Below are 118467 nucleotides of genomic sequence, written 5' to 3'. Positions count from 1 at the left end.
TCCCTCTTCAAACAAATGTAAAAAATATGTAAATTATCTCGGTATTATCTGTTTAAAGTGTGTGTCTATCCCACTGGCGTCTAATTAATGAAACAGGCATTTATCAAAACAACCCCGGTGAATTATTAATGAACTTGACGTTTTGTTTGTGTTACGTCTTAACGGCTAGAAATTTGTAGGCAGGTGAAATGCCTTTTCTCATTTATAAATGGACTGAGAGATATTCAGTGGGCATTAACATTTTATTAACTCTACAGTTGATTTAACATTACCAAGAATGGTTTGGATTAAGCATATCATTAGTGCGGCAGTCAGATTTATAGGACCAGCCAGACATCAAAATGGGTTTATGTCCATTGGGATGAAAAAATGCACTCATATTATTACTGTTTGATGGGACACCAGGTGGCAGATGGTTTTTTGAGCCATTACGGAATATATTTAACACTTTTTGATATATTTAGATATTCACCTTTTCCAAGCAAAAAGGCAAATCTTTCAACAAATTCCTTTTTTTCCCTGTTGCTCAACTAGTAACTTGCATTGCATATACCATATTATGCCAAGGTCATGGGTTTGATTCCTGGGGAACACACATAGCCTAGTAGGCCTATAAGTGTTTAAATTTACATACTTTCTATATTTTATACTAAATGTATAGCCTACATGGATAAAAGCGATTAAAAGTGAGACTGAAGCTTTACTATGTTATGAGCTATGTTATTTAAACATATATACAGCGAAATTTTCATGTCAGTTTATGGGAAGGTTGCATATGGAATTTTTTGAAGCATGTAGTTACTCCAGTGTAAAGTTTACTTTGGGATATTCCCGGGATGTGAACCCTCTTCCACCTGGTATGGCACTAGCCACATGATTATATGATGGGACGGGGCCAGGCTTTTGTGTTGAGGTTGTGGTGCTGGATTAAACCAAAGGAACCAAGTGTAGGAAACAGGATTGGAAAATAAGAGCCAGTCCTTCAACAGGACGGTCATTACTGCTGTGAGTAATGGTTTAGTCATCTACTTGCATCCTGGAACATGTATCCTTTAATGTGCAACACTCAAGAATTCAGTCTCATAGGGTTATAATAATGGAAACAGTGTTGCATTTTAGTGTACAAATGGAATTGAAGATACAGTCTTTTTGGCTTCAGTGTAATATTGGTTTAGAGTAAGAGGAGATTGCTAGCTGTAACATGCACGTCGGTGACTAAAGGAAAGCTTTAGCGTCTAGGCAGGGAGGCTTAGGCCATTATCTGAACAGTCAATCTGTAGGAGGAAATTAGACAATTGCTTGAGAACTGGGTGTTTGTGAGATTTAAAATAATGGGATTTCAACTCTTTTTGCTTTCAGTGGTTAAGGGGCTGTTCATTAGAATAGCAGAAGACATAAAACTTTATTTTATATAACTAAATTTATATATATATGTAATTTTAAATTAATAATGTATTTTTTATTATATAATGAAGTATCTTACGTATGTTATGATGTATTATACATCTATATACGTGTATATTATATAGTATTATATTATGTTATACTGTATATTATATTTCATTTCTATAATATATAATTTAATCTATATGTTTTAGATTTTAATTATATGATACAATATTATAAATATTATGAATTTGAACACTATGTAGTAAATTAATGTATAAAGATTCTTATGAGAATTGCATTAATTTATATATCATATTTCATTTTATTATATGATACAGTACTTTAATATAAATTTGTTTATATTAATTTAATTAATATGTATGCAATTTATACATACACACACACACATATATTAGTGCTGTCAAATCGATTATATATATATGTGTGTGTGTGTGTGTACTGTACATACTGTATATATATATATATATACACACAAACATTTATGTTAAATGCGATTAATCAGTTTGACAGCACTTATTTATTATTGCATATATATACAGTATATATACAGTATATATATATATATATATACTGTAGTATATATATATACTCCAGCAGGGGCGTAGCAACCGGGGGGGACGGGGGGGACACGTCCCCCTCACTTTTAGAAACCGGTGATTCTGTCCCCCGCATTTTTTTTTTTTCGGACAAATGCCCTGATTAAAACAATTTTTAATATAAAAATAAAAAATAACCAGGCAATCACCGAAAACGTGTGTGGATGGATGGATGGATGCGTGTGGAGGAATGGATGATTCTGTTTTATTTCATTTGATGTAAGTGGCGATTGATAGCCTATAGTTGATAATAATACAGGCCTAATGTGCGCTGTCGAGGCTCGTGAAGTTATAACATTTTAGAAACAATATAGCCTAGTTAAGAAACAATATATAGCTAGGCTACACACGACCAGCTGTTTTCCTGAATGCCATCAAGATTGAAACCGTGACTGGTTTCATAACAGTTCAATAAACAAACAGTTAAAATTAACTTACAATAATTTTACTTGATGTACTCAAAAATGTACTCACTTACATTTTAGTCGCAATGACTGTTTTTGCTCTGTTTCATCAGCGAAAATAGTCCCAAAACTGAATGATTCAGCGTTTTGAACAAATCGGTTGAGTCAAAGATTCAATTACCCATTCATAAACTGCCTCATTCTGAATAAATCAGCCGTTTGAACGAATCGTTTGAATGAATGACTCAATGACTCGCTCATTAAGACGGTCGCCTGCCGCCTCCTACTGGCGGTTTAGTTTCATAAAGTATCATTCTTTTCAACATTCCTTATTTGTATATTCAAAAATATTTAAAATAATCTCATTTAATACAGTTATATTTTTTCAATGTAAATTATTTAATTTGATTGGTAACAGCCTAGTGTCTTATTATTTTAATTAAATATATTGATCAAATTTAAGAATTTAAAATGAAAGATGGAGCATAAAATTAGGGGGGAAATGCCTTTATAAAAGGTACAAAAAAAATTGTGTTTTCAAACAGTGATGTAATGAAACATTGACAATTTAAGTTTGAAGGGAGTAAAGCCTCTGTTTAGGCTATAAGGAAATGTAATTTTGCCAAAAGAAGAACTTTTATTTTAAATAAATGTTCATTTTAAATCAGCCTACTTCAGTGTGATATGTTACCATAATTTGAATAATTTGATACCAGAATTTGAATAATTGTAATGTGATGATCAGATGCAGATATCTAAATCAGAGAATATCATCGGGCGGTTTGCGGGTGGATTATTTATTTTTAACAGTGGATTCGGGTGACTCAAAGTGCACCAGATTAATGAATTTATCTTTAAAATGTACAAAATTTTCTTCCGGGGGGGCATGCCCCCGGACCCCCCTAGAGGTACCAAGCTCCACCAACAAAAATAATGTGGGAAACACATTAGGGTATATGATGATCTACAAAAAAATACACATTTAATTATCTTATTATTAAACATTATTAGGATTTTACCACCTCCGCCTCGTTTTGAGCCAGGAAAATGAACATCACCTTTGGGTCACGTCCTATGGTCACATACAGCTTTTGTCCCCCCCACTTTTATAATGGCTGCTACGCCCCTGTACTCCAGTTACGTTCCCTCAACTTCCTTCCAGCAGCTCGGCCCTGATAACTGAGTCAGACGGCTGCTGATAAACTGGAAGTTGTGTTTATACTCCTACAGAAGTGAGGTGGAATATCGATTGGAGCAGTGAAAGAGGTAGATCTGTGTAAGTAATGAATCTTTGGAAAGGGAAAAAGTGTGAAGAGATGGTGACAATAGCATGGGACCTCTTGAGAATAACTAAAGTTTATGTATTAGGTGTGCTTATTATGGTAGGTTTTGACATTGAGGATGAAATATCTTAAAGGTAAAAATAGTGTTTTAATTAGAGGCGTTTGATAACCATGTGATCACTATTATTGCTAATACTTCAGGTAAAAGGTTTCACTTAAAGGTAGGGTAGGCAGTTTTTTAAATAAAGATTTTTTTGTTATGCTGGTTTAAACTCCTGATGGAAATCAATAATAGAAATGATCTAAATATAAAAAAGTGTATGTATATCTTCTGTGGAAAATGAATTATTTCAGCTTATTTTTTTAAATAATCGCGTTCAACAGCGCAATTCGTGGTTAAAAACTGCATTACCCATAATGCTGTGCAGAAAATTACGACAAAAGAGCTCTTTTGCGCTGCCCACACCCATGAAGCACTGCAAATGACGTAATCAAGTCTCCCTATATGCTCTCAAAATACTTAAATATTTGTATATATATGCATATTTTGCAATGAACTTAAAATATATTGTTTTTGGTATTTTTATATTTCTCCATCGTTTTTTATGGTTTCCAATGCTTCATGGGATTGTAGTTATTTTCCCTCACTAAAGCCAGTCTTGTACCTTTGTATTTTTGTCAGACTTTTGACAACTTTTTTTTGCTTCAAATCAAAGTTTATAATGTAATGATTCACCTCGTAGCTGGTTGGTTTGGTTTATGACTTATAACGCTTTAATAAAGATGTTTTCCCTATGGGAAAAATTAATGGAAAACATACTTCCGGAACAGGCGCTGCTAAAAGAGAGAGTGGGCACTAATGCACTCTATTGCAGATATACACTGAACAAAATTATAAACGCAACACTTTTGTTTTTGCCCCCATTTTTCATGAGCTGAACTCAAAGATCTAAGACTTTTTTTTTTGTACACAAAAGGCCTATTTCTCCCAAATATTGTTCACAAATCTGTCTAAATCTGTGTTAGTGAGCACTTCTCCTTTGCTGAGATAATCCAGCACTTCACAGGTGTGGCATAACAAGATGCTGATTAAACAGCATGATTATCGCACAGGTGTGCCTTAGGCTAGCCACAATAAAAGGCCACTCTGAAATGTGCAGTTTTACTGTATTGGGGGGGTCCGAAAACCAGTCAGTAGGAGAAATAGGCCTTTTGTGTACATAGAAAAATCTTTGAGTTCAACTCATGACAAATGGGGACAAAAACAAAAATGTTGTGTTTATAATTTTGTTCAGTGTAGATATCAACATATTCATACATCCATACAATATACTTTAAAAGTGAAAATCATAGCAGAGTTTTGTCGAGCACAAACTGAGACACATTACTGGTGTTGAGAGGAGATGGCGAATGGAAAGGGGAAGAAAAGAGAGGGAACTGAGTGTGGACTCCGCATAGTTTTCCCTGCTCCGTGGCAACCGGTGTATAGCAGAGCGCTGAGATCTCTGAGATCTCCAGGCTTCAGTGCTACAGTTCTTCACCTCTCCAGCCCAAATCAGAGAAACAACAGAACTGCTCTGATATCTGCAGCGGGACACAGACAGACTCGTGGGAAATGGCTTTTTTCAAATGTACTAACATAATGGTGGCAAAGCCCACTTTTGTCATCTTCATTCACAATACATTTGCTCGTTTTGTTTGCTGCTTATTATCATCAACCGTTTTGGCAGCTGGCTTAGTGAATGAAGTGAGTCAGCTGTTTCAACAGCTATTGTGAGATTAACTAGCTGATTGTCATCTAACTATTTAGCCCTATAGTAGTTTTAGCTTAGCATCCACCGCTTATGTTGCCCTTGATAAAAAATCACAAATCGTTCCACAAGGTTAATATTTTATTTTGTTTAGCTATATTTTGTTTTATTTTTTAAATCTTTCTTTTTATTTATTTATCTTATTTTATTATCTTTTTTATTGTTGTATCTTTATTTATTTATTGTGTTGTATCATTCATTAATTTATTTTATTATTTTAGCTTTTTTATTTTATTTTATCTTATTTTATTATCTATTCTATTGTATTGCTTTCTTTATTGATTTATTTATGGTTTTATTGTTTTATTTGAGTTTTTTTATTTTATGTTATCATCTGTTTTATTTTATAGAGTTTTATTTGTTTTTATTTGATTATTTTATCTTTCTTTATTTTATCTTGTTTATTTCATTTTTATTTATTTTTTGAAATTTTTTATTATCTAATTTATTTTATTTGGTTTATTTATTTATTTAATTACTGTGGGTTATCTTATGTATTTATTGTCGTTTATATTTATTTATTTATTTTTTATACTTTTTTGTTTTATTTTTTCCATATTTTTATCTAGATGAATGAGGATTCCAGCACACTTTCATTTTTTTGGCCCAAGTAGCCGAAGCTGCTCACACTGAAAAAATGAAATCAGACCAAAAAAAGGTCTATCAAAAGTGTATCTTTAATTTTACGTTTTGCATGTGAAAATACATGGTTTCAATGCACTTTGCACATTTTTTTCATTTTTTTCCCAACATGCATTGTTGTCATCTGAGAACTGACATGGTCTTTTTTTTTTTTGAGTGCATATACAATTCTTTTTGATGAAGGAGATTGCCCTTCACAATGACAAATCAGTTGCATTCATAACTAGGTGCTGACATGGTGACCTTGGTTGTCCTCTGGTAGATTTCGTTTTATTTCGTTCTTTTTTTTTTACGCTTGTTTCTGAACTGAGATCAGTTTAGAAATTTGAGAGGACGGAGAAATCTGCTCTATGGTCAGCATATAATGCTGTTTTTATTTTACCCTGCGTCTAATGACTAGGGTCCAATATCATCTTACATAACATTGGCCAAATCATGCGTACGTGTATGTGTGTTCATGTGTCCTGCGTTTAACCACAAAGTTTCTTTTGTTCCAGAAAGCCTCAGTAATAAACAGTTCTGCAGAAAGGCTTACACTGAGCTGAATCACGCAGCGGTTGGATTTACCCTGGACAACAAAGACCATGCGGGTGGCTTTCAAGACTCTGGTCTCCACAGTTGTTTCACTTTTCCTCCGGCCCACATTGCGACGAGTGCGTTTGTGCCGATAATGAAGTGACACCAACATGATTTAACATGCTTTTCATCACTCTGATGTTGGTGGCATGGTCAAAAGTTATGACTTATGTGATATCCTGATTCAAAATGCATATTTAAATATTCTACACATTGGTTTTAAATGGATATAATTTCATAGGAACGTCATATTCCTTGTGCAAACTTCTTGACGTTGCAGCTAATACATGTCTATAGGTGTTTAGCTGTTGTCTTGACAAGTGAAGCTCCACAAAAGCAGTCGAGAAACGTCATTATTTGGGAGAAATTCCTTATTCGGCCCAGCTGGGCATGTGGAACTAATTACTGTTGAGGAATTTACACAGCAAGTGAAACCGAGAACGTGTGCTGCATGTCACGCAGGTTGTACGGTATGCTAGCAGGAACGACGTTGTTATGAGCGTCTTCCCGCCTCAGGATTAATGGTCAAGAGACGAGGTCACTGGCATATCAGTTAAAGTTGATTAATTACTAATGACTAAACCGGAGCAAATACACAAAGACTCTACCAAGCATGTGCGCAGTTATTGTCTACATCACGTGATGTGCTAGCTTTGCCTGTGAGAAACAAAACGACGTAATTTATTTTGGGGGGTTTTGGTTGTGAGTAAGAGGATAGAGTTTGACTCTCAGGATTGTCATCGGCTCTCAGCGGTTCCGCTCTCATCATTCGACCTGCTGCTGAACTGGTCTTTTTTGGACATTTGCGAAGCTGTTTAATTTTCCTATCTAGGATTTCAAACAAAAAATTCTGGAATAACAGAAAGAGGAGCTATTTGTGCCGTGTTTCAGTGCGGTCAGCGTGACCTTGGGAACTGAATATAGCTGTCTCACTCGCTTTTCCTTCTTTCTAGGAACAATATGTTTTCTTTATCAGTCACTTTTCCCATATTTGTCAGTTAAATAAGCCTGTGTAAACCCCTGGACGGCCTTGTTTAAATAGCAGTATCGTGTGTGTGTTGGCTGGCTGGCAAATGAACAACTCATTTGTTGTTCATTTGTTGTTTCCTGAGATCATATTCCCCAGGAATGCTTTATGAGGTCAGTTTGATGTAGTGACTAGTTGCAGCCATTTTTATTACCCATGCCTGAAGGGGCACCAGATCTTTACACTTTTTCAAAGACTTTAGACTGTTCTGTAAGTGGCCAACATCTGGATTCAGAGAAAATGTTCTGGGTTTAATATTCAAGTAAAACTCTATCGATAACATCTGTACCAAAAATATGTAGGCTAGTTTTGAATTGTTTAAATCAATGAATGATTGAACGAATCAATCAATGAATCAATCAGTTAGTCAAGTCACTTTCATTTATAGCGCTTTTAACAATATAGATTGTTTCAAAGCAGATTTGATAATAGGAAATTAAAGTGACAGAGATTGTTTTGGCTTTACAGCAGCTCTAGGATAAGACAGTCAGTCAATCAATGAATCTATCAATCAGTCAGTCAGTTAATCAATCAATAATCAGTCAGTCAATAAATCAATGAGTCAGTCAGTCAGTCAGTCACAGTCAGTAAGTCAATCAATTTATTATGAATAATATTTTAAATATTTTAAAAAGTATGTATCAGTTTTATTTTTAAATGTATATTATAATTATTGTTATTATTATTATTATTATTATTATTAATTTTATTAATTCATTCATTCCAATTTAAACATTTAAATAATAAATGTATTAATTATTTAAATGTTTTTATTATTATTAAAATAAATATGTATAATCAATTATCATATGAAACATTAAAAATATCTATTAATAATAATAATAATAATAATAATACAAATATAAAAAACTATTAAATAAATTATTATATAAAACATTAAATAATCAATGTATTAATTTAATGGTTGTTATTATTGTTAATAAAAATTATAATTATTATTAATGATAATAATTATGATTATTATTATTATTTAATTAATTATAAATTGATAAATGTATATTTTTAATTTATTGATGATTTAAATTGTTATTGAGTAAATTCTACTCCTAAAAGTAATACAAGTCTAAAAATTTAAATGAAAGGTTAAAAAAAAGTTTTTGCAAAAATGCATTTTTGTTTGTTTCTGTAAACTGAAGGATGAATGGAGTGGAGATGACTTGTTTTTAACCCAGAACTTTTATGTTTTTATTTTTAATGTTTTGCCTCAAAGAGTCATGTGAGCCATGTGATGGAAACAGGATTTGTAATATTTTCTGCGTGGGTCAAACATCCTTTGGATCCACCAATCATCAATTTGGCACTAATTGTAAAGCTTTTTGATCCCGAAATGTGAACTGCAGCTGTAGGGGAAATTATTGCATACTAAGTGCCGAAGAATGTACAGATTTAGTGTTGAAAGACTTATGTGCGAATCGTGCACGATGCTTCGGACTCTTTCCACGGAATCTTTACAAAATGGTCCGTTGTAATGCCCGAAAATCATCCGCGTTTTGCTGGCATGGGAAGGAATGGGGCGAGGAGTTGACAGGAAACACATGGCATGTTAGGTGAAAGGCTGGGAAGAGGAAAGAAACAAATGTCAGAACCTGTAAAATGTTGTGTAACCACAGTACATACATCATGTGTCATGCTGGTGCGCCGTTGCTCAGAATTGGGTTTGAAGAACTTTCTAAGAAGACACACCAAATACTTTCACCCCCAATGGGACTATTGCCTTTCTCTTTTCTCTGAAGCTGTGAAACAGTACCATAGGTGAAGACAGAGAAACACAATTAAAAATACTGCTCCCTGTTCAACTTTGCTCTCTTCCCACCCCCCAATCACAGCTGCAGGTTTTCTCACAGCAGCCCCGGGAGTGTGAACTTCGACCCTTTGCAACCTTGACCTCTCGATCTGATCTTTGAAGAGGCTGCCTTAACATGAACAATCGCTCTTGAGGACGTGTCTTTAAGATTCTGTGACTGAACACCCTATTGCAACCACTCAAAAAACCTTAGCAACCACCCAGAACACTCTAGCAACACCCTAGCAACCACTCAGAACACCCTGGCAACCACCAACAATGAGTCTGTTTTTCCCACATGACGGTGATCATAACGTTTTATTTTTTAACCTCTGTTTGGCCTGCAACACATCTGAGAGATTTATGGGTGGATGAACAATGACTTAAGTGTAGCCTATAGCTTAACACTTTTTTGGGGCCACTATATATTCAAAACATTCATAAAAATATCACAAGATGCAGATCACCACTGACTGAGAATAAATCTATTAATCCAACTATGAAGATGTTCCTTGGAGGTGTAAATCCCTGACATATCAAAGAGCCACAGGCCTCTGGACCTGCAATAGAGCTTTAGGGGCCATTGAGAGCAGTAGACCTGAACAGACTGGGTAGCACAAGTGATTAATGCTGAGTTGAAATTAGGGCAAATGGGGGGTAGATGAGCAGTCATGCTTGGCCTGCCCACCCTGTTCAGGTCGTGGTGTTTGGGGTGAGTCTGTACGCAGCTGGGACATTCCCATAGGAAGAAACAAAAGAACAAGGGATATGGGGTTAATCTGAATTTAGCATAATGTGATTTGACATAATACAAATCAGATCTACTTCTGTAATGAACTATAACTGTATTATATGAAATATCATGCCATTCTTTATTATCGCAGTGTTTGAAGTTCATTGTTTTGGAATGTCTTGGAGAGCTTTGGATGCTGTGGAATAATAAGAGGGTAATGATTCTGAGGGAAGGGGGAGGGCTATGAAACTGGTGGGCTGAACTGCAGAGGGGAGAATTGGCTGTCCAGTCTCTCTCCAGTCAGAGAAAAATTACCCCTACAATCCTCCACACGAGACTCAAGCGATGCGATAAATACCAAACCTTTGATATCTGGCCATATTGCATCAATATTGCATGATTACACGGTCAAGACGTTTGGTCTGGAGTTTAAAGGTAAGAGAAACTCTTCTTGTCCGATCTTTAATTTTCCGAATGTCATGCGACAGCGATCTTAACCGTCAGTAAGTCTCACGTTTTACTATAAAAGTTAGCAAAGGACGGTTATAAATGTTAGTTTAAGTTGTAGTTGAAGTTTTTCGTGAATATTACTTTTTTTTCATCGCGATTTTGACATCTCTTGTCATGTACAAATTCGAGACTGTTAAAATTAGTATTCACAAAATGATATCGAAAATTCAAAGAGCGAATATTTAAAAGGTAACGCATTATTTTGCGCGATTATTCAGTTTTTCTGGGTTTAACAAAACATTTTTTTAACAAAAAGTGAATTATTAATTTGCTTTGCTTTTAATTTTCTGACATTAGCAATACGTTTTTATATTTCCAGTAGGCTAGGCTGTTTGAAATGTTGCTTTACGAGTGTTGCTATGATAGAAAAACAGTATAATCGTCTTTAGGTTATATATCTGTTGCGGCATTTCTTGGCATGTCGTCTAAATTTGACAATGCTGAGATTCGTATGAAAAAGAGAACATCGAACATTCCACTAGCGAATAGGCTACTGGACATTCGAATAGCGTTCTAATTTAGCGGGATTATTTTAAATCATTAATCGCATTTTCCCTGTGTTCTTCATGTAGTGAAACTTTTTTAACCGACGTTTTCATGTAGAAATTATTCTCTTTAACGAGTAAATTATTCGTTTAGATATTATATATTTTTAATAGTTTTTGTCACGTGCTTTTTAATAAATAAATAAATAAATTAATTAATTAATAATTAAACTAGTTTTCAGTGAAGCTGTGTTCATAACATCAAGAAATATAACTATTCTATTATACTAGGCTAATATGCCGTTCCAGTGTTCTAATTTATGGCAATTTATTTCTTCTAGCGTTTTCATGATGCAGTTTTTGGATTTGTGGACCGCATTCATCCTCTGTAAGGATTTTTACCTGACTTGAGAAAACCTTGCTTACATGACATCATACTGAGAGGAGAACTGGATACCCGGCTTCCCAAGTCCACCAGCACCCCTCTGTGGCCTGTGGTGGGTTGCACATTGGATATAAAAGTACCAAGCCAGTGTGAACCATGGATGACCTAATCGCCAGACACTACAACTTCACTGGGAAATTTCGTAATGTCGACAAGGACCCGGGACTCAAAGCGGACTCTGTCGTGTTCATCATCGTGTGCTGCTTCATCATCCTGGAAAATGTTCTGGTTCTCCTCACCATTTGGAGGACCAAGAAATTCCACAAGCCCATGTACTACTTCATCGGGAACTTGGCCTTGTCAGACTTACTGGCCGGGGTTGTTTACACGGCAAACATCTTGCTCTCGGGAGCCAACACGTATAAGTTGACCCCCATGCAGTGGTTCTTCAGGGAAGGGAGTATGTTTGTGGCTCTGGCCGCTTCAGTGTTTAGTCTCTTGGCCATTGCTATCGAGCGACACCTGACCATGCTGAAGATGAAGCTCCACAACAATGGCAAAACGTGCCGGGTCTTCATGCTGATCAGCACCGTGTGGTTCATTGCCGCCATCTTGGGTGGCTTACCCATCATGGGATGGAACTGCATCGAGAGCATGAACAACTGCTCCACAGTTTTGCCTCTCTACCACAAGACCTACATCCTCTTCTGCACCACCGTATTCAGCGTCATCCTCATGGCCATCGTCATCCTGTACGCCCGCATCTACGCCCTGGTCCGCACTCGGAGCCGCAAGCTGGTCTTCCGCAAGGTCTCCAACGGCCGCGGCAGCAACAAGAGTTCGGAGAAGTCCATGGCCCTGCTGAAGACCGTCATCATCGTGTTGAGCTGCTTCATAGCGTGTTGGGCGCCGCTCTTCATCCTGCTCTTGCTCGACGTGGCCTGCCAGATCCGCTCTTGCCCGATCCTCTACAAGGCCGAGTGGTTCCTGGCTCTGGCCGTGCTCAACTCCGCCATGAACCCTCTGATCTACACCCTGACCAGCAACGAGATGCGCCGGGCCTTCATCAAGATGCTCAACTGCGCCGTCTGCTGCCAACCAGCGGGCAAGTTCTCCAGACCCATCATGGGCGCCGAGTTCAGCAGGAGCAAGTCGGACAACTCCTCCCACCCCAATAAGGACGAGCCCGAATACTCGCCCAGGGAAACCATAGTGTCTTCTGGGAATATCACCTCTTCTTCTTAAAGGGACTATCTTCTTCATTTCCGTCTCAATCCATAGCAAGTGTTTGTCTGAATGAGTGTGTTTGTTCGGTCTTCGGCGTCCTCGTCGAACGGTAGCGGAGTGTTGGGAGAAACCAGGATTTTTTGGAAGCCCCAGCTTGCGCTTACATTTGAGTCTTCTGCTATTTCTGACAGACCACCTGTTGAAACTTTTCCGCAACTTAGGGAAGCACTTAACAAACTGTTATTCATTGTATTTTTTTTTTTTTTTTTTTATCCCAGTCAAATGGATTCCTGTAGACAAGCACTTTTCGGGGAATTGCTCCTTGAGAACCAACATAGGCATTACTGACTCGGTCTAAAATGGATTGATGTGAAACATACTAGCTTTTTATGGTTGTTTGTACTACATTTTTGAAATTAAATTGAAGAAATGCGGTCGAGAGGTACTTGTGTTTCTTTGAGTTAACACTATGGTATTAGGATGTTATTTCGCCCCTGATCCAGAATGTATTTTGTAAATGTATTTGTTTTTTCTTCACCTTTCAACAAATAAACTGTTGTTGTAGAAGAGTGTGCATGTACATTAGCTGTCAATATTAATTTATCTTGAAACAGTTCCAATAAATTTCAAACTTGGAGGGATGGAACTAAGTGTTGTGTTTATTAATTGTAAATATATTTTATTATTTTACTTTGATAGTATGCCATGTATTATAGCTTGTGCACATTGATCTGCTCTGCCACCCAGTTTTGTCTTTGCTGGGTTGCATGGCTCAACTCTAATGAAATTAATCTGATGGAATGGAAAGATCCAGAGAATTTAAGATTACATTTTCTGATGGCATGTCACAATAAAACCGAATTCCAGCTGGTTTATCAATGTACAGGCTTCTATTTATCCATATGTTCCTCATGCATACAATCAAATCATGAGCCAGTTTTATCCTCTGTTCACTGTTGCACATTGTAACATCTAGCCTGTGTTTTTGTTCTGTTAGTTGTTAATAAATATTGTCGATGAAAAAGAAATCAAAGGTGTGATTTATATTTGACGTATTTAATATTTTGTTTAGTATTTAGAATTCTAAAAGTTTGAGACGATGCAGAATCAAATTTATGGAAGTAAAGTTTAAAAAAAAAACTATTGAAGCTTAAAATGCTCTTTGCATCATTCTCAAATAATTCTGGAGAACATTATCATCAGGTTTGACACAAAACCATCAGCTGCTACTGTCCATACTACTATTAAAGAAGATATTTTGAAGAATGCTAGTAACCAAACAGTTGATGGGCCCCACTGACTTCCATAATATGGCAAAAGAAAATACTATGGAAGTCAATGGGGACCAAAAACAGTTTGGTAACCGAGATTCTTCAAAATATCTTCTTTTGTGTTCAACAGAAGAAAGAAACTCATACAGGTTTGAAACAACTCGAGGATGAGAAAATAAGGACATTTTGGGTAGAATCTATCTATCTATCTATCTATCTTTCTCTCTCTCTCTCTCTCTCTCTCTCTCTCTCTCTCTCTCTCTCTCTCTCTCTGTATATATATATATTGCAATTAGAAAAAATAAGCATTTTTACAAGCGTAATAGACTTTTGGACCCCATTAAATTTGAATTAAACAATAATGATTAAATAGATACACTTAAATTATATGACTATTTAATAACTCCTAAAGATCACAAAATTAAAAAGAATTAAAAAGAATGTAAATGTAACTGATTCATTCACAGTGGCAAACATTTTCACATTTATGAGCAAAGAGCGCCACCTACTGTATACCTGCTGAAATTGCAACGTCCTAACTTTTATCACTGTAATACACGATTTTCATAAATAATAATAATAATAATATTTCATTCGAAAAGCTTAAATGCTTATCATGTACACATTTACACATTTTCATTTAAATGGATGATATCATAGTACGACTTTTATGACATTAATATTCTAGATAATTACCATGCAAGTATGAGCATGCAGATAATTTGTTGTTTGACTTTAGATGTACATTGTTTATCCTTTATACATCCATAAAGCCTATATTTTAATCTAAAATCTTGATGTTGATAAAAAAAGACGCATGTTATGAATAAACCCTTTTATCTATTTTTTTTTATTTTTTTTATAGCTACAACGCATTTTCTCCTCAGTTATCGTTATACTTATTGGGATAATATTATTCTAAAAATAACGCAAATTTAAATGGAATTTCATCACTGATGAAGAAAATGTAAAAGAAACTCTTCAAATTTATAAAATAGAATGTAGAAATGATAGATATTATTGTGACAAGTTAAATGGATAGAAACAAAGATGTTGATAATACAATGATGCAAATTTTTTCTTTTTTTTTACAGTGAACCAAAGCATTACCATAACAATAAACACAATAATTCAATATTGCAATAATTTGAATATGATTGTGAACACAATGCAAATAATGGCAAGGTATGAATAATGGATGAATTACCTAAAGAGTTTATTTTAGTTAGGACATGACTAATTTTTTTTTTTTCATGGGTTCAGTTTGATTGATGTCATGGAGTAGGCCTGCATTGCCCTACAAGAGTTTATTTTACATGTGCGTAATTTATCCATCAAATGCAAAATATGAATGTTTATTACAGCATACAGTATTTCAGCAAGTAAATGTCTCTTTGTTTATATCTTTATACTCCCACTCACACATACAATAGAGGAGGAAACTGTCACCAAAAAATGCAACCAAACTCTTTACCCACTTTCACGGCGATGATAAAGCAAAGCATCATGGGAGCATAGTCCTTTTCGCCGAGTTTCCCCATTGCTAGTTGCTATGGCTGTGAAGCGACAGAACTACATTTCCCAGAATGCCGTTTTCTGTACATTGGCTCATGTTATACATGGGGGAATAAGAGAGCGGCGGAGGAACCGAAAGCGACAGCAGAATCCCTGGCGATAAGTATAGCGATTAAAAGCGATCGTGAAATGGGGGGAATTCAATGCCAAATCACTCAAAACAGGGTGTCGTAAAAGAAAACTCGCATTTTGGCATTGTATTTTTTAAATATAAATTTGGCGTGGACCGGGGTAAGGCACCTCCCTGTCTTCTCTGCACCGGGGTGTGTGCGTGTTTTTCGGGTAGGCTTCATCGCATCACCGCGCTGCAGTGTGTTACTGGAACCGAACTGAGGTGCCACGCCGCCGGTTACAGCTGCCCTGAGTCGTCGCCCGATACTATGTCAAAAACAGAGAGAGACAAAGTAACACTGCGAATCAAACATACTGACCTATGCAATGAAAAAATGGCAACTTTGCTCTCTAACAGCTGTGGTTTGTAGACATAAAGAAGTGCAACTCTGCCGAAAAATAGAGTGGAGCGATTTTTGTGCCTGGTAATAAAAAGGTGAGGTAAAGAAATTGCATCTCACTACAATTGTAACTTTCTTTAAAAAACAGAAAGGGGGGCCACTTTACATTACAATGTTACAGTCAATGCTACGGTTTAATTGCATAGCTACAGAATGTTATTAATGAAATATGTATGTATGGTATTTGTGAAACTGCTTGTAATTGCACAAGCTTATAATTGAACAGGTTGTTGTCATTGCTGCTGTTAACCCATAAATTTAGTTATCCATCATTCAGCATTGTAATACAAGTTTTTCAGCATGTTACATTGTAATGTAAAGAGTTACAAAAATATCTTGTCAATTGCTGAAGGTGAAATGTAAAATGTCTGTCCATATTCATGTCCATTGACCGAGAACTCCCTGCAAAGTGGACTGCACAGGGTCACTTATAGTGGAATTTTGTATTTGCACTGCATATGGCTTAGGTAACAAATGTACAGTTATATGACTTTACAGGAAGTAGGAAGGGGAAATGTACCCACAACTCATGTTGTACCACATCGAGAATGTGTCTTGGGTATGAGTGCTTTGCTACAGTTCTGAATGAAAATGCCTGTTACATTTGTTTTAGCCAAACATATTCTGTGTCCAAATCCCATACTATCAGAGTGTGTACTATTTTGATGAATTATTGACTAGGCTGACCAACATTCTTGGTACCTGTAGCTTTTACATGTGGAAAGAGCCACCCGTCTAACTATTTTTATTTGTCAGCTTTTTGACAGCTCCTCAGTTTCATAAGACTTAGGCCTATGGGACAGGAAGGTGGCCCCTGGCTGCACACCTCAGTACTAGCTAACTGCAGTTGTATTCTGTCTAGACCCAAAATGTTCACCTACTGTTTCACGAATACTGCATATTCGGACACAATGCTCATTTGACATACTGCCTTTTGCATATTTTTTAATTAAAAAGCTGTTCTGTTTGTATGGTAATGCATATTTACTTCTATAAGTTGACCCTACAAGGGACCCTGTGAATCGGTATACAGCTATACTTACTGTTTTTCAAACAGGTTTCCAGAACACTCTCCCATCGACCATTGGTCGGCTGAACAGATAGTCTCGCCCTAACTCGTGCCACAGAGAGACAGTGTTCATACTTTTTGTGGGAATCAACCTTCGAATGGTTAACTTAATAGTTTTCTCTGTATATAAATTTGGGATATGAGAAAGTACTTTCATACACATCACCTGTAACATTGTTTGCTAATAATGCAGATTAAGTTTGGGATGTTGTAATGGATTTTATTGCTGACATGCTCAAAAAGTCCAACTGTGTCTTGTCCAGCATCCTAAACGTTTCTTGTTTTTTTGTCAACAGCTTTGAAAAGCAACGCAATAGGCAGCCCGCATGGAACGAGCAGGAAGCATTCAACTTGATATTCCAGACTTCAGCAACTCCGTCCTGTCGCACCTGAACCAGTTGCGAATACAGGGCCGTCTATGTGACATTGTGGTCAATGTTCAGGGCCACAGTTTTCGTGCCCACAAGGTGGTCCTCGCTGCCAGCTCCCCTTACTTTAGGGACCACATGTCACTGAGCGAGATGAGCACCGTGTCGATATCAGTGATCCGCAACCCAACCGTGTTTGAACAGCTCCTTTCCTTTTGCTACACGGGACGCTTGTGCTTGCAGCTTGCCGATATCATCAGCTACCTGACGGCTGCCAGCTTCCTCCAAATGCAGCACATTATTGACCGCTGCACCCAGATTTTAGAGGGAATTCACTTTAAAATCAGTCTATCGGATGTGGAGGAGGAGCTCGGAAATGGGGCCCACAGGACCACCAATCAAACCATTGAGTCAGGAAGAGTTGGGACGGCACTAGGTGGGTCCCGCTCCCTAAGTCCAAGACATACCAACTCCCGATTGATCAACACTGGGGTGATCAGCATCCGTGATGTGAGGGAAGTCCGAGAGATCAGTCCCCCTGGGGAGTCCATGAGTCCCCAGATAGTGGAGCACAGTGGCATTAGCTCGGAGGAGGTGGGATCTGGGAAAGAGCCCATTCTCCGTATTAACCGAGCCGGGCAATGGTATGTCGAGACAGGGACCGAGATGGAGAGAGGTGGAGAGGAGAATGTGCGGATGGTGGAGGGGTTTCGAATTAAGACGGAAAGGATGGAGGAGTGGATGGGGGCAGAGACTCAGGCATCGGCAGAAGAGGGCAGTGGGGCCGAGGAGGGTCCGACAGTGATGATTGACACCTCAGGACGCAGCACACTGGTGCAGGAAGGAGGAAGAGGCGGGAAAGGTTCTCAGCCGTCCAGTAGCTTCAGTGAAACAGAGAGGTGTGTAAAATCTTTTGGAAGTTCACTTTCACTGTCAAAAGGAAACATTCCTTGTCTTATTGCACAGAATTCATCAGTTCATGTTATTCCAAAGAAATTCTTTCTTTATTTTCCTTTATTACATTATCAAAATGTAATACCTCTTCTATCTCTTTTGACTTCTCACCAAGCGATTACTTCTCAGCCCCTCGCCTTCAAACATTTTTCATGATCCAGACAATTCTAGGTGGATAAAATCTAATAAGTCACAGTCTACATTTTGTTTTTGTATTGTATAAGTATCCCATTCCACTCTCAAATATGGCATATTGGATGGAGTTACAAAAAATGTTCATGTTGCTTTTAAGGTTTGGAAAATTCAGGTGTGATGCTTTAAAATGTGCTACATTTTATTCTGTCAACATGTGTACTGTAAAAGATTTAACCCGTTATGTGGTTTTCTTTCAGGTTTAGTCCAACAGGAAGTGTGGTGGTAATGGCTGATCGCCAGAGAGCCAAGAGTGAGTCCCCAGGAAGAGTCGACGATCAGAGACTCCCCACCTCACAGGTTGGGCATCCTAAATGTAGAAGACTTGATCAAGAATCGACTTTTACACTTACTTAGTTTCAAATTAATATCAGTGAAGCACACCTTATTAAGCAAATAAGAAACTATAGATTGGTTACATTAAATTGGGTGGGGATCATAAAAACAAACAATGACCTTTCACCTTTCCCTTACAGGGAGAGGAACAAGCTGTGTTTGACATGGGGGGATACGAGGAGTACCTACGAGAACAGGTAGGTGACCGGTGGTTCCGCTACAACCCCCGTCTCACCTGCATTTACTGCTGCAAGTCCTTCAACCAGAAGGGCAGTCTAGATCGTCACATGCGCCTACACATGGGCATTACCCCCTTCGTCTGTCGAATCTGCGGGAAGAAGTACACCCGCAAGGACCAACTCGAGTACCACATCCGTAAGCACACAGGAAACAAGCCCTTTCATTGCCATGTCTGCGGCAAGAGCTTCCCGTTCCAGGCTATTCTCAACCAGCACTTCCGCAAGAACCATCCAGGCTGCGCTCCACAGGAGGTGTCCCACAGTGCCTCGCCCGAGACCACCACGGTCACCCCCCGTGGAGGCCAGAACGAAGATGAGTCGCCCTCCCAGGAAGAAGCCGAGGGCAATGGTGGAGGGGGAGGCGCCGGCTCGTCCTTCGGAGAAGGGGTCCAACCTTCAGTATCCACCACTGGGCCCGACTGAAACCCTTCAAAGGAAAACATTGCAAGTTTAGGGAGACACAGGACAGTGGTGTGCAACAGGACCTTTTTCTCGAGAGATCCCTCTGTCCCTTGTCTCCCGCCATCCACACTGAAATTGCAAGTTGGAAGGAGTTGAGCGAGCAGGAGGTTCTCTCAGCTGCTGTCAACAAGGAACGGATAAAAAGGGAGAGTCTTCTGCGTCCTACTGGGACAAAGATCCTCTATTTTTTTCATGATAACAAAGATGCAAGGAACAGTTTGCTAGGAATAGTATACTCTAGGGATTTATAAATGGTATTTCCGCTTTAAACCGCATCTACCTTCACCATACAAACTGAACAGAACGTCAATATATGAAGACAAGCCACACTCCAACAACCTCACACACCACTGGATGCAGTGATTTTTGTTTTCTTTCTCTTTGTTTTTAGTCTTTCCTGTCTTTTATATGTTACTTTTTTATATTTTTGTACTACTACAAATCTTTCAGGATAAACAAAAAAGAGAAGCTCTAGCCACGATTTGGTCAAATTGCGTTGAAATTGCCAAACTTCTCTGTGCCAGAAGGTGAGTTTTAAAATGAGAGGACATCGTAGTCCTTCGCTACTTTGCCTTGAGACAATCTTGAAAAAATTAATCTGGGGCTAGACGTTACGCTCCCCAGCCATGGCAAGCTTAGGAAAACGGGTTCAGTTTTTTATTAGGGACCCTCAGGTCTGATCTAACATCAGATTCTTGATTAATTTTTTTCGTTTTTGTGTTAAGTGCCGATCCGGCCTGCCATAAAACCGAAACACATTTCTCACACTCATCGTAAGGAAATTGTTGCAAGTAGTTGTAGAACTTTGGGTTTATAACAAGAAACACTCAGATCATATTATTTTACTGTTTAATGTTGGTGGTAATACTGTGATATAGGCACGCTGTTGAAAAGATGATGGTAGAGGATAGCAGTTACATACTTTATTTATTCACATTTAATTCCTGTTAAGGCCTTCATACATCTCCGAGCTCAACAACTCAGCTGCTGAATGTTGACGATACAGTGATTTAAAACACAGGAAATTCTTCAACCTCAGATAAGCTACAATAGACCGCTCAGTTACCTCTCTCTCACATCACTACGCAATACCGATCTGTCGCACGCAGATGCGTGGATGCACTCGGCCGAATTTTACGTTCATTGTTTTTTTTCTTTTCATACTTTTTAACTGCTTATAAGTCGCTCATTGAGATTCGCAAGTCTCACCACCTTGTTTTACTGGTCTGACGATATTTTGTTTGAGCAGGGGGAAGGGGTCTCTCAGAGGGCGTAACCTTCTTCCTTTTTTATGTCAAGAATTGCAGGCTGTGTTGTCGATGCCGTTTAGGAAAACGGAAACCGTATGTCTGTGATGACTGGGAAACGTTGAAATGCCACGGAATGACTTTGAGTGTAAGATTTCCCTTCATCTGATGGAAGGCACTTTAACCTTGGGGTCAAGTGCATTTACACTTGGCTTATGAACAGATGTTTCCAGCTGGTGCTATGACGTGAATTTACTGAAGCTTTCAGTAACCAAAGGAACTGAAGTTTATTATGGAAGTTCTAAACCATTAAGATTTGGAGGGCTAAGAGGGGGAAAAAAGAGATTACATCAGGCACTTAAAGAAGGGGTGGGGTTTTTTTTTGTTTTGTTTTTAGAATATTTGTATATCTATATACATGTCACTTATGCATATTTAGACAAATTTATACTTGTAATAACTATACGGAGGCAGTTTCTAGAACGATCAACAAAAGCAAAGGTGTTTTAAGCGAAAGTAAAGCTGTTATCATTTTTATAAGGCTGTGAATCACACTTGGTTGTGACTGATTTTTTAGGAAAGGTTTGATGCATATTATAAAAATCAGCTACTGATGTTTCCAATAGGGATTTTGTGCACCTCACTTCATATCAACACTTACTTTTACCCTTACTCACATCTGTGAACACAGGTCAGCAGGTAAACACTTACAAAAATCAGGAACTCACTGTTTACTTTTTGTGTTTACCTTTTTGGGTTATACCAAGCCGATTTTCTTACTTGGAATTCTAGCTCTGGGTAACTTGGGTCAGCAAATTTCACAAGTGCAGCAAAAAAAAAACAAAAAAACAAAAAACATGCGTATGATCATTTTCTCTCATTGTAAATACCCATGTTTCAGAAGCAGTGGCAGTGAATTACAATCCTGAAACTGTATAATTTGACGTTTGTTGTACAGTACAGAACCCAGGTAAAGAGCATGTTGATATTGCTTTTATTTGTCACAATGCAACCTCATGATAATAGAAAAGGGCAAATGATTTTGTCTGTAAACAACATAATCATAACCTAATATGTTACAATATATCAAGAAAATAGGTTATTTTTATGGCCTTTTAAGTTTAAATTTAGATTTGGGGCATGGGTCTGTTTTGTGTATGCCAATCATATAAGGGTGATAGTGTTTTAAATTATCTCTATGTGAATGAATTAATTGCAATTTAATAAGGGATCTATATCTGTAATCAGTCATTCCAATTATTGTACTGCACATTTTAGCAGTCTAAATTTAATCGTATTGATTTGAGTTTTAGGGCTAATGATAACTTTCAGCATGTTTTCCCTTTGTTGACCTTCAAAACATTGATGGTTGACCAACCTGCCCATTTGTCTTTAATTTTAAACAATATTATTCATTCAAATATTATGTGTTTGGCTTCTGTATTTGTTTTTCAAGCTTTAAATAACATGACAGAGGATAGATGTGTTGCTACAGTGTATATATTAGGCTGTAATATTTTATGTTTCTGTATGACAATACATTTACTGCAGTTTATTGGCATTGACTGAACAAGTCATGCATAACCAAATTATGTCTAATCCTAACACAGTGTTACTGAATGTGTGGAACTACATTCGAAGCAATATTTCACCCCGTTTCCAAAATTGCCAAGTTGCTTTCAGATAAAGTGGGGAATTAAAACACACCATAACAATCACAACATCTTATAAAACGTTGTGCAAATGTTGACCAATTGATTTTGACTCGAAAAAAATCATGTGTCCTGAATTTGTAAAGCAATTATGCAGATTGGCAAATGTGATCAAATTTGTTTCAGCGATTACATTTACCTCATGGTTTTTTGTTTGGTCTGGCTTGTGAAAAGTGATACAGTGCATGTCTCTACTTAGTTTTTTGGGTAGACCGAATGACAACACTGAGCCATATTTACAGAGTTTGTTCAGTCTTGTCGCAAGTCCCTCTGGAGCGAATATTTTGTACATGCAGCACATTTCAGAAGTGGACACTTCAATGCAAATAGCCTACTTATATATTTCAACACTTAGTCTGTCTGAATAAGCAAGCAAATGTGATGCATTGTCAAAAAAAGTTGTCAGTTGTTTTCTTACCTCAAAAGAGTCTTTGTACAAGGAAACAAGACATTGTTTTTCAGTAGAATTTGTTTATTTGCATGTTGTCTGTCTTTTGTAATGGCCAAACATATAGACATTTCCAGGCATCTAAATTTGCACCAAGAGAAGCCAAAATATTGACATTTACGATTTGTCTTGCTATATTGTTTTATCTTGCAAAAAGCAATATAGTCTTTCCATGTGTCTTATATGTTAATCACTTTAATTTAAATCATACTTCAGAAAATATTTTATTTTACATAACCATGAAATAAAACAAAATATAATAGGTATTTTATTCTTGGAAATTAAAAGTCAAATTCCAAAACATGAGCATTATTATCTTAGAAGTCAATTTCTCTGATTTTATTTGCAAACCAATATATTTATTGAAATAGTAAATATGTTTAAAAATCTAGAAATTATATTCATATGCGATTAAGGTATAATTGCTTGTTTGAAATTAATCAGAGTTTAATGATTAGTTAATTTTAGACTTTTCACATTTAAAAGGGTACAGGAATCAAAAAAGATTAATCATTATTAATGTGAATGCCATTTTCACAATAACCACTATGTTTTGTTTTTTTTTCCTCACTGGCAGTGTGTCAAGTCCATTCTTCTAAATAGAAATAAAGCACTTTAAGTGTAACTGTGAAGGATTTTCGATTATGTTCTTTAAATGTATAATTATGTAAGCCCAGATTGTGTGATACTGCTAAACCCAAATTTCTAATATGAAAAAATAAACCTGTTTTATCCTTGTTCTGTGCCTGTACATAGTGTTTTTATTTATTTATTTTTCAAATCCTATTTGCATCTTCTTGCTCCTCAATATGTTTGTTTCCAGTTCTTGCTTGGTGGACGGACAAAAACAACATAGTTACAAATTTAATCCTCATTATTAAGCAATAAGGCAAGAAACAATTCAGCCTTGTCAAGTTAAAAATTAGCCACAAGGATGATCAATAACTGTCCCTCAGCCTGTCCTGTCAAATCCATATCCAATCCATATTAGCTGCTCCCACAAGGATTTGCGACTCGGCCGGTGAAGATCAAGGCGTTGATACTGGACTCACGGATCAGCAGAAGGAAGGGCTGGTCCGCAACAAAAAAATCCCGGAAGATGTTTAAGGAACGTCCGGTAGCCACTACTGCTGTGGCGGCAGCCGCCTCACTACCTTCCTCATTTACCTGAAGAATGGGAAAATCAGGCCGTTGACTAAGAAACTGGGTAAACTTTCTTGCAATGCGGTATTGTAAATAATAAACAGATGGTACTTGATTTTACAAAAATTACTGAATGCGTCTTACCTCAAGGAAGGCCTTATGGTAGGCGTCAGAGATGTACAAGTTGGGCCCATCATCGCCGGCAACCATCCCTAGTGCAACATGTCATGGGGAAATATTATTGTGCAGTCATCAACTCAATAGTTCACCCTGACAATGACAATCCTGCATTTTTCCAAACTCATATGATGTTTTTGTCTCTATGGAATACACTTCCATACAGCAAAAGTTCATAGTAATCACACCAAGATCCCTAAAGAACCATAATGTGCTCTAGTCTTATGAAGCTTTTAGGTTCTACAGAAGGAAGAAAGTCATACAAGTTTGGAATGACATGGGGTGAACTATCCCTAAACAATAGCAACAAGTTTTCTTATCAACCTAATGTCATACCTGGGAGACTGGCATTTTCTGGACTAAAAAGATCTTTAAGTCCCATTTTTGTCAGCTGCTCTTTGAGGCTGAAGCTGTCCTCGATACGGAAACGAGGAACCTGCACTGAAACTGTGGTCTCTTTCATGGCATGTATCCAACCAACAAGTTTCTTGAGGGTCATATTTGCCACCACCTTAATTGGATGAAGTTTTGTTATGTAGGACTACAGAACAAAATCTTTAAGGAAAACATTTATTGTTTATAATCGACTTACTTCCGACAGGGTTATACCATCAGTAGGTAATATGAGCACCATTGTGATGTCATCACCATTGTAGGGCAATTCAAGGATCTTCACTTTGTCATCATTGATTTTTGCGTACTGGAATTTCCTCTCTTGGTACATCATGGAAACAGGACACTTGTGTGTCTTGCTAACATGAAAGTCTGACTTTATGACATTTAGCTTATCAAACTTGTGTTTCCATTGACCCTGGAACGCAAAAAAAAAAACAGATTGTACAGAGTTCACAAGTCAGAGGGTCCAATCCTGCTCCTGGAGGGCCACTTTCCTGCAGAGTTCAGCTCAACAAACCTGCCTGAAGACCTTGATTAGCTGGTTCAGGTGTGTTTAATTAGGGTTGGAGCTAAAGGTGCGTTTGCGCTATGTCGCACTTACCGTAACGATTCTGAACTGTAAAAAGCCTTCTCGTGCTTGTAGAACTTGTAATTACAACGGGTAAACTCTGCATTTTCTGAGAGCTACGACTTGTACCATGTGGCCGCTCTACCACCTGACCACTGCAGATTTAAAGTGTGTTTGACTTGAGGCAGTGCTGTTCAGACCGATCTGTGTACGACAAAAGGAGTACCAAGCATATGGAGCTTTATTTACGGTAATTACGGCATGGCGTGAACTCTGCTGGAAGATGGCCCTACAGGTGCAGGATTTGACACCACTGTCATAGGTGGATAAATTGCATCTTAATAGGTATCTCTCTACATCCTCACTTACTTTGAAGTATATTGCGTTGACCAAGACTAATATGGTGTTGTAGTCTATTGAACCTTCAGGCAGGGTGTCTTTTATTCGGTTCTCCGTCTTGTTGGCAATCCAATCATTTATCGCCAGCCTCGAAACATCTGGTTGCTCCTGGAGGGCGAAACCTGAATCGTTAGTATAAGGTCAAGGATCAGATACCCTATATTAGGCACTTATGGAAACGTAACCTTGAAATTGAGAGGCATCAACTTGGCTCCGTAGACCATCTCGCTGATGTGCTGGAAGGACTCATTAAAAAGCGTAGATTTGTCTCCAAACAAACGGTTTGCAGAGATCAGTTCTGTCGTCTCATGCTTTTTGCGGTATAGTCGACAGTTCAACTTGGCGAAGAAGTAGTGAACCTGGTCTGACGTCTTTTCCTTTATCGAATCGAACCGAAACACCTATATGTTAAGGATAGAGAAGTTGTTGACCTTCTTGAGTGATCAATCTTTATTTGAAGTAACAATATCTTGACCTTACTTTCATGAGCTGCTCCAGTGTGGTGTTACAAGCCCCTAACTTCGTCATGGCGAATGCTGTTGATATACTAATCGGCGACAGAAAGATGTTTTCATCGTTGGACTTTCCCTCGGCAAGCTGCTTGAAAAACGAGATGGCGAAGAGGCTGTTGGCTTTGGACAGTTCCCACACTCGAGGGTTGGTGCCAGGCGGGATCTTCTCGGGTTCTTTGGTTGGTTGTACCTCAAGATCTGGTTTGCGGTAGATGCACATCGGCTCCAATAGGTCTTTGGGCTTTGCGGTGCAGATATCTTTGGTTGCCTGGACCGAACAGAAGGCAAGTACCCACAAAGCCCACGTACATGCCAACAACTTCATCCTGCCTGAGGTGGAATGGGAACCCAGCCCAGGAAAAGTAGTTCAGTGCAAGTTCTGGTGGTCAGTCAAGTCAGGATTGTTGCGAATTCGGAAGAGATTTTTTAAATGTATCCTTTGAACCTACATAGTATACATTTAAAAAATCTCTTCTGCTCTTTACTAACTTGTTAAAATCAAATCTGCACTGACATAGTTAATAGCTTGAGCATTAAAATCCACAATGGTTACAAAGAAATAAACATTTGAAGTTTTAGCATAGCGGAGATAATTTCGTCAATTTTGAACTTTATTAATCATACATGGCTGGTTTCCCAATCACAAATTAAGGTTCAATCGGACTTAAATTTTACTACCAATGGATGAATTACTAATAAAGATCCACTTTTTACTTGGATCATGTCTGAGGCAAGAAAAGTAAACGAATCGCCAAAAAACTTTTACAACTGTTCCAACAAAACTGCTCTTTTTTTATCATGATATTCATTGCATTTATGAATGTTTCCACTTACCTGATGTTGTAGTGTTTTTTTTTCCTTTTTAAAGACCAGTTTTGGGGTAATGAGGTACTAAAGTAAGCAACCAAGTGAAGAAAAACACTGCTCTCTGGACAGGTCAGTGCCCTTAAGAGTAGTTACTGGAGTGACTAAAGAGATGAATTTACTCAGGACAACCTTTGAGCTATTGATTGGTTTTGTTAGGTTAGACCCAAGCAAAGCAACTATGATTCATAATGTGGAACCCCTTCAAAACAACTATTGTTAAAAATAACTATATCAGTCCAAATCTGTACATCAAATGCCTTTTGAGGTCTAAGGTGAAACTATTTTGTTGGCGACAGTGGTAAAGGGTCTTTTGTTTAATGTTCAGCACCTAGTGGTTGTTGTGTAAAAGTACATGGATTTGTAAGAAACACCAGGGAGGAAAATGGTTTACAATATCATTTAATCATAATCCATGCCAGAATCACTGCTGCACATAAAATACATTTCTTATTAAATAATTTTTTTTCACGTTTTTTGATATCTAATTCAAAAATCCAGTTAGTAATACCCCCTGCCCTCTCAAAGAAAAGCAATTGTATTATACAAAAATGCAATGCAAAATTTCACACAGTGAATTCTTGTACAAAGAGAGAGAGAAAAAAAAAGGTTTTACAACTACATCCACATTGGAGAAATATTCTAAACATTCCTTAATGGAGTATAATATACACACATTTATTTTCTTATTCAGGTTGAAGTTAAAGTGTACCTTAATTTAAGCAGTCTATCATGAGATAACATGGGAGAAATCATCAAAAACAATTATATATCCCAATGTTAGGAATCATGGTATAAAGACCACAATGCAACACCCCATCTCACGAAAAATAGTCAATACATGAGTGCAAGCAATGAGTTTCAGTGGGAACAAACATACAGAAATGAGGTGGACAGCACTCTCTTTGGACACACCTTAACACAAACACGCAACCATTCATTTCAAAACTACTTTCTACAGCTATAAGCTAAAACACTAAAGCCTGTATTTGTGCACAACCCTTTTGTTTTCAAGTAACATTATGACTTTTCATAAATCTACTACGTGTGTACGTGCACGACGCATACTTTCCCCTCGAGACCAGGGAACAATATGTACCATTAATAATTTTTCTGTGTGGGAAAACATACTACAATCTCTGGTGTTTCAGGCACTAAGTGTCAAAATTCAGATTTCAGCCATTCCTACCTTCTCATTTTTACGACGTTCGACACTTTTTAGTACTACATTCGTATTGAACCCTGAACACAGTCAACAATCACAATAAGAAAATGAGTTCCAGTGAAGAAACACTGAGGCTTTTTATTAGACACTGATCATAAATACAAATTTTTTTTTTTTTAGAAGTCAGTATTGGGTGGATAAATCTCACGAATTAGTCATATTTCACCCCCCAAAAAATGAAGCACATCTTTAGGACCATTTATTTTTAGACAACTAAGCCAATTTACCAAAAAAATGTAATTACCGCAATGCAAAAAAAAAAAAAAAAAAAATCTCATTACCGTAATACAGTAACAAACGAATCATTTTTTAAAAATAAAATCAGTACAAGTTAAACTATAATACTATAATGATGTATCAAAACTTTTACATTTCTACAATACAAAGAATTACTTGTGCTTAATGTCATGAAAATAATATCCACAAAGCAAAAAATAAAAGGTCGCAAAAATAGGATTCGTTTAATGTAATGAATATACACATACTTTAACTTTGGGATGAAATATGACAGTTTTTTCCAAGTTTCATGAGATTCATCAAGTTAAACATTTTGGTTCCCTTTTCAAATCTATAGTGATTCCCATTGGCTCATCGGGTGGTCATGTAAATGTTGCTTTGCAACAATAGTTTAAAATGGCTGACTTCAAATACATAATTTCAAAACCACAAGAAATGGAGCCCTTCTGCAAGAGTGTTTATACAATCTGCGTTTGGTTCAAGGAAACATTGAAAATCAGTCTCAGTTTGGTACAAAGGAACTGTTGAGGATAGTATCAATGGCTTATATGAGAACAGTAAACCTTGAATTGTTTACCTGTATTATCAAACCTCCAATGAGCCTTGATACTCCCTCTCTGAATATCCATATCAAACTATGACAATATTCACAGACTGTCCTTGTTTTCCTGTTCCAATCCAGACTCTTCAAAGAACCCTAACATCAAAAGACCACCATCACACCATGAAGCATGCTTAAATACTCAAGTTCACTTGCACGAAAGATACACAAAATGGCTACAACAACAAATGACCTGGCAATAAATTCCTTTATCTCAGAAAGGATAGGCAGTACTCAGTTTGGCGGTCTAAAAGCCTGCAGATTCGAAGAGATCATTTAATATAAATGCTGACTTAGACTGAGAAGAGTTGAATATTATAAATAAAGATGGTTCAGCTACATCTACACACCCTATATGCGAATAACTGCAGATCTGCATAAAGGCACAGTCCTGAAGTCTTCAAGTCTCGAAACAGACAATTGCAGTCCTGAAAACAAAAAGAGTGCGCAATGCGACAAAGACGTTTACACCCAGATACACTAAAAACCGACCCTGAGATAAAGACAGGTGTTCCTTTAAAACAAAACAATAAAGGTGACGTTACCCAAGTGAACCTAGGACGCATTCTAGATCCTAAAAATTTAATTTGCCTTCACCTTTAACTAAACACCAATAAAGTTCGTAATCCATTTGGCTTAAAAACCAACAATAAGAAAAAGCTTCTGCTTTTCTGTTTCTTCGAACTAATTTTGGGTAAATTCGTGCTATCCTTAAAGTCTACACTGTGCATCACAGTTCTGTTACCTAAACGCAGAAATATCCAATCTTGACGATTGCTTAAAATGTCAAAAGCTCAGATCAAAGCCACAGTAATACCGTAATAACGTAAATAAAAACAATAGAAATCAACTCCAACTTAAGAGAAGTTCCACCAAAATAGGTGCTTTTAAGGTTGCGGTAGGATGTCTCAAGAGACTATTATATGCTAGCAGGAAAAAATAAAATAAAAAATGTTTCGTAAGTGATGAGATCTCACCACCAAGGAAGCGATATACATGGAAGAATGCAAGTTTGAGATTTACAGTGCAAGTGTTTTGATGACCCGACCGCAGATTAGCTAACTGAAATATGACGACGTGTTGTGTCCTTTAACAATAGCAAATTTAACAGTCACGGTTTTTTAGGCTCGTCAGCAATTGCATGAAGAATCATCATCATCTTGTGTCTTTGCTCATTGTTTTCAGTTAGTTTGATAATGCGTTTCGCCAAAATCTGCACAGAAAATGTAAAAAACATCTGCAGATTCTACAAACTTTGACTTTTATACCCAACAACAATCTATAAGCCATAGGTGGTCACTCTTGATGTTTTTTTTTACGCCAAACGCCTTTCATTTTCGTCGTGAGAGAAAAACACAGAACTGACTGGTGGTGGGAGTGACGTGATTACAAAATAAATTTTTGGTTGGGTTGCAAAAAAACTATTCCAAATAATGTGAAATAATTAGCAGATTGGCTATCTTAAAAGATAAGGAGTCCAACTCTTTCTAGTTCAAACAGTCACATGGCGTAAAAGATCCGTTAATCCCCCATCAGTGTTTGAATGACGTTGAGGAGGATTGTAATGTACACGGTTTGAGCACAGCCTGTAGGGGAATTCGATCGAACCGGCCCATCAAAACAATGTTTTCTCAAACTTCAAAGACGAAACAGAGAAGGAAGGAGAGTCTTGAGGCGGCTACAACTGGATCAAAGTCTTTCTTTTTGCTCTGAATATACGCCACATCTTTCGAAGTGAAAATCACTGCATAGACGAAAAATGTGGCTTGTTCTGAAGATCGTAATTTCACTGACAAAGTGAAGAGAAGTACATACGGATTCTTACAACAGAATGCATCTGTATGCATTATCGTAGCGGCTTTCTTTCCATCCTCAGGATGGAAAATGTATCTTTACCCACTATGAAAAAAACTAGACTGACCTGGATTGTTATTTCTATCCATAAAAAAAGAGGCTGAATAATGCATCCCTGAGGACATTACAGCGGAAGATGATGATGATGATTACAGGCGGTTCAATCGAAATCCCACAGGCAGTGTAGTGTAATACACTGAAAACAATATAAAAGGGCCATTTTAAGACTTTTGGGGCTTTTGGGTTTGTTGGCATGAGTGCAATCGAGGTCAATTCAGTTAACATTTGGGTTACGAGCATTTCTATAACACACAATAATGTGCATCATAACAATCACACTGTAAAAGCCTAAAAATGAAGCCTAATGTATAAAACATGATACATAGTTTTGACCCTCAAAGATAAACCAAAATGTTTTCTGTTGGGTGAATATGCAGCAAGCCTGCGGTTATAGCAAATGATGAGTTTGAACACTGTAAACTCAGAAGAAGACAGAAGTGTAAACACCACACCAAGCACAAACAAGAGCGTAACTACCGAAAACGTAGCACATTATGATAAAAACGCAATTTTGAAACCCAAGATAGTGGATTAATGATCATTAAGCAACATAAGCGATATCATGTTATATGTTGCCTGACAAATACTTAAGACTGAGGATATTTTGGATTCACCCTGATTTACGAGGCAATGGAAAAAGGCTTGTCTCAGGAAAAAGGATACAAAAGAAGAAAATACTCGACAGCAGATACTGCTGTAAAAAAAGGAACTAAATCAGGGCATGATTGTGCAAGTCTGTTGAGGCACATGCACAGTGAATCCCACCCAAACTCCACCCATATTTGCCTGACGGGTGTTGGAGGGTCAGCGGAGGAAGCTAACAATCAGGATTAAGTGAATGCGTGTCGTGTGTTAGACAGCGATGCTGGAGAATCCTGCTCCAGAGGGTTCAACTTGGGAATGGAGCGCCGACTGGTTACTGAGCGCTCCGGTGGTTTGCAGAAGGAGAATCTGAGGTAGAAAGAGCCGGCTAGGAGTGGGCAACTCCGTTCTTGGGCAGATCAGGGCTGCTGGCCACCTGTTCAGAGGACAAACTGAGAGATGACGTCTTGCTGGTCAGTGAGGACATGCTGCTGCTGACGAGACCGCAGTCCTGGACCAAACCGATGGAGCCGTTTAAACCCTCACTACAACAAAAGAGAGAGAGGCGATGAGAACTATACTGTGGTGGACAAAATAAACCACATATATGTATTTAAATTTCATTCAGTGAAGTGGATGTAAAACATGTATTTCTGAAAGCAAATTATTGAGTCTCACAAAACCTGTCAGGACAAATATCCCCCCAAAATAAAAAATAAAGAACAAACAAATACAATTGACACACTTGAAATGTTACTGGTAAAAAAAAAAAAAAAAAAAAAATTAGTAAGATTCACTGTTATATTTCACCTAAGAGTTAGTGGATGTTCCTCTCGCTGCAAAGCATGTTCGTCTTGTCCGTTTTCGACCGAGACCCGCTTGTACTTGCCATCATGGTTCTCCTGAAGGCAAAATAATTTAAGCTCAAACACAGTGATGTAAATCACATGAACTTCCTGAACTTTGAGCCTTTATAATAATAATAATAAAAAAAAAAAAACACCCTACTTCTTCAAATGACCTTGCTTAAAAATGGATTTTCTGCTCAAGACACGGCAGTGGCCTCATGAATTATTCAGAGGTAATAGAATATATTAATTATGAATAATTAATAGAAGCTCTATAAATTGCATGTCTCACTAACCATGGCCATCTCCTGTGTCCTCATGTCGATCTCTCTCTCCACCTGGTGCAGCTCGTGACTCAGCTGTTCACTGGACAAACTCCCAGAGGACCAGTCCGCTCGAGGCGGCTGGGACATCACTGTGCTTGGCTTCTGCCAAAGGAGAGGATGACTCGCTGAATCATGATATTTTTATACACACACACACAGTCCTGGTAAACCCTACGTTATGGGGACAAAACGTCCTCATAAAGATAATTTGGTACCATTTAAAGCCTTTAAAATGACATCCAGGTAGATTGACAATCTCACCTCCAGGCCACGGCTCTGTGTCTGTTGGCTGATTTGCTGGTTGACCTGCTGTAGCTCCATCCTCAGCTGCTCACGCGCATGCACTGCAGGGGATCTATACAGAAAACATTTTGGATATTTACAGATTAAGACTAAACTGAAACCAAGCGATTGCTTGTAAAGAGCGGGGCAGGGCAACATACCGCTCGCTGAAGTGCCCCTGAGACGTTTGGTGCGGCTGGTAGGAGTCGCCGCTCCACCCGCTGTGGTTCGCATAGGTGTAGTCGGCTTCAAAAGAAAAGACAAAGACCGTTAAAAAAACCTAAATAATCGTGTTGTCCCATTAGCAATGCTGATACAAAGCAGGAGGAGTTTACCGGTGTGTTTGGCAGAGTTAGGCAAGGGTGGCATCGCACTGTTTGGCGGGAAGCCAGATTTAGAGGTGCGTGAAATGGCGCCAAAGCGAGACACGGTCGGCAGGGAGCCAAAGGGAATGATGGGGTCGTCGTCTTTCACGTCTGCCGCTCTGCGTTGAAGCTCCAAGCTTTGCGCTCTCAGACTTTTGCCTTTGTCTATATTTTGCTGGGAGAAATGGTTACAATTCAGCTGAAGAACTTAACTAAATTAGAATATGCTTAAACTCGTTTTCAGCATACTATTATTTAAATATTTATTTATTCCTCAATTTAATATTTAGGAATATTATCAAACTGTTTACATGGAATAAGACTGAACCATGAACAAAAATCACTGGTCCTCGGTTAATACATATATGGCCTTTGGTTTGTCAACAGTATGGTTAGTACAAACTAGACAGAATAAACACTGATAACCTTTTGTAATGGAACAGCCACTGAAAACAGCTCAAAATTGAATGTGAGGGAGAAAACTGGACAAAATCTACTTGGAATGCGAAGCCTTTCAGCTTTAATGAACTCAAATTACATTTTCTAATGCAATTCTTGCCCATAGAAAATTCTAAATTATGATGCTACGGTGTTGGTTGGTTGCCAGAGGGGTTGACGACTTGAGATTTTTTTAAAGTCGACATTTATGTGATTAGTCACTGATGACGTCATTGATGAACAAATCAGCTTGAACCTCGAGCCGAGACTCGACCGCGGGTTACTTTGTGCACAGCTACGACATATGACACAGCGCTGCCCAGAAGGCTATTGCTCCTACATAACAGCTTATTTTTATCAGCTCTTTTGTCTTTTGGGTTGTTATATTTCTCACAGATTTCTGCTGGTTCTAATAAAGCAGCACAGTAAAGAAGATTACATTTATATGAATGTATTAGTGAGAGAGCATTGCATGTGAATTAATTCTACCTGGCAGGGTCAAAGTGAAGCTGTGGGTTTTGGTTACTAAGAAATATATGCTAGAACTTTTCAGTTTCTAAGCTATTTTATTGATGATCCACAGAACACATTTCTGCGCTCCTGAATAATTCTGTGTGCGCGTGCATTCTGCACGTGCTGTGTGAGCTCCTATCTGTATGTGTGTTACAACGCAGCAGCGCATTCGTTTAGAATGGCGATAAACTTACATAAGCTGCTTAAAATGTGCATTCTCCCGATCAGTTTTGAGCATCAAACATATCTTGAGGAGCGATCTCAGAGTATGCATTTATTTGTCATTTTAACTGTTGGAAACAGCGTAAAAATGGATTTATTTTCCTGTTGCGCCCTCTATAAGCCATTAACAGGTTACGTGAAGCTTAAAGCGTCATTGGAAATTATTAAACTAGTCTGTGCAAACCCTAGTTGCCAGAGCATTGCTATGCGGTTGCTAAGGAGTTTTGTGTGGTTTCTTACAGCCTCAAGTCAAAAGAGCCCATTGCTAAGTTTTTATAATATTCTGTTCCCTAGAAATGGCTCTAGAAAGTCTAAAGCATTTTTTCGGCCGTTTTATAATCAGGAATGTGAAAAACAGAGAAATTCACCTGCTTCAGAATCCCTATAGAAAGGCAAAACTTACTGTTTCCATGGAGTTCATGCCCTCTTTGGACTTCATATCCTTGCTGCCGATGTAGGAACCGAAGGTGTCACATGACCAAGGGGAATATGAGGCGGTGTAGTCCTGTTCCCGGAAGTGTCCAAAACCGTGGGGATTCTCCTCCATGTACTGTGAACAATACGGACATGGCAACTCATTACCAAACGCTACCTACTAGGGCTGCATGATTTCAAATTTCAAAAAAAAAAAAAAAATTCTAATAAAAATTGCAATAAAAAAAAAAGCTCTATATTTGATTTGTAGGGCTGCACAATTTCACTCAATTTTGTGATTTATATATATATATACATACAACTATAACATAATAGCAGCAACAACAATATTTATTACCATTATTACAAATTATTATTAAATAAAACCATATCTACTATATTTCACTATAAAAATGTATTATCCATTTTTTTTAATTATTATTATTACAAATTATTATTAAATAAAACCATACATACTATTATATTTCACTAAAATATAATAATTTAAAAAATATTACAAATTATTATTATAATCTTTCACTGTAAAATGATTACTGTAAAATAAGTCAATTATTATTATTATTATTATATCTTATTTTCCATTACAACTGTAAAATTACAATACTAGTATTTATGTCTGTCTTCGATTCTGAACGTTGAACCAGTGTTTTATTTAGATTAAAACCGCAGCCCTTCTACCGTCTTCTTTATTATCATTATTATTTATGTGAAATATTCTCCTGGCTTACATGGCTCTGTCCCCTCATGTCCTGAGGGTAGCTGGGGTCGTATGAGTGTGAGGAGCCGAAGTGCGGCGGGGAAACCACCTTTCTCTCCTCCAGCTGGGCCATGATCTCCTGTCTGCGACGGTGCAGGTAGTCTAGGGAGGGCTGTGCTCGTGTGTAGGCATTCTGGGGACACATTATCGGGTTACATTTTCTTCAGATTTGAAACGGGACCGGTGCAGTTAAAATATTGTAAGCAAGGAATCTTACCCTGTGGTAATTCCTGATCTGACTGGAGTGGTTATAGCTCTCAATGGCGTATCTTTCCTGAGCTGATTCCGGTGGGTACGAGCCGCCAGTGCTTTGGGGCTGTAGCGGCGGGGGAACGTCCGGACTCCTTCGGACCAGTTCCTCCCGTGGGGCGAATGTTTGGGGATGGGCGTAGGCTGAGTGGCGACGGCCATCGTGGTGTGAAGGGTATCCGTAATGGGAGCTGGGGTTGGCATACTGATGCTTTGAGTAGGAGGAGCTGGAACAAGTGTCCAGATATGGTGGCATGCCTGGATCTGGAGCGGGATGACGGGCGTAGCGTGGTTGGTGGTGGTGGTGGTGGGGATAAGGATTACCTGCTGAAATGAGAAAATTGAAACTTTTTCCATCTACACGTGTAACAATGTGTTTGTTTACATTTTTTTTTGTGTGTTTTTGTACCTGCAGAGTACTGGGTGGATTCATACTGGGCGGATGGTGGTGGCGGCGCTCTAGTTTCAGGGTAACACAGTTCAGACTGGTGTGGTGAATACGGGTAAGAACCTCTAGGCACAGCAGACATGTGCTTCTGCCCGACTGAGCCTTCGCTTGCCAGCCTATGGTGGGAATTCATGAGCATTCCAGATTTTGGGATGGATTCCAATCTGAAAATCAAGAGAGAAAGTGCAGTTAGTCCGCAGTCTCGCTTTTTTAAGATAATAAATATTTTCAACTCAAATCATGTCCATTTATGAATTTGTATGGCAAGTAGCTGTGTAAATGACACTATTTTGATCATTTATTTATTTATTATTTTACACTTTTAACAGTTTTAAAAAGTTAATATTTTATAGATATTTAAAATATTGTTATTTTTCACATAGCTCTTACATGCAAATTCCTTTATATTTTAGTAAAATAGTCCTTTGCAAGGGGATCATCACATTTGGAGATCTGTGGAGTCAAAAAGTTTGAAACCCCCTGTACGGAGTAGATGAACGTGATTTTACCAAGTAAAACATGTTCCTGTCAACCAATCAGATTTGAGGGAGTTTTACAGTTAATGTCAAGTTTAGGATTACAATCAGGTTTAGGTGTTTCAACATCAGTGTTATTCACCTATCATTCCCCTCTGATTTTAGGGGTAAGTTATGGGTTGGGTTTAGGAGTAGATATAGGCTTAGGACTGTGTTTTTAGACATCGATGTTGATCCAGGAACATGTCTTACTTGGCAAAATCACAGAGACACCAATCAATAAATCAAATAAATCAAACTCACGAGTCTGGAGGTGAGCCAGGGGCACTGTGGCTCCCAGAGTCCATCTTCCCCGGTTTGTGTGGTGGATCATAAGACGGGTCCGAGCCTCTGGAAACCAGGTGGGCCAGAGCAGATCCAGGTCCAGCTGCCAGGATGCCATTGGTGATGGAAGAGGATTTGCATGGAAGGCCCTCCATCAGCGGCCCCTCGTCAGTTAACAGACCAGCGCCGAAGTCTATCTCGTTCAGCTGGGTCAGGGACTGACTGAGCTGTCGGCGCAATCCCAGACGTTTATTCATCTTACGGTACCTGTCGTCAGAGAGGAGAAGGTTAAGCTGGTGCTAATGCTTATTCCGTAGTATTTAACATCATTAACGTGCCGCTCACTTTTCAAGCTCTTCCTGAGTGTGTGCGAAGGTGCAACTTGCTCCACGAGGACAGCCGCCTTTTTGTTTCATGTCCCGACACATGTAGGTCTTGTATTTGCTGTGCTGAGGTGGCTGTGGGCAGGAAGTGAGATATGTTTACTCGTATTTTTGTGCAAGGTATTTGAATGTTTGCAATCGGTGATTTTGTTTCCGACCTTTCTGAATAAATTAAAGCTAAATAGAAATCTTTAGAAAAACACAGTTTCTAAATCTTAAACAGAAAATGCTAATAAGAAATACTATAATAGTATATAAATACTAAAATAACACTAATATATAGACAATTAGTCAATAATTGACTTTGGGATATTGCATAAAAAAAAACACTGAATGGAAACACCAAGATGTGAATACATAAAAAAAAAAAAAAGTGCACTCAATTGAGGCGGATATTTTTATCGGTGCTACAACTACAGTGGAAACACATTTACCGAATAAATCCCTTAACGCGCAACAAAAAAACTCACGTGATTTTGCCTCAGAGGATGTGATTGGATAACTGGATTAACCAGCGGACCAATCGCATCGCACAGCATCTCAAATGTTGGTTTGATCATTCTAAAATGCCTCAAAGTCAAAGTCTGTCATCAAAATGATTTGGTATAATGCCCTCAGTCTTACAAGATTGCGTTCCCAAACATCAGGGAACACATGATAACATGACAGCGTTTATTGCGTTTCGTCTGCGTGCTCTGAGGCACAAGTCATTTATGATGTGCGAAAAAGAGCCACAGTTTCTTCCCTTACATTATTACAGATATTTTTTTATTTCCCAGGAAGTCATGATTTTGTTCTCTTGAACACACGGGATGGAAACGGTGCTTTATTCGCAAATGTTTTGTGCGATATTCCAATTTTGTTCCAAAAGTTAGGCATCTTCCAAAACTTCCAAAAGTTAAAGGGATAGTTCACTTTGAAATTAAATTTTGGTATGTTTTAGCTTACCTCAAGGGCATCCAAGATGTAGGTGTCTTTTTTTCCGCAGTAGTTTAAATTGATATTTTTAGGTCAAACCGTTCTTGTCTGTCAGTCATATAATGCAGGTCTATGGTCACTGTCTCAAAGAGCATGCACAGAGTCCAAATTAAAACAATTCCCCATCGTCCAAATTAAACAATTCCCCATCGTAAGTACACATTGATGGCCTAAGACACGAAACGAGCGGTTTGTGTGAGAAAACTAACAGTATTTATATCGTTTTTACCTCTTGTAACACAGCCACGTCCAAGTGATCTGAGGGCGTGGCGCTTCCTGCTGTGTGACGTATACGCAGACTGGTGCATAGATATATACACTAGAGGTCGCCTTGGGTACGGCAGTTCATTGGAACGAATGTCTTTAATGTGACATCTAGTGTATATATCTATGCACCAGTCTGCGCACACGTCACACAGCAGGAAGTGCCCGCGTCCTCAGATCACTTGGACGTGGCTGTGTTACAAGAGGTATAAACGATATAAATACTGTTCGTTTTCTCACACAAACCGCTCGTTTCGTGTCTTAGGCCATCAATGTGTACTTACGATGGGGAATTGTTTTAATTTGGACTCTGTGCATGCTCTTTGAGACAGTGACCATAGACCTGCATTATACGACTGACAGACAAGAACGGTTTGACCTAAAAATATCAAAATTGAAACTACTGCGGAAAAAAAGACACCTACATCTTGGATGCCCTTGAGGTAAGCTAAAACATACCAAAATTTAATTTCAAAGTGAACTATCCCTTTAAATTCGCAACTTTGGATAAAAACAACTATTGGTGCAAAATGTAGAAAAAAAAACAGTGCTTCTGCTGCTACTACTACTAAAATAATAATAAATACAAGCCATTTCATTTTCTAAACACTGGTTGTAAATCATGAATCATTATTTTGATCAATGATTTAAAGCTTTTAATAGGTATTAAATATTAAAATGTTGAAAAGTTAATATTTTATGTTTGTGATCTGGTTACCGACCTGCTGCTGATCACCTCCCTTCTTGCTATGGTTCTGGATGAAATCCACCAGGCCGTGAACGACGGTCCGCACCGCTTCCAACCCTTTGGCTAGCTGCTCCCATGTGGGCGCAGGGGCATCTATCAGCGCAAAACAACAGGCATAAAAAATCCACACGATTATGTTTTCATGAATGTATAATGGTTGTACTGGCAAATGTGTGAATAGAGCAGGCCGACAGGGTCCAACCTGGGCTGGGGTCGATGTCGGCCAGCAGCTCCAGATGGGGTCTGAGGCGGTTGAGATTGGCTGGATCTCCGGTTCTCTGAAGGGCAATGGTGAGTTCCTGAACACTCTGAGCAAAGGATGCTGGTGTCTGCAGCTGAAACACACAAAGCCATATAAACACATACTCCACATACCAACAGACAAAATCAACATGTTTTTATGCACGATGTGACGTTTGCTACACCCAAAATGCGCTCTCTACACAGGGAGGGGTGTTACTGGAGAATTTAAACATGTAGTACCTACAGCACCACCTAGTGAAATCTTAAAATAATACTTTTGCGAGTTCATACCTTGTCTATAATAGACTGCATGTGGGACTTGTGGGACTGGTCGCCGTACAGTAGAGATGACCACTGGTCAGGGGCGATACGCAGTCCGCCCTCCATTGCAATCTGAACGATCTGAGAGTCGTGCTCTCTCCGAAGAGCCTCGTATGTGCGAAACTCCTCCTTCAGCTGCATCAAGGAGGAATCCTCATCACGTTTAGTGACCTGAGGTTAAAACAAACAAAATGTTATAAGCTACACATTTTCCATTTTAAAATTCCATACTTTTCCTGACTCAAATTTCCAAACCTCTACATACAGCATTATCTTTGGTATATAGTACAGCAATCTGTAAATATTTTGTTTTCTCGAAGTGAAAACATGCACTCACATGATGGGAAGAAACCTGAAACGCTTTATAACCGACACATATTTACCTCTGACACATCAGTTTGATACTGTAAATGTGGTTTGATGTTTAACGATCACCAGATAGCAAAGTACAGTCTGATTTAGACGATCATTAGCACCTTTAACTTTTGCTGGTTTGAGTGGTACACACACACACACATTCAAATACCACACTTTTCCAAACTGCGAAGGAACCCTGAATATGGTAAAGGAAAAGTAGAGGCACCTTAAAGCAGGAGGCCCTGTAGAGGAGCTGGACCACGTGTCCTATGCTGGTTTTTGAGGCCTGAGGAAAACGTGGTTCGAGTCTCTGAACCACGAACAGAACCAGAACCTTCCGTGAGAGGGCCGAACCATCTTCCAGAGCGAGAAGAACCAGCTTCAATGCTTCTTCCTGCATGGCTTTTGGACGACAACCGATTTTCAGTTAGTACCCACATATGATTTCACCGGCCTGCTATCACGTTATGATGGACAAATCTTACCAGGGCCGAGAAACTGGCAGCCTCTGGCTCTGACGGCGGCCCACAGGTTTGAGGAGAGCTGCTGGGGGTTCTGGTGCTGGAGGATGAGCTCAGTGACGGTACGTTCACCCAGAGAACGGGCCGCCCGCATGGCCCGGATGCGGCCCTCCTCCTCCACCAGCTGGCAGTGCACCAGAGTCACCAGTTTCCGCTGCATGGGTCTGCTGAGCACGCTCTGAGCGGCGCCATTCAGCCCTGCACCTGCACCTGCATGGACCGAGACCAACAAAAACAAGCGTTAACGGAGCCTTTTCACTCATTAATGAATGACAAAGAAGGATGATACACATTGGGAATTGTTAGGTATCCAAACACTTGTAAATAAATAAAAACTTTAAATAAAAAGATTAATTACAATAATTAATACATTAATTTGGCATATAAATAAATTAAATTTAAAATATTGCATTTTAAACATATTAAACCATTCATTATTCCTTTTTGCGCTGCAATCGCAATCTAACTATGATATCTCTATACATTTTACTACGTATGAATGTTTATGTTGTTAAGTATACAAACAATTTTTAAAAATAATAAATAAATGAGTGAATAAATGTATTTATACAAATGTATTTGTTTATAAATAAAAAAATATTGAAATAAAACATTAAAACGTTTTTTTTGTTTTGTGGCACAATCGCAATACAATTATGATATCTTGATGCATTTAATGATGCATGGATGTTTATGATGAATTACTTAAAAACGATAAACAAGGTGAATTGTTAGGTATCCAAACAATTTGTAAAAATAAATAAAAGCATCAATAAATAACAATAAAATTAAATATTACAAAATAAAATAAATGTAATATATTACAAAAAATACAAAAACTGTTCCTTTTTGTGCCGCAATCACAATCTAATTGTCTTGATGCATTTGATGACGAATAAATGTTTATGATGAATCATTTAAAAACCATAAACACTTTAAAAAAAAATAATAATAATACCAATTTTCTTTTTAGATCTTTTTGTTTCTTTTTGCGGTGCAATCACAATCTAATTACATTTTGATGATGTACGAGCTTGATGATAAATCTCTTAAAAAGCATATGCTAACTTCTACTGAATAAATGAACAAACGGCAGGGACCTCTGGTGTTGCTCAGGGGTTTGAGATAGAGCGCCAGGTCTTCCACACATGTGCGGGACTCCTCATAGTGCTGGACGTCCTCTGCCGCTGTCAGTAAAGTGACGGGGGAAGGTTTGGGTACCTGCAGGAGAAAAAAACAACAACATTTGTCTGTTACCATGCTAAAGATAGTTCTCGTCTATAACGTCTTGCAAGAATTCTTCACATAACTGACCAGCATTTGATGGGGCTGTGAGCATTCCTCTTTCACAGAACACGTTCACACCCACAGCCTGCATCACGCTGAGAAACCATTCTCATTACAACGCGATTAATCATCAAAACCAGAGAGAGGAACGACTGTTTTGACCATAAGGTTGGGCTGTCATGGTTATGAGGTTTGGCTGATTAAAGGTCATATTAATAACTGCATTTCTGAGTGCAGACTCAGCTTTAGGACTGAAACTTTAAAACGGTACATTGATTTTTAATTATACCAATTACATTTTTTTTTTAAAGAAATTAATACTTTTAGTCAACAAGGACACATTAAATTGATCAGAGGTGACAGTAAAGACATTTATAAATAACAATAGATTTCATTTCAGTAGTGTATTATTGTCTTAGTAGATTGTCAAACTTCAATCAAGCTCCATGTTTATAATAAAAATGTTTATTAGTACTTATAGATCACATATTAATGCCTTATTTTGCATGACCATATTCTTCATACTTAATCCTACTCAATACCTAAACATAACTACCTTAGTTACTAAGTAATAAGCAGTAATTAGGAGTTTGAGGAAAAGGCCATAGTGTGAATTGTATATTAAACTAAAATGTCTGACTATCATAAATATGTTTGTTTTGACATTTGAAAATGGCAATATGTATAAGAATACATTCTATATGGATCTAATGATATGAATAATATGATTTTAAATATTAAAATACTTCCATCCACTTTGTGATTGCCAAGTCTGATTTCCATATTCACTGTAATTTTTTTTTGGACCCATCCCATCTGAACAATATATTAATATATTAGTAGTATTAGTAATAGTGGTACAAATAAATATTTTACTATTATTTCTGGTCATTTGCATGAATAAAGACCTTTGAGTTTCTGTGTATTTGACAGATTTTTAAACAAATATTCCACTGGGTAGAATTACATGAATAATATAATTCTAAATACTGAAATATGAAGATATTTAAAATATTTCTCTTTTTGGTGAGTCGCACTAATTTTTAGTACTCATCCCAACTGAATAATATATTAGTAGTAGTAGGCCTAATCATTATTATTTTCCAATAGTAATGTTTTCAGAGCTAATTTCCTAACTTTTTTCTTTACTAATGTTAAGGCAGTCATTGTCTGTGCGTAGTTGACCATTTTTAACACCTCATCAGCTTTGTGTGAAAACCTGAAACGAACCAAAATATCTGCAGTTACGCAAATGTGAAAGCATGGCATTTTTGTGTTTGCTTAAATTCCCTTATTTTAATGCAGTGAAGCGCTCAATGCCTGAGGTCATCCGAAATAATCGCGACAAGACAATTATGTAATAGTTGCGACAGTCATACCTGTCATAGAGTGTGCAGAATAGAGAAGTGTTTTCACTGGCAGATGTTGATTCAAATTCCTGGTTCTTTATTGGTGTTTGTGAAGAACCAGTTTGTTTTTATTGCCTCCGATCAAGCATTCTCACGCTTCAGTATGTCACATCAGGACTGAAATGCAACCAGACTGGAACGACCGCGAGCTGATCTTTAGAAACCTGACGCCCTGAGCTCCACCTCTCCATGCTGTACCTGACACGTTCTGCTCGTCCTCTTGATTCAGAACTGAGTGGATGCAGTAAACACTGTGATAAACAGTCACTCCACGAAAACACAACTGCTGAACTGTTTGCGCGATCGTTATCAAGGTAATTTGAAAAGGGAAAAAAAGCACAATGTTTAAGTGACAAGGAACCACTGTAGTTTTACTTCCTCATCCTCGCTGTTCCAAAGTTTTGATTGAGATGGGGGGGGGGGGGTGCTCAACTTCATCCATATAAGGCAAACAAAGTCAATAAAGTAAAGGTGTTGTGCACTGAGGCGGCACGTAGCAGAGCATTAAGGCAGTGTTTACCAACCCTGTTCCTGGAGGCCCACTAACAACGCATATCTTTGGTCTTCGAGTCTCCACTAAAGATCTGATAAGTTGAATCAAGTGTTTGATTAGGAAGAGTTGGAAAATGTGTAGTATTGGTGTGCCTTCAGGAACAGGGTTGGGAAACACTGCACTGAGGTACAATTGCGAATTTTAGCTGGTGAAATCCAGTCATTTCAATAGGAATCTCTGCAATTGGGAGTTTTGTGTGAAAGAAAACGGTTTCCCTGCCATGTTTTGCTCATGGTCAATTTGGTCATGCAAATTCAGGAGTTTGCATGCGCATTGTAGCTGTGCATTAATGTGCTGTCATACTTATTGTTGCTCTGCAAATTTTTGAGGGTGAAATCCAGTGATTTTTTATGGGAATCCAAAAAGAGCAAAAAGTTTTCCTCAGCTCATATTCAAATTGGTTACGAATTCGCGAGTTGTAGGGCTTGCATGGGAATTGTAGCTGTGTATTAAAGGTGCCGTAAGCGATTTCTTGTAAACACTGTTGATATTTGAAATCACCAAAACAAATATGCCTCTACCCAAAACGATCACACCCCTATCTTGATGCCTCCGCCCCTACATGTTCACGTTGGTCACGCAAATCCGCGAACTGAGGGCGTTGCATGGGTATTGTAGCATTATGGTGCGGTCTCATTTTTCATTGTTCTGCAAATTTTTACAGGTGAGATCTATTAATTTCAACAGCAATGAAGATGATGCAAAGTTTCTCATTCAGAGAACAGAAAAACGGATTGGTTTGTAAGTGACTTCTATGTGAGCTGTACTTCATACATCGCTACACAATGGATTTTTTTGTCATGAAATTTTGCCGATGTGACTGCACATTTAGGGTGCGTTTACATGACAACGATATGCTTAAAACAGAGAAGTATTTCCTTCTCTGGCACCATTGTCAAAACGATCCCCATTCTATGGAAGCTTGTTTCCGCCACAAAAAAAAAAAAAAAAAAGATAATTGCGACTTTTTATCTCACAATTGCGAGTTTACATCTCGCAATTCTGACTTTATTTCTCAGAATTGCGAGATATAAAGTCAGAATTGCGTGTTTTAAAGTCGCAATTGCGTGTTATAAAGTCAGAATTCTGAGATATAAAGTCAGAATTGCGCGTTATAAAGTCAGAATTCTGACTTTTTTTCTCGCAATTGCGACTTTATATCACGCAATTCTGACTTTATATCTCAGAATTCTGACTTTATATCACGCAATTGGGAGATATAAAGTCAGAATTGCATGATATAAAGTCGCAATTGCGTGTTATAAAGTCAGAATTGTGAGATATAAACTATTCTGAGGTAAAAAAAAAAAAAAAAAGTCCGTCTTTTTTTCCCCCTTAGAATTGGACTTTATATCTCACAATTCTGAGAAAAGATGTCAGAATTGCGAGATATAAAGTCAGAATTGCGTGAAATAAAGTCAGAATTCTGAGATATAAAGTCAGAATTCTGAGATATAAAGTCAGAATTGCGTGATATAAAGTCGCAATTGCGAGAAAAAAAAGTCAGAATTCTGACTTTATAAGACACAATTGCGACTTTATATCTCGCAATTCTGACTTTATATCTCAGAATTCTGACTTTATATCACGCAATTCTGACTTTATATCTCAGAATTCTGACTTTATTTCACGCAATTCTGACTTTATATCTCGCAATTCTGAGAAATAAAGTCAGAATTGCGAGATGTAAACTCGCAATTGTGAGATAAAAAGTCGCAATTATCTTTTTTTTTTTTTATTTTGTGGCGGAAACAAGCTTCCATACCATTCACACGGATCCACAAAATGACTAAAAACACTCTATTCTGCTGCCAGGCCATTAGATGGCGATGAAACACAATAGATTGAACATGTAATACACATGTGCTTGACGTCATGACGAACCCGTTTTCAAAAGTTTGTGTTTTCAGGAACCCAAAACGCTATTGTCGTGTAAATGAACAACCAAAACACGTAAAAAGTTTCACGTTTTAGTTGAAAACGGTGTCATGTAAAACCCCTTAGACTCACCTGGCCGCTGACGAGCTGCAACAGCGCAGTGTTGACGGGCAGCTGCTCGATGTCCGTGCTGATGGCGGTCTGGTCGAACGGGCAGGCCTTGCGGTGCAGTTTGTTCAGGCACATTTTGCACACGGTGTGTCCGCAGCCCAGGCTGATGGGCTTGCGGTGGCTCTCCTCGAAGGTTTGCGTGCAGATGGGACACAACAGAAACTCGGTCCATTGTGGGGCTTGCACGGGCATTGTAGCAAAGCGCGGTCTGTGATGCACCGGTCCCCGAAATCTTCTCTTATTGCTGCATTTGTATCAATGTGAGTTTTGCGTAAAGCGATACGGCGGTAAGTCCTAGAGGTTCCACTGGAACCGATAAAGCTCTTCCAAAGATCACAGTTCTTAAATAGTTCCTGGCATTGTGGGGGCGTTCAGCACATAGTGTGAAAAACATAACCTGCAAGACAAAAAAACAAAACAATGATTTTACTATGTAAAAAATGTCTAGCTCATTTCAACATGCCAAATTAAACTAAGTTATTTGAACATCATTATTTTTTTTAAATTTATGTCCCTTTGTAATTTCTTATCAAAAATACTTCCCCTCCTTCTTCACTGATGACGCGTTTATTGGCGTGAGGGCGGGACAACCTGTCACTCACATGAGATCGACCAATAGCAAACCACAACAATCCAATCAATTCCCGATGGACAAAATCAAGTCCCGTCCTACATTTTTTCTTGTTCAAGACGCCATTTCATTCGTATATACACCACAATAGAGAAGAAAAGAGAAAAGACTATCGCAACTTCCGTTTCATGTCAACTTTAAAATAACTTTTGTTATTGAAAATAAATACTCTACTCTCTCACGACTTCAAAACTAACCAAAATAAAATAAAATGGTCACAAATTAATTTGAGTTTTTTGATACAGAATATAACCAAAAAGATTTAAAATGTGATAATCAGCCTTTAATTAAACATTAAAATCCCAGTATATAACACTATGGCGAGACGGCCCTGAGAAATGTAAGCTAATGCTGCCATTTAAACTGTCATTAACAACACAAAAAAGTAACATAAAAAAAAAAAAAAATGAATGAAAAGTCTAAAAGTTAGTAAAAACTAACAACTAAAAGGAGTCAGACAAAGTTATTAAAACAAAATTCAGTTTTTCATCTACATAAATTGTCACACTGAATTGTAAAGTAATAATTTAAATTAAATGGTTTCACAAACTCTTTACAAAAAAAATAAAAATAAATTCATCTCACTTTATAAATAAGGCACAAAACCTTCAATGCATCACTTTTGATTTTAGATCAAATATCAGGAAAACTTCATGATCTCCAAAACTTTTCATACTTGAAAAATAAGTTTAAAAACTGTTAAGTTAATAATCAAGAAAGAAGCAAAGAAAAATTGTCCTTAGCTACTTGGCCTTTGTTGAAAAAACAACAACATGATTACAAAGATAAGCCTACAATCACCAGTGCATAAAATCAGATGACATGTTATTTTTGTAAAGACTTTTCTTTTTCGTCATCGTAGACAATCTTATCACTGACTCGAGTACAGTAGGTTTATTTTGGTATCAAAGAACACCAACCAGGAAAGATCTTTCAGCTATCATCACATTCAAACTCTTTGGCTTCAGCCAGACAACGCCTCTTCAGCAACACGACAACATGAGCTCTATAAAACATTCAGACCCGGGAAGTCCAGAACAGCAGCAATAACCTGACTCATCATTTATTACAGCTTACGTCTGCGACTGTACCTTAGCGCTGCCCAATATAGCCATTATATAACCAAAACAACACCTCCGCAGCACAAAACCAAGGGGATTTCAAATGACTAATAATGAGTAAAACACAACTGCTTCGACCGCTCCAGAGGAAGACATCACAAGGAAGCGTTCGAGCTCAAATCAAGTTATGAGCCCCTCGCTGTGACTCATCTAGCAAATATCAAAGCTGCGTGAACATGTTTTTAGGAGCAAGAAGGCAGGAATACTGACCTAAGGGGAACAGAAACATGAGCCATAACAAAGATCAGTTTCTATCACACGCGCGGCAGTTGCACACTCATGCTTCATTGACAAAGGGAAGCTGAAAATAAAATGATAGGGTAATAAGTAACACACCTGTTTCCTTTCTGAGTATTGGAAAAGGTGTACAAATCAACACTGAAACTATTCAGATTCAGGACAACACCTGATCGCAATGACGCCACCAAGAACTTTCGCAAGGATTCCTTTAGGTATTTTTAGCACAAGTTATGCGCAAGTGTGTGAACTGACCCCTTAAAAAATGAGACAAGTAAACATAACCCAAAAAATATATAAACACTATATATAAATAATAATTTGTATATAATAATATATATATATATATATATATATATATATATATACATACATATAAACATGTATTGTCTTACCAAATGGGTGCATGTATATGTAACATTCAAATATGTGCTATTATCTTCAGCAGCCACCCAAGCAACAAAGGTACTTCCTCTTGTGGCAGCCATCAAAAGCACCGTTTTAAGAGGCCACACCCACTCATTTTCTTTCTGACATAAATTCATGGTACCAGGATTTCCCAATAACTATATTTACGTTTGGTGGGCGATTGAGGAAATGGGAACCACTATATATATATATATATATATATATATATATACACATACATACACACTTTTGAATATATATATAAATAACACACACACATATATATATAGAATGGCCATTAGGTGTGTGTGTGTGTGTGTGTGTGTGTGTGTGTGTGTGTGTGTGTGTGTATATATATATATATATATGGCCATTTGGTATAATGTTAACTGTATTACCCAGCATCTCTAAACAAGGAACTGATGTCGAAAATGCAGTGTAATCATGACATTGTGACCCGTTTGTCAACCCAATGTGACTTATGTCAAGGTAAATGTATATATTATGAATCAGTAAGGTAATTTACATGCCTGATCCTCATGCATGTGATTCAAAAAGAAAAAAATATGTTCAGATGCCAAAGCAGTCATGGAAAAAACGAGCTCAGTTCAAAACATGTTGACTTATCTCTTGCCATTTGTCTACTGGAAACCCCCAAAAGCAGGATAAAAAGATTTTAAGCATCACTTGATTATCAAGATTATCGAGCTTATTTATACAACTCCACGTGATTTAACATAATACAAAACTACATCCATCTTACATTGTGCTAAGAACGAGACAATAAGCACGTGTGCATCATCACATTCACAATAGATTTAGCAGCCAAATAAGGCAAATCAAATGGATAGTTATTAAATGACCCTCCAAGAACCTCGTAGTCAAACACTTCTTGAGAAAATCAGATTTCTATGTAATATTTTGCATAACATCGAACCCCTCAGGACAGGAAAGAAAGAGACAAAGCCCTTTGACTAGAGCTGGTTATAACTGGAAAATAATAGAAAACGCACGTAAAACTTTAAATATAAGGAACCCAATTATACCTTTAAATATAAATATATATATATAATGTATATACATAACCTACTCGTTTATTTAGCCAAATGCCACGCTATAATAAAGAAACATTACTTATTTAAAAGCTAAGATTGTCAATCTGTTATGCTAGTCAGCTCGCAGGTTAATCAATAGCTATTTCTAATAAAACAAAAACACCTTACCAATATCTACCTAGCACCACGAGATGTTTTCTACATATAAACATTGAACATCAAAATAAAAGCTAATATAAATGTGCATTTCGGCAGTTTAAACCGAAATGAAATTTGAATATTAACAGCTAGCCGGTGTGCTAACAAAACAAAGCTTGTAGCGTTCGGCTAAACGTCATCTGTTCAGTTAAAACGGAAGTATCTTTAAAACTCTTGGTACTTGAAATAATATTTTGTTCATTTAATTTTTTAAAGCATACAAACTAAACACTAACCGATAGTAAAATATATTCTTAGTTTCTTACTGAATAATGTGCTCGTGAGCGTTAGCATTTATGCTACGCCGGTTGATGCGTCTTAGGTAACGCTTACAACGCTCGATTGTAGTACGTTAGTTTAAGGCGTTTCAGTCGAATTACACCTAACTTATATTTAACGATATTCACTGCAGAAATGTCGATTTTAGCGTTTTAAAGGGGCTTTTCAAGCTAAGCTGCTGCGTTCCTAAGCTATAGACTCTTCGCATTGTTTTAGCCTCTATAAACGGTATATATAAAAAAACAGAACAGTAAAGGACAATAAACCTACATGATATAAGCAGTACAATATATACTCACAATATTTGGTTCAGCTCAATCTTCACAGAAGAAGGGCGAGATTCGCCTGCTGCTGTAATGAAAGTTTCTTTGGACTGTCTGACTGAGTCTCAGAGCTCAAGTGAGAGAGAAGCCCAGGATTGCGCAACCGGAGATCATCCACAAATCAAGATCGTGTCCTGCATGGAGTTAAGAGTCTCAAAACCGGCATAGACAGTATTGGTAATGTCCAATGCTTATTGTTGGCTCAAAAAACTTCTCGGTTTTGAAACACGGCCCATAATCACTGATGAGCCTCTTTAGATTTAGTAAAGGGTGATGAGAAACTCAAGAGGTTGTGTCCAAGCCTTTTTTTGTCTGAACAAATGTTTTGAAGAAAATGGTTCTTGTGCATGCTGAAGTCACCACCATGAAATGGTGTTTAGTGCAGTTTCTAGAATGTTCTGGATGTAGAAACCATCTTCAGTGGTAACTTACCAGCACAAATCAAAAGAGCCTCCATTCTGGCCCCTAGATATTTTTATGTAAATGTATGCGGTTTTGTTGCCAGGTGTTTTTGCTAAATATTAACCTACTAATTAGTTGACGGAGATGCGTTTTTCCTGATCTATCAGGATATGTGAACAAGGTTGTGATGGTCAGAGATAAAACTCACACAATGAAGTTAAATAAAAGAATACGTAATTTAATTGAGACAGATACATGTACATAAAGTCATTTAAAAAGAACATACAGAACACAAAAGGCAATAAAAAAACTTGGGCAAAAGTTCTCCCTCTGAAATTGTCCGACTTTAGGTAATTCAGCTGTCAAGTAATGCCAAAAACAAAAGAGAAGATTTTAAAAGCGTTTAAAGTTAGTAAAGGGAAAATGAAACAATACTGCCCGGAGTAAGTCACTTCATACATGGCACTTTTCTCGGTTGCTGTTCCCTGATGACTCCTTATGTGTCATGTCATGTAAAAATCCTTCAAGTTTTCACAAAAGGCCCCTTTGGGTTACAAAAGACAATTTACAGAAATAAAACATACTTAAAATCATTTACTGAAAAGGGTCTGTACACTTTACAAAAAATAAAATCATGTTATACTATGTAAACAAACAATGAAAGACACATTTTTGAGGATTGCATTAAAACAGAAAGACATCCCTTGAATCCCTTTCACACACAGAAACAACTCGTTGACCATTTGGAAAATGGTGCATTTTAGAAGAGCTTGGGCAGCTGCCGTAACCTACTCAGATCCAGGAAATTTCCCACTGACCCCTGAGGCTCCGTGACTTCCTGCGTCCTCTGGTTTTCAGTTAGCGAGGACCTACGTTGAGGCAGGACATTCTTTGCGTCATTCTCCTTCTCCAGGTTCTTCCCGCCACGCATAAGCAGCTGCATTTTGGGCCGCAAGTCTCGAATTAACTGCTCTTGAGAGTCAACAGGAGTCATATAGAGATTGGAGACTGCCTTGTTTGTAATGTTTTTGAGAACCACAGCACTTTGTTCTTCGCGGTCTTGCCTAACGCTCACGTTCTTGGACGTTTCATGCTGTACGGAACACCCGAGAGCGGAGTCTACCAGAACGGCGTCCTCTTGCTCTTCCTCACTACTGTTTTCTCCTTCAATCAGTCCATATTTCTTCATGTACTTACAGGTAGCAAGAGACATATTGCTGGGGGACAGTATACTGAGTCCAACACTGCTCTTTTCAGCAGAAGGTCTTCTCAGGAGAATTGCGCCAGGGTCTGGATGTGACATGGAGGACTGACCGCCCAATGAGAGTCTTGACAGTTGCGAGTCGCTTAAGTACTTAAGTGCAATAGCGTTGGCCTCCAGGCTGAGGTCTACACTGCCGCTTGGTCCCCAAATGCTGGTCCCCACTGGTTCGGAAAGAGCTAGTCTTGAAATCACAGCATCAGGGTTTATGCAAGCGAGGGTACTGAAGAGAAAAATGTGTAAGAAACAACTTTTAATAATGCTTTGATTAAACAATCTGTCAGACTATGTCATTACCTGGCACTCTCGACAGTTGCACGTGTCATCTTTGCTTGGGAAGAGTCCAAGTCTACGTTCACCCCGAACTGATGGAGTTGTCTCAACGTTGCAGTTAAGACACGGTCCTGATCTGGTGGACTGGATCTGTGCTTAGCTTTTTGAGTTTGGGCTATGGATGTTGTCGGAGATTTTCTTGACTGACGACCTACAGGAGACAGACTTTGTCTGTTTGAGACACTCTGATGGTCTTGCTCTACTTTTTCAACCACAACCGTGGAGCCTTGCAGACGACTTTGCACCTGACCCTGGAGCAGGAATTAAAATCAAAGTTAGTTTGAACATTAATACTGTGTCAATTTCAAATTAAACATGTGAAAATTGCAGCTAAAGCATAAAAATGGGGCCATACCAGTAGTTCTTGGTAAAATCTTGGGTCGTCCATTTCTCCATTTTGAGACAAATTTTGGCTCTGTGACTGTGAGGGATAATACATGCTAGCACTCTCTCCCAACACTGGACTGGAAAACGAATGGGCTCCAAAACCAGACGACATGCTGTATAAGACAAATAAAGTCTCAATAAACATTAAACACTGCCTGGAAAACAAAAACATAACAGCCTTCTACAAATCAAGTATAATGGACTTCAATCAAATTGGTAAAAAATGGTTTCTGAAAAAAAAAAACAACAGGGCTCATTACTCGTGTTGTGGAGATGTTGGATGTAGAGATCCTGGACTCTGCTCTTCAGAGCAATGAAATGCATTTTCAGATCCGAGTCTGGAAGTGACTGTACTGTTGTTTTGACCTTCAGACTTTGGCTCTATCTCGGTTTGCCAATCCAGACTTGAGGCCTTATGTGTGGGGGCCTCTTGGGGATCGGTCCAAAACAAACTCGCCCCTAAATAACAAACAACAATAGACAAGAACTTCATGACATTGAAAAGAACAGATAATAAATGCAACAACCTTCCGTCATAGTACCTGTTCCTACAGCGACACTGACACTTGTTAGTTTAGGTGGAGATGTTGCCATCTGATTGGCTCTTTCCTGCTGAGCATGTTCGCTAGATGATACTGGAGTCGTCTTGCTCTGAGACTCAAGGAGTTTTTGAATCTGTTGAGGAAAGTCTGTTAACAACCAGCGGTGACAGGTCAACGTAAAAACAATGAAACTAATACGAACCTGGAGTTGAAGTAGCTTCAACTGACGCTCTTGATCCATGAGCATCTTATACGCATCAGCAGGAAGCAGACCCACAGGGGTGTCCTGGACTTGGCAGCACTGGGCTTGACAGGAAGGGACTTGCTCAACAGAACCTTTGTTGGGGTTAACTGTGGGGAAACATGGACTGGGTGATGGAGAGTAGTGAACTGGAACAGGAGGATGGCAAACAGGACTTTTAGTGGGAGATATGCGACAACCCAAAGATTGCAGAGAAGGCGAGAGGCAGTGATCCCTAGGTGGGGCACTCTCAGCGCCGCACTGAAAACCACAAGGATTGTGCACAACAGTGGGATACACTGGTGGCCCTTGCCAGTTGTTTTGATACATGGGAACATGGGTGGGTTGGTTGGTGCAGCAGCTGCAAGGGTTGGTGGCTGGGGTGCTATGGAAAAGTCTGTGTTGGGACGGATGAGGGATGGGGGTCTGGCTAGGCATTATTGAACTTTTTCTGGCACTGCAGTGACCCAATGTTGGAGGTTCGGAATAAACTGATTGGGGTTTGGTCGGAACACCTTGCGAACAACGGTGCCTTTGTTGATGAAAAGAGCCATTGGGCGAAGCAGCGTTCTTTGTCGAGGAAGAAGATGAAGACGATGATATGGATGATGCTGACGAGCCCTCTCTTGATCTTATTGAGGGCAGGGATTTTCTATTTGCATTGGATTGTGGTGTTTGTTGTCCTGGATAAGGATGTAGTTTGTTTTTCGGCTGAGAGAGGAGAGAAGTTAGTGGTCTTCGGATTGGGGGTGGTCCAGGGACACTACTCTGTTCTGGAGGTCTCAACACTGAGAGGCCCTGGTGGGCAGGACTAATGCTTCTCCGCTGAACATTTGATAGGCTATGAGGAACAGGAGTTGAGTCTTGTGTTTTAACAAAGCTCGCATCCAAAAAACTGCCATCTAATACCATAGAGAGTTCTGGAACTGAAGGATGAACACGCCTAGTCTGAAGAAAAAAAGAAGAATATTTGAACCTGCTAAATGGTAATCCATCCTGAATGAAGAGGTATATTAGGGGTGCAAGGTCACAAGTTAACAAACCTGCTGACTGACAGGATGAGGGTTTGGAGATGGCCGAGGAGAGAGGTCTTCATCTTCTACACCTGAGTCATGATCACTGATACACAATTTATTCTGAGGAGCAACTGAAGATGCTGCAAGAGTCATCCTGATAAGACAAAGCAGATATAATGTGTTATATTTCTTCTTGCTTTAAAAATATTGTATTCTGTCAGATACACTAAACAGCCAAACATAAATCTCAATTAAATAAAAGTTGAAATTTTAGATAAATAAAAAGACTTTACCCTGTTAACACAGTCTGAGAGAGCACTTCCTCAAACAGCACAGTTTCCTGATTTTGGTTCTCAGCACTAAGCTCAAATTGTAGAGGCCGTCCTTCTGAAGGCTCTACATTCTGTTTTGGTAAAATATGTGGTATGATTAAAAAACTTTTAATAATTAAAGCAACCCTAAAAACCAATTAGTACAATATATGCAATACAAAACCCAAAGATCAATTGGAAAAACACATTTGCTTAAGACATATTACAAATTTATTTCATAATCAGATTACACATTATCAGTACAGGTTGCATGAAAAGGGGAAAAATGTTTCCTATACACCTTGGCATTTTCAGATTTAATTTGTCGAGTACAAAGGCATAGACGAACCGACCTTGTAAAGTGTGAACGACTCTTTGCTGGTGAGCAGCTGAAAGCTCATTTGCTGCTGCCCGACACATGGCTTACACTGATAGAACTCTGGATCCCGGTGAGTCAGAGAATACAGGACCACCAGGAAAGCACCTCCCTCTGACATCACTCTGGAAAGCCATCAGATGTAGACATGAACAGGAATTTTTTGTTTTGATAATCATTTTTCAAAGATTTCACAAAAATTCTAGCAACACAATGAAGAGATCACATTTACTTTACATCAACAATAATATTAAAACAATGATTTCATAAACAACTATGTTTATTATTGATTATATCATGAAAAGTGGGGTAATATTTTGTTATTTAACTTTACACATTTTTTTTTATAATTATTTATTTAATATTTTATGGTTACAAAATCAGAAAATTCATTTCAGATGCAGAGAAAGCTATTATAAATGAAAGATTATGAAAACATTTTTAATCAGAATAACATACACGTATACGTACATACATTTTAATTTCATGTTGTCTTTATATTTGAGCCCTTCTTGGAGTTAACTGACTTATTGGCAAAAGAGCAGATGGATGGGACACTCACTTGTCTTGGAGGGCGGAGCTGTGCAGGTACCTCAGACACCACGCCCACACCAGAGGATTATGGATGTGTGTAACGCCACTCAACCATCTGCCACAGGAGAACAACTGTTACACACCTACTCTGAACATCTAGTGGGACTCCAAGCATGTAATTAATGGGGCTGAATTATTATGCCTTCCAACAGGCTGAATAAAGACAGCAAGACAGTCATCAATTTTAAACACTTAAAGTACTTACATTCCTACTAACGGGAGAGTGTAAGCCTTCGGATCGGATTCAAGTACGAGGAGAAGTTTCCTGGTCTGATCCATTGTTAGAAACCTGAGACAGAATGTCACATTTTAAAACACAAAAAGATTCTGAGGAGGATACATGGCCATATAAGAAAAGAGAAGTGCTTCCTTACCCACGTTTCCTGCTGTTTTGGGTCACACCTGCTGGGCTGCTGAGATTCCTGGCCAGTGCGGTAGGGATGACGGGCACTGCCCGGACAGGGACGGCATCTAGCGTGCAGGCCAGTGTGACAGCCGCCCAGGACACGTCAAAGGTGAGTCTGTCCATGTTCTCGGAGCAGCTGAGACGAGCTCGCAAGGTGAGGAGTTTGGACAACTCCAGCGTCTCTTTACTGCAGCAGAAATGTTGAAGCATCTAGAAAGAGACATGAAAGTAAGCATTAATGGACCATTTAATCTAAATGTCCGTAAAATTTAAAAGAAAAAGAGGAGTGACGATCGTGAAGGACGAGAGAGGACCAGGCCTGGACTGTTTTTTGTTTTATTATGTGTGGCGGCAGTCAACCGTGAGGGGCTGCCGTCTTTACTTTCGTTTTTTTTGTATATGTTTATTTATTTTATTAAAAGTCTTTAAATATTCGCCGGTTCCCGCCTACTCCTTCCCACAACATCTAACCTCGTTAAAGCTACATTTACACTACAAACCTTGGTGCTCAATTCTGATTTATTGCTCAGATCCATTTTTTTTTGTTTGGCTGTTCACATTATTTTTTAAAAGGATGGGAAGGCAAAAATATATTCTGTGGAAGTCTCAGGACCAAAAAGTTTATGTCTTGCCTGCCTGTCAACAGATGTATTTCCATACCTCCACGCAGACATCCCACGTCATCAGCGCGTTACGTAAAGCTATACAGAGTTATAGACAAATGTTCAGTTCAAGTTTATTGTCATATACATATTAGTACAGCGTACTACAGCAATGAAATACAATGTGCCTTGGCACTCTCTCACCACCAGTCAATAAATAACAAATATAATAACATTAAAATATACAAGCACAGTAAACATTAACTACGCTCAAACCTAAACCCTCGACGACGAGGACACAGACGAGGAGGCAACGTTTTTCCTGTACAGTCTTTCCTCAATGTTCAGACTTGAGGTTGCATTGCAAAACATCAGACCTATAGCTGATTTAGGAGCACATATGAAAGTGGCCCACATGAGTAGGGTTTTGGGCCGCTTTTGCCTGCAGTCTGAACATAGCCTTATATTCTCCAAGGTTGCATTTATTTAATCAAATAAAGTAAAACAGTAATATTGTGAAGTATTATTACAATTTAAATAACCATTTTCTGTTTAAATATATTTTTTAAATGTAATTTATCCACAGCAGATGGAAGCAGTGCCACACGCACACACATATTATAATCACCTGTCTCTAAGGAACACTGAGTCACAATCAGGGCAGCTGTTACTGACAGGTTATTGTGTCTCAATAAGTTGCCATAGCAACAAGAGGAAAGCGCCCCAGCCATTCGATCCTAAACATGTCCTGTCAGCAATTCTCAGGTCAGTTACCTTAAATGAGATGTTCAAATCCTCCCCCGAGTGCACTGTGCTGATAGTAGCATGCTGGCCTTCAAATACACATGGCACAAGGATGTCTCCGGGGAGCAGGGCAGTTGGTGCTTTCCCAGGACATCCTGTCTGCTCTCTGCCCGGATCAAAACGATCCAGGGTTATCGTCACACCTTCCTCGTCTTGGAAAATAAGATCTAGTCACTAAAACGCATCGAAATATGAATCATTGTAAGATGTCCAAATACAGGCACTATACTGACCGCTGTCTACTGCCAGCGTCCCAAGCAGGAAACAGAAAAACTGAGGCTTGTTGGTCTGTCTAGCATGCCGGTGAGCTAAACGTAAGGCTTTTTCCACAAGTAACAGTCTTGGATTCCTGAAAGACACCAAATGTTATTGCAATGTAAAAAAAAAAGTTGCTGCCTTTTTTTTTTTTTTTTTTTTTTTAAGTACAATCAACTTGGATGTTTAAGTCATTTTGACTTAAATTACATTAAGCTGAAGTTGAAAATTGCTTAACTTATTTTGATGCGTTAAAGCAATGTAAAAAACATTTGTTGTCATAACTTACTGATCATATTATTTTTTTACAGTGTGAGAGCATAAAATGATTCCAACAGTTTTACAAAATACTTAAAAGTCATCTTCAGTAATTGCAAAAGCTAAAATATAATAAAATATTCAATGAACAACTATTTCAGTTAGTTCTAATTTTTGAAGTTAAAAGTTGAAGAACTAAATTGACTAAAACGAAGTCTGAAATAAAAACTAATTCAAGTTAAATGGGAATAGAAAAATAAAAGAATAGAAAAAACGGTGACAATTAACAATAAGGTTTCATAAGTTAACGCCAGTTAATGCACTAACTAACATTGAGCAATTCATCATTTATTAATCTGTGTTAACATCAGTTAGGCTAATAACAATACAACTGTTCGTTGTTCATGTCTACTCACATCCATTAAATAATATTTACAGATACAACTTTTGTTATTAATAATGTTGAAATTAACTAAGATAAAAAAAACTAAGATTTGTGTAAACAAATGGAACCTTATTGTAAAGTTGTTACTGAAAAAAAAAGACAAACTTTGACTGCAAAGAAATGAACAAAAATGTATTTAATTTATTACAATTTTAAAATTAACACAGCGATAAACATCAAAATAAGGCTAAATGCAAAATACATTTTGCTATCATCATCCCTAGTACATAAAAATTAATCAAGACTGTGGTTTTTTTTCCCCAGTAAGTAATCACATGACGTTGATGGTGTAAAATATGAAAATATGGTTCACCCATAAACTTACAAATATAGATGACAGAAGGCTCACCTATAATATGAGAAATGCAGACTGACAACATCACCACTGGGAGATGGATCCCAGAGAGAGACTTTAGATGTTGGGAATGTTAGTGGACTGTGGACATTGTCCGATGACCTTAAAAGCATACAAAATCATTACTTTTATGAACAATAACAACGTTTTAAAATAGTGGTTTGGGTGCAATTCATGAGAAAGCTTAAGTAGTTACCTGAGGTTTTGAAGGGTTTCTGTTCTAACACTGTTCTCCAAGATGTGGGCGGGCAACCCTTTAAATTCCACATGTACACGATTCATTCTGTGGGAAAAAATGCCTCTTTAATGAACTGAATCTGATCATGCACAGATGCTTTTTCCTGAAGAGTAACGTTAACGTTACGCTTTCAAAATACCTTAGATAACGTTACTCAGATAGGATGTTTTGATATGTTTGGCAGGTTGGGAGACTTAGCTTTCATGCTAACATTACAATACTACTAGAAACGGTTAAAAACCGATAACATAGCACTTAAACCTTCTTATATCTGATGCAGGGTATTTAATGTCTTACCTTTGGGCTGTTTGAACGCTTTGCTCATGTCTTCGTCGTGTTTTAATCGCGACGCTGCAAATCTTGCAGGGTGTGAGCGTGAATATGGACCACGAATGTATTAAAACGGTCCTTCCAGCCCTTCGAGCGGTATTAACCGCGCCAAGACGAGTGTAATGACCACTGAGTTAATAATTTATCTCGTTTAACGTGTCTGAAAACGGAGAAATGCCAGTTGTCGTCAATAAACAATGAAATACAAAACGAACGCATTCAACAAACGCAACAACTCGAAAATAAATTGTGGCGCTGTTTCCAGGTTCCAATGGCGGGGCGCTGCGGCAAGGTGGCTCAGCCAATAGGAATCCACTTGCGAGGGACGCTCGACCAATCAGAAGAGGGGAACTGGATCCCTTGCTTGCGGAGTGTTTTTGAATGGATAGAGAGTGTGAGAATATTTAGCGTACTATTTTACACGTGAATTTAGCTTTTTGAGGCTGTTTATTACTATATAAAATAGAAGGATGTTTTAGAATATATGGGTTTATATAATGGTATAGTAATAGTAACTTTGTGATCCTAACTGCTTTGAATATCTTTAATCAAATTTGATTCTGATTTCATGGGTCAACATCAATAGATAAGTATAATATACTGTATAATACTTGGCACACAAATGTGCACTTGTTGCTCAAAAAAGAGGTAATTTGCTGATGTTTTGAAGAATTTGCATATAATTAAATTGATATTTACATCATTCTAGTTTAGTTGGAAAGAAAGATTAATGTATTTAGTTTGATTTCATTGTTTCCTATAAATGTAAGAATTATTAGCCCTACTGACAGGTGCTAAAATGAAGCTTGCCAAGTTACTACGCACTCATTTTTTGATTATATGTCAGTTTTACTTAAACAAATGTAAATTAAGCATTTTTTAAAAATTGTTCCAAGCTGTTATTTCAATCCTTAATGCAACTTAAAAAATATAGCAACTTAAAAAATACTTGCGCAATATATTAATTAAGTTTAATTTAACTTTATAATTTACCTTTATATAGTTACCGGTATTATTTGTAAGTTATTATTATTATTAGTAGAAGTAGGCTACCAGTATTATCGTCATCATCGCTATTATTATAATCAGTGTTAGGTGTAATAAATTAATTACAGTCATTTAATTACTTGTCCCTTGGAAAAGTACTCTTAATTTTTCTGTAATTTAATTTCAGTTACTTCTGATGTAATTGCATTAACCCTTTCATGCATGAATTATGACAACCTCGGGAAGGATTTGTTTTACCTTTGTGTTTTTATTGCTCTTAGGGCATGAAAAACAAGATTTGAAATGTATTATGCGTTTTTTTATTTTAACTGAAGAGGTGCTGTATTTAACATAATACAGTAATACCACAGCAATATTGTGTATGTATTTAACAAACCAATGAATAAAATTATATAAAATGTGAAAACTATAAAATATACACAAAAAATATAAATGCAAAAATGTGTTCCTGTTCGACCAGTTGACAAAGAACTTTGCATGTCTTTGATATCAGAACATGAGGATGTGATTCCATCAAATATCTCTACAACCAGTCAAGGTACAACTGTGTGGAAATCCAACTCAGACAGAAAACGCTCTCGCTCCCTCCAGTCTAGAGTATGTCGATTTACCCTTATTAGCTGATCATTTTGTTCATGTCTTAAGATGGACACATTTCTAACGTTGATCTCCTCTGAGAAAACCTATTTGTGTTTTCACTTTCAGACTGTGAAAAACAAAAAACAAACTAGTGATCAAATGTTTTTCAATCTCATCTGAAACAGTGTTGGGGTAACGCACTACAAGTAGCATGCATAACATAATCAGATTACTTTTTTTGATGTAACGAGTAAAGTAACGCATTACAAGTAACGTGCATTACATAATCAGATTACTCTTTGATGTTACAAGTAATGCATTACAAGTAACGTGCATTACGTAATCAGATTACTCTTTGATGTTACAATTAAAGTAATGCATTACAAGTAACATGCATTATGTAATCAGATTACTTTTTGATGTTACAACTACAAGTAAAGTAATGCATTACAAGTAACGTGCATTACGTAATCAGATTATTTTTTGATGTTACAAGTAATGCATTACAAGTAACGTGCATTACGTAATCAGATTACTTTTTTGATGTTACGAGTAAAGTAATTCATTAACATTACGTAATCAGATTACTCTTTGATGTTACAAGTAAAGTAATGCATTACCAGTAACGTGCATTACGTAATCAGATTATTTTTTGATGTTACAAGTAAAGTAATGCATTAACATTACGTAATCAGATTACTCTTTGATGTTACAAGTAAAGTAATGCATTACCAGTAACGTGCATTACATAATCAGATTATTTTTTGATGTTACGAGTAAAGTAATGCATTAACATTACGTAATCAGATTACTCTTTGATGTTACAAGTAATGCATTACAAGTAACGTGCATTACGTAATCAGATTACTCTTTGATGTTACAAGTAAAGTAATGCATTACCAGTAACGTGCATTACGTAATCAGATTACTCTTTGATGTTACAAGTAAAGTAATGCATTACAAGTAACGTGCATTACGTAATCAGATTCCTTTTTTGACGTTACGAGTAAAGTAATGCATTAACATTACGTAATCAGATTACGTTTTGATGTTACAAGTAAAGTCACGCATTACAAGTAACATGCAATATGCAATCAGATTACTTTTTTGATGTTATGAGTAAAGTAATGCATTAACATTACTTAATCCGATTACTCTTTGATGTAACGAGTAAAGTAATGCATTACAAGTACCGTGCATTACGTAATAAGATTACTTTTTTGATGTAACAGTTAATTTTTGATTATTCTGAAATCAGAATTCACTCCCAATCTAATCAAATTTCAGTGTCTTTTTTTTTTTTTTTTTTAATTCAGTTGTTTACTTTCTATAGGTTTTATAACATTCTAAAAGCTCTTAATTCCAGAGATATTACTAACTGGTAGGTTATTATGGAACAATAATAAAACAATGCATTGACATTTACTTTTTACTTTTGATACTTAGGCTAAGTAGCCTACTTTTAAAAACGAGTAGCCTACTTCTGTACTTAAAAGTAAAAATCGGTCTTTACAAAATTTTCCTTTTAACGGAGTGATATTTGACCAGTAGTATTTGTGCTTTAACTCAAGTAAGGAAGTTGTGCACGTTATCCACCTCTGATTACTACTATTATTATTATGTGATGGTTGTCCTCTTCAGCCCCCCCTCATTCCCTCATCCGCTGTTTCCGCAGCAACAGGGAAAAGATGGCAGCCCTCGCGACCCTCACTCAGGTAATACCTGCTAAAAACACCCATTACAAGACAATTGTGAGGAAAAACACCGGTATGTAGAAATAAATCTAAGAATTAGACACGAATCGATCTCATTATTTGCGCTACCGGCTTGTTTTATCGAAATTTATAGTGAAAATGTCACGGGCCTCGTATGTCGGGCTCAGATTGCTAACCGATTAGCTCCCTTTATATCGCATGTCTGTGATAAAATACGAAAAAAGCAACGTAGTTTTCAATGAAATTTGCGATAAACATTCAGTAGCAAGAACATATAACGATAACAGCCATTTATATGAATGAGAAATATAGTAAACCGAGATGAACTAATGTAACTAGCTAGCCGCAATATAACAGAACATCACTTTATATTAGAACACTTTAAAACTGTCAAGACGCTTCACGTATAAAGTCGTAATTTCGGTATATGTTTATAGTACAATAATAAAAGCTGCTTAATTATACCGAACAACATTGTAATATTGATATTAACTCTCATAGCCTAACGTTATATGATAATGGGTGTTGAACCGCTAGTTTAGCTTAGCGGTGATGGGAATTAGTGAGCATCAGTAATCTTACTGGACTGCCTGCCTTATGAATTGTAATGGATTAAATTGTATTGTAAATAGTTATGTGCACAACACATATTAGAATAAATATATAAAAAATCAATTACATGTATTATTATATTGCATCACCAGTGTTATTTTAAAATTATGTAAATAATATTATAGTTTTTATTCATATTTTGATTGAGCTTTTACTTTTCACTTTATTTAATTTTAGGTAAAGTTTTGATAATTTTATGTGCTTTTGTCATTTTTATTATTATATTTGGCTTTCATTTATTTTTTATTTCAGTTTAGTTGTAGTTATTTTAGTACTCCAATTATTTGCCAAGGCAACTGTTCTAAAATGTTCACGTTTAGGTTTTGAATCCAATATTTATATTTTATTTAATTTGAGCTTTTCTTTTTATTTTAACGGCTTTAGTTAAAGGGTTAGTTCACCCAAAAATGAAAATTATCCCATAATTTACTCACCCTCAAGCCATCCTAGGTGTATATGACTTTCTTCTTTCAGCCAAACACAATTGGATTTATATTAAAATGTACCCTGGCTCTTTCAAGGTTATAATGGGAGTGAATGGATTTTGAATCCCAAAAAAGCACATCCATCCATTATAAATAATCCATACGGCTCCAGGGGATTATTAAAAGCCTTCTGAAGCGAAGCGATGCGTTTTTGTATTAAAAATATCCATGTTTGTAACTTTATAAACTATTATCACTATAACTAGTATATTGATAACCCAGACAGATGTTGGTCCCCATTGACTTCCATTGCATGAAAAAAAGAAGAAGAAATACTGTGGGAGTCAGTGGGGACCATAAATTGAGTAAATGGGTGAACTATCCCTTTAACAATTACATAATAGTAAAATTAATGTTACAATTCTCAATAATCAGGCATATTTGCCATATACCCTAATTTATTTAATCATAAAGTTTCTCTTTCTCTTAGCTGTCAAGCGGGAACCCTGTGTATGAGAACTTTTACAGACAGGTAAGGCTATAATTCTGTTATTCTAAATTTGTTGATTATCTCAGTGATCTTTTTTTAGTACATTACTCTTTGTTTGCGACAAAAACCATAGGTCGACCCGGGAAACACCGGGAGGGTTGGACCTACAGAGGCTGCCTTGTTCTTGAAAAAATCAGGCCTGCCAGACATCACATTAGGAAAGGTTGGTGTTTGGGTAGATCAATGCACAACTTGTTCTGAAATGATACTTGGATATTCATAATCACCAAATGTTTCTTCTCAGATCTGGGATTTAGCTGATCCAGATGGCAAAGGTTTCTTGGATAAACAGGTAAAAATGTCATAGTTTATAAGAGCATCAGTTAGGATTAGAAACTGAATGCTAACTTGATCCCGTTGTGGTTTATCAGGGGTTTTACGTTGCTCTGCGACTCGTGGCGTGTGCGCAGAGCGGGCACGACATCAGCCTTTCCAGTTTTAACCTCCCCGTTCCCCCTCCAAAATTCGTAAGTCTCCGGGTTTAGGGTTGAATTCATTGAACTCCACGCAGCATGAGCTCACAGATGATCTCATTTCTGTTCTAGAAGGACCACAGCAGCCCGTCACTGAGTTCTGTGACATCAACCAGTGAGAGCCACTGGGCTGTGCGGGTAACTTATTTTGATTGGTTATTGGTTTTTGGACCGCAAATTAACAAAAGCCTTTATGATTATTTATCCTAAATCCTCTTGGTTTTGTTTTTTCAGCCTGAAGAGAAGAACAAATTTGATGGTATTTTTGAAAGTCTTGCCCCAGTGAACGGATTACTGTCCGGTGAGAAGGTCAAACCAGTGCTTATAAACTCCAAACTACCTGTGGATGTTCTCGGAAAGGTAAAATTCAAATAGGTACTTAAATGAAATAGTATCTATCTATCTATCTATCTATCTATCTATCTATCTATCTATCTATCTATCTATCTATCTATCTATCTATCTATCTATCGTTCTATCGTTCTATCTATCTATCGTTCTATCTATCTATCTATCTATCTATCTATCTATCTATCTATCTATCTATCTATCTATCTATCGTTCTATCGTTCTATCGTTCTATCTATCTATCGTTCTATCTATCTATCTATCGTTCTTTCTGTCCATCCATCCATCCATCATTGGGGAAAGTTACTTTTAAAAGTAACGCTTTACAATATTGGTTTACTCTCCAAAAAAAGTAATGAATTTACTTTTTATGGAAAGTAATGCGTTACGTTTCTTTTGCCTTACTTTTTCTCACCTGGGCTGATCTTGCTTGTTTGAAATTTTTTAATAATGAAAACCAAAGTTCTATTTTTGGCAAATGTAAAGACAATATAATGTTTAACACTCTTACTTCAGCAAATAAAACCTAAAAACAAAGGAAACACAAATTTGATGTTTATCTAAAGTCATTTTTGCTTATTATTATGGTTGAATTGGATCATCGAAGGTCAGCAGCAAAGACATTGGTTAATAAAGTGAGATTAAATACATAAAGTATATTTGTGTTATTTAACATGTTTAATTATTGCAGGTTCGTGTAATATTCAGAGTTTGCATTTCACTGTTTTAAGTCATTTTGAGGAATACACATCGCACACAACGCCTCTGCCTCTTACTCACGATTCCTCTCAACATGGGGACAGGAGAGATGTCAGTCTGTAAATGGGATAACAAAGTAACGTGCGTTACTTGTTTGAAAAAGTAACTCCGATATTTTGTTGTAAATTTAAAAGTAATGTGTTACTTTTGTTTTTTATATATAATACAATAGTAAGAATGTAATAAATACTAGGGATGTCCCGAGCCAATCGCAAAGATCAGTATCGGGGACAATTAAGCATTTTTTTGATCGGTATCTGCTATCCTAAGCCCGATCCTTTTTACGTCAGCTGTCATGTTGGTGTTTTTTTCCAAAGTTTTTTATTGCAATTATGATGCTTATTTTACATATAAAATACAAGAAGTATATATAAATAATTGTGACCACACAGCCTGCTTACAATGTCCATTGTAACAGATGTTTACAATGTCTATATAGATGTTTACCAATGTCTATATATATATATATATATATATATATATATATATATATATATATATATATATATATGACATTGATGGATGTAAACATCTGTTACAATGAAAATACTTTTTTGTATTTTATATGAATACTCTGTTTTGGCAGATACTCAATATTCAATAACTCGGATCGGATCGGGGCACAACAAAACTAGTTCGGGACGTCCCTAATAAATGCATATCATTTAATATACAATAAATTCAAATATTTATTTGTAGTTATTAATATTACATTTTAAATTTTAATCGTTAAATAAAAATATCATTATTATATTACTGTCTGATCAGGTGTGGGATTTGAGTGACATAGACAAAGACGGACACTTGGACAAAGATGAGTTTGCAGTGGTGAGTTATAATTTTTTGTGTTATAATAAAATCACTCATAATAGCATACTACATACAGTTATCCCATGATGCAATGCACTCCTCTTCATCATTAAATATATTATTATTAAAAAAAGATGCTGTGAAATAGTGTTAAGTATATAAACGTGTGCAACAGTAAATTTGAATTTTGTGTGTATATATATATATATATATATATATATATATAAATATGTATATGTAATATATGTAGGCAGTAAAAAGAAAGTGTTAAAACGCCATAATGACATCAATTTCTTTTGTCCAGGCTATGCATCTGGTGTACCGGGCCCTGGAGAAGGAGCCCGTGCCCTCCGTCCTGCCCTCCTCTCTCATCCCTCCATCTAAAAGGAAGAAGTCCTCCGGCTCTTTGTCCAACATTGTGCCAGTGTTACCAGGCAGCCCACCACCACCTAAAGACAGCCTGCGCTCGACCCCCTCTCACGGCAGCATGAACTCTCTCAACAGCGCTGGGAGTTTGTCCCCAAAACACACTCTCAAATCCTCACAGGTATTATTTGTGTGTTTTCATTTTGATGATATACAGAAGAATTGAAGATGGTCTGATGGTTTAACTCTAATCATCAGCATTCGGTAAACTGGGTGGTACCAGTTGCAGACAGAGGGCGCTATGATGACATCTTCCTCAAAACTGACTCTGACCTCGACGGCTTCGTGAGCGGTCACGAAGTTAAAGATATCTTCATGCATTCAGGCCTTCCTCAGAACCTCCTGGCACATATTTGGTACTATTTCAAATGTGCTTTTGATTTCTTTTCACTCTCGCTGTTGTGATTGTCACATTCATCGCTTCTTCTGTTGTGTTTGTCAGGGCTCTGGCGGACACTAGGCAGATGGGCAAACTCACACGCGAGCAGTTCTCCTTGGCCATGTATTTCATTCAGCAGAAAGTGAGCAAAGGCTTGGACCCTCCACAAGCTCTGACTCCAGACATGATCCCACCGTCCGAACGCGGAACACCGGGACCTGTAAGTCACATGAGCACGTTTACAACTGCTTGCTTATAATGGGCTTCTGCACCTGACTGAAAGGTTGCAGGTTTGAATCTCAGAGGAAGTGATCCATGGTTCATGAAGACTGTACATGTAATAATAAGTGTACTGTCTTTAAATTAGTAGTATCTGCCTAATGACTGCTTGAATGAAGTGACCTGGTCCAGAGGTGTAATTGTAGAAAAAAAAAAAGTTTATTGAAATTAAGCAAAAAATAAATAAATATATATAATAAAAGAAAATAAATAAATGAAATAATAAAAAACGTAAACTGGCAGGATTCTGAAATAATAAGTTTAAGTTGAAGTACTAAAATTACTAACACTAAAGCTGAGATAAAAATAAAGCTAAATAGAAATATAAAAATGTATTAAAAATACAAACACGTAGCAAAATTACTTTTATGAAAATTCTTAATTTGTTAATTTGTCTTAATGAAAATTACTAAATTAAACTAAATGACTAAAACTGAATTAAAACAAAAAATAAAAACTAAATTAAAATATTTATTATAAATACTATAACGGTATTTAAATAATACTAAAATAACACATTGTTAAAATCAAAACATTGTTTTGCATAAAGAAAATGCCTGTTTTTGCCATCTTTTGCATTGTGACGTTATTTTCTTCATGCAAAAATATATTATTTAGATGTATTATTTGTCATGTATATTATTTATATTTGTTGTACTGAATTGAATATAAAGATGAAGTAAATCTCATCCTGACAATAAAATAAATCTCATTACTGTAATACAATAATAAAAAAAAGGGTCTGAGAGGGTCTGATTATAATTTAACCAACAAGTAAATAGGAAATAAGCGAATCAGAACACTGCGCGCCAAACCAGCAGTATGTGCGCAAGTCAATACTGCCGACGTTGTCTTTGCTGTATCAGGCTATATATATTATGTTTAACATCCAAATGTAGATGGTCTGTCGGCGCACAGAGCCACGCAGTCGCAGACAGCACGTGAAGTTCGTGAACACCGAATTCCCTTTTCTTTCTTATCTATTTGTGTTTGAACAGACATGTGCACGAAAAAATAAGCCAGTGTCCGTCTCAACGAGTTTCCCCGTAAACGCAGTCAGAATAAAACGGATGCGTGTCATTACCGGTATTAGATACGTGCATTCGTCTTAAAGGGACAGCACCCAATATACCTGTAGCTGTTTGTGTCACCAAAGTTAATCAAACAACAGAAGAGAAAGAGAAAAATCACGTTTTGTCAAACGATAAACTGTATTAATACTAGAGGTGGGCATAGATTAATTTTTTTAATCTAGATTAATCTAGATTAATTTTGAAATTAATCTAGATTAAAATGGCTCATTTGAATTCTGCCGAAGGCATTCAGAATATGTGTGCTACCCAAATAATGACTATAAAACTAGGCTAAGTCTTTTAAGAACGGGTTTCTCAAGCCAGGTGGCGCATTAGACCAGGGGCTCATCTCCTGTTTCCAAAATGCATCACAAACTGCTTGAGAAAGCTGTTCTACTCATAGACTGTAAAAGGTTACTACTGTACTGTTTCCGTCCGTGGGTAACAAAGGCCTATGTTATTATCAACTACTATAGGCTATCAATTAGGGATGGGCGATATGGCCTAAAATCTATATTGTGATATACATTTCAGCCTCTTGCGATAACGATATACAGTATATTATAATAAAACCATTTCAGAACAGGTTACACAGACCCTGCTAAACAACTGCTAAATTTATATTTTTAAAGGGTATATGTAGTTTTGAGAACATATATTGTGCAAAACTGTAAGTATACAACATAATTTTGCAGATAAATAAAATTTAAGTACACTAGCTGCAGAGATCTTAAGTAGGTCTAATGTTTATTATAGCTTTGAGCTTATGAAACCCCAAATTTAAAGTTATAATATTGTCTAACTGATGTCTTTTCAGTTAAAAAGAAACACAACAACGATTCTTAAAATCGGGCGTAGACAGAGATTATGTGTTAACGTTACACCACTAAGATATATTGGAATGAGAATAATACGCGCGCGCTGGTATTCAGTGATATCATGTTTCGTTTTGAATTTGAGGTGGTAGAACGGATTAGTCGTGTGTTAACTTACCGAACCGTTACCCCACACACTCGGATAAGTCCAAATAATGGATGTTGCAGTTTTCACTTTCAGCCGTGTTTACTTAAGATGACGACGAATATGCGTTGCAGCCGGGTTTACCTCGCGGCCGCGGGTAGATTGCGTCATCATAGCTTGTGTAGTAGAGCCATCTCCCAACCCAACTTGGGGAATAGATTAACGGCGATATTTTTTTTATCGCGCGATAAGAGTCTCGCGTTAACGCCGATAACGGCCCACCACTAATTAATACTTAATACAGTTAATTTACCTGAAAAACATAAAGCACTGCTTTATTTCTTGTGTATTTGTGTTTTATTGTATTTATATTTGTATTTTGTTTATTAGTTTCTATGCAGATGCACTAGGCCTTCCCTACACAATTACCCCAGTCATCCTAGAATTATTAATTCTTTACAAAAAGAGCTATTCAAATCATCAGGTGAAATTGTTTTCAGGAAGTAGCAGTAAAGCAAGAAGAAGAAGTGCAAGATAGTTTTTCTAAATTTCATTTGACTCTGTGCCTATAGGGGTGGGTTGGGGATGGTGGCAATGTAGTATCTGGATATTTGCCGCGGGACGAGGGCTTCGATTACCTCTCTCTTTTTTGACCATACATGTGTTTGCACCCCTGACTATGCTAATAAATATTTAATTAAAAAACAAATATTTCATTTATTTATAATTTTTTTGCATTTCAGTCTGAAACAGTCACAGTGAAAATAAAGCTGATTGAAACGGACTGATTGAAAATAGTTTGAATTTTCCTTGTGTAAAATGCAATTTCACATTTCAGTTAAAATATTTTATTGATCGATTTTTGTATTTATTTTTAGGTACCCACCTACATTGACTCAGTACATAAAAAAAAAGAATGAGCAATGTGAACGGAAACAATATCACTATAATTTAAATGAAACAACTGATCACAATACAGATTTTCTCTTGCTTTAATGGGTTAACGTGAAATAGCACAGTTTTGTCCCTCATTTGAAGAGCTTCCTCTGTTTTTTTCAGAGTCTGTCAGGATATATGACACCAGTGGGCTCTGAGATGGCTGCACTGAGCGAGATGCGCCGGGTAAACAGCCTGTTTCTCTCTCTCTCTCTCTCTCTCTCTCACGTTCTTTCATTACATGTATTTCCATTTCTTCAGTTAGGATTTCAAACCCTAAATATTTAATAGATGAAACTGTAGTCATTCACAATACATCAAGAGAGCCACTAACATCTTATCACGAACGCAACCCGAATATCTTACCAAACAATCTTCTGTTCCTTTTCATCCACGTTTCAATGCTGCTGATGTTTTATGCCGTTATTCGCTGGCTAAAATCAGGCAATAATGTTCAAGTTATGGGTAGGTAACGTTTAGAAAAAGACTGAACAAATGCTTTCGATGGTCTGTTAGCCGAGACGTTGAGTTGGAAAGCATTTGTGAGAGATCCAGTGCTGTGAAATGGTGCCGTGTCTTGACTTCCCCATGTTCTGAGCATCAGAGGTGGAAGACAAGCTCGTCTCTGCTCCCGTGTGGTGGCTCCTTGCTGTTCTCTACCCTTCTGTTTGTGTGGTGCTGTGCTTGTGTGTGGTTTAAATGCATCAGGACTGACTTTCTGTGCTGGACCCCCCCTCATACAGGACAGCTCCAGCTCTGTGGGTTCAGGCGAGTTCACCGGGATTAAAGAACTGGACGATATAAGTCAGGAGATCGCACAGCTGCAGAGGTAATACAATACGCTGGCATTTAAAGGTGCTCTGGGATAGATTTGAACTGCCAAAAGAATAAAAGTTCACATCATATGATTCATTATTTTTTTATTATTTTTTTTATGCATTTTTTTACAACCAATGTCATTCTTTACAACTATTCAAAAGGTTTTTTTTGGTGGAAGAAATGGAGATTTTTTTTACCAAGGATACATAAAAAAAACAAATGTGTCTTATAATGTGATTTTATATATATATATATATATATATATGTATGTATGTATGTGTGTGTGTGTGTGTGTGTGTGTGTATATATATGTTTATATGTATATGTGTATGTGTATATATATATATATATATATATATATATATATATATATATATATATATATATATATATATATTTATAATAATTTTGTATTATAATTTATAAGTTTCTATGTAAATCCATCAAAAAAAAAAAAAAAAAACCCCAGATGGAAAACAGTATTTTTAAAGGGATAGTTCACTTTGAAATTAAATTTTGGCAGTAGTTTCAATTTTGATATTTTTAGGTCAAACCGTTCTTGTCTGTCAGTCATATAATGCAGGTCTATGGTCACTGTCTCAAAGAGCATGCACAGAGTCCAAATTAAACAATTCCCCATCGTCCAAATTAAACAATTCCCCATAGTAATTGATGGCCTAAGACACGAAACGAGCGGTTTGTGTGAGAAAACAAACAGTATTTATATCGTTTTTACACTAGATATTACACTAGATGTCGCCCTAAAGACATTCGTTCCAATGAACTGCCGTAGCCAAGGCGACATCTAGTGTATATATCTATGCACCAGTCTGCGTACACGTAACACAGCAGGATGCGCGAGCGCCCTCAGATCACTTGGACGTGGCTGTGTTACAAGAGGTACAAACAATATAAATACTGTTTGTTTTCTCACACAAACCGCTCGTTTCGTGTCTTAGGCCATCAATGTGTACTTACGATGGGGAATTGTTTAATTTGGACGATGGGGAATTGTTTAATTTGGACTCTGTGCATGCTCTTTGAGACAGTGACCATAGACCTGCATTATATGACTGACAGACAAGAACGGTTTGACCTAAAAATATCAAAATTGAAACTACTGCGGAAAAAAAGACACCTACATCTTGGATGCCCTTGAGGTAAGCTAAAACATACCAAAATTTTATTTCAAAGTGAACTATCCCTTTAACTATTTCCCAGATACTGCGACAAAAAGCAGTGTGTATTACAATCACTGTGCGAAGTGTGAAGATTTTAAGTACTTTTTAATTAATTTTTTAAGCTAAAAATTGTGTATTGCTAAACAACTTGCTGTTAAGCAAATGAAATTTAAGCTTAGCCTCACAAATTTTTTTTTTTTTTTTTTTTTTAAATTGCACTTGCAATTGAATGTAATTTCAGTTTTTGCAGAGGCGCACATTTTTTTTCATTTTGCCTCCTCCCATTTTTGTTGTCCTCCATTTTTCTCAGTGGCCCACCACACCAAACCTAGTATATTTGTCCCTTCTGAACAGTTCCCCTATAGATGACCCTGAAATGACCCTCATGCTCACATGCACACTTCAGAGGAAGAGGAAAGGTACCTTGAAAGCTCTTGGTGGTGGATGAGTTTCCCTCTCCCTGACAAATCCTCATCTCACCCCCTTCCCCTCTTCACAGTGTCCGTTTAATGTGTGTAGTTTTTTTTTTTTTTAAAGAAATCTCTTGTTTCACTTGCTTATTCATGCTGCCTCAGCACTCTTGCTTTCACACACTGGGATACACTCAGGTAAAACCCTCTCTTGGCTGTCACGGTTCTTGTTTTGTGTGTGAAGGAGGCAGGTATGAGGGATGTTTTCTAGTTGCCAACAGTTGATAAAGGTTTTCGCGTTTCTTTTTCAAATTATTTCAACAGAGAGAAATACACATTGGAACAAGACATCAGAGAAACAGAGGAGGCCATCAGGCACAAAACCACAGAGGTTCAGGTAAACCTGGCAGTGCAATTATTATTTATTTAATTATTATGAATTGTTATTTTTATTAGTAAGTAAACAAATATACTGAAAGTATTATATGTGTGTGTGTTTATATATATGTGTGTATATATATATGTGTGTGTGTGTCTATATAAATGTTTTAATTTAATATAAATATTATTAAAATAATCAAAGCATTATATTAATAAAAAAATATATTTAAAGTACTAATATAATAGTATTTTATTATTATTCTATGATAAATATTTGAAAAATATACTTAAATACTTAAACTTAAGTATAAGTAAATATACTTATATACTTAATAATAATTAATGTAAAAAAAAAATTTATTTGCGTTATATCAGGAAAATATACTTAAAGTATTATTAATATTTAAAGTAAAATGCATATATAAATGTATTTTACTATTATATACTTAAATAATATTAGTTTGTCATTATTTATTGTTTTGTAATATTAATTATAAAATATACTTAAAGTATTCATATTTATGAGTAAATGCATTTATAAACATTTTAATGTTTTATAATTATAATAAAGATAATTATTGTACTATTATTATTTGTATTATAATTATATTAACATGTATTACATTTGTGTAATGCATATTATTTAAAAGTTATCTCATTTTTATAAATGTTCTATGATAAATATATTAAAATACACTTTATTATTATTATTATTATTATATTTAAAAGTACAAATATTTTAAGTATATTTTCCTAATTATAATACTACAAATCTTTAATATTAATATATTATAAATATTTAAAGTAAAAATACATTTATAAATGAATTTTACTATTATAAACATTTTTAAACTAATCTTATATTATTATAAATATTGAAATTGTATTCATTGTTTTGTAATTATATTAATTATAAATATATTATTTAATAAATTTGATCAATCATTTTTTATAAACAACAATGATGTGAAATGTATTATTAATGCACTATATTTAAAGGTATCTATTTTTTAAATGTTATTTCTTTTAATATGCACAAGTTATATGTTGGCTTCGTTGTTAACTGGATGTGGTTTGATGGACAGGAGATGCAGAATGATCTGGACCGAGAGGCGTCCAGCCTCCAGGAGCTTGAGGCCCAGAAGCAGGACGCTCAGGACCGGCTGGAGGAGATGGACCAACAGAAGGCCAAGCTTGAAGACATGCTTAATGACGTACGGCAGAAGTGCCAGGAAGAATCGCAAATGGTGAGCGAAAACAAAACAAGACAATTTACTAGATCCTCAGATGACATGTTGATGAACGTTAAACCGATCCATTCTATTTCTGTTCAGATCTCATCCCTGCAGAACCAGATCCATTCGCAGGAGTCCGACCTCCAGAGCCAAGAGGAAGAGCTGGGCCGGGCCAAAGCTGACCTGAACCGCCTGCAGCAGGAGGAAGCGCAGCTAGAGCAGAGTCTACAAGCTGGCAGGATTCAGCTAGAAACTATCATAAAGTCTCTCAAAGCCACACAGGACGAGATCAACCAGGTTGTGACTTTGGAACATTTGATGTATGAAACAAAAAGTGTACGCTAGGGGGAGACAAACCTCTAAAGATGTCTGTTATTTCAAACGCTTTCATGCAAATTTGATAACTTAGGAAATTAGAAGGCAGACACCAGAAACATAGATACATTTAATAATGTCAGAAGAATGTGCTAAGCATGTAAGTATGTAACACTTAAAGCTGATGTGTGTGGATGTTGCAGGCACGGAGCAAACTCTCCCAGATCCAGGACAGCCAACACGAGATCAGTAAGAGCATTGAGCAGTACAGCAGCACCTTGAACGGGACCCACGGGGGCAGCATGACCAACCTGGCCGACATGAGCGAAGGTTTCCCAGAGAAGGAGAACGGAGGTTTCGGGGCCATGGTGAGATGTCTCTTGTGTGTTTTTTTCTTCTTGTTGTTGTTGTCTTTAAGTATTTAAGGTTGTATTTTAGGCCTCTCTCAGAGCGTGAATGTCAATAAACTAAATTTGATCGTAAAACAATATTTATATATTTATTTTTAGAATGCACAATACATCATAGTAGTAAGAATATTGCACAAGTTTGAATGTAAACTAAGTTGTATAGTATCATACTAAATCAATGGGTTATTAATTGTAGTATCAAGCTAGTATGCAAGGTCTGTACCAGTAAAAAATGTAGTTTTTTAAAATATTTATTTACATGATTATTTTGTTAATACATATATATATATATATATATATATATATATATATATACAATTTTATTATTAAAAAATAATAATACAAAAATATGTTTATATATATATATATGTGTATATATAAAATACAGTGTGTGTGTGTGTATATATATATATATATATATATATATATATATATATATATATATATATATATATATATATATATATATATATATATATATATATATATATATATAGTGTGTGTGTATATATATATATATACACACACACACACACTGTGTGTATATATATATATATATATATATATATATATATATATAAAAACATTTTTTTTAAATATATGTAAAAAATATATAATAATGAAAAAACATTTTATACACACACATTTGGTATTAATATATTATTATTGTTATTATTTATTATATAAATTATTACTATTTATTATGAATGATAACTTATGTTCATGCTCATACTTTCTTCCTAGCAAGCATGAACCTCACTACTCACGTGATTGCAATTAAATTCCTGTTGACATTCTCTGGTTTCTGATGGAAAACGTGCTTGCTTTTCTTTCTGAATTATGCCTCGCATGCAAAGGTACAATTTGGAAACCCAGCACTGTCTGACCAACAGATCTTCTTATGTTTTTTGGAACAGCTGAGACTTAATCTGCAAAATGTAGGCACAAAATGACTGAAATTTATACTTCATTCTTATTTCAAGTATTTTTTTCTCCACTGAGTTAGTGAAAGAGAATATTTTCGGCTGGACCTCGAACACAGTGTTGGCCTACTTAGACAGTTTTTTGACTAAAGCTAGATTCAACTAAAAAACGAATGTGACAAGATTTCTACAATGTCTTCCAGAAAGGAAACACATTGGCTAATGGTAATTTAAACTCATTACAGGAGGACCCTTTCAAAGTGAAGACCACTGTGTTCAACAGTGCCCCTCAGGAGATGCACACGGACCCTTTCCAGTCTGAAGACCCATTTAAAACAGACCCATTCAAAGGTTGGTTGTGTAATCGTTTAATCTTTCTCTCTTAATCGGCTCAAATTAAATACAAAGGGTCTGGATGCTATACTACCCGTTTAGTTGATTATTTAGGGTTCACCATGGCAATAAGTAAATTCATTCCTGTTTAATTTCAAATTCCTGTTGTGTGACACATTTGCGAAGTCTATTAACCGGATCTCCCTCTCTTTTTTGTTTTGTTTGTTGTAGGTGATCCATTCCAGAATGACCCATTCTCAAAGCAGACCGCCACAGTTGCAGGTATCCAGTTCAACAAAATGCATGAAGTGCATACAATTTTATTTATCCATACATATATTAGTGTTGTCAAGCGATTAAAAAAATATTCACACATTTTTCTGTAATTCATTGTGATTAATCGCACATAACATTAAAGTTTATATTAAAGTAATATATTTTCTTATTGTAAAAATATCACAGGTAATCTCCAAATTAATGTGGAAACAACAAAGAGTTATTGAAGAAAATTTAATATAGGATTAATCCTTATTAAAGCTACAAAAGTGATTCAGTCAAGAGCAGTGAGATTAATGTTTTACATTACGTTAATGACAGACATAACAGCAGCAGGTTTAACAGGGTGCTGTCACTTTAAGATCTGAAGCACATGACTCATACTAATGCAGAGCAGAACTGTTGGGCGTTTGAATGAATATGTGTTTTGAGCGAATCAATCAGGTGATCTAATGATTCAGTGGCTCATTCATAAAGAGAGCCATTTACTTCAATCCTGAATGAAATTATTAATCAGCCGTTTGAACGGATCGAATTAATGAATGACTCAACAACCTACTAATTTAGACGTTTACCACTAGTACTGTATCTACTGGCAGTTTTACTTTAAAAAGTAAGAAGCATGGCTGTTGTAGCCTAAAACTTTATGTGTAATAAATTCTATGTTGAAGACGTTCTGTGTTACATTTAACACAGTGACTTTAAATAATCTTTTGGGGGTAATTTCTCAGCCAAAGTTGATGTGCGATTAATTAGATTTAAAAATGTAAAAAATGCTGTTGCTTGACCGCCCTAATAATAATATTAATTACATTTTAAATAAATGTGTATGTGTGTGTGCATAGCAATATAAATGAATTTAATAATGAATGAATTCTGAAATGCCACTCATTGTTGATGCATGTAACGGTTTCCTTGCAAGAAAATGTTTAAAATGGAATATTTCATTTCTGTTTATGAAAGACACCACAGTTCTTGCACAAAGCTTCATGGTATTGAACACCATGTTCAGGTACCTTGGCACAGTTCCCCCTTAGTAATAAATGAGGTTTTCAGTTCCCCAACTCTCATCAAATGTGGGCTAAAGATAGAAACATGATAAGATGATATAATGTAGGCTAAATGATGATATTTGAATGCAGAAATGTCCCCTGGACAGTTACATTAAGCTCTAAACTCTCTCAGATCCTTTCGGCGGAGACCCTTTCAAAGAAGCCGACCCATTTAGGACCTCTTCCGAAGATTTCTTTAAGAAACCCTCAAAGCCGGACCCCTTCAGCAATGCCGATCCTTTTAGCAAAAGTGCCACTCTTCCCTCAAAGGTACCCAGAAAATCAACAACATCACATTAATCCCCTTCAGGTTTGAACTTTTGGCTTATGTCCCAACTATGTCTTCTCTTCTGTTTTTAAGAGTCATCATTTCTCTAGTAACGACCCCTTCATCTCCACCAGTCCGAAACCAAAAGGCCCAGGTACTGTTTGCACGACGTCTCTCACTTACTCAGCTGAATCATATCATCCCTGCCACTCCCTTTCTTTGAAGATGCTGAGCGGAGATCAGCCTCTTAGTTTCCGCACACAACATTCTGTGAAACTGATCTGGCATCAGCTCAAAAAATGCCTTGTTTTTACTCGCGAACGTCTTGAGGGACATGCTCAGGGTGCATTACACAACTCAAGATGCAACTTTTACACCTCGTGCCCACACTGTCTTTTTTTCGAAGACCACTCAGAGAACAATTCGAGTGTGCTTGTGTGAAGAAGCCGTCAAAAGAGTTCCCATGCAGTGCGTCCGCTCGCATGCCCTTTGGCTGCCCCAACTATGTGAAATTCCTCTGCAGTTTCAGTAAACAGTTAATGCAGCATTCGGTTGCAGCATTGTTGAACACTGAGGCGATGCCAGGAAATGCTCAGCACATTTTTTTAAACATTTTTTTTAAACCTGTGGGTTGAAGGCAAAAAAAAGAAGAGAGAAAACAAAGCAACTTGATGCTTGTCTCAATTTTGTTTTGAATTTTTGAAATGGAAAATATATACTCCTAATTGATTGCTTCGGTATGCATCTTATTTTTATTTAATTGCTATTGTGATTAAGGGAAGGAGTGTATATTAACCACACTTATTGACTTAAATAATGAAATAAATGTCATTTTATTTATTAAATTAGATGTTAGTCAATAAAAGTCTTCAAATACTTCAGTGACCCATGACCATAATATTATTTTAAATTTTATTTTTTTCTCATTTAATACTTGAAGTATTTATTTGGCCACTTTAATTGGCTTATTTTTTATTTAAATAAATAAATATATATTTTATCAGTACTTTAATTAAATCCTTTCATTTATTTATTTAAAAAAAATTGTGATAAGATAAAAGTGGTCGAAAAATCAGTGACCTCGCCTTGAACTTTATTTTAAGTAATAAAAATATAAATAAAAGGATTTTTATTTAAAGCAAATTACCACTTTTATTGACAGAGAAAAGTGGGAGCAGGTTAAGAAATTTCCTATTTTATTACAAAAATGACCCTCAAATATATCTCAAAACATTTTAAAATGTCTAACGTAATTTTTTCCCCCCCATGTTCTTGACTTTTAGTACTATTACAGGCTGTTTTGAAATACATTTGGGACAAACTGTATGATACTTATTTTCTGTGGACACATTTAACCATAGAAGATGCATGCTTCATTTGTTTTTCTCTGCCAATTCCAGATTTCTTTGGTACTCTGGACCCGTTCGGGAGCAGTACATTCGGCAGCAATAGCGGATTTGCAGACTTCAGCCAAATGTCGAAGGTAGTGAAAAACTTTCATTTGTTATTTTTCCATCTTAAGCATAATGGAACTTAACTTTCTCACGTGCTTGCAGCATGACATTTGTAAGATGTGGTTTTGATTGATTGTTCCACCCATAATTTGCGTGGTTTGCACCTTATACCCTGATAACGTCCCTCTGCTTCTCCTTTCCACTGCGATAGGGCTTCGTAGATGACCCCTTCAGTCGAAAACAAGACATGCCAGCCCTCCCGCCCAAGAAAAGCGTGCCACCGCGGCCCAAACCACCCAGTGGTAAGCATTTAACCTTCATCTTGAGGCCCACAAACAAACGGTGACCCTTTTACCAAAAAGTTTATATACATATCTAACCATAAAAGGTGATTAATCAGACTAGTTTTTAGTATCTAAAAGTAAATGATTACTAAAACTATACACAGCTGTTGTGCTGGGAACCTGGTGCAATAAACAAAATGTAGACAAAACAAGCAAGCTAAACGAGCAACATGAAAGACCCGTCGAATGTTGTTTGGGTGGATCACTCTCTACGCTTTTGACACTGATATTTAAGAAGAAAAATCTTCAAAGTGCAGCGGTGACATCTCTTTTAACTAGTTATTTGTTAGCAGAGAGAGTAAAACAGCTTTGAACAAAGTTGTTGACGTCAGTTCACACACGTTCACGTTTTGGAAGTCTTGCAACTTCAGGCGAAACTGAATTTTGCCTGTCAATAATAGTATCTAAGACATCCTCGCTCTTCCTCCGTTGGTTGTCAACAGGAAATCGAGGTACAACCTTAATATTTTTTTAGTTAAGCTTTTTATTTTTTTATTTTTCCAGTGCGCAGTGGCGTGTTCTTATCTCTATCCCAACTCCAAAACGGTGCACAAACAAACCTGAATGGAAGGATTCATTATCACTTGGAGAAAACGAAACCTGCGCTGTTTCCTCTCTGCAGTCGGCAGTTGGAGGAAAAGGCGAATCTGTGCTGCTCACTCTTTTTCTTTTCTGTTTTTTTTTCTGCAGCAACATGGTTTATTTTTTTTTATCCTAGAAAACAAGGGAGTGCTCTCCTGGTGTAACCGAGGTTTAAAGTTGGGTATAGAGGTTAGAGAAAGAGGTTTGTTCGGTGTGCTCAGGGTGGTATAGCTAACATGCTTCGATGATCTGCGGTTAGCATGCACTGCCAGCACTGTGCGCTGATCTACACACCCCTCCCCACTTCCTGTGTGTGTGTGTGTTCACACACTCTAAGTGGGTAGTGTGGCCTAGCTGCCACAACTTTTCACACTTGAGTATTTAACATTTGAACCTTTCCCCTCTCTTAAAACATATTTCGAACAATATAAGTGGCGTTAAATTATGTATACCATAACATTTAGATATATACAGTATGTTTTGAGCAGTAACATGCTTAATGGCAATAGTATACTAACAAATTGAATAAAAATTAAAAGAAAATATGCAATAGACAAGCAGTATTTTGCTGATTAATTCCAAAAAAATTATAATCTGTAATTACTTGAATTTAAAATGCAAACCAAAATGTTTGTAAAATTGATTCTTTTATTTGTGTTAATGCATTGTATCATTAAAGAGCACTGCTTGTTTTTGACCTCTTTCCCCTCAGCAGGGTGGAGTCATTTTGTGGTTTAGTATTCCGTTTACTGACAGAAAGAAACTGATTGCTGGTCTGGTATAAAAACAGCCCTATTGAACATGCGGTTAACACCTTTAGAGGAACCAGCAACCAGTTTGAAGTTCTCACAAGCAAGTGAATGCCAGTCTCGGCAAATGGTGCAAGAGGGGGGGAAAAAATGAGTATGCATAAGCAGTTTTTTTTATCCGAAGATCCTTGCCGGTTTGTGATTACATTTCTTGCGCAAATCTCTAAAATAAGCAAATTGCTTGTGCAAAGATTCTGCTTTCCTATAAAAGAAATAACAGCGTTTGAGCCACATTTAGTGCTCTTGTTGGGCGTGTTGAAAGAAACCGACATTTCAGTGTTGTTTTGAATCAAGATACCGCATCATACACGTTTGAACCACTGTGGGATTTTTGGTTGAGCTTGTGGAGAGATGTGCAAATGACAATTATTTGATGATTATTTATTTAATAATTCAATATTATTAAGAATTACACTACCATTCACAGGTTTTGGGTCGTGAGATTTTTTTTTGCTTTTGTTTTTTGAAAGAAGTCTCTTCTCTTCACAAAGGCAGTATTTATTTGATCAAAAAATTTGGTCATTATTGTGAAATAATATTACAATTTAAAATAACTTTTTTCTATTTTAATATATTTTTAAGAGGATATTTATTCCTGTAATGCAAAGCTGAATTTTCAGCATCATTACTTCAGTCTTCAGTGTAACATGATACTTCAATCAGAAATCATTAAAATATGCTGATTTACTGCTCAAGAAACATTTCTTATTATTAATGTTGAAATAAAAATCTGATAAATGGAAAGTTCATAAAATATTACATATTTTTTGTAACATTTAAATGTCTTTACTGTCACTTTTCATCAATTTAATGGATCATTGGGGATTGTATTACTATTTATATATTATTCATAATAATATTAGTAATACTTGTTTGAATTTTAAAATGTCTTAAAGTCATCAGACTGGTTTCTTCTGTGCTGTAAAGACCTGGGTTGGTAACCCAATTTTTGTAAATCTCATTTCAGTTTTCTAAAGTTATTTCTATTATTATTATTATTATTATTATTATTTAGTAAATAAAGCAATCAGAGCTTATTTGACAGTTATTATGAAGTTATACAGTCAAGGATTTTAAACCCATGAAATTTCACCTAGCACAACGGAAATTAAATGCAAAGGATGGTTTAGACCAGGGTTTCTCAAACTTGGTCCTGGAGGGCCACTGTCCTGCACAGTTTAGCTCCAACACTGACCAAACACACCTGAGCAAGCTAATCAATGTCTTCAGGATCACTAGAAACTTACAGCTAGGTGTGTTTGATCAGGGTTGGAGCTAAACTGTGCAGGACAGTGGCCCTCCAGGACCGAGTTTGAGAAACCCTGGTTTAGACACTCTGAATCTTTTAAATGAAAATTGCTATTTCTCAACAGGTAAAAGCACTCCTGTAAACGTGCCGGGATCCGCAGATTCGGCCAAGACCAGCGATCCCTTCCAGCCCTTCAGTGCCGAGCCCGTCGATCCGTTTCAGAGTAAAAAGGGGGTTGGAGACCCGTTTAGTGGCAAAGACCCGTTTGCTCCATCTGCCTCAAGTAAAGCCTCTAAAGACTCTTCATTGGGTTTTGCTGACTTCAGCTCTGTAAGTTGAGCTTAGTGATACTCTTCTCTTGTCCGGTCCACTTGTTTCTTTCCAAAATCCAATTAAACCCAACCAACAATCCCAAAAAAAAAAGTGCTTTCTAGCGATCATCAGTGAGGTTTCCTAGAGCAGACCGCACCATTGGCTTCTGTACCGCTCAGTCTGTCGCCTTGTCCCGGCTACTCATTTATTTTCCTCCATGTCTGCAGTCCATCTATCTGTGATTAACTCACCAACGCACTGAATTTGGGATAATAAGCCCTAATCAAGCAGCCAGACATCTCTCTCTTTCAGTGACTCAAATGCAGTTGTTTGTGGTGCACATGGGTATGATGTCATGTCGTTTTGCTAAGCACTTGCACGGGCTTGTGGGAAGAGGAGCAGTCACACTCGGTGAAACCAAGCGCCCCAGCTAAGCTAATGTGGCTTCTCGCTGTTCTTCTGTGACTTTTTTATTAGCTTTGATGCAAATGTGTCTTGTTTTTTGCGGAATGTATTTAAAATCAAGAGATAGTTTATGCGAATTTTAGTTTGATGGTAAAAATGTAGTATCTTGCAAAACAGGGGTTTAAAATCATACAGCAAATTATCAGATATTTTCATGTTTACTTGTAAAACGTCAGTGTTCATCATTAGAATCGATGTGAACATGTCAGTATTTTTGCTTTTTAGTTTGCATCTTAGAGAAACATGCATTTTCTCGAAACCCAAAAGATTGTTCTCTTTTTGTACTAAATTTTTTATGTCAGTGTTTTAGCTTTATTGTCTGCAGAATGGACTGTCTCACTGGCTCCTAAAGGAAACCCGTTTCACTAGCGTCAATGTTTGAAGCATAATCTGTGCCCAGTGTCGGTATTTTAAAATGTCATTAACACGAAAGTCTGTTAGCTAGAACAAAACGTCAGTGTTTATAGTGTTATTGTTGTGTCTGATGTCAGTATTGTCGCCTTTTTTCTTTTTGTCTGCAAAATGAACAATCTGATTGAAGACTGCAAATTTTCTTGCATCCTGAAAGTTTGTTTGCTTAAACAACATCAGTGTTAGTGTAATCAAAGTTCGTGAGGTCAGTATTTTCGTCTCCTATTTCGTTCAGTTTGTTTTACTGATGTGTCTGTCTATTTGCGCCTGATGGTCCGTAAAGTTGAGCCGTCTGATCGTTTTCTAAAAGAAACGTAAATTTTCTTGCATCTCAAAAGTTTGTTAGCTTAAACAAACATTGGTGTTTGTATTATTAATCAAAGTTTCCAATATCAGTATTTTTGTTTCATGATCCTGCAGCTTTGATCCTCTGATTGGCCTTTATTAGAAAAGTTCATTCCCTCGAGCAAATCGTTTATAGAATTACCAATGTTAAAAAAAGCATGAAGTTATTTTGTTTACTTTCTTATATCAAGCAACTCAGCCTTCTAATGAAGTCCTCCTGAACCAACTTTGGTTCTCACCGTTCTCTTATCAGTCATCAGTTCATATCTCAAGAAGTGTGGGCAGATTGCATTGACACATCTGCCGTGTAGTCACACTTCCACAAGTTAGTGGAACAAGCGTAATCATCATTATCTTATCTCAACCAATGTGTTTTCAGCTCACATAAAAGTTGTTTTAGGAGGATAATTGAATTCAAAGTATTCCCAAAAATGACTGAGATCCATTTTCGAAGTTGATAAGAGGAGATCGTATGACGTGGGAAGTGTCAGTATCACTACTCAGCTCTCAGGCTGTTGTTTTCTGCGCATGGGATCAGTGTGCGCTCCATACTGCAAATCCGCTTTGATCCTAGTGTTTGACGTAGCATCATTTTCATCCGCCCTGCCTCCTGTCCTTAGTATCGCTTTGCATGACTTGGGTGCGATGGACCTGCTAAACCATCTCTGATTTACCATGTGACCAAAAACTCCCTGGAAGAACGAAAATTACATCGTTTACAATGAAAATTTGGATTTTTACTATAAATCTAGCAGTATTATTACTTTTTCTTTTTATTAAACCATTCATTTAAAACAAATTATAATGTCATTTGTAGCTAGAGTTTATGTATGTGATATAAAAAAAACTCCAGGGTGGTTTAGCAATGCTCTCATGCTCCTGCAGTCAGCTTAGTGTGCATGTTGTGTTGCATATAATATTACGCCTATTTATCAATGTACACGATTTGAAAAAGCTTTGTAATGTCTTTTCCTTCTGTCATTTTCTTGCTGCATGAGATCAATGCACGTTCATGACATCATTCGCTATTAATGACCAATTAAAAAGGTCCATCATGAGTCATCAGTGGTAGTGGTCTGTTGGTGTCCAATCGGCATTTGTGTGCAGTTCGGTGGATGGTTGCGTGGTAGTTTGGTGTAAATCTCTTTTGTGTTTTTTAAATCCATTCCTCTCTTGCAGGAACTGAGCGAAATAAGGTAAGATCTGTCTGAAAATGTGGTGAATCTTTCTTGTCTTTTGCTGTTTTGCAATTTCAAATGAAGGTCACTGACAAAGAAATGTTCAAAATGAGCCATGCATGCTTAAATTTTTCATTTGTACACGCGTGAGATCAAACTGTGCACTTTAGATTTTTAATGTTTCATCAGCGGATATTAAGCAAATTGATTTCTGTACCATTATCAGCACCGAACAGATCTGCAAAAATCAAAAGTTTCAAACGGTCTGCCATTGTTAGGACAAACAGAGTCCTACCCCAAACTCACCTCATTGGTTGATTCAATGTCAGATGGATTGGTGTTGCTAATGGCACAGAAATTACATGCTTAATGTTTTTTGATGACTTCTAATATCAAAACACTTTTTGGTAAAACGTGGCACAAAAAGATTATTGTCTGTGTAGCTGTTTATATATATGCAAATATGTGTAATCTATGTACCAATTTAGTACATTTAAACTGGATTTTTTTAAAGCACTGTACCGATCAGTTCAGAACGCAACTTCACACCACTGTGCAATCCCCAATTTGGGACCGATGGGTCTTAATGTGGCGTGTTCCTGTTTTTCCGGCCCAGTTTGGTAATGAAGCCCAGCAGATGGAGTGGGCGAAGCGGGAAAGCGAGAGAGCGGAACGGGACCGGCTGAAGAGACTGCGCCAGCAGGAGCAGGAAGACCTGGAGCTGGCCATCGCTCTCAGCAAGGCCGAGATGTCCAACGCCTGACCGCCATCCCCTCAGATCCACCCTTTCTGTACACTACAGCGAAGATTGTGTGCGTGCGTGATGGACCAAGATAAAATACTTGCAAGTGGGACACAGTACCTGACAGTTTCAACCTCTATCCTTTTGTGTTCATGTGCAGGAGGGCGGCCTATGGTTTGTGAATCAGCTAACTCATTCTACATGCACTGCATTAACCTCTCAGATGGAGTATATAGTTTATTTAAAGTGTATTAGTGTGTGTGTGTTTGTGTATGAATGTGTATCAACAGAGCCATGGACATTTTAAAGACCATTATTGGTCTCTGCAGATCACTATCTCCACTGGTGGGGAAAAAAGGGACTGAAACCGCCAAGAAAGTTACGGTTTGATCCCGGTTCGTACCAGAAACTTGAATTACCGACGCTACGAGCCCTTGAGCAAGGCACTTAATTCCAGGTTTCTTCTTGAATTCAATCGCTGTAAGCATACTGTAAGTGGATTTGGATAAAAAGCATCTGTTAAATGATAACTTACTGGCCCTGGCTGTAGTCAGTATGGTACACACTGGAATTACAGCAGAGCCTGCAGACTAAACGTCTGTAGGGAGATCTTGACGTGACGGAAAGCTTGAACAAATGACAGTGTGATTTCGAAAGCGTCGTTTAAGAGTTTGATTCAGAAGTGAACTTGTTTTCTTTCACAGAACTGTTCAGATGAGAAGGATCATCAAAACTTCTACAACTGCACTGATTGTTTAAATATTTTTTATTTTACCATGTTAAAATGTTTAGCTGGTTAACACTACTGCAGGACTCAACAGTAAGGTTTTTTTGGGGGCCTCATGACAAAAGTTATTCTAGAATTTATTTTATTTTCCTTTAAATGTTACATTCTCTTTAAAAAAAACATTTCTGTCTATTCGATTCATCGGTTTGTCGTATAATTTTATCAATTGTTTTATCGATTACTCTGTTCTATATATCATTCTATCTATTGTTCTTTCATACTATCGTTCAATTGATCTATTGTTCTATCTATCGTTTTATCTAAATGTACGTACAAAATCAACAAGTCTACGATTTTTGGGGAAAAAAGGACTGCAAGTGACTTGCCAACTGGCCTGAAAGTCTTTCACAGATGCAATGAGCCAGCCTTTTTGTTGAGTTCTGCACTATAGTGTAAAATTTGGTTGCATAAAACAAAAACAGATGCCACCATGAGGGAACTGACAATAGATTTTTCCGTTTAGATTTTCGTCGTCTTCAATTCGTTAATTTGTAAGTGTGTTTCGGCATAATTCGTGGCATAGTGATATTATTTTTGCAAACGCATTTTTTTCTTCTTCTTTAAATACGAACATCTGCCGAACGGATTTAAATGTTAAAATGTCAGGAGTACTAAACCCCTGTTGGTAGGTAAAAGCACAAATTAGCCAAAATAAATGAATATGCGGCGATGTGAACTTTGTGAATTCAGGCGCAGTAGATTCCTTTAAAAAACTGGCAATTGCTGTTGTCGTTTACTGCTTGCTTTGCCCTAACTTTTAGTCGGCATTGAATTTGACTTGAACGTTTTGGTGATTGGTACTTCCTGGCACATTTCAACCCTGCGTTTTTGTACGATTTAATTATCGTACTACGTAATATCAACGTTTTTTTTAACGTACCATCTGCTGTTCTTTAACAGTAGACTGTTTTACTGGTACTATTACCACGTTTTATCCGTGAATCTGTATTCATTCATCCAACCTTGAATCATTGGAATAGCTGTTACTTCGGTTTGAATCTGTAATGTGGTTGGTCATTACAGGTTGAATTTTTCTGCGTGATGATTGATGCTAATTGTGGACACAAATGTGTAATGTTAAGACGAACAACTGTGACATATCCCAGTACACTGCTAACTTTCAGCTACGTCATCTTTCTGTTTCTTTTTTTTTTTTTTAGTTCGTTCCTCTTTTTTTTTTCTTTACTCCCAATTAGCTTGTGTTGTTTTGACCGCAAATAGCTGCTTGATACTCCCTGGTCATGTTAGTGTCACACTAAACAGTGTTACTTTGTCTTATTTAAAATGTATTAGATGGAGCCTAGCTCACAATGAAACTCGTGCGGTGGTTTTTGAACCCTGGTTTATCTGATTCCAGTCCTACACTAATCTTCAACCGTACGTCTTCAGGACTTGAATCGAAAGCCAGTGTGTCTCAGACACAGATACGTCAGTTTTTGGCCTATGAAGGTTTTTTTTGACGTAATGAAGGCAAGTGTGTTATTCATATACTGGGGGCTTTGGTCCCGGCTTTTTTGCCTTCTACTGTTACAAAAATAAATAAACAAGATAACCGAACCATAAAAAAAAAAAAAAAAATCGCAAACATTTTGTTAGCGCTCCTTTTATGCTGTATTTGTCCTTTATACCTCCATTGTGCAATAGTTTGTATATTTTATTTGTTGTAATACCTGTACATTCATTTAATGTTTTCATATCCTGTTTTATTATCCATGTTTTATTTTCTCTTTTTAAAGAAAAAAGAAAGTGAATATTTTTTTAGTGACTGTCATAATTTTGGGCTTATGTCCCATAAAACTCGAGCTGAATGCATTCCTTTTTGGCCTGCCTTTAACCCCTCGCCTGTGTAGATAAGACCGATATTAACCCGATAGAGAAATGATTATACATAAACCATGTATATTATGTGTTATATTTGTCCTATGAAACATGAGTAACTGCACATGTGTAACTCTAAACATTTTAAGGATTTCAGACTGCATTGATAGTGATTAGTGATGCTTGGATTCCTTTGGAAATGTTCATGCTCCGTATGTTGTCCCTTGATTTCACAGAATAAACAAAAGATAACATTTCAGACGCATGTATATGTCACTCTATTCAATTCACATGTGTTTGTCTCAAATGGTGTAATGTATAACCAGAAACCCCAAAATTTATTCGCACACTTAAAAATGTGTAAATGTCACTTTGTTGACTTTTGACTTTGTCACTTTTGTCTGTCTTTGTGTTTATAGTAATCTCACATACTTAGCCAAATGTATCTGCACCTTAAGTAAAAACGTGTCCATAGTTAAATCTGATGAACTAGACCTCTGAACTTGAAGGGAACTGACTTCACACTCCAGACCAGTTAAAATTGTAAAGAAAATCGCTTGGAAAAATGTTGTAAGGAAAGGTCTAGCATCATTTGTTTGCTGATGCCACTTGGTTTGATATTTGTCAGTGTCTTTCATAAAAATTAAGCGTGACTTTTATAAAACTTGTTGGGATCATTATTTTTGGGTTAAATTGTGTCAGGATTTGTTTTTCTCAGTAGGCCCAAGGTGCAACGGTAGGGGAAATTCTTGTATAATACTGCATATTAAATTGCTTTATTGTATCTACTAAAGTCAGAAATCCAATCTGAATGCAAAAAGACTGAGTCATACTTGTAAAGCTACTAGTTTCGTGAGGACTTCCTTGTAGCCCAGTGGAAACTATCTTGGAACATGAGAACCTGCACGCAGAATGTTAACTGTAACAGGAAATTCCGAGATTGGTATTTACTTAGTTTTGCGTGCTTGTGAACTTTGAGTATCAAACCGCGCCAAAGAGCCTCCCAGAATTGACTCCCTATGTTTATTCCACATGCCTCATTAGTTATTTTAGTTTTGTTGGGAATGCTTGACATTTCTAATAACTTGTGTACGAAAAACATCTTTGACCCTTGTAAATGCATATCTTGCTTACATAAGCAGGGAGTTTCTGGGAATAATGGCTATGTCAAGTGAGACGGTCCAGGTGTGCCAATAATGCTCGTGTGTTTTACCAGAGCAAGGCGAGTATGTTAAATGCGACACACATGTACATGTTGAAGGTCTGGATGGGGTCATCATGGTAACAAGATCCTCAGTGCGCTCTCACTTGGTTGATTGGATTCGAGGGGACCCTTTCACGGACTTGAGCGTATTGACAGCTGGCTGGGAAATGTTGGCCCGCTCCTGCGCCAAAAATTGCTCGGAACGGGTATTGATTTAAATCAGCGCGTTGACTAATCGGACCTCGATCTGCTCGTGAAGCGCTCCAGACCCAGGCTGGATTTTGTGTATTTAATCAGCTGGGCCTGGGCCAGGAAGCAAGGGCTCTCCACCGAGTAATGCTGCCCTGGGGATGTTGCGGTGCACTGACGGACACTCTTCTGCACTCCACCAGGACCGTCAGCAGAGGTATGCTGGGAAATGTAAGCCAGATGGCCACTTTCCATTATGTTGTCACACAAATGTGGTTTTTCTTCAACCATGGGGATTATCATTTTTCTGTCTTTGTTTTGTTGGTGCTGAGGTGATTTTGAGGAACTGACATTTAATGTTATTGCCTCCCGATGCAGCTATTCGCCTGGATTTTGATGGTTTGTCCCAAGTTGGCCCAAATGACGAACGAAACATCATGTCCTGACGTTGTGCTCCATGGGAAGTATCACTACAAAAAGGTTTTGACAAGTTGTACAATGGCTCGCAGTGTCTTCCGCTGAGATGATTCCCGTGCAAGTCCAGCAGGTGGCAAACTCTTCCCATGACATTCCCAAGCTTTCCAAAGGAGTCTGCACCAAAAGCACATGTGATAACAAAGCAGCTACATGGACAAAACAATACTGAGTGGTATAACAAAGTTCCAATACATTTTTCCATTGCAACCTCATTATTTTTTTGTGTATTTAGTTCATTAAGTTTGAATAAAGCATGTTTTTAAAAATGAATTTATCTCTCCAGGTGCGGCTGTAATGATTGATCCCAGGAGAGGAAGTGGAGTTAAATTAGTATCCCTGGTTGGTGGGTACATTTTTGAAGAGAATTGAAGTCTAAGAATTCCATCTAAAGTAATTTATAGTTTGTATTTTAAAACGTTTTGCTGCCGGCATGAGGAATACCCTCAAGGCTTTAATAATATCATCGCTTACTCTTACAAGAATGTAAAAGAGTCTTGTTTTTATCTTTTTGCATGAAACCCGAGGAGCATTCTGGCTTGAAGCCAAGCAATTAACGTAATCCTAAATGCATCATTGGTGTCTTGATCAGTTTCTTATGTAGGTTAAAAACCATTTCCTAGGTGAATAGTGTCAAGTCTATGCTATCTCAAGGGATGTGACCTTTGTAGCAGACCCTTGAAGTTCATTGGAGGATTAGGGAATTGTTGTAAGCTGAAACGGCACACATTAACCTGGCTGATTTATCAACTATACAGCAACTCCGAAAAGTGATCTGAGACCAACCTGAAAGTGATATGAAAATGTTTTTCTTACTTCACAAAGTTAGCCATCCATTGACACAGTTTTAGTTCCTCATTTCCTCAAAATAACCATGCAGTGAATACCTCTCAAACAAGTGAACGGTATAATATTTCCATACCACTGCACAGGGCCCATAAAAACACAAGAGAGGGGTCTAATAGTATTATCATACAATACAGAGATGTGCTTTGTTTTTTTTTGGACTAGTGTCACCATAAGATGCATTATTGGATGTGATTTCTGCTGTGTGACCTGAATATACTGTACCAACTGGTATGAAGCACCCAGGGGACAGTCTTTTGTTTAATAAAGAACATTTAGTGCTCTATTTACATTAAGACTTTGGTGCCAGATACCCTCAAGCTCTTGATATGTATTTTAATCTGATTGACTTTACAGCGCCTGTAAAGTTTGAATTCTCAACCCAACCGTAAAAAAGTAATTTGAAGCAGAAAGTTCACCCACTTCTTCCGTTGTTTTTCCAAAGCATCTCTCTCCTCATCTGTGGTGTAGCCCTCTGCCCAGACAGGGCTATATTCAGTCTCAACAATTATGTAAATGTAATGTTTGTATTTATAGGTCTAGCCGCAGCTCTCTGGCATGGCGAAGTTGCAGCTGGGAAAGATTGCAATCTCCCTCAAGGCCTTTAACATCTACCCTTGGGGCGATACCACCGAGATCTTGTCTGAAGGATTCGAAAAGATTGACTGATGTGCTAACATATTGGACATATCGACAGACACACATGTTTATATCTCAATTAAGTTTAATATGTACATTAAGTACAATATTTACAGTGTATAAATTATGTACATAAAATGTTTGGTCCAGAACAACTCACATAGCCCTTATCATGTCATCCGAACATGGGACAGTCTGCAATTCACGTTAACAACATACAAATTTGTAAGAATACGTTAGAAAAAAAGAAAAGGAAAAACCATAAGACCCTGATTTTTAAATGTTTATGTCGATAAATGCACAAATTACTTCAAACATTCAGTTAACGCCCTTTTGTTAACTTTTAAGGCAGTTTTGAAAGAAGAAAACATTGTCTTACAAAGCTTATTTAGTTTCTTGAAACAATAGCATACAATTTTTTTTAAATGCCAAGAGTATTTATGGCACTCGTGAGATGTATACATGAATTAAAAGGCACTGTTGTCATGTCCATAGTACATCATGTTAACTTAAACACATTTAACTGTCTGATTCCAGTTCCGTCTTGAGGTTTAGGTCCAGCCTAACATGAGTTGAACTTGTTTGGCATTTGTCAAGCTCTTTGGAAAAGAAAAATATATTTTGTTTCTTTAAAAAAAATCTGTAAAGAAATGAAGTGTAGAACCAGCTACAATGCAAAAGACTGTGTAGGATTCAGCAATAGGTCAAGTCAGTTCATGTTTCCTCTTTTGTCATACTTTAAATAAAGAGTACAGACAAAATGCTTGCTTTGAACATCCATGATGTTCACTGTTCAGTGCGTTTAGTCCAAATATTCAGAGTCAGTTCCTACATATGGCGTTTCATATGGAGGGCGAGATGGTCGGACCGGGAGAAGGCGCGCTCGCACAGATGGCACTGGAAGGGTCGGTGTCCGGTGTGCTTGCGGAAGTGACGGGTCAGTTCATCAGAACGGGCAAACTTCCAGCCACAACCTTCCCAGCTGCAGTGGTAGGGCTTCTCACCTAGCGAAAGAGAAGAAAAAACAAGGCACGTTAATATTTATATATTTTCAGCAATCGATTACTGTCGTGACATTTCAATTTCAAAAAGAGCCGTCAAGTGTGATGTGATCGCATTGGCATAGATGTTTATTTACCTGTATGCGTTCTGTGATGCGCCTTCAAGTGGGAACTTTTTGTGTAGGTTTTGCCACATCCAGAAAAAGTGCAAGTGTGAGACGCTGTCCGTTTCCTCGGCCAGGTGCGACGTCCCCTTTTTGGTTTGGCGTCCATCTCCAGAGGAGATGAGGGTGGTGTCAGAAGTACTCTTTGGTTGGCGTTGGGCATTCCAAGCCCGTCGTCGCACATGCTGAAGTGATGCGCATTTGAGTAAGACAGGTGCATCTGTGGAGGTGCAGCATGGGGAAACCCCGTGTTGCCTTGGTAAGCCTGCTTGAACGTCATCGCGTGGCACATCTGTGACTGACAGTCTGTGTTGATGAGCTCCGCGGGGCTCTGCGGTGGAGTCATGCTGCCTGCCCCCTGGGGTGAGTTGGCCAGTCTTGGCTGCTCATATGACCTCATGCATGCACCGTTGCCCTCCTGTTTGACTTTAGGAACCATTCCTCTTGCAGGTCCATAACTGTCCATGCAGGGCTCCACTTTGATACACTCCGAAATGTCCTGATTGGGGAAGATAGACCTGACCAGGAATCTTCCCTGGGTGTTGTTGGGCAGAGATGGCTGGCAGTAGGTGTCTACATCGGACTGCAGAAGCTCTGCCATGAGGCTGGTAGTATACGGCGGAGGTGACGGGTTGATCTCGGGCACCGAGTATGCGGTGGGGTTGTACATGTTTCTGGATTCTTGCATTCTGTAATCGCTTCCCATACCGAGTCCGAGATTATCAGAACCCGCAGTGTTGGCCAGAATAAACTCCAGATCCAGATATTTATCAAGATCTTCGTCGTCTATTGTTCTACTGAGGTTGTCCATGTTTGTTATGTCAGCTATGCAGCTGAGATGCATGGACCTGTCCAGTTCATCCTTCCACCTCTGCAATGGAACAGATAGATTAAACTTACTTTGAGATTTTAAAAGCAAGAATGCACAAACATTTATAGTATTTAAGTCAAGAATATAGTAAGGGGTCAATAATTTTCAATGCGTTTGAAGTTCATCTCGCAATGACAAAAAATATATATAATAAAATATATAGTCGATGTAAAATCGAGCAGCTGTTGCTATGGTTACGTACTCAGGTTTACGCGATTTATTTTCGTTTCGTATATTTATTTATGTACGTTTAGCGCACTGACTAACTTGCAATATAACTTTTGTAGTTCGTGAAATTGTTTGAAAACGCTTTTAAAATGTGTATATATATAAGTGTATGTAAAAAGAACTACATATACGAATAAAGAAAAACATAATCATAATAATGATGTGAAATAAAAAGAAATAGGCTACTCACGTTTTCCCAGCATTTTTCCTTCTGTGCTGAAAATGTGGAAATAGACGGTAAAATTGTTCCAGTCAAAGCCATTTCCAGTCGTCCCAGTAAAATGAAAAAAACTTAAAAAGTGATCGGGGACCAGTTGCAATCCCTCCAAGAAACTTTGGTTGTAGTGCACTACAACTCGGTTTCTGCTCTTACACTCTCTGTTTCACACTCATGCAGCAAGTATGAGTGGTGGAAGACCTTATCTTATAAATATCACGGCAGTAGAAGCTGGACCAATTGTACGAAGCGGAGGAAATACGCACTATCCGTCCCTAATTTTAGCCGCGCTATATAGCTGCTGCTCTCCGGCTCGTGCGCCTTTCGTCTTGGATGGTGAGAGTGCACGGGCTCCTTCTTTAAATCACCGGAGTCACTCCACGCCCCCTCGGTAAAACGAGTTAAACGAGTACAACATGATGCGAGAGATCCCTCCTCTTCTCTCCCTCTCTTGCCTTTGGGGAGAAATCAGAATGGGAGAAAAATACACATCATTAACACGTTGTTTAAAGACGAAAAGTGTCGATACCAATTGCGCGCGCCACTGTGAGCCCTCGAGACACGTAGAGCTATTACAAACAGGGTTAAGACCTCGGGCATTATTGCATTTTAATAATGTTAAAATTTGCTGGCTCAAGAGCTAATAAAATGATTCCATTTAATCCTATTGTTTTTCTTCTTCAGATAAGTGAACACACATGTATTTTAATCCATGCATTTCCAAAATAAAACAATGTAAGTTTTAAAGAAGTTAGTAAAAGTATGTGTTTTACCTTAGACTTTGCGAAATAACATTACCATTTTTAACAAGCAATTGTTGGGTTAATTTTGTGTTTCATGACATCCAAAATAATAAAACCATTTATATTTGACTTTAATCTAACTATGAAATCTGCAGTTTGATGATGTAAACCAATCAGTTACTTATTCAAAATGGGGCTTTTATTTTCCTACTGCAAACAAATGTAACCACTGACATATTTACAACAAGCATTGTGATAATGATTTACCTGTGTTTATATATATATATATAAAAAGAAGCATTATTAAAAGAAACTTTAAATATGAACAACAAAACAGTAGTGGCTTTATGGAGATTTGACTCAAACATCTTTCAGACGGGCAAACTAGAATTAAACCTCTTGACTATCTTAACATTAGCCATGTAAAAATGTTCACATGAAGTCAACATGTCTGCCCTTTCTTATTTATAGTTCATAGCTTTGCAATACATCAACTATTTTTAGACACTTAAACCCCATCTTATTCACAAATTAGTTGTACTGCTTATAAAAAGCCAATGTTAAAGTGCACTGTATATCATGCTGTATTATGATGTAAGCGTGTGTGTTGTTACTCCTTGCACCTGCAGCCGAAGCCACAACTTTATCGGATTTGCATATCATTGGACCGAAATATTAACAATAACACGACTCTCTGTGCTTTTTAAAAACCCTTTCAGGCTCCAAATGTATCTGTAGTATCAAGCTCTAAACAAAACACTTGCCATTAAGCTCTTAAAACCCCTTTCATTTGCAAATAGAGCCGAGGAGGCTGAGGAGGCTGGGAATCCCCCCCCCCCCCCTCAAATAGCAGGTATCGGGCAAATTACTTGTGCTAGTCTACGAATAGATATTTTTAGCTTCCAGCAAATTGCAAGGTCCAGTCACCCACAATCCAGTGCAAAAGAAAACATTAAATGGTGGCTTGTGTGAAATTACATCACTTCTCTATTTTTGTGCGTCAAAAATAACACGCAAATGGTGAGAACGTTCTGCATGAGAGTCCAAATGCGGTGCAAGCCGGGTGCGACGTGAACCATTCAAAGTAGAAACGAATGCCATTCCCTTTAACATACCATTCCCAACACGTGTTTTGACTGCGTTTACTGCTTTATTATTCCAGAAATCAACTGATATGATTCAATAGCCCAATTTAGGAGAACAGTATGTTATTTGGGCACGGAGAATATTGAGGTCTAAGAATGTCAAAAAAGGGTGTCGTTTTATTGTACAGTACAGCTAGTTCTCCCCTCAGGGCAGCATGGATCACACATTAATATGTTGGTTTCTGTGCTCTGATCGTGCATGTAGGAAATTTCCGACACACCCTCACACACTCCACCTGTACAGGTAGACTTAATAAAGCTTCTTTATTGGCATCTATGGTTCAATGGAGAACCTTTTACAAAATGGTTCTTTGATGGTTCCATGCAGAACCATACACAAAGGTTCCAAAAGTAGGGTTTCGCAGGAAAGAACCATTTTTGGTTCCCCAAAGTACCTTTCAGTCAACAGTTCTTAAAAGAAGTGTGAACAGAAAATGTTAATCCGAAGAACCTTTTTCCACTATAAAGAACCTTTTGCGCAATGGAAAGGTTCTTTGCATGTTAAAAATTCTTCATGGTAACATTGATGCCAATAAAAAGAGTGTGGAACCTTTACATTGCACAAAAGGGATTGGAAAAAGGCTCTTTGGATTATTAAAATTTTTTTTTACACTAAGAAAAAAGGGTTCTTTTAAGAACTGTTCACTGAAGGGTTCTTTGGGGAACCAAAAATGATTCTTCTCTATGGCATTGTTGCGAAAACCCCCTTTCTGAACCTTTACTTTATGTATACAGGCATATATGCTGTCTTGTTGCTTGGCATGATGAACTATGCTTATTATAGTTCTGTTCTGACAAAGAGATATAGAGTAATTCCTCTTGATTTTTATCTGTTTATGTGTTGTATCCCACATATCTGTGTTGGTATCTTTGATTCTTATCAGTTTATCAACTTGTGATGCGACTGCCAATAGATAACCATTTACTTTTCCTTTTAAACGATCTGTAGTTTTGGAAAAGATATTAGGCTTTGCGTGTGAACTGAGCTCAAGTAACCCGCTCGGCATCAAGCATTTATTTGGAAAAAGTTTTTTTTTCTTTTTCTTGCTTTGGTTATCCAGTGTAATGCATAGTTTGCCGCTTGAGTCAAACCCTGGGAAACACCTGCTCTTTCTTCACAGCGGGACGGCGTTGTGGCTGCCCTAGGCCCTGCTTTCGAGAGAGAAGGAAACCGAGAGTCCTGCCAGAAAGTGCGCGAGTGAGAGTTTGAGACGGAATGGGATTCTGAGCAGGCCTTTATATACGCAACTATTTTTAACCCCACTCCCTCTCGCCTATCACAGGGCTTCCTCTCTCGGACGCTCAGGAAGCAAGCCTGGCTCGGCTTCCTGCCTTCATGCCGGGCTCTTCAGAGCCAATCAGGGAAGGATAGCGTTGTGATGACCAGGCACTGACTCAAAAGGAAAAAGAGTTAAAATCATGCCACATATTTGTGTGATTAGATTTCAGTGGAGCAAGTGGTCGTCTGAGAGGGAGTTTGACATGTTGCTCATGTTTTTTTGAGCCTTCTAGATTAATGATGAACTCAAACTGAAATCATTTGTGTGTCATGCTGCCACTAACAGTATTTCTCCTTAATCAGTGTTTCCCAATATTTTTGTCTAATGTACCTCCACAAGCCCATAAGTAAGTCCTCCTAAGAGCCTATGCATATACAGTATGTGTACAGTACCAATACTTAAGAATACTAATGAGTAAAAGTTGACAAATAACAAAATGGCTATTAACATTCAATCTGACTTCCTCTTAATGCTCACATTTCTCCGTCCAGTTTCACCATCCTATCACTTTCAAGTCCTGCCATACATTCTTTTTTCATTTGGAAATGCTCCACATTATGAGTTTGCAAAACAAATTCACATTGATTTTAAGCACCACCCTGGTGTAGACTGCAGCTAAAACACTTTCAAAACCAATTTGTTTACCGACGACACTCAGAAATGCATGTCTGTATATCCTCAGGTCAACATCAACAAGGAGTTTCATAAACATCTCGTCGTAGCATTCATCTCCTCTAGGATGGAGGAGGAGTTGACAGCGCAAGATAGATCGTATTCCGTGGGGGGAGTTTTTCCAATTCTGTTTTTTTTTTTTTTTTTTTTTTGGGGTCGGTTCATGTGGATTTAATTGGTTTGGTAATTCTCCTGAGAGGCGGCCAATTTATAGCCTGTTAACACTTGACATCATGCAGGTCGTGCGTTATGAGAGCAATTTGCGAAGTTGGCTGTGAAATATGTTTGCAGTGAAGATGTTTACAGCAATTAATCAAGAAACTTTTTTTTCCCCTCCCTTATAATGTCCAGACGACCTCCTAAGCGGTCCATTTTGGCTGTGGAAATGTAACGACAAACCTATCAGTGGCTTCTGGATAGCATGTTCCTAATTTTTGTTATTTTACGGCCTCAAAATGTTTCCAGGGTTTGATATGGTGTTGATTCTGTGGCCCTTGGAGAAAACGGACTACGTCCAATCTCATACTTTAGACCGGTCACAGCTGTAGCTTGACCAAAACATAAATTGAAGTCATGTGCGATTTCAATTAATCTCCAAGCAACTTTTCTTTTACTCCTCGTCAAAGTGATACCATGAGAACATTACAGAATTGTGTTGTGAGTGATGAATCCAGAGACGGCGGATTGGGAAATTATAAGCTTGGGTTGAAATGTTTTGCAGTCGAACCTGGCAGCGTTCGTGTAATTTCAACATCTCCCTGTTTCACTGTTATAAGTCTTAAAGCCACAGGAATTGCCATGGTGGGCTGCCAAAATCCAGTTCCTTTTTATGCAGAAGTAGGAATTATGGACAAAGAAAGCGAGGGAGTTACAATAGAGAGTTGAGTCTCTAAAACCAGGCGAGTTTTTATACGCCAGCCTGACCACAAACGTGTCCGCGTTTCCTTAAATCTTGCCAGCTGCGTAAATACACCAGCCTGCAGTTACACACAGGTCCCTTTCTATTCCGGCTTTGAACTCCGTTCGTCTATGTTGTGACTGTAATGTCATGTATACACCTAAAATGGAAGGCCCAAACCACAAATTCGCCAGACATTCCTGAGTCACATGACCCTCAAGGTTACTAGTACTGTAGAAGGTACTAAGGTACAGAAATATCAACAATGTTTTCATGATAAAGGTACGTATTACATGTTGTGCCCAAACACCAGGCTATTTTTCCGTTGGCGCCTTGCAAACCGTTTATTAAGTTTAATTTAAGTACATTGTGTGCCACCATTCATGTTTACTGTCTTGCCTAGTTCTATGTCCTATGTAGGAATGCAGTGTGGTATGTCTTTCCCTCCCATCATAACGTAGTGACACACATTCGCCTCACATGAATAATAGCTCTCAGGCAACATAAACTCTTCGTGCACAATCGTGCGCTGGGGAACAGCAAGTTCTGCGGTTTTTCTCCCAGGCCATTCCTGATGATTTTCCAGGATTGTTGTTGAGGCATGCTCTGTTTGAAAGACGACATGCCAAGGCTTGTGTTTTTAAATATTCTCTTCATTGACTGACTTTTTTTGGACCGATTCAATATCTAATGGGCATGTACCAATGTGCATCCTTTGTCGAACATTTTCAACAATGGAAACAAAAACATGGTTTAAACTTAAAAGTTCCAGCTCTTACTGAGCAATGCACTTTTTGGATATCTCTGCTCTACTAAAGAGCTGATGATATAAATCAGGCCTTGTGGTTCACCAGGACCAGGATTGAAAACCACTGCAGAAGACCATCGATGCACTTGATGCTCTGTTATCAAACAATACATGCAACCATCTGAAGAACCTATAATGAAACAAAGAAGGTTTTTGGTCTGCAAAAAGGCAACTTAAGATTATTTATTAGGAAAAGGTTCTTTACGGAAGGTAGTGTTAATTTCGTCAGCCATTTTGTTCTTAGTCTTGTGTCAAATGTACTTTTTAGATTTGTTTTAATCATATTTTGGCAACCTTGTGTTTTTGTTTAGTCAAGTTTTAGTTGACTAAACATCTGGGGCCTCATTTATAAAACTGCGTAGGATTTGCGTCAGAAGTGGCGTACGGATGAAACATAGGACGTGCGTACGCACAGAAATATTCGGATTTATAAAACCGTGCGCACGCACATCCTACGCAGTTTTCCCTTAATAAATCACAATCAATTCTAAATATAGCGCAGCTTTTGCGGCTTTATGTCACGCCCATAGTTGCCCATAAATAGTCTGTGAAACGCCCAAAAGTTAATATTAATCGACGATGAATATTAACTTTTGGGCGTTTCACGGACTACTTATGGGCAACTATGGGCGTGATCGATTGCGAAATCATGGCAAACACAGAGAGGAAAACCAAGAAACGTAACTTCACTCAATGTGAAGTAGAAATTATTGTTGGCAAGGTGGAAAAGAGAAGTAAAATGTTGTTTGGAGGGCACAGTGTGGGCATTACTAATGCCAAAAAGGCACTTGAGTGGCAAAAGGTTGCAGACGCCGATAATGCTGCAGCCTCACAACCTCGGACCGTGGCCGAAATAAAAAAGAAATGATCGGACATCAAAGTCGTCGGACAAAAAAAAAAAAAGAGTCTAGCGCTCCATCGCCAGAGTGTGTCTGCCACGGGTGGAGGAAAGGGGATACGGGAGCGTTTTATTACCATCCATTTGATTGCGTCTGACAAGCTACGAGGATGAATTGCATAACATGCCAATATTATTGCAGAACATATTTCACTTTTCTTTTTGCAAATATGTGTTAATTTGCATTTCTGCTGTAATTTTCGTTTGATTTTGTTTGTTTTAGACTGCAGATCGATCAAACGGGTGTTCGTGGCTGTTAATTGTAAGACTTGCTTTGTGAAGTCTTCGTGTTATTTATGAGAGGCAGAATTGACATTTCTTTTACACAACGGTCTACAGTTTCACACACTTTCACGTGTTTCTTCATCTGCCGACGGTGTCGCCATTTCTCATTTCACCCGTTTTTGTGCGTACGCCTGGGTCAGAGTATGCGAGAAGGACCGCACATTTTCCCGTCAAGTTTGCTTTTTATAAATACCAATTATTACGTAGAGAGCTGCGTACGCCTTCTTTTGTGCGTACGCAACGTTTATAAATGAGGCCCCTGGGCCTTTTAATCAAGGAAATATTTTCACATTTCCATCATTCTGCGTAATAATCTTGATTATTTTATTTGTCTGTGTTTTTGGATCATTGGTGGCATTTCTGCAGTCCAGAGAGTTGCCAGATTGCTAGGAATAAGTAAAGTTCTTATGGCAGATGCATCTTTTTTAACAGAAAACCTCTGGTGGATTTTAACTCTTGACATTTGCTTTGAAGAGGCTGTAATATTTTGTCTTCTCTTTTTTTTTTTTTGGTAAAGTTTTTATTTTACACCTACATTTTAGTCTAGTCTTTTTTCCTCAACGATATTGCATGTTGTCATAGTCACAGTTATCGTTGATCGTAAAAATCGTTTTCCAATAAAAATATAAAAAAATTCATTCTATCTTACACGGTGTTGCTTTTAAAGTAAATTTGTCATTTTTTTATATACTTTTATTGGAATGTAAAACTGGAAACATTTTTTTGCAAACAAAAGTTCACAGAACATTTTTCAGTAAAAGAAAAAATCAAAACAAGGTAAATAACTTTGCATAATCTATAAAGACTTGTTTTCATGGATTGCATGTGTTGCTTCTCAATTAAATTAGTCTCTTTTAAACTATTTTTAGATGCTTTTATTGGAATATAAAACTGGAAAATACTTCTTTGCCGTGTAGAAACTGTGTGCAAGCAAGTATGGAACGACGCAAGGCTTCGCAAAAGTGAAGGTCAATCTGGCGACAGAATAACACTGATGTAGAAGCACCTAACCCTGGCTGTAAGCCTAAACTTGACATCAACTGTAAGCTTGTCCCATAAATCTGATTAGTTGATTGGAATGTTGTTTCAGGATCAACAAAGCTGTTAATTCAGGAACATGTTGTAGTTGGTCATGTTGATACTTTTCCACGCCCTCTAAACTGTTTGTATGTATTTTTTTAACATCCAGTGCTCAGTTCTTTACTGCTTAAACACCCTTAAGGGGCTGTTCACGCCAAACGTGTTTTTGCATTCCACTGTTCTGCTTTTCTGCATTTTAAGGATTTTCTTTTGAGATATTTCTGCATTGTGGGTATGGTGCGTTTCAAGGATTGACGCAATGCTTTGCAAAAGTGATGACCTCAATCTACCAAAATAACTTTTTTCAGTAAAACAAAATCAGAAAATCATTAAAGGGTACAGAACACACAACCGCACTTGGTACACTCCGTTGCTGCCCCGGAAAAACAAACTGCATCCACTGTTCCTGTAACACTGGGTTCTTTGGAAAGCTGAACACGGTAAGCTTTCCCTCACATCCAAAAACACACTTTTTTGGAGACATTCTTGAACAAATCCTATGCAGCGCGGGCTGCCGATGATTTCCTGTTGAAGCGCGTTGATGTGCGCGGTCTCGCTCTCCTCTCGTCAACGTGTGCGCGGGCGCGCTTTTCCGAGAGAAATGCTCATATAAGGAGTTCCACTCTCATCTACGTCATTAGATCCACGATCGAAAAAAACAGCCGAAACTTGTACCAACCCGGAAGTAAGATTTTCGGCACAGAAATTCTCCGTTATTCGTCCAAAATATATTTTTTAATTTTTTATGTTTAGCATGAGAATCCATCTCTTTAACACTGTAAACAACTCTGAATACATGAAACACCATTGTACCCCCCCTTTAAAACTAATTAAAGTATACAACAAGTCTTAAAGGGGTCATATAATGGTACATGCACTTTTACAAGTTAATTGTACTGAAATGTGTGTTTGCAGTGCCTGTACACAACCATCATAAAATGATAAAAATCCATCCAGTGTTTTTTTTTAAATCTTCTTATATGTTTCCCCCTCTCCTGAATCAAGCTGTTCGATTTTGTGACGTCACAAAATCGACGCCCCTCCCACAATGGTTGATTGACAGAAGCGTTTCAACACAGACCCGCCGTCGTGAGCGAGCTGTCAATCATAGCCCGCGCCGACCGGCGCGTTCATTGCTGATAGCTGGAGCACTGAGTAGAATGGCGTCTGAGCGATTGTGGTGTTCTTGGGTGTAATGGTAATAACGAACACAGCAGTAATTTTGATGTTCCTAAATCCGAACCGCTGAAGACGCAGTGGCTGAGTTTGTTTTCGAAGGGAATTCCCCACGATCAACGTCAATGCTTTCATGTTTGCGCAAATCATTTCACCAGACTGCTTTACAAACGAGGGTCAGTATAAAGCTGGTTTTGCTAAGAAGCTGCTACTGAAAAAAGGATCAGTACCAACTATTCGTGTTCCTGCTGCACCTCCAGAAGAAGTGAGTGAGTGTAACGTTTTATTAACCTTTATATTAATCTTTATATTAATCTTTGCAAATCGCTTGCTTCACGATGAATGCGGCTATTTTTACACTCGGGGTACATTATGGCATGTTTTCTATGTATGACGTTCTCAATATAATTCATAATCCCATGTTTATAATAAACAACGCGTTATGGTTATTGTGTTAAATTGTGTTACAAACGGTGTACGCACAGAACAGAGGGGCGGGGTGAGCAAAGCTCATTATCATTTAAAGACACATGCACTCAAACGGCGTGCTGAAAACAGAGCTGTTTTTGACCAGGTAAAATTAGTGTTTTTCTTACAATACTAATGAGAATTTTTAATTAAAGTATATTACAAACTTTTAATTTAGACCCCGAAGAATCATATTAGCTTGTACAAAAATGACATTATATGACCCCTTTAATATATTATGCAATGTTGCTTATTTTAAGGATTTTTAGATTCTTTTACTGGAAAATAATGGAGAAAAAACTTATGCAGTGTGGGAATGGTGCATTTCAAGGATGTAGAGGAACGATGCGATGCTTTGCTAAAGTGACGGCCTCAATTCGACTACCAAAAGTTGTTGGAACGCACTCGATCATCTGTCGAGGTGGGTCCATTTGCGTTCCCGCTTGATTTCAAACATACAGGGCATTTGCACACTCTCAAAGAAGTTCTTACGCATTGTTATCCATCTTTGAGATATCTCTATCACATGAATAAAGCCAAATCTCTTTCTTCACATGCACGAGAATTAAAAGGAAACCAAATCATGACAAAAGAAGAAAAAAGGGTGCATCATGCTTCATCACATTAGATAGCGGTTAACAGTTATCACCTTTTCACATATTTTGACTCATGTTTTTTGGAATCAGTTGGATAAAGCATCTCAGTGAAGCATATGTGTGACAGTTTGATTCTCACGACAAGCTAACGGGGTGTAGTAAACAGATGGAGCTCTTTTAAAGCTGTGTTTTTCATTTTTAGTGTGAGCCAGGTATACCATTTGTGGTTTTGCACAATGCTTGATCAGATAGACTAGGCCTCCCTTTACCATTGGTTCACACTTCAGCCTGGTGCACACGCTGCGTAGTGTGTGTGTGTGTATGAGCGAGGGTTTTCAGCTTGTGCATCTACAGGATGTGTGGTCTGTTAAACCGCACCTCAGTTTCAGTGCAGACCAGCTCTCGTAGCAACCATGTGCCCCACACCCAAAGCTGCACACTCTCAGAGAGATGCTAATGTCAAGTGTTGTCACCTTTGTAAGACAATGGAAACATGATCATGCTTTTTGTCTTCTTGTTGTGTCAGAGAACTCATCTGGTTTGGGTTTCTGTTAGGGATTTGCTGCAAAACACTTCCATTTTCCAAGCTTATACTTTGAACGTGAAGGAAATAAAAGTATGATAAATAACAAGGAGGAGTAAAATGATAAACACTTCCTCTGTGGTTTGCATAAAGGCCTGATGTGCTTTTGTATTCTTTGAATTCACTTCTATCTCACTTCATCTGAGGAGCAATGTTTGCATAATGTATAATGGTGTTGCCTGTAATATTTAAAATAATGAACCTTCAGTAGATCAACCTTGATACCAGGCGTGCTGCGTAAAAGCGTAAACAGCACGAGGAATTAGCTCGGAGGCTAACAGCAAAGTGTTGCAGTAGAAAATCACATCAGACAGCAGGTGAGTTGGATTGAGGCTTTTTAGCACTGAAAAAAATGGTTGTGGTTCAGTCCCCTTCACTCACTTCCCATCATGCACTAGGGCGTGAATAATTAATATGGCCCCATTGAATGTTTGCTATTTTTATTCACACTGTTGTTGACTTTGTTGTCATGTTAAGGAACATATTGTCTTCTGATGTCAGGATGATTTTGTTTCTCTACTTAAAAAGAACATATTGGTTGTTGCCAATCGTGTGTTTAGTGTTGAGGGTTGTGTGTCGCATTTTAAGGTATTTTGTTTTTATATCTGCTCTACAAGATGTTTATCCTCAGAACTTTTTTTTTTAAATTACTTTATTGTATTTATTTTTTTTATCTTTATTTAACTTTAAGTTTAAGTTTAAGATTGATTTAATCTTATTGTATCGTTTTATTATCTTGTTATATATATATACAGTATATATATATATATATATATATATATATATATATATATATATATATATATATATATATATATATACATATATACACTCACCTAAAGGATTATTAGGAACACCTGTTCAATTTCTCATTAATGCAATTATCTAATCAACCAATCACATGGCAGTTGCTTCAATGCATTTAGGGGTGTGGTCCTGTGCCCGGTTGCATAAAGCACCTTAAGTGTAATTTTCCCTTAAGTTCGCCCTTATGTTTCCCTTAAACCTAAGGGTGTTGCAGAAAAAAACCCTTAAGTGTTACTTAAGGGTTTCTTTAAGTGAAACGTCATAAACACTTAGAATTTCCCTTAAATGCTGTTTTTTCACTTAAATAATCCCTTAAAAAGGGTTAAGTGTTGCATAAAACCCCTTAACGGTCATTTCCCTAAGTATAACTTAAGGTTTGGAAATCGTAACCTTAAGAGTAACGCGGACAAAAATAAGACGACATGGCTGAATTTATGGAACCAGCTAAAGATCATTATGTGCCCAAGAAGAATTTTTAGGGATAGGGAGAACCCTTTGGACCATTTTAGCGATGAAAAATTGTTGCAAGAATACCGATTTGATCGACGCGCAATATTTGCGCAATACATCGCTAACAAACTAGAGAGCGACCTTGACCATGTCACACATCGCACCCACTCTTTACCTGCGGTGTTACAACTAGAGCACTGCGTTTTTTTGCAACTGGGAGTTTTCAGTAGTGGGATATGTTTTACATGTGCATAAATCGGCTACCATTCAATAAATGTAGGCTACAATTAGTGTGTATCGGGTTTTCAGGTGACATTCTCAATTCATTCAGTTAACGGACGCTTAAGGGAAAAACTTAAGGTGCTTTATGCAACCGGGCACTGGTCAAGACAATCTCCTGAACTCCAAACTGAATGTCAGAATGGGAAAGAAAGGTGATTTAAGCTATTTTGAGCGTGGCATGGTTGTTGGTGCCAGATGGGCCGGTCTGAGTATTTCACAATCTGCTCAGTTACTGGGATTTTCATGCACAACCATTTCTAGGGTTTACAAAGAATGGTGTGAAAAGGGAAAAACATCCAGTATACGGCAGTCCTGTGGGCGAAAATGCCTTGTTGATGCTAGAGGTCAGAGGATAATGGGCCGACTGATTCAAGCTGATAGAAGAGCAACTTTGACTGAAATAACCACTCGTTACAACCGAGGTATGCAGCAAAGCATTTGTGAAGCCACAACACGCACAACCTTGAGGCGGATGGGCTACAACAGCAGAAGACCCCACCAGGTACCACTCATCTCCACTACAAATAGGAAAAAGAGGCTACAATTTGCACGAGCTCACCAAAATTGGACAGTTGAAGACTGGAAAAATGTTGCCTGGTCTGATGAGTCTCGATTTCTGTTGAGACATTCAGATGGTAGAGTCAGAATTTGGCGTAAACAGAATGAGAACATGGATCCATCATGCCTTGTTACCACTGTGCAGGCTGGTGGTGGTGGTGGTGTAATGGTGTGGGGGATGTTTTCTTGGCACACTTTAGGCCCCTTAGTGCCAATTGGGCATCGTTTAAATGCCACGGCCTACCTGAGCATTGTTTCTGACCATGTCCATCCCTTTATGACCACCATGTACCCATCCTCTGATGGCTACTTCCAGCAGGATAATGCACCATGTCACAAAGCTCGATTCATTTCAAATTGGTTTCTTGAACATGACAATGAGTTCACTGTACTAAAATGGCCGCCACAGTCACCAGATCTCAACCCAATAGAGCATATTTGGGATGTGGTGGAACGGGAGCTTCGTGCCCTGGATGTGCATCCCACAAATCTCCATCAACTGCAAGATGCTATCCTATCAATATGGGCCAACATTTCTAAAGAATGCTTTCAGCACCTTGTTGAATCAATGCCACGTAGAATTAAGGCAGTTCTGAAGGCGAAAGGGGGTCAAACACAGTATTAGTATGGTGTTCCTAATAATCCTTTAGGTGAGTGTATATATATATATATATATATATATATATATATATATATATATATATATATATATATATATATATATATATATATATAGTTATTTCTTGTAAAAATGTTTCCGTATTTATATCTTATTTTTTATTGGATTTTATTTGAATTTGTCAATTTCTTAAATATTTTTTCTCATATTATTTTGTCCTATTTTGTAGTTTATTTTTTATTTTTTATTTTATTATTATTTCTATTTATTTTTTGTATTTTTATTTGATCATCTCATCTATCTAATTTGTTTTATCCTATTTTTATTTTGTTGTATGGTATTTTTATTATCTAAACTCCTTTTGTGGTAAAGAAATCTTTTTAGAATTAATCTAAATATTTCACTTTTGCAGTGTTGTCCAGTTTTAAGTCATTGCAGCTTGACCTTATGTTCAGTCACGACATTTTAAAAAATCCAACTACAAAAGCTATATGCAAACTGTTTACCTTCATTTTTTGAACATCTACAAACTCAATTTTTACAGTGTCGGTGTGTCACAACTGTATGCAGCCATTTGTTCAGCAATACCACTAATGGCCTACAAGTTACAGGGGTTGATGTGAAGGCTAAAGCGGCGGAGGGTCTAGCTGGGTGTTCCACGTGCAAGCACCAGGCGGCCATGTGTCTTTAAACCCAATAGCTGTTTTATTAGAGCAGTAATTACACGTCAGCTAGATGGGGGGTCGGTCGGGACCTCAAGGCACTTGCAGCCACTTATTACAGCTCAGATCAACGTCTCGATATAATGGCCTCAAACCGCTAGCGTGGCCTCTCTCGGGGGGTTTGAGCTTTGAATACGCAGGTCCCACTTATCTGGGGTTTGACAGTGCCTTCCTGCCCCGAGCCGACTGTCCCCTGATCTGTGATTACACCGTAATTAAGCGTCTGCGTGATGGGACATCAAACAGAACACGAAGTGTATTTTTTGGTATTCTCTTCAGAAGATCAGAAAATTAAGATGTTTCCGAAAATCGGTGAAAAGTCACCAAGGCATTCAAGTAACTGAAGCTGTGACTAAATGACTCACAATATCACACAATAAGATGATTCGGCAACAGAAAGTGCCTGAAATTGCTCATTGCACTAATGAAACGTGTACAGATGTGGGCCTTTTTTACTCCCTCGGAAACGTTGTGACTTTCAGAAGCGGTAATTGCTTCCGTTTAACTGTTAGAAGAAGGAAGGTAGAAAACGCAAGCTTGATATTATTCATATCACTCAAAAATAAAGGTTTATGGTTCCACGAAGAACATTTAACATCCTATTATGCAAAAAGTTATTTATTGTCTAAAACTTTAGATTTATGTTTCTTTTAAGAATTGAAAGGTTCTTTGGGGTGGAAACCCCCTTTTGGAACCTTTGTGTTTTTAAACCTTGTGCTTATACTCTGCACTTTTAGCTCCCAGCAGGCGGTTCTGCTTATGCTAACGTTGATGTAACGCTTTCAAAATGTTTGGCTCGGACTGTTTATGTGGGATCATATGCTCTTTTCTTACATCAGGGCCAGAGCTTATGTCTTTCATTCGCTTGGTAATTATGTCAGCATCCAAGTGCCTGCACAACATAGTAATAAGTTGCCCATGTGAGCATGGAATGTTTTTAGATTCACAGTGTAGTTGCTTAGCAACACCAGATGTTTATAGGCTGATGTTGGTTTTGTTGCGTCAAGAAAATGCATGTTTTTAGCCTTGTGTAAGTGCAGTGAGATTACAGTGGAGCATGTTCCTGCTGAACTAACTTGTGCACAAGTTGAACTTAAGCCGAGATGAATTCCTCCATGGTCACTGTGGTCGCCTTATCTCAGAGAAAACATCTGGCAGAAACTCAAAGCTCGTAAAACTGGATCATCGTGATGAGGACCAGTGAAGTGGACAATCTTCATTTTCCAAATGTTAATTATCTGATCCATCAACTTTGTTAATTTGCCTTTAATGCGAAGATATTAACCTCACCATCCAAAGAGTTTTAAAATACAAACATATTCATCTTCAAGAAAAGTGCATTTTGTATTTTTGTCTTTATTAAATAGTGAATTTAATTGTCCTATAATGTGCATAACCATTACAATCTTGGCAAGTTTTTCAATTAATACTAGACGTTGAGTGCTTCCTGTTTTTACTCAGCCTTTTTTGTTTATATTTGCTCTGGCTCGAGATTTAGTGAAATCTTACGACTCTGCTGTCAAGCTTCAGATTTCAACCAATGATAAGGCTTTGTTTTCCTTCAAAATGTAAGTGAAAGCAGGTGTGTATGTGTGTTTTCCTTTTGAATTGTAACCACTTCCCTTTCACTTTGCGTTTGCAGATATCTGAAGTCCGTTCTTCTGAATGTCTCTTACACCCATTTTAACCAAACAGAATGTAACCAACAGCGGTGCTAACGTATGTACGGAAACACCCATTCCTGTCAATAGGGCCTCTAACAGAGCTGGTACACATATGTAAAATAACACTCATTCCCATGTACTGTATTTGTTACTTTTAAATAGGGCTGCACAATTAATCTAAATTAAATCTGAAATGTTTTGTTTCATGCTTTGTTTCAGTGGTCTCAGAGTAGTTCATATTATATAACAGTCCTACATGCTTAAAGTAATTGTGGTTTGCTTCAATTGCATCTGCTTTATTTCACTTATTAGTTTCTTCCTGCTGCCAAACACCTATTCAAATCTACTGACAGCATTTCACCAGATTAGGAATGAGAAGATTAATATATTGAATATTATATTCCCATATTACTAGGTTCCAAAAAGGGTCGAGGTACAGTGTGAATGCACAGGAAAGTGGGTTCACTTGGTTCACTATTGGATCACTGGTCAATTTAACAACGCTAAATACAGGTGTAAACGGTTAAACGTTTTGATCTTGTCCACTTCCAGAGGTAGTCGAAAACGCATTTAACCGGATTGCTTTTGTAGTGTAGACACAGCCAAAAAAAGACTATTCTCCACCTACTGACCTAATGTGTAAACATTATGAGAAGTGCGCTAGCCCGACGGGATTTAAACTTGAAAAAAACGTACCAAGCACAATGTTCTCTCAACATTCCTGATTTCTAACACGTATTCACCACGTCCGTCGTGGTCTTAATTGCGTGAGCTTATTTCATCCATTCGATTGAAAGATTTGAAAACCTCATACATTGACCAACCCATAAACCCTCGCCTCGAAGAAATCAAGACAGAACGTCGAAAGTTTCCCTCGTCTACTGATCAAACCAAAACGCATCTTAAAAGTGCAGTAAGCGTTTTCTGAGAAATGCAGTTGAAAGTGGATCGGACCGAGCACCAAAACACACTTGTAGCCAATCAGCAGAAGGGCCATGTACACTCATTAGGGGGGAGGTGCCTGTGTTGCATAGCGTGGAAGTGAATTTGTGGGTGGAGCTATCAATATATTGAGTTATCCTTTTGGAAAGGGGCGTGTATGTTTTGGTGATTTCAAATATCAACAATTTTTCAGAAATGCTAATTGCACCTTTAATACCAGCTGTAAACAGGGCCTTAAAGGACAGAAGTTTCAGACTCTTTCCATTGGAAGTAGTGTGTGAGGGAAACATGATTTAGCTTAAAGACAAAGGCATGTTTTGTATAGCCTGAACATGAAAGCTGCTGTTTCATTCTTTTAGCTGTGATATCGAAGCAGCAATATGAGATGTTAAATGTTTATCAATGTTCATCTGCTTGCAAGATTGGTTGAAATGAAACACAATCTCTTTTGTTTTCTTTAGAGCGTTTGTTTTGGTGGCTTGTGTCTGTGTGGATGGACATTATTTTGGAAGGAAGTGGGCCTGACAGATGTTGGTGTCTCTCTGGAAGCATGGTGACACTGTGAATCTCCTCTGTGGTAAGATCTCAATCCACAGTCATGCAGAAAAACAAGCATTTCTCAAAGCGGTTCTGCCTAAAACCCAATTCACTAAGAGCTCAACCTCCATTTTCCCTTTTGCTTCACCACGTCACGATTGATAAACATCGCAAACTGCCATGAAGGTTTTGTACGCACTATACACACACACATACAGTCTAAGACTTGTGTTGAGTGGTTAGACCTTTTCAATGAGTCGATGTGAGTGCTGCAGAAATGAAACAAGACTTTATTGCAAAGTGCTGATTAGTGGTTTCATTCAGTCAGCAGCACCTGCTGTTTTCTGTGATGTCCCTGTTAAGTAGAAGTTCATGCCGTTTAAACCCTCAATTATGCTGTATTCTCGGACTACAGGGAACTGAGCAGAAAAAAATGGGAATATGACAAAATGTACATTTTTGTAGGCGGTGATCTCACTCTGTTTAACGCCATAGTATAGTAATGTATACTATAAGTAAGCCATTTGTATAGGTTCTTTTCCCAGAAGACTGTAAACCCTGCTTTCAATGTTTCTCTGTTTGTTTGAGCGTCCCAACCAATGTTGTCTTAAATACCTGTAGAAAACTATTTCCATTCATCTCAATGGGAGTTGCTCTGCTATAGTTGGACTTCTATAATCCAGAAGTATGTGATTTGATGGCTGCTAAGCAGATGGAAAAATGCAAGTCTATTTCATATCTATTTCAGCCCTCAAAGAAAAAATGTTGGCAGCAAAATGTTACAGTTTATGGCATCTATACTAAATGGCTCATGCTAACCACCCAGACAGTGTTTGGCTGGACAGTATGGGCTAGTTAGCTGGTATTGATCTCGGCATAGCAACAATAAGGGTGCTTTCACGCTTGGTTTGATTGCCTGATCCGAATCCCAGTATAGCCGCTTTTCCACCGAAATTACCCAGAACAATTTGTACTGAACTTTGTTTCCCCCAGACCTGTTACTGTCTGCGTTTCCATCGCGGTCTAAAGTACCGTGAAGATTAGGCGAATTAGTCCGTTGACGTAGGACTGCGTGCGACTTTCCAGTTCCCGCTGGATTTGTCCTCCGCATATAATCTTAATAAAGCCAGAACCTCGTCTCGTTGTCGGTCCATCGTTCGTATTTTTTAAACTCCATTTTTGTTTCGAAAGCAAACAACTCTTACTGCACGCACAGCAACAGACTTTTAAAAATGGTGGTTGAAATAAAATGCTGCGTGGAGTCAACCAATCAAAATGCTGCGTGAACTCAACCAATTAGCATATTCAGCTCCCAAGTCCCACCCCCTAAAGTTCCTGAACTTTGAAAAAGTACTACCTCACAAGCAGGGAATTTCTGAGGGGGAAATTGTTACCTGGAACTTCATTTAGACCCTGGTCCCAGCGGTCGAAATGCGGCTTTAGATTGTTCCCCTCTCCCCTGCCCCCCACTGGATTGTGTTCACATTATATTATTTGGGTCCGAAACGGAGTGAATTTGCGTCATCAAAGCAGCAGCCGTTTCCCCTGTTGGTTGGTAACAACAATGTAAAAAATGTTGCTGCAATTAATAATAACTTAAAATTTGTTGAGATAACATAAATATCCAACTAAACAAAAGTTAACTAAACTTAATATTTTAAGTCAAGCACGAACACATACTTTAAGTTGAAACAACACATTATTTATCCTAATGTTGAATTTTAAGTTGTGATCAATAATCACAGCAATCATTATTTACAGTAAACAAAGCAGGAGAAGGCAGCAAAATGCATAGCGTTGTTCCCCTCACTTTTATATTTTGGTTTTTGATTACGGCACTTGCATCCATCTGTCACGAATGTACAGCAAATTTTCTAAAGAATGTGGGAGTCCATTTCTTCTCTCTGCTCGCAGTGCGTCAGTCATGTTTGCCAGAAAAGGGAGTGAGAACACACAAACACACAGTTTTATCAAATCATACGTCACTTCCACAATTCACATGAATTGTGAAAAGAGTTCACAAGAACGTACGCTAGACCACCCTTTTTATTCAGACTCGGGTACGGTTCGGAAAGGATGAGTAGTTCGGAAAACAGCGTTCACATCATTCAATCAAACCAAACTCTGATGTCAATCGAACCCACCAAAAATGCAAGTGTGAAAGCACCCTAAGTAACAGAAATAGTATGATTTCAGCCGGACTAACTCTAAAAAAATGAATTACTGCTTAATTCCAAATGGAATCGAACTTTTAAAGCACATGTAAACGAATCTACGGAAATATTATCATAGTTCAGTTTGCATTTTTGTAAACCAGCAGTACACACATGCTTATTTAGCAACTATATTATTACCTTTGCACAAGTACAAGCATGGATTATTATGGGTAACAGCTGGAGGTTTTGCAATAGGAGTCTACCACTAGCTGGTACTAACTCTGACTGATTTGGCAGTCCCTGGTAGAATCGTTTGTCTTGAGACATTCCATATGCGAAGATAGCATGCTTTTCGACCTCAGCCAAACCGTGATGATAGCGATAAGTTCTGATTGGGTTGGCGCAGTGTAGAGTCGTGTGCTGTATATCTGTACCTCCATGTCACGTTTTATGAAATGTTCATGCGTTGGAACTATACGATTGATAGCAGAAGAATGCGTCCGAGCGGGAGTGTTCGCAAGCCCCTGCCAGGAGTTTGATAAAGCGGCATGTCGCGCACTGAAAGTTGAATCTTTCTTGAATGTTTTCTTATAACAGAGAGCATCACGAGTTCCCAAGAATGCTGAGAGGATCCGAACATTAGCCCGCACACAGCATTCTCCTAAGGGGAAGATGTAGAAGTGAGGGGAGGAGGGGAATTGCTCCATCCAGCGCTGTCAAAGAGCTGCCAACTCCTGTTGGCCACACATCTGCTGTGCATTAAGGCCTGGACTCTTCGGTGATGAAACCCAGCCTTGGCTCGCAGGGGGAAAGCCTGTGATTGGAGCACCGGCGCTCTGTCGACTCCGGGGCTCGGAGCCCAACTCAGTCCTACAGCTGGGTGGGTTTCCCCCTCTGTTGCCATGGTTTCCCTGCAAACACGAAAATCAGGCGCCTTGCAAAAGCATCTGGGCCCCCTCTCTTCATGCCTCAGTGTTACATCATGTGGATTCCAGCACTTTATCTTCCTCTGGTTGGTGTCCATCTCCCATTGCGTCCTCGGGCAGACCCGCTCTGTTTTGATTGTTCGGTTTCTGTTGTGCTACTATGACTAAGCGGTAACACTGTATTTTACAGTGTCCTTGTTACACGTTACATGTGCTTACCATAGTAATAACAGTAAATTCTGCATTATTACATGCAACTAACCCTCAACCAAATCCTAATCCTACCCTAACCCTATAGTAGGTACATATAGTTAAAGGAGAACTCCGGTCAATTTTAACATTGAGCTCATTTTTTTGTAAATTTGGAGTGCTGTCAATACAGAGAACAACGACAAAAATCGGTGTTGCCTACACCGTGTTATCCTCTTTTTAAAATTTGCACCCTGTTGACTTCAATGGGGCAAGTTTTAAACCTGCTTTTAGCCTCTTAACATCCTTGATGTGTCATTACAAGTGCACAGCCAATGTGAGTGATTCCTTCAGAGTGATCACGGGTGAATCTGACTGCAGTAGATGTGAAAGATATTAATAAAATAATTTCAGCCAGCGCACATACCTGTATTTACATCCTGTTTTCGGTCGAAGTCTATAGTAATCGATTGTCGAGTTCACACGCATAGGTTTAGTTACCTATGATAACGCACGTGAACTCGACAATCGATTACTATGGACTTCGACCGAAAACAGGATGTAAATACAGGTATGTGTGCTGACTGAAATAACATCATTTTTATTAATATCTTTCACATTTACTGCAGTCAGATTCACCCGTGATCACTCTGAAGGAATCACTCACATTGGCTGTGCACTTGTAATGACATATCAAGGATGTTAAGAGGCTAAAAGCTGGTTTAAAACTTGCCCCATTGAAGTCAACAGGGTGCAAATTTTAAAAAGAGGATAACACGGTGTAGGCAACACTGATTTTTGTCGTTGTTCTCTGTATTGACAGCACTCCAAATTTACAAAAAAATGAGCTCAATGTTAAAATTGACCGGAGTTCTCCTTTAATTAATATTACTCAGTACTTAGATGTATAATTACACTGTAACAATGACACCTTAAAATAAAGTGTAACCCTTACTAATTGGGATTTGGAAATTGCAAGGACATTTATGCTACGTCCACATTAATCAGGATAAGTTTGAAAACATCTTTTTCTTTATGTTTTGAAACAAAACCATCAAGCCTTAGCATGTGTAACACTCAAAAACATCTTGATTCGTGTGGTTTGACTCGATACACAATGTGTAACAAGTGTGTGAAAGGTGCTTCTACCTCAAGCAGAGGGTTCATGCAGCTGCGCATACCACTTTGGTATCCCACACCTGCCACTGCTTACAAAGAATCAGGTCAGTGTTAGCTGCATGCACCGTTGCGGTTTTAGTAGAAGTGCTAACTCAAGTGCTAACGTTATGGCAACCCTCTTGTAAAACAAAAGAACAAGTGTGCATCTGTGCATAAATGCGGTCTGGAAGCAGCCAAACACTGGTACACTTTACCCTGCATCAGGGTGTGGAACTTAACCAGCTCAGAATCGGAGGCTAACCTGTGATTCGTGGACATCTAGAGGGCAACAGTTTGATAATAAAACTGAAAAATTAGATGTTGTTTTAGGATTGCTCAAGTGGGAAATATCCCTTTGTCCTTTCATTCAACTTTGATGACATACTCTTCGCATGACAAACTTCCCCTTCTAAGAAACTCTGAGGGTTCCTGCTTGATGGAAAGTTGCAGAATGTGAATATGATGCTGGTTTCAGACAGAATTTCAAGCCTTGTGCATTGACGCTGTCCAATTCTACATTCCCCCAAACCAACTACCTCAAAAACCCAGAAGGAAATAGTTTTCATTACATTCTTTACAATTAAATCAGTTACTTCATGTGACCCTGACCTTTTTTACTGTGTTGCCTTGAGGTACGCCTCATTATATTTTTAGGAATGTCATTTTAGCTTGTTATTTTAGTGCATTTTTATTTTATTCACTTTTTTATTTTAACTTTTTTATGGAGTGATTCAGAAATATCATAGCTGCACGTACGTTTTACATGTAAGAAATGTTTTTCATAAGAAATGCTGGTAACACTTTAGTTTAGGGTCCAAGCAGTATTAAGTAGTTGGTTAGTAGCATGCATATTATGATATTGGCTGTTTATTAGTACTTTTAAAGCACATTATTTTGCATGACCATATTCTACATCCCTTAATTCTGCCCAATACCCAAAACTTAACAACTACCTTACTAACTAACTAACAATAAGCAGTAATTAGGAATTTATTGAGGCAAAAGTCATAGTTAATGGTTTGTTAATGAGAATTGGACCCTAATCTAAAGTGTGACCGAAATGTTACTTTCAGACCATTAAAGTTTGAAGTTCCACCATGTTTTTTGCTCTTCTTAAGAACTGTTGCTCATTAATGGTTGCCCACGCAGTGCTTGTTATAGCATGATTTAAAGCAATGTCTGCACTTTCGGTTTTCTAGAGAGTGAAAAAGTTAAGAATTAGGCATAAGACTTTAAATGACATTAACATGTATGTAACTACAGCAATGGCATTTAACAGAGATTTGGTATATATATATATATATATATATATATATGAAGAGTTCAGATGCAAAAGCCTCTAAGTGCCATCTGAAATTTTCTTCTAGAATGATCATTTTTATCAAGCTCGTATGTGTAAGTTCAGTAATTTCACTTAAATGACAATTAATAGGTCATTTTCATTGCCATTTAAGTGAAATT

General features: G+C 37.6%; 7 protein-coding genes across 14 annotated transcripts; 3 read left to right on the top strand and 4 right to left on the bottom strand.

Moving 5' to 3' along the window:
* The first annotated feature begins 10531 nt into the window (after positions 1 to 10531).
* On the top strand, positions 10532 to 13912 carry s1pr1 (sphingosine-1-phosphate receptor 1). The gene is made up of 2 exons (XM_081385244.1): positions 10532 to 10721; positions 11623 to 13912. The coding sequence occupies exon 2, from the start codon at positions 11823 to 11825 to the stop codon at positions 12909 to 12911; it is 1089 nt and encodes a 362-aa protein (XP_081241370.1). The 5' UTR covers positions 10532 to 10721; positions 11623 to 11822; the 3' UTR covers positions 12912 to 13912.
* A 1867-nt stretch (positions 13913 to 15779) lies between these two features.
* Positions 15780 to 21949, top strand: zbtb37 (zinc finger and BTB domain containing 37). Its single transcript, XM_081384373.1, has 4 exons — positions 15780 to 16286; positions 17617 to 18587; positions 19035 to 19134; positions 19311 to 21949. The coding sequence occupies exons 2-4, from the start codon at positions 17647 to 17649 to the stop codon at positions 19830 to 19832; spliced, it is 1563 nt and encodes a 520-aa protein (XP_081240499.1). The 5' UTR covers positions 15780 to 16286; positions 17617 to 17646; the 3' UTR covers positions 19833 to 21949.
* A 1112-nt stretch (positions 21950 to 23061) lies between these two features.
* On the bottom strand, positions 23062 to 27599 carry serpinc1 (serpin peptidase inhibitor, clade C (antithrombin), member 1). 2 transcript variants are annotated; one of them, XM_081384374.1, is made up of 8 exons: positions 27308 to 27599; positions 26442 to 26803; positions 26147 to 26362; positions 25932 to 26069; positions 25191 to 25409; positions 24935 to 25109; positions 24566 to 24633; positions 23062 to 24445 (listed from the first exon to the last, which is right to left on the bottom strand). In XM_081384374.1, exons 2-8 carry the CDS (start codon positions 26796 to 26798, stop codon positions 24266 to 24268), a joined length of 1353 nt encoding a protein of 450 aa, XP_081240500.1. In that variant the 5' UTR covers positions 26799 to 26803; positions 27308 to 27599; the 3' UTR covers positions 23062 to 24265. The 2 variants fall into 2 exon arrangements, with proteins under 2 accessions (XP_081240500.1, XP_081240501.1); XM_081384375.1 differs by having other exon boundaries at positions 23290 to 24445; positions 26442 to 26852; positions 27308 to 27439.
* A 128-nt stretch (positions 27600 to 27727) lies between these two features.
* Positions 27728 to 51025, bottom strand: rc3h1a (ring finger and CCCH-type domains 1a). 3 transcript variants are annotated; one of them, XM_081384953.1, is made up of 20 exons: positions 50921 to 51025; positions 46654 to 47089; positions 42495 to 42615; positions 41359 to 41604; positions 41100 to 41275; positions 40487 to 40687; positions 40155 to 40287; positions 39927 to 40045; positions 37925 to 38037; positions 37559 to 37846; positions 36741 to 36943; positions 36300 to 36658; positions 36054 to 36215; positions 35294 to 35440; positions 33688 to 33892; positions 33514 to 33598; positions 33332 to 33425; positions 33041 to 33172; positions 32707 to 32798; positions 27728 to 32441 (listed from the first exon to the last, which is right to left on the bottom strand). In XM_081384953.1, exons 2-20 carry the CDS (start codon positions 46882 to 46884, stop codon positions 32285 to 32287), a joined length of 3264 nt encoding a protein of 1087 aa, XP_081241079.1. In that variant the 5' UTR covers positions 46885 to 47089; positions 50921 to 51025; the 3' UTR covers positions 27728 to 32284. The 3 variants fall into 3 exon arrangements, with proteins under 3 accessions (XP_081241079.1, XP_081241081.1, XP_081241080.1); XM_081384955.1 differs by having other exon boundaries at positions 36132 to 36215; XM_081384954.1 differs by having other exon boundaries at positions 36300 to 36655.
* Positions 51026 to 51559: 534 nt separating this feature from the next.
* Positions 51560 to 60376, bottom strand: stil (STIL centriolar assembly protein). Its single transcript, XM_081384157.1, has 17 exons — positions 60068 to 60376; positions 59729 to 59815; positions 59527 to 59634; positions 58453 to 58568; positions 58190 to 58371; positions 56782 to 57023; positions 56613 to 56696; positions 56376 to 56462; positions 55791 to 55938; positions 55420 to 55529; positions 55154 to 55280; positions 54072 to 55058; positions 53870 to 54002; positions 53588 to 53786; positions 53296 to 53440; positions 52905 to 53191; positions 51560 to 52830 (listed from the first exon to the last, which is right to left on the bottom strand). The coding sequence occupies exons 2-17, from the start codon at positions 59812 to 59814 to the stop codon at positions 52107 to 52109; spliced, it is 3765 nt and encodes a 1254-aa protein (XP_081240283.1). The 5' UTR covers position 59815; positions 60068 to 60376; the 3' UTR covers positions 51560 to 52106.
* Positions 60377 to 63367: 2991 nt separating this feature from the next.
* On the top strand, positions 63368 to 89898 carry eps15l1a (epidermal growth factor receptor pathway substrate 15-like 1a). Of its 5 annotated transcripts, XM_081384913.1 has the most exons (26): positions 63368 to 63402; positions 64930 to 64971; positions 65063 to 65152; positions 65234 to 65281; positions 65361 to 65456; positions 65535 to 65600; positions 65697 to 65822; positions 67338 to 67397; positions 67684 to 67926; positions 68004 to 68161; positions 68248 to 68404; positions 71556 to 71618; positions 72176 to 72261; positions 74167 to 74239; positions 75309 to 75470; positions 75558 to 75755; positions 75977 to 76141; positions 77352 to 77457; positions 77671 to 77721; positions 78901 to 79037; positions 79129 to 79189; positions 80436 to 80518; positions 80701 to 80791; positions 83598 to 83756; positions 86186 to 86202; positions 86801 to 89783. In XM_081384913.1, the coding sequence occupies exons 1-26, from the start codon at positions 63376 to 63378 to the stop codon at positions 86945 to 86947; spliced, it is 2712 nt and encodes a 903-aa protein (XP_081241039.1). In that variant the 5' UTR covers positions 63368 to 63375; the 3' UTR covers positions 86948 to 89783. The 5 variants fall into 5 exon arrangements, with proteins under 5 accessions (XP_081241039.1, XP_081241038.1, XP_081241040.1 ...); XM_081384912.1 differs by lacking the exon at positions 86186 to 86202 and having other exon boundaries at positions 83598 to 83803; positions 86801 to 89898; XM_081384914.1 differs by lacking the exon at positions 86186 to 86202 and having other exon boundaries at positions 86801 to 89795.
* A 3052-nt stretch (positions 89899 to 92950) lies between these two features.
* Positions 92951 to 95885, bottom strand: klf2a (Kruppel like factor 2a). The gene is made up of 3 exons (XM_081384917.1): positions 95338 to 95885; positions 94022 to 94919; positions 92951 to 93887 (listed from the first exon to the last, which is right to left on the bottom strand). Exons 1-3 carry the CDS (start codon positions 95407 to 95409, stop codon positions 93712 to 93714), a joined length of 1146 nt encoding a protein of 381 aa, XP_081241043.1. The 5' UTR covers positions 95410 to 95885; the 3' UTR covers positions 92951 to 93711.
* Between the last annotated feature and the right edge of the window lie 22582 nt (positions 95886 to 118467).

This window comes from Scardinius erythrophthalmus (assembly GCF_964197995.2).
Source record: "Scardinius erythrophthalmus genome assembly, chromosome: 14".
NCBI lineage: Eukaryota > Metazoa > Chordata > Actinopteri > Cypriniformes > Leuciscidae > Scardinius > Scardinius erythrophthalmus.
Note: the sequence above shows the minus strand (reverse complement) of the source record. Positions and strands in the feature narration are given on the sequence as shown.

Coding starts and splice junctions, on each gene's coding strand:
- klf2a (XM_081384917.1), bottom strand. CDS start 95,409: ATGGCTTTGACTGGAACAATTTTACCGTCTATTTCCACATTTTCAGCA. Junction 94,920..95,337: donor AGGAAAAATGCTGGGAAAAC/GTGAGTAGCCTA, acceptor GTTCCATTGCAG/AGGTGGAAGGATGAACTGGA. Junction 93,888..94,021: donor GCATCACAGAACGCATACAG/GTAAATAAACAT, acceptor CTCTTTCGCTAG/GTGAGAAGCCCTACCACTGC.
- eps15l1a (XM_081384912.1), top strand. CDS start 63,376: ATGGCAGCCCTCGCGACCCTCACTCAG. Junction 75,471..75,557: donor GCCAGGAAGAATCGCAAATG/GTGAGCGAAAAC, acceptor ATTTCTGTTCAG/ATCTCATCCCTGCAGAACCA. Junction 83,804..86,800: donor GTTTTGCTGACTTCAGCTCT/GTAAGTTGAGCT, acceptor TTTCCGGCCCAG/TTTGGTAATGAAGCCCAGCA.
- stil (XM_081384157.1), bottom strand. CDS start 59,814: ATGAATCGTGTACATGTGGAATTTAAAGGGTTGCCCGCCCACATCTTG. Junction 58,372..58,452: donor GACGCTGGCAGTAGACAGCG/GTCAGTATAGTG, acceptor TTATTTTCCAAG/ACGAGGAAGGTGTGACGATA. Junction 54,003..54,071: donor TGAAGCTACTTCAACTCCAG/GTTCGTATTAGT, acceptor TTTCCTCAACAG/ATTCAAAAACTCCTTGAGTC.
- zbtb37 (XM_081384373.1), top strand. CDS start 17,647: ATGGAACGAGCAGGAAGCATTCAACTTGATATTCCAGACTTCAGCAAC. Junction 18,588..19,034: donor AGCTTCAGTGAAACAGAGAG/GTGTGTAAAATC, acceptor GTTTTCTTTCAG/GTTTAGTCCAACAGGAAGTG. Junction 19,135..19,310: donor AGAGACTCCCCACCTCACAG/GTTGGGCATCCT, acceptor TTTCCCTTACAG/GGAGAGGAACAAGCTGTGTT.
- s1pr1 (XM_081385244.1), top strand. CDS start 11,823: ATGGATGACCTAATCGCCAGACACTACAACTTCACTGGGAAATTTCGT.
- serpinc1 (XM_081384374.1), bottom strand. CDS start 26,798: ATGAAGTTGTTGGCATGTACGTGGGCTTTGTGGGTACTTGCCTTCTGT. Junction 26,070..26,146: donor TGATGCCTCTCAATTTCAAG/GTTACGTTTCCA, acceptor TTCGCCCTCCAG/GAGCAACCAGATGTTTCGAG. Junction 25,110..25,190: donor ATGGTATAACCCTGTCGGAA/GTAAGTCGATTA, acceptor CATCCAATTAAG/GTGGTGGCAAATATGACCCT.
- rc3h1a (XM_081384953.1), bottom strand. CDS start 46,884: ATGCCCGTGCAAGCCCCACAATGGACCGAGTTTCTGTTGTGTCCCATC. Junction 36,659..36,740: donor ATCCACCCAGTACTCTGCAG/GTACAAAAACAC, acceptor TTCTCATTTCAG/CAGGTAATCCTTATCCCCAC. Junction 35,441..36,053: donor ACATGAGGGGACAGAGCCAT/GTAAGCCAGGAG, acceptor TATTGTTCACAG/TACATGGAGGAGAATCCCCA.